The 121,869-nt window shown below is 34.6% G+C and overlaps 13 protein-coding genes and 1 pseudogene across 22 annotated transcripts; 5 read left to right on the forward strand and 9 right to left on the reverse strand.

The window, feature by feature from the left end:
- Window positions 1–3,594: 3,594 nt before the first annotated feature.
- Window positions 3,595–10,504, forward strand: LOC100241603 (zinc finger CCCH domain-containing protein 49). Its single transcript, XM_002280861.4, has 4 exons — window positions 3,595–3,830; window positions 4,653–4,922; window positions 5,026–5,249; window positions 9,534–10,504. Exons 1-4 carry the CDS (start codon window positions 3,726–3,728, stop codon window positions 10,357–10,359), a joined length of 1,425 nt encoding a protein of 474 aa, XP_002280897.1. The 5' UTR covers window positions 3,595–3,725; the 3' UTR covers window positions 10,360–10,504.
- Window positions 10,505–12,407: 1,903 nt separating this feature from the next.
- Window positions 12,408–17,227, forward strand: LOC100246735 (serine/arginine-rich splicing factor SR45a). Its single transcript, XM_019220566.2, has 7 exons — window positions 12,408–12,726; window positions 14,826–14,848; window positions 14,939–15,025; window positions 15,137–15,248; window positions 15,529–15,678; window positions 16,258–16,321; window positions 16,414–17,227. Exons 2-7 carry the CDS (start codon window positions 14,826–14,828, stop codon window positions 16,968–16,970), a joined length of 993 nt encoding a protein of 330 aa, XP_019076111.2. The 5' UTR covers window positions 12,408–12,726; the 3' UTR covers window positions 16,971–17,227.
- Window positions 17,228–17,529: 302 nt separating this feature from the next.
- Window positions 17,530–35,965, reverse strand: LOC100251865 (alpha-glucan phosphorylase, H isozyme). The gene is made up of 16 exons (XM_002280696.4): window positions 35,381–35,965; window positions 33,788–34,034; window positions 32,888–33,067; window positions 32,209–32,385; window positions 32,040–32,125; window positions 29,461–29,650; window positions 29,097–29,189; window positions 27,906–28,087; window positions 27,672–27,789; window positions 27,456–27,584; window positions 26,764–26,982; window positions 26,454–26,657; window positions 25,760–25,918; window positions 19,350–19,613; window positions 18,589–18,779; window positions 17,530–17,895 (listed from the first exon to the last, which is right to left on the reverse strand). The coding sequence occupies exons 2-16, from the start codon at window positions 33,998–34,000 to the stop codon at window positions 17,769–17,771; spliced, it is 2,532 nt and encodes an 843-aa protein (XP_002280732.1). The 5' UTR covers window positions 34,001–34,034; window positions 35,381–35,965; the 3' UTR covers window positions 17,530–17,768.
- Window positions 35,966–37,089: 1,124 nt separating this feature from the next.
- LOC100241629 (probable anion transporter 4, chloroplastic) lies at window positions 37,090–45,049 on the reverse strand. 4 transcript variants are annotated; one of them, XM_002279829.5, is made up of 10 exons: window positions 44,534–45,049; window positions 43,733–43,959; window positions 43,234–43,600; window positions 42,964–43,008; window positions 42,708–42,854; window positions 41,768–41,905; window positions 41,641–41,674; window positions 41,061–41,240; window positions 40,907–40,926; window positions 40,200–40,633 (listed from the first exon to the last, which is right to left on the reverse strand). In XM_002279829.5, the coding sequence occupies exons 1-8, from the start codon at window positions 44,975–44,977 to the stop codon at window positions 41,065–41,067; spliced, it is 1,578 nt and encodes a 525-aa protein (XP_002279865.1). In that variant the 5' UTR covers window positions 44,978–45,049; the 3' UTR covers window positions 40,200–40,633; window positions 40,907–40,926; window positions 41,061–41,064. The 4 variants fall into 4 exon arrangements, with proteins under 4 accessions (XP_059593476.1, XP_002279865.1, XP_010650941.1 ...); XM_010652639.3 differs by having other exon boundaries at window positions 40,907–40,930; XM_059737494.1 differs by having other exon boundaries at window positions 43,733–43,922; window positions 44,534–44,717.
- A 1,392-nt stretch (window positions 45,050–46,441) lies between these two features.
- Window positions 46,442–48,578, reverse strand: LOC100246755 (uncharacterized). The gene is made up of 3 exons (XM_002280540.5): window positions 48,311–48,578; window positions 47,634–47,774; window positions 46,442–46,852 (listed from the first exon to the last, which is right to left on the reverse strand). The coding sequence occupies exons 1-3, from the start codon at window positions 48,500–48,502 to the stop codon at window positions 46,709–46,711; spliced, it is 477 nt and encodes a 158-aa protein (XP_002280576.1). The 5' UTR covers window positions 48,503–48,578; the 3' UTR covers window positions 46,442–46,708.
- A 4,485-nt stretch (window positions 48,579–53,063) lies between these two features.
- On the forward strand, window positions 53,064–55,227 carry LOC100251888 (protein OCTOPUS). The gene has a single exon (XM_003632132.4). The coding sequence runs from the start codon at window positions 53,261–53,263 to the stop codon at window positions 55,070–55,072; it is 1,812 nt and encodes a 603-aa protein (XP_003632180.2). The 5' UTR covers window positions 53,064–53,260; the 3' UTR covers window positions 55,073–55,227.
- Window positions 55,228–58,885: 3,658 nt separating this feature from the next.
- Window positions 58,886–65,492, reverse strand: LOC104879532 (AT-rich interactive domain-containing protein 2). 2 transcript variants are annotated; one of them, XM_010652637.3, is made up of 4 exons: window positions 65,355–65,492; window positions 63,660–63,769; window positions 61,968–62,023; window positions 58,886–60,056 (listed from the first exon to the last, which is right to left on the reverse strand). In XM_010652637.3, the coding sequence occupies exon 4, from the start codon at window positions 59,880–59,882 to the stop codon at window positions 59,154–59,156; it is 729 nt and encodes a 242-aa protein (XP_010650939.1). In that variant the 5' UTR covers window positions 59,883–60,056; window positions 61,968–62,023; window positions 63,660–63,769; window positions 65,355–65,492; the 3' UTR covers window positions 58,886–59,153. The 2 variants fall into 2 exon arrangements, with proteins under 2 accessions (XP_010650939.1, XP_059593475.1); XM_059737492.1 differs by lacking the exon at window positions 65,355–65,492 and adding an exon at window positions 63,905–63,950.
- A 6,101-nt stretch (window positions 65,493–71,593) lies between these two features.
- On the reverse strand, window positions 71,594–76,213 carry LOC132253917 (NAC domain-containing protein 2-like; annotated as a pseudogene).
- An 11-nt stretch (window positions 76,214–76,224) lies between these two features.
- Window positions 76,225–77,783, reverse strand: LOC100244984 (uncharacterized). Its single transcript, XM_002280473.5, has 2 exons — window positions 77,206–77,783; window positions 76,225–76,817 (listed from the first exon to the last, which is right to left on the reverse strand). Exons 1-2 carry the CDS (start codon window positions 77,234–77,236, stop codon window positions 76,372–76,374), a joined length of 477 nt encoding a protein of 158 aa, XP_002280509.1. The 5' UTR covers window positions 77,237–77,783; the 3' UTR covers window positions 76,225–76,371.
- Window positions 77,784–77,892: 109 nt separating this feature from the next.
- On the reverse strand, window positions 77,893–82,267 carry LOC100262103 (protein NRT1/ PTR FAMILY 8.1). Of its 5 annotated transcripts, none has more exons than XM_059737497.1 (6): window positions 81,984–82,147; window positions 81,622–81,696; window positions 80,156–80,393; window positions 79,843–80,060; window positions 79,036–79,589; window positions 77,893–78,951 (listed from the first exon to the last, which is right to left on the reverse strand). In XM_059737497.1, the coding sequence occupies exons 3-6, from the start codon at window positions 80,298–80,300 to the stop codon at window positions 78,120–78,122; spliced, it is 1,749 nt and encodes a 582-aa protein (XP_059593480.1). In that variant the 5' UTR covers window positions 80,301–80,393; window positions 81,622–81,696; window positions 81,984–82,147; the 3' UTR covers window positions 77,893–78,119. The 5 variants fall into 5 exon arrangements, with proteins under 5 accessions (XP_059593480.1, XP_059593478.1, XP_019076252.1 ...); XM_059737495.1 differs by having other exon boundaries at window positions 80,931–81,696; XM_019220707.2 differs by lacking the exon at window positions 81,622–81,696 and having other exon boundaries at window positions 81,984–82,267.
- Window positions 82,268–88,554: 6,287 nt separating this feature from the next.
- Window positions 88,555–91,894, forward strand: LOC100267265 (laccase-4). Its single transcript, XM_002280380.4, has 6 exons — window positions 88,555–88,702; window positions 89,579–89,730; window positions 89,827–90,071; window positions 90,178–90,306; window positions 90,391–91,311; window positions 91,406–91,894. Exons 1-6 carry the CDS (start codon window positions 88,616–88,618, stop codon window positions 91,534–91,536), a joined length of 1,665 nt encoding a protein of 554 aa, XP_002280416.1. The 5' UTR covers window positions 88,555–88,615; the 3' UTR covers window positions 91,537–91,894.
- Window positions 91,895–101,080: 9,186 nt separating this feature from the next.
- Window positions 101,081–103,644, forward strand: LOC100244960 (uncharacterized). The gene is made up of 2 exons (XM_002280367.4): window positions 101,081–102,570; window positions 102,927–103,644. Exons 1-2 carry the CDS (start codon window positions 102,146–102,148, stop codon window positions 103,423–103,425), a joined length of 924 nt encoding a protein of 307 aa, XP_002280403.1. The 5' UTR covers window positions 101,081–102,145; the 3' UTR covers window positions 103,426–103,644.
- Window positions 103,645–106,149: 2,505 nt separating this feature from the next.
- LOC100255282 (uncharacterized) lies at window positions 106,150–111,800 on the reverse strand. Its single transcript, XM_010652633.3, has 9 exons — window positions 111,213–111,800; window positions 110,915–111,119; window positions 110,417–110,507; window positions 109,186–109,331; window positions 108,644–108,887; window positions 108,270–108,380; window positions 108,002–108,184; window positions 107,192–107,393; window positions 106,150–106,921 (listed from the first exon to the last, which is right to left on the reverse strand). The coding sequence occupies exons 1-9, from the start codon at window positions 111,361–111,363 to the stop codon at window positions 106,428–106,430; spliced, it is 1,827 nt and encodes a 608-aa protein (XP_010650935.1). The 5' UTR covers window positions 111,364–111,800; the 3' UTR covers window positions 106,150–106,427.
- A 2,361-nt stretch (window positions 111,801–114,161) lies between these two features.
- LOC104879531 (uncharacterized) lies at window positions 114,162–119,955 on the reverse strand. Of its 2 annotated transcripts, XM_059737499.1 has the most exons (8): window positions 119,805–119,955; window positions 118,327–119,256; window positions 117,652–118,211; window positions 117,131–117,547; window positions 116,560–116,877; window positions 116,102–116,428; window positions 115,454–115,921; window positions 114,162–115,125 (listed from the first exon to the last, which is right to left on the reverse strand). In XM_059737499.1, the coding sequence occupies exons 2-8, from the start codon at window positions 118,829–118,831 to the stop codon at window positions 114,757–114,759; spliced, it is 2,964 nt and encodes a 987-aa protein (XP_059593482.1). In that variant the 5' UTR covers window positions 118,832–119,256; window positions 119,805–119,955; the 3' UTR covers window positions 114,162–114,756. The 2 variants fall into 2 exon arrangements, with proteins under 2 accessions (XP_059593482.1, XP_059593481.1); XM_059737498.1 differs by lacking the exon at window positions 119,805–119,955 and having other exon boundaries at window positions 118,327–119,653.
- Between the last annotated feature and the right edge of the window lie 1,914 nt (window positions 119,956–121,869).

Consider the following 121,869-nt stretch of genomic DNA (forward strand, 5'->3'; position numbering starts at 1 on the left):
ACTTTGTAATTGGCATGCGGGAAAATGGGTTTTGGGGCAGACTACAAAATGATTTTTGAAGCAGAGAATAAAGGAAGAAAACGGGCTGGGGAAATGGGTTCATCCTACGTGTTAAAAACTGCCACAGAATTGGAATTATTTTCCAATCTATGGTATTTTAAAAATTATTTTTTCCAATTGCTGTATATTTATCAAGAATCTAAGATGTGTTCTATGATTGGTGAGTGTACGGTCATTTGGCCCATGTGAGACAAAATTGCGGTTCCTTAGTGATTAAGAAATTGCCACTCAGTTTATTTTTTGGAAGCCAAAAACTATATATACTCCACCTCATGTGTATTTTCTAAGTTAATTACCTTACTAATCATATTTGATTACTTTTAAATTTTTTTTAATTCATTTCAACATCTTGAATTTTCAATTTGCTTATCCTTGTTAATGACATTTTACTACATGCATCATGGGTTCTAAAAACCTCTTTGAAAATAGATTTTCATTTTATTTTTGTGTACTTTTAAGAGTTATTAAAAATAGTAATAGACATGGTCAGCAATGGCATAAAAGACTATTAAAACATGAAAATTAAAATTGTGAAAAAAAAAATATTTGAAAGGAGCAAACATTGGGGTAGGAAATAACTTATTCATCTCTTGCATTCGAGGAAGTTAAATTGGTCGAATATGTCTAAGTGCACTTAATTAATATAACATTGATTCACCGAATACCAATAAAGAATACCCAATTAAGGCCCTAAAGTGGGTCACTTCGTCGCAAAGTCGGTTTAATTATAGGTGTCTACCTAGGTGGCAGTAATGATGTGTCATATCGTAAAGAAAGGTGAGTTATGTTGCACTTATCTTCATGATAACATCAAATGACAAAATCTACTTGGCATGTTCAACGACAACACCTCTAAACTCATTAGTTAATACGATGTCAAGGTATACAAATGATCGACATTCAATAATGACTCAATTTCCTCTTATAAAAGTTATGAGTTGCTCTATCATATATATATTAAATTAGGGATTAGAATGTCAAAATAATGGGATACTTAACAAGCCGTTACCTAGCCACTTGTTGCTCAAATAGAGTAATGAATTGCAAAAAAACATATGTTTTAAAAAGACTACTCTACACTTATTGGATACATACAAAAAAAAAAAAAAGTGTTTTTTTAGAAGTTTATTGACCAACTCAATCACGAGAGGAATCCCCAAGGGATACTTGAAATTTTCTCACTTGTAGATGACTTGAGTTATCCACCTTATTCCACCATTACCAAGCCATAATGGATATAAGCAATTATAAGATTATTATAAATCATTGTGTATATTCTTTAGTGTACTTTCAATTTTTATATTATTATGTTTTTGTAATTTACATTATTTTCATACACATCGGCTTATAAGATATTTACATCATGATCGGATATTAGAATGGTTAACAAACATTAAATACAACAAAAAAATAATAATAATATTCAATCATTACTTATCATGCAAGCGGTAGAAAAATCTGCCACTCAATTTATCCTATTTGTTTATATTGTAGGTGTATGTCTACGTATTTGATGACATCAAAGGGTGAAATAGTTATATACCATCTGCATCACTTTTGCTTCATCCTTTCCTTTTCCTTTTTTAATCATGAAATTGTCTAAGAAAAAAAATATATTGGGTTGCATGGTTAGTACTCATGACTGCTCGATAGTCATGGGCCATGTTGCCAAATTTATTAGTTTGTTTTTTGATCTCTTTTGTTTTGTTTTAATTTAATTTTGAAATATGAGAAGCGATATGAGATTATAAATCGGTATGAAAGAAAAAAAAGAAACAAGCTCATTGAGAGAAAAGGAAAATGAATCGAGAATATAGTTTTGGACATAATAAAAGAAAAATGGCGAAGGGGATAATATAGTATTTGGCATACCTATTTTATTTTTTACTTTCTATTTTTCTCCCTTAGATGGGATGTATGTGTGTTCAAATGGGAATACATCTACAACTCCCTATACCCTCCGGAGCCAAAAAAGTTGAGAACTCATTGAGTTCAAGGATACGTTGGTGTCAAAAAAAGGGTTATGGTTTTTGAAAATAAAAACTATTTAAAGTTTGTTGGGTTATATAATTTAAAAACAGTTTTTTATTTTTAAAAATAAAAAACTGTTTTTAAAAGTTTTTAACATTGTTTGGTCTTTATTTTCTCTGAAAACAAAATTTAAAAACAAAAGAAATACAAAACTATATTTAAAAAATATATAAGAGCTGTTTTCATCAAAATTTTAAAATAAAAGGAAAAATATGAGTCTATTTGGTTATGCTATCTAAACCTGTTTAAAAAAATTGTTTTAAAGTTAAATAATAAAAAACAATTTTTTAAAAAATAAGTTTTTGAAAACAAGGTCAAACAATTCTTGTTTTTTTTTTTTTAAAAAAAAGTGTGTATTGGATATAAAAGTTAGGGAAAATAGAAATTTAATTCAAAACACTAATTATAATATTAATATTATAAAAAAATCCATTAAAAGTTCATTTGATAGTATTTTTAAAAAACAGTTTCAATTTAAAAGGTATTTTCGAAGAAAAATTGAAGGTGTTTGTTTTTTTAGTTTTTTGTTAAAAATAATTTGCTTTTAAATTTTATGTTGTTTATTTTTTTATTTTGTCATTATTTATTATAAAGAAAAAACTAAAATATTTGATAAAATATTGATTTTTCTTTACTTTTTAATATTTAATAAAAATAAAATATTAATAAAACAAACAATATAATACTTAATACTATTAAATATTATTTAATTTTAAGTTCTACTTAAATTTAACACCACCTATTGACAAAATTTAAAAAATGTTTTTAAAAATTTTTAAAATCACTTATAATATTTTCTATAAAATTATTTGATAGGTGATTCTCCTACATTTATTTTTAGAACAAATGCTCTCACTAAAAAGCATTTTGTAAAATACTCTCAAATCAAATATGCATCGATTTTTTTTTTTTACCTTTTTCTAAGAAGTAATAGTTTTTTAACTCCATCCTAGGTGATATTTTTTAACCAAAATCACTCTTTAATGAGAAATTTTTAACTTAGTTGAAGTTAGAACTTAAAATTTAGATGGTAAGAAAACTCTTTTATTATGACATTTTTCCATTTTAAGATGCATCGATGTATATTCCCATTAGAGTTTTGAGTTAAAACAACGATTTTATGATAATAAATAAATAAATTTAACTATTTTATCAAACTTATGTTTAAAATAATTATTTTATTGTCACATATGAGATATATATTTAAAAAATAATTTATATTGAAACCCCGATTGTCAATCAGATTTCAGTTAAAAAATAAACCTTTAATTGTCGATTACGGCTTTATATATATTTTTTTGTATGAAATCTTAATTATAAATTAAGAATTTATTTTTGAATCGGAGGTTCAATTATCAAGCTTCATCGATGGAGACAAATATAAATTTTGAAAAAGACCTGTAAGGTAAATTTTTGAGGTGACACGTCACCGCTTGACGGCCCAATTGATACTGGAGAAATATTGAATAAAAGAAAAGGGAGTGCCATTACTATAAATGCGGGAACCATTAGGGACTACACGATAAAACCATACTTGAACCAAATCATTCTAGCGTCCACCCGATTCATTCACGAATCCAAAACCCTATATTTGACGGAGCGAGACCAAAAGGCTTAGGGCAGAAGCAGAGAAGATGGCTCATAGGCTGCTGAGAGATCTCGAAGCAGATGGATGGGAGCGCTCAGACTTCCCAATCATATGCGAATCGTGCCTCGGCGACAACCCATACGTTCGAATGGTAAGTTTTTTTTCGATATCCAGGAACCCTAAATTCTAAAAATTCAAGAAGCCAAGCTCTAAATTGTCAAGTTCTCTGCATAGAAGAATCCTTTAATTTTCAGTGTTTCGAACGGCTATGCGATGCGTGAGATATTCCTATCTTACCGACTTATTCAGATTCATACTCGTACATTGAAAAGTGAAGTCCTGGTGTTTGGATTTTTTTTCCCTTGAAATTTGATGCCAAAATGACATTTTTTCTTCAAAAGGGAAGAGCCGATGATTTAGGGCATCGATTTGTGCTGTAAAAATTATGGCGTCTTATTTGTATTTTAAAAGTCTTACCTCAGAAAAAAAAAAAAAAGGCGTTGCATCTAAAATTTCTTTCACAGAAGCATCATTCTATTTGTAGTGTTTAGCTTGTGTGGAGTTTGAGATTGTCAAATCTCGTTGATTTATTTAGACACATAAGACTACAAAAAGGGGAAACCCTGGTTTAAGTCATTTATTTATTTATTTTTAAAAAATGTGATTTGCAAGTGGTTCTTGCTGATGATTTTGAACATCATCTTGTGCTGTAGTGATCCATAGTTTTTTACTCTGGTGTGATAGAAACTAGAAAAGTATGTGAAGTAACACGAAGAATTTAGATATGGGAATGGGTGAAAGTGTCGAGGAAAACGTGTCAAAGAGTTTTGTTACATTTATACGATAGTAGTATAATTTTCATGCTTCTTTTAGTTATTTTCTGCAAAAAGGGGATTGATTCAGTGTAGAAATAGTGAAATTAGTAATTTGTTTTTTCGAAGTGTATTGATATTTTTAATATGGCTTAATGCAGACAAAGGCGGATTATGATAAGGAGTGTAAAATTTGTACACGACCCTTCACAGTTTTTAGGTGGAGGCCAGGCCGTGATGCAAGATTTAAAAAAACTGAGGTTTGCCAGACATGCAGTAAGTTAAAAAATGTTTGTCAAGTTTGTCTTCTCGATCTCGAATATGGCTTGCCAGTTCAGGTTCGAGACACTGCTCTTTCAATCAATTCCAATGATGCCATTCCAAAGAGTGATGTGAATAGGGAATACTTCGCAGAAGAGCATGACCGTAGAGTATGGTTGCAATTTTTTCATATTCTCTACTTATCTCTCTTGGCAATTTCATCTTCCTTTTGGGCTGTTATGCTAATTTAATATCAATTTTTGCTGTATGCAGGCAAGAGCTGGTATAGATTATGAATCTTCATTTGGAAAAGTACGCCCAAATGATACTATTTTGAAGCTCCAGAGAACGACACCATATTACAAGAGGAACCGAGCACATGTTTGCAGTTTCTATGTTCGGGGTGAATGCACAAGAGGTGCTGAGTGCCCCTATAGACATGAGATGCCCATTACTGGGGAGTTATCACAGCAGAATATAAAAGACCGTTACTATGGGTATGTGCAATGGTTGATGGTTTCTTTTATGATAAGGCATAGCTAAGCCAAATACTACATGATCCTATTCTTTGGCTTCACATTCAGTTATATCTTAACTATCATGAATGTTTGTGTTTTATGGATGCACACAAACACAAATTTGGTTTCTTCACACACACTGTCACAACGATCCATTTGATGAATTTGCCTTGTCCTGTTTGATTCTTTTTGTTGGATTATGTTGATTATGAAGGATTTAGCTCCCTTGTTCCCATCCATCGGATAGAAGTGTAAGGCATAAAGTGTTAAATGTTAAAGCCAAGCAACATTGTAAGCTTACCCATCAGTGGAGTGTGCATATTTTTTTCTATCATATTTTGATAAACAAGGATGATTGGTCACACATAGCACCCCACTTTCCTTTCTCTCTCTCAGGAAAAAGGCAGAGTAGACAGAGAAATTATTATACTTTTATGTTGACCTCACAACCTGACATGAAACAGCTAGAATAAGGATGCCGTTGGTCCAGAAATCTATTACCTTCATAGATTTTTCAACTTCATGAGCAGTTCATTATGAGGGGATTAAGGATTCAGGGTATAGAGGAAAACCAGGATTAAAATGCCACTTTAAATACTTAAGCTTTTTATTTGTTGTTGCCTTGTTGGTTTGGAGAGAACACAAGCATATCTAAGGCAACCCTGAGTAGTATCACCAATATTTTTTTGTTGGTGATGGTTCAAACGATAATTTTATAGGTTCTTGATGTCTTTGAATTTCAAGTAATTAAGAAATTTCTAGTACTTGAGTTTGGTGGTATTTGATTGGCTGTCCTTGGATTCATGTTGTATGTAGTTGGGATACATTGTGCGTCAAGTGGACTTGTGCACAATTAAAACAAAAGTCTTCTTGGTGATCTCTATCATTATTTAACACTGAAAACTTGCCATAGCACATTGGATGACAAAATTTGAGAACTTTAATAAAGGAGATGAAACCCTTTTTTTAGGCAGCCTCCGCCGTTGATGATATTATTTACTGTATTTTCTTGCAAACTTCATTTTTTTTTTATAGGAAACCACGCATGAATATATTGAAAAGATAAAATAGTACATAAGGAGGATGAGAAGTCCTTCCGCCAGAATTAAAACTAAACAACACAAGAAAATAACATGACATTACACCGTCTCATTGGAACTACACATTGCTAGCCAATCTAGTTGTAAAATGTTAAGGGGAATGCCCTTAAAACCTACTGAGCAAAAAGCCCAAAACGAAGCGATGAAATGAATGGAGTCCAAAAGATTCTCTGAATTCCTAGCTTTGTCCTCAAATATCCTAGCATTTCTTTCCTGCCACACAACCCAAATTAAAGTTATGCACGCATTTTGCCACAAAACCAACCCTCTCTTGGACTTGCCAAAACCTTTATAATTGATGAACATCATGTCTGAAATGCTTTTTGGAGGGACCTAATCCATCTTGGCTAGCTGGAATAGTCTGTGCCACAACCTCAATGTCACAGAACAATGAAGGAATAGGTGATCTGCTGATTCTCCTTGCCCCATACACAACTTACAAATGTTAGGGCTAAGAGCTTTGTGGGATCTCCTCAATTATAGCAAGTCATTGATATTTACCTTCTTGTGTGCCACAAGCCAGACAAAGACCTTAACTTTGAAGGGAACTTGAGATTTCCATACAAACTTAGAAGGGAACAAAGGAGATGAATTAGACATTTGGGACAAGGCTGTAAAAAAGGATTTGACTGTAAATAGTCCTGAAGACAATAAGGACCAAGATCTCGCATTTGAAGCGGAGGTGGATAAATTCATACAATTAATAGAGCGTATGAGGCGTTCTAGATCTTCTATCTCATAATTGGTTGGATTACGACGAAAATTAAAGTTCCATGAGAAAGGGCGAGCCAAACCAAGAATTGAATATATGGGAAAACTTTTATCCATTACTACTCGAAATAGTCTTGGATATTGGTCTTTGAAGATTTGGTCCCCCCACCATAAATCTTCCCAAAAGCGAATTCTTTCCCTGTTTCCTATAACCAACCGAGTATACTTGGAAAAATCCTGAAAGACTTGTGCAATGGTCTTCCAAGGACAACGATGTGACCACCTGACTAAAGTGTTGGCATCCCAACCATTTGAGTGTGTCCCGTATATGCTAAGAATAACCTGATGCCATAGAGCTGTACTCTCCCTAGGATACCTCCACAACCATTTCCCTAAAAGAGCGTGATTCCTTAAAGGAATCTTCCCAATCCCCAAACCCCCTTTTACCCTCGGCTTACACACAACATCCCAACTAACAAGATGATCTCTTTTGCCTTCCCCAACCCCTGACCAAAGAAAGTTCCTTTGCATCCTCTCAACTTTTGCAGCCACTGAAGCAGGAATCTTAAATAGAGAAAGAAAGTAGCTAGGGATATGGGATAGACATGAGTGTAGGAGAGTCATCCTACTGCCGAAAGATAAGTAAGCCTTTTGCCACCCGTCTAATCTCCTAGAGATTCTCTCAATCACTGGGTCCCAGAATCCACAAGCAGTTGGATTCCCTCCCAAAGGAAGACCCAGATAAAGTATAGGCTAATCTGAAGCCTTGCAGTCAAGCAACAATGCTAACCTAGAAAGATGATTCTGATCAAGGTTGATACCAAAAAGATTACTCTTTTCAAGATTGACAAGCCTAGAAACTTGACCAAACACTAACAATAAACTCTTAAGAGTTTGCAATTCTTCCTCACTAGAGCTAGCAAAGAGGATGGTATCGTCTGCGAATTGCAGATGGGACACCCTACACCTATTTCTACTTACCCTGAAGCCCTCCAGCAAACTTCTTTCTTTAGCTTTCAACAACATTCTACTCAACACATCTGCAACAATAGTGAACAGGAAAGGGGATAAAGGGTCACCTTGCCTTAAACCTCTAGATGCCTTGACCCACCCTTTAGCATTACCATTCACTAGAATAGCATAAGAGACCACCCTTTAGCATTACCATTCACTAGAATAGCATAAGAGACCGACGACAGACAACCTCTCATCCATTTCCTCCATTTAGGACTAAATCCCTTCTTCTCCAACACATGATCCAAAAAATCCCATTTAACATGGTCATAAGCCTTTTCGAAGTCTATCTTGAATACAACTCCTTCCTCCCCTGATCGCCTTTTCTCATCCACAATCTTATTGGCTATAAGAACTGCATCCAGAATTTGTCTCTCTTTAACAAAAGCACCTTGAGTGGAGTGGATGGTCTCCTGTGGTACTCCTCTTAGACGCCATGACAAGACTTTTGCTATTACCTTATAGAGATAAGTGATCAGGCTAATAGGTCTAAAATTCGAGATCTTCTTTGACTGACTCTTTTTGGGCAAAAGAACTATTATGAAGGATGCATTGGTGTTTTGATTAATAATCCCGCTATTGTGAAACTCTGCAAACACCCTCACTAAATCATCCTTGATCATATCCCAACAATCCTGAAACACTGCTATGGTGAAACCATCTTGCCCTGACGCCTTATCCCTATCTAACTGAAAGATGGCATTATAGATCTCTACTTCGGAGAAAGGGAGAAGGGGGTGGGTTGTTGGGGGCTGGGGTTTGGTGGTGGTGGTGGTGGTGTTAGGAATGTGCTTCATACTTTTTCATTTGCTTCTAGTAAAATTTATTAAATGAAAATTGTCTTATTTTATTTCTCGTCTGTTCATATCCGCACTTTTGGATGGGTGTTTTCATTTGCCATTCACTATTGTTTAGACTTTTCTTTTCCCCGCGTGCACACGCATTTGTCAATATACTGGACATTTATTAACCAGGGTGAGCTTATAGGGTGCACTTGTAGGACCGAATTTGTAGCTAATGGAAGGGTAAAATTAACACTGGCATCTTATATTGCATTAACAATCTGAATCTGGTATCCTTTTTCTAAGTTTGGTCTATTACTTCAAGGGATGCACTTGAGTGGATAGGAAATGAAATTTCAAACTTGTTAGCTGCCTACTTTTAGATGTTACTCTTGCTTCAACTTCTCGTGGCTATAATTTCCTGATAGGTATGTAATCAATCGCCTTTAAATAACTACTGGGTTTAACACACCTCCTTTATGCAGCTGCACACATATATGACTATTTGATGACATTCATATGTTTGATGCAAGAATCCTACAAGTCGTGATATATATTTTGATTTTGGTTCATATGTGTGATGCATGGATCTTACTGATCTTGATATTTGTGTCTGATTTTTCTTACTAGTTATTGATTTATTTTAATTTTTACAGAGTGAATGATCCAGTGGCATTAAAGCTACTTAACAAGGCTGGTGAAATGCCCTCATTGGAACCTCCTGAGGATGAGAGTATTAAAACTCTCTATGTGGGTGGACTTGATGCTAGAGTCACCGAGCAGGACCTAAGGGACCACTTTTATGCCCATGGTGAAATAGAATCAGTAAGAATGGTGCTCCAACGAGCATGTGCCTTCGTAACGTACACAACCAGGGAAGGTGCTGAGAAGGCAGCAGAAGAGCTTTCAAACAAACTGGTCATAAAAGGGTTGAGGCTGAAATTAATGTGGGGTAGACCACAGGCACCAAAACCTGAAGGAGAAAGCTCTGAAGAAGCAAGGCAGCAGGCAGCACTGGCTCATGGCGGGATGTTGCCAAGGGCTGTTATCTCCCAGCAGCAGAACCAGGTAATTCAACCCCCAGGCACTCAGGACCAACCTCCACCACCCATGCACTACTTCAACATTCCGCCTCCACCACAGCAGGAGAGGACCTTCTATCCATCGATGGATCCTCAAAGAATGGGTGCTCTTGTTCCCTCCCAGGAGGGGGCTCCTAGTGGGTCTGCAGGGCCAAGCGAGAACAAAGCTGGTTCAGACAAGCAGCAACAGGGGCAGCATTATGCTTACCCGGCCATGCCTCCACCACAAGGTCAATTTCACCAGCAGTTTTATCCACCATACGGCTATATGCCACCCCCTCCACCTTACCAGCAGTACCCTCCGCCATACCCCTCTGCAATGCCACCACCACCTCCTCCGCCACCACAGGCATCCCAACAGTTTCAACATTCTGCTCCACCAGGGCCATCCCAGCAGTGAAAATGCTCATATTTTTGTTTTACATGCTGGTTACTCTTATGTACTTGTTCGGTAAACTCATAACTAGCCTTGTAATTTGGATTTGAAAATTTTCTTATTCAACCTCTTGGCTTAAATCTTTTATGTGATACCTCCATTTGTGTCACACAATGGCCTCTTATTTTATTTTTTTTCCCATTGTGTGTATTTCCATTTCTTAGTTCTGAGTCTGTAGACCCGGGCTCTCAGCTTCTCAGCTTCTCAGCTTTTCTCGGCCCTGAGAGTTTACAGGCGATTGATGTCTTACGGACCATAATTGCTTGATACCTTCTTAGCGAATTGATTCAGGGCAAGATTGTCAAGATTGACATAATAAGCAGAACATCTTTTGGAGGTGCGAAATTATTTCGATATATTTTCTATCTTTTTATTCTCCATTGAAACCACAATTTACCCTTTTTTTTCAACTCTTGTTTTGGTTTTGGGTAAAGCACATTTGACTATGCAATGGATATGCTCAAGGTGGCATCATAATTGGGCAGATCAACAAAGGCATCATAATTGCGCACATCCACATATGCCTGTCAGTCCGGTATCTTATCTCCAAAGTGAACCGTCCATAAAACATCACATAATAATTTAATAATTTTTAAAAATTATTGTCAAAAATAACTTTTTGGAAATGTTTCCGAAAACACCTTCCAAACAAATCTCCATAATTGTTTTTAACAACAGTTTTGCTTTCCGGTCCAAAGACTATTTTTTAGTTCTTAGAAATAAAATTTTCAGTTGTTTTTTCTTGTTTTTAACGATTATTTTTAAAAATAATTATATAAATATGAAAAATTATTAATAATATGAGATGATTGTGTTTTGAACCTAATTAGACCCAAAAATTAAGTTTTGATCCATATAAGTTCACCATGTAAGATCAAAACCTAGAGAAAACGTGAAAATTAAGAAGAAGGATATGAATTTTTTATCTTTCTAAAAATGACTTTTATGGACTATGAAAAAAAGAGTAGAAAAATATTAATTTAAATTTTATTCATTTTATAAACCTCAATAAAATTTAATTTAATTTAGTGATTTAAAAAAAAAAACATCATTTTCCAAAAAAAATAAAAATAAATTATTATTATTATTATTTAAAAATCAAACATCTTAAAAAGTATATATATTTAAAATTATGCATGTAAAAAATAACTAAAAACATGTCAAAATTATTCTTTTAAATGATATATTTTTAGAATATATTTTTTTAAAAATTAGTTTTCTAAAAATAATAAATTTTTAGAATAATTATTAAAAAAAAATTAAGATAAAAAAGTTTATTTGTAATAGAAAATATTTAAAATAGTTTTGAAAGGTATATAAATCTTTTTATATTTTATATCATTTCCCTCGATTATGCAATTTTTATGAGTCAAATCTTAATTTTTGGGTCCAAGTAGGTCCAAAATGTAATTATCCATAATAATATTAAGGTTTGTTTGATAATCATTTTTTAAAATAATTTTAAAAACATTTATTAAAAATAATTTTTGAATTATTTTATGATGTTATAAAATAAAAGTTTGTTTGAAAATTTAAAATATTTTTAACATATTTTTTATATTTTTAAAATAACTTTTATATCTAATAATTTATTTTTAATTATTTTCACATATTTATATAATTATTTTTTAAACCAGATCTTAAAAAACAATTTAAAATATTTTGAAAAAACACTATATTATTTAATAAATCAAAACATTTTTTTTTCTAATTGAATGTATTTTTTTATTTTATCTATTTTAAAAAACAAAAATTTATTTTTTAAGACGGTCACCAAACATGTCTTTAGGTTCTAAACAAATTTAAACATGTTCAATAGTATAAAAATAAAAATATAATGTTTTAAGATAATATATTTTAGTTATTATTTGATGTTGTTTTAAAAAATAATTATAAGGAGAATAATTAAAAAATAATTTATTTTATATAAAAATTATTTTTAAAATGTTAGAAACATTTTAGGTTACAAATAAGCATTTGTTTTGTTACACATAAGTAAAAAGTTTTAAAAATTTATTTCCGAGTTGGTGCCATTGGTCTCTCCGGTTCCGTTCTCTCCGATTCATTCCGTCATTTCACGCTTAAAAACTTCTCCTTCTACTAAAACACCGAACCGTAGAGGAACCGATCCAATCAATAGGTACCACGAATCATCACGGACTTATTCGAATTTAATTGCATTTCAAGTCCGCTTATCCAGAAACTTCTACCGCTTTCTGTCTATATATACCGCTCGTCCTATGGTTCACATAAGATATCGAGGAGCGGGGAGGAGAGAAAATTTTCGAGATAGTCTGAGCAATATTGTGTTCGATCTGCCTCTTGTTCACGGTGAGTTTTTGCTAATTCTAGGGTTTAGATTTTTATGGATTTGATTCTTAGGTTGCCTTAGATTTTAATTTTACGGTTTTTTTTTTCTTTAAATTATTGTGGTTATTGAATGTTTCTGCTTTACCAAGTGATCGAACTTGTCGTGGATCTTGATTTCTACCAAACGATTTTATTTTTCTTTTATTCTTTTTACTTCCTTTTTTTTTTTTTTTTAGTTTTTTTATGGCATGGGTTATGGCGAGTTTATAAGCGTATCTAGAGATTGTTCGATTATTGATCTGTTCTCGTTGTAATATCTTCAGAAGAAAACCTTAAAAGGAGACTTTTATCTTTTTTCTCGAGAAACTTTCGTTCGAAATGTAGGGAGTGCTTGTTTGGAATTTTTTTTTTCGGTAACGTTTTTGTTTGAAGATTAATTTAGAAGAATGGCAAGATAGTGCTTCTCATGTTTTAGAAAGATGCAAACACTTAAGACAATTGAAATCCATCTAAAACCAAAATGTTATTCACTTCAGAAAGTATTTTCCAGTTGTTTCCATTGCCCTACACCAAGAAAGTACGCATTTTCTTGACATAGGAAGTAATGTATGTAGTACTGAATTGAATTATGTAACTAAGTTATTTATTTATTTATTTTTGATAAGTAGACACAGATAAAATATGTAGAAAAAAGGGCACCTTAAGGCTGACCCAAAAGCATCCAGGGGTATACAAGAGGCACCAAAAAGCAAGAACAAAAAGAAGAGGGGATACATAAAATCGCCAGCCCTCAACTATAACCCAACCAATAAAAAAACTGATTAAAGGAAGGGGTCCTTCATTTTCAACCAACTTAGTCCAAAACCAAATATTACTTAGTCCAAAACCAAATATTACGTACAAAAGAATTCTTCAACCTATGAATTGAAAGTTCCTCATTTTCAAATGCAATCCTATTTCTTTTCTTCCAAACCATCTAAAAGAGACACAAAGGGGTTGCCTTCCACACCTTACTACGCATCTTACCCTATTAATACCATGCCAACCAAGAAGGGTATCTCTAATCAAATAAGGAAGGACCCAAATTACGCTCAAAAGAGCAAACGGTAACTCCCATAAAACTCTTGCCTTGGTGCAATGAATTAGAATATGATCAATAGACTCTTCTTACGCACAACGAAGGAAGCATATATTAGCTAAAGTCCACCCCCTCTTTTTAAGTTGATCCAAAGTTAACACCTTACTCCAAGAGGCTTTCCAAGCAATAAAAACCCACTTTAGTAGGAACACAAGGGCTCCAAATGATGCTATTAGGAAACTGAACAACATTTCTTGAAACTAAAGCTCTATAAAGAGATTTAACTGAGAAAATCCCATCCTTAGTCTCTTTCCACAACACTCTTATCTTCCAAAATTGGATTAAGCCTCCTTCCTTGGATTGTCAAAAGTAATCTCTCCACCTCCTCCACCTCCCAGTCATTAAAGGGCCTAGAGAACCTAGGGCTCCAACCCCCTTTCTCTCCCGAAGAGTCCCACAACTCCGCTAACCAAGCCTCTTTAAAAGCTGCAAAGGCATACAAAGTGGGGAAAGAATTACAAAGAGTGAAGTTCCCACACCATTTAACTAAGTTATCTCTTTCTGGATTTCTTTCTTCTTGGGACCGGTTGTTCAATAAAATGCTTTTCTGCTTGGTGTATATGATTTTTAGGTTCTAAATATGGAAAAGACATGAACAAGAGTAATCCAAGATTTTAATGTGTCTTAGACTCCATTAGGTTTTATAAAAAAACAAATGGAATACATATGTGGCTAAGTATTGAATTGAAATGTTCACATATCTTATCCTTCTTTGCATTGACCATCAAATTGCAAGGTGTCATCTTGAAAGAATGTCAATTATCAAGCAGCAAAAAAATGTTCATAGTTTTTTTTTGTGTCAAATGCTTTTCTGAATAATGTCCACAATTATTTGGGAATAGCTGTTGTATGATTTTGCATTTGGAGACCAGTTCCTTTTCTTGATGACATGTCTTTGGATGGGAGTTTTTTCTTGTTTTGTTTGAGAGAAATGTTATTGTTTGGAATTCTGACTGTTTGGTTTGGTTTGATGTTCTTCCAGATGTCATACTCCAAAAGATCAAGGTGAGCCTGATATTCGATTTTCCTCTAAAATCTTTAGAATCCGTGTATCTTTCCAATCTATTTATTGTGTATGTTGCTGCATTTGTTTAGGTATTCTCGCTCACCTTCCCCATATAGAAGATATGGTAGGTCAATGTCAAGGTCTTTGTCAAGTCCAAGGTCAAGGAGCAGGTCAAGGTACTTGTCTTTTACCAAGCTGCTTCTCTTTTTTTTTTTTTTATTACGAACTTGGTCTTCTTTCATGGATTTATGACTGATTTATCCTTATGTGCTTCAAATGATTAACAGGAGTCGTGAATCAAGTGAGGTTGAGAATCCAGGAAACAACTTGTATGTTACAGGATTGTCAACTCGGGTCACCAAGCGGGAACTTGAGAAGCATTTCGCAAGTGAGGGATCGGTATGCCAAACCATATTTTAATTGTTGCAATCAATACTTGGTTCATTTGCTTTGCTGTGCTTCCATTATGCTTGTTAATGTATACCAATTTTTACATGGAGGTGGAGCTAGCTAGAATTGTTCGGCCTATTAGGTTAGGCTATTATAGAAGTTTTTTATTGTTGAGATTATTTTAGTTCCATGCTGTGTCTTGGTTGAGCTACTTTTTCCCCTTGGTATGAAGTTATTGTATGTGGCAATTTATTATGTTCTCGAGACTCACCCATGCGCACTGATCTAGGTGGCGGATGTTCACCTTGTGACTGATCCATGGACAAGGGAATCACGAGGATTTGGTTTTGTGACAATGTCAACTGTTGAGGAGGCCAATCGCTGCATTAAGTACTTGGACCGCTCTGTACTTGAAGGCCGTGTGATCACAGTGGAGAAGGTAAATTGATCACTTTGCTTTTATGATCTACGTACCAGTTGCTTTGTTCTATATCATTTTCTTATGGTTCTCCAAACCCTAAACTGTACCAAGAATATAAACAAACTGTTATTAGTTCTTTGAATTTGAGAGTATAAATGGACTGTTATTAGTTCCTTCGAATTTGAAGATTGTTTGCTTCTTTTCGCCTGAAGTTTTTGTGCAGCAGGTAGCTGTTTGTAGCAGCTCTTCACCAGACTTCAAAAGTCTTACAACTAAACCATCAAATCAAACACATCAAGCAAATATCAGATTAGGGTTGTATGCCCTGCATTTCTCTTTCTCTAGCTGGTTTAACCTTTACGCTATTTCAATTACATGTTAATTTGCTGATATGTTCTTTTAATGCAGAGGTGTTTTTGGGCACTTTTTCATTATTTATTTATTTGTTTTTTTAAATTTCTTGCCTACCACAGAAAGGAAAAAAAATCCTAAATTCCTTTTTCACTGATGTAATTTAAAGTTGATTTTAGTGAATCTCTGGAAGAGTTAGCTATGTTCTCATGCTGTGCTTTTGTTTTTCCTATTTACTTTTTGCAGGCCAGGAGGAGGAGAGGGCGAACACCTACTCCAGGGAAGTATCTTGGTCTGAGAACAGTCCGCGGTGAGATGATCTTCTTGTTTAGCTATGTGGGTTATTTCCTTATGTTTATATTGTTTTCTCTTTCTAATTTTAAGCACCAATTTTAATTGCAGTGCGGCGTCGGTCCCCGAGCTATTCTCCTTATCATAGGAGCCGTTCCTCCAGATATTCATCTGAACGAGACAGGAGCCGGAGCAGATCATACTCCCCTTACTATGGCCGTGGGCGGAGGTCATACTCACGATCTCACTCACCATACAGCAGATCACCTGTTGGCAGGCGGAACGGCTCCTACTCTCCTTATGACAACAGGTATTACTCACCAGATGTTGGCTATTATAGAAGGCGGCATTACCGATCCATCTCCCGCAGCCTTTCCCCACGTGAAAGGAGGCGGTTAAGGAGTTATTCCCCACGTGAAAGGAGGCGCTTAAGGAGTTATTCCCCAAGTGTCTCCCCCAGGCCAAGGAGGAGTTCAAGGAGGAGTTCCTCTCGCAGCATTTCGCCAAGGCCAAGGAGAACGTCTAGGAGGAGCTATTCTCGCAGCATTTCACCTCGACCTAGGAGATTGAAAAGGAGCCCATACCGAGAAGCTTACTCAGGCAGCAGCGGAAGCGCCAGTTCCAGATCGGTATCAAGGTCTCTCACTCCTGGGTCAGCTTCACCATGAGCATGAAGTATATGCATAGTTATAATTGTCAAGTCTCTTGGGCTTTGGTACAGGCTTAGTGTATATGGTGTCATAGTTTCAGACCATGAGCATATGAGTATGATTTACTGTTGACTTTATTAAGCCATGGTTGCAGTTGCTCTTTGCTGCTTATCAAGTTATCGAGTAGATGAATCAGACCTATTGTGCCATTAATCATTAGCGATTTTGAATATCTGATGGGTTAATATGAGAGATAAGGTTATGTTTGGTTTTTATGATACGTCCAATCAATCTTATCATTTATTATATTTTATATTTAATTAAATATGAAGTGGGACAAATGATATATAAATATATTTAAGTTATAAAATTATACTTTGTATTTGTTTTTATATGCACTGTAACATAGTATAAAATAGCTTTATATGTTAACAATATAATCCTGGTTATGGGTGGTCGCCGGGACCATCAATAAAAATTATCCAAAGCTAACCTAAAGATGATTAAGCACCAGCGTATATCCAGAATTTTAATATTTTTATTTACAAATTTTGAATCTGGATTAGGCTACTAGTGCTGTTCCAAAAACTTGTATTTTTAGAATAATAATGTTAATATAAAAGAAGAAGAAGCAAATAAGGAAGTCACACGTTTAATAAAATAATAACCAGACAGGATGATGGTGGAAATTATCAAGCAGTGTCAGCCTTCCTTTTCCCCCGAACTTTCTTATTGGAATGTGTGATATATGTAACATTATTATATAAAAGATGGGTGATCGTAGAAATGCGGCATTGAAGAGGTGTTGGGAAAGAGTTACGGAACGGGACACTCCTCTATGTTCCAAATTTCCTTGGCGTATTGAGCTATGGTTCGATCACTGCTGAATTTGCCACTCCCAGCAGTGCTCAATATAGACATCTTTAGCCATCTTTTCCTATCCCTGCAGGCAAAATATGTTTTAGAAATTCAGAACAAATGTTGAAGTTGAGAAACACGATATTGCAAGGCCATTGCCTTCAGCTAGGGGCATAAAAAGAACCTCTGAGAAGGACTCCTGACTTAGGCATTTAGCTTTCATTTGACCAAACATGGTCAAAGCTCAGGCCAAGCTTTTATCATTAGTGCTCCATATTCAAAAGCTTCTATCCAAGCTTACTTGCATCTGGTCATTTTGATTGAAGCGCAACCCAGGTCCAATACTAATGTTTGAAGAGCCCCTAAGCCAGTTCTGAGGTCAACTCTTGTGAGATTCCGTCCTTAAATTCTTTGAAGAAAGTGCAATTTTGGATCGTATAGGAAATATTTTTTCCTCTGCTTGAGTTTTTCTAGGTGTTTTGGATCATATAGGAGATATTCTTTATCTATTGAAGTTTTTCTAGAAATCAATCTTAAGGCTATACCTATATTAAGTGGGTGTTTGATAGTAATTCTAAGAAGTGTTTTTGACATTTTTAGTACATGAAAAATAAAAATTTTAAAATGTTAAAAAGGTTAAAAACATTTCCTAAAATCATTACCAAACGCACTCTAAGACTTTATAGCTTTCCTTTCCTTGCTTCCTTTTAATATAAAGTAAAATCTGATGTACAGAGCGTTGTTATATTTAAAGATTAGGAGAGCGTTAGTTTCTTACTTGTAGGCTTCATCCACTCTTGCCTGAGCATCCATGTAGCCAGGGAAGTCGTGACCAACAAGAAAGTAATCGCCACGACCATAACCAGAATTTCCCTCTAGAGACTCGAGGAGTGGATTATAATCATAGCTTCCAAATGCTCCAGTTCTTATGAATTGCATGGCCTCTTCAAACCGGGGATCTGGCTTGAACTGTAGGGGATCAGCAAGGAGTAATGTCAGACCAGAATGAAAATGGTGAATCACTAGTACGTACACCAAAATATTTTAGGCCAAAAAAAGCAGCATTGGTAACAATGTTTCAAAATAAAAACAAAAAATCAAATTATTTAGACAAAAAATTCACTATAACATAGGTGAAAAGATAGGAAACTTCTAGTTGCAGGTACAGAAAATCTGAAGCATTGAAAACCCTAGCAGCCATGAAGGTTTTATGATCACTAAGCTAACAGACAACCGTGTGGTACTTAATTTGGTTCTGGTAGTAGCATATTTGGCTTCTGGCTTTGGTTCTGGTAGTGGGATATTTTGCTTTTGGCTTTATTCAATCTAAACCCCTAACCCCCTTAACCAATTTATATGTTGAGAAGGCAAATCATGTCTTTAAAACATAAATCAAAATTTTCAGCACCAACATCATTTCTCAAATGGGATAAGAAGTCATCTGCCAATTATAGGAACCTAAAGATTCAGAGTATCAGGAGTCATTTAATGCAAAAGCAAATATTTTTTTTGCTGAACATAAGGATATCACAGTTTTACCAGTCCAGCCTCTCTTTTCTTGCGCAACTTAGGGACTTCATCTGCTGTGGCACCAAAGAGAAAAAAGTTCTCCTCCCCGATTTCCTCCCTGATTTCCACGTTAGCCCCATCCAATGTTCCTATTATGAGGCAACCGTTGAGTGCAAATTTCATGTTGCTTGTCCCACTGGCTTCCATGCCAGCTGTGCTGATGTGCTGTGACAACTCACTTCCTGGAATAAGCACCTCTGCCACAGACACATTATAATTTGGAACAAAAACAACCTGAAATTTTTTTACAGTTATGGATGCATCAGCAAGTGTAGCATATACTAAAAAAAAAAGATTGCTGAATATAAAAAAGCTTAAAAAGCCAAAACATACAAAGCACACTCTGAAGAATATAGTAATAGAAATATTAAGGAAGACATAGCATACTACACATTCTAATATTTTTAGATCTTAAAATGTCGATCAAGTTTTATCAAAAACTACTACTATTTGAATTTTTTTGGTAGTCAAATTCCATTACACAATGTCTTAAATGAAAAAAGACAGGTGCCAACAATAGCCACATACTATAGAAGTGCAAAATGAAAATAAAAATAAACAAATTAAAAATCTGGTTTGGAATAATAGAAAATGCATCTATTGAAGAATGTTAGCTGTATATATCTGTACATACCATAATTTGGTTGTTTCCTTAGGGATAATACCTTCCTAATTCAGGACTCTCAATTGTATATATAAACAAGTATTATTCATCTAATAAATAACAAGGAATTGAGAATTACCTTGATTCGGTTACATGGTATCAGAGCTGATCCCTGACCCCGGTGTGGGGGTTTGTTTGGCTCCGTAAGGGGGTGTTTGTCTGTTTGGTCCCGTAATCCCATGGGACACAACGAGGACGTTGTGTCTGCATGGGGGGGTGTTTGTGATGTCCCACATCGGATAGGGGAGAATGTTCCTGACGCTATATATGTAGAGACTCCTCTTAACCAAGTAGACGCGTTTTAAAGCCGTGAGGGCCCTCTTGGGCCCAAAGCGGACAATATCTACATGGTTGGGTGCGGGTCGTTACAAATGGTATCAGAGCCACGTTTGGTTCAAGGGAATTTTCTGGGTTTTGGGTTTTGTTCCTAACAATCTGGAACAGTAACCTGTTACGTGTTTGGTCTGGATTGCGTCACCGCCGACCCAGGGAGGAGCGCATTCTTGTTTCCGGAGCGTGGGAGTGCTTGAGGCCGCCGTTTCTTCACCTATTTGACGTCCCGACGTTGCTTGAGGCCGCCGTTTCTTCACCGATTTGACGTCCCATCTCTCGATCTGACTTTCCGACGTGTTCGATCAACTGTCGAGGGATCGCAAAGATTCATCGACGACTGTGGAATCGCTGTCGCCTTCTTCTCAGATCCCGCCGCCCTCTCTTCGCCCCGTTCTCCGTCAACGCGGTCTTCACCTCGGCCGGAACCCTAAGCCCCCCCACCGAAAACTCAGCACGACGCCTTTCCTCATCGGCAGCACCGTGTTTGCGCTCAAATCCAGGCCAGAAATCAAACAGTCGGCGTCGTCCGAGATCATTGAAAGCCCCGGCCTCCATTCTTCTCGGGCCCGACACACGACCCACGTTTGTCAGCAGCCCTGCTCTGTCTCCGGCTCGTGCTGCCGGACCGATCTGAGTTTCTTCGCCCGCCTTGGTCGCCACGACTCACGACTTTCAGGGTGAGAAAGAGAGGGAGTCAAGGGTTTGACGCACGCTTTTGACCCTTTTACCCTTTTGTCACCTTGTAAGAGAGGTATTTGTCTTTTTCTTCTTGGAGTGGTAAATTGCAATTTCTGGTCTGGCTGATTGCTTTGAAGATTAAATTTATTGTCATGGAAGAGAGTAAGAATTCTGTTGCTGATATAGTGCCTATTGTGTCAAAAATAACTGAACACAAATTAAATGGGTCTAATTATATTGAATGGAGCAAGACTATCAAAATTTATTTGAGAAGTGTTGCTAAAGATGACCACTTGACTGAGGAACCTCCTAATGATCACACTAGAAAACTTTGGATGCAAGATGATGCACGGTTATTTCTGCAGATGAAAAACTCTATTAATAGTGATATCGTTGGTCTGCTGAGTCATTGTGAATTTGTTAAAGAGCTAATGGATTATCTTGATTTTCTGTACTCTGGAAAAGGAAATGTATCTCGGATGTATGATGTATGGAATGCTTTTCATTGTCCTGAGAAGGGAGCTAAATCCCTCACTGCATATTTTATGGACTTCAAGAAGGTATATGAGGAATTGAATGCACTTATGCCTTTCAGTCCGGATGTTAGAGTACAACAGGCTCAACGGGAACAGATGGCTGTTATGAGTTTCTTATCCGGTCTCCCATCTGAGTTTGAGACTGCAAAATCTCAGATTCTTTCTGGTTCTGACATTGGTTCCCTTCAGGAAGTTTTCAGTAGAGTTCTACGAACTGAGAATGTCTCATCTTCTCAGCACACCAATGTTCTCGTTGCAAAAGGAGAAAATGCAGAAAATGCAAGAAGGGTGAATAACAGGGGCGGAAACAGGGCATTTGAAAATCGGGGCAATGATTCAAGTACAACAATTGTGTGTTTTTACTGCCATGAGGCTGGCCATACCAAGAAGAACTGCAGGAAATTGCAAAATCGAAATCGGAGAATTCAAACTGCCAATGTTGCTACATCTGATACTGCTACATTTTCAGACTCCTCAAACAAGATCGTCACAATGACAGCAGAGGAGTTTTCTAAATATTCACAGTATCAAGACGCACTGAAAGCATCTACTCCTGTTAGTGCTCTGGCAGAGTCAGGTAAAACATGTCTTGTCTCCTCCTCAAACAAATGGATAATTGATTCAGGTGCCACAGATCATATGACAGGTAATCATAAAACCTTCTCTACCTTCAGAACACATTCTGCTCCTCCTGTTACTGTTGCTGATGGTTCTACCTATGAGATTAAAGGGTCTGGGACTGTGAAACCAACATCTTCTATTACGTTATCTTCTGTGTTAAACTTACCAAATTTGGCCTTTAACCTAATCTCTGTCAGTAAACTTACCAAAAATCTGAATTGTAGTGTCTCATTTTTCCCTGATCATTGTGTGTTTCAGGATCTTATGACGAAACGGACATTTGGTAAAGGACATGTATCTGATGGGCTCTATATTCTTGACGAGTGGGTACCTCGACCAGTTGCGTGTGTCAGTACTGCCTCTCCTGTTGAAGCTCATTGTCGGTTAGGACATCCTTCTCTACCGGTGTTGAAGAAATTATGCCCTCAGTTTGATACTTTACCTTCATTAGATTGTGAGTCGTGTCATTTTGCGAAGCATCATCGTAGTTCTTTAGGCCCAAGGCTTAATAAACGGGCTGAGTCTTTGTTTGAACTAGTACATTCTGATGTTTGGGGTCCGTGTCCTGTTACTTCTCAAACTGGGTTTCGATATTTTGTTACCTTTGTGGATGATTTTTCTCGAATGACTTGGATTTATTTTATGAAGAATCGTTCAAAAGTATTTTCTCATTTTTGTGCCTTCTCTGCTGAGATTAAAACCCAATATGATGTGTCTGTGAAAATATTAAGAAGCGATAATGGAAAAGAATATGTTTCTAACTCATTTCAGAATTACATGAGTCACAATGGGATTCTTCATCAAACATCTTGTGTTGATACTCCTTCTCAGAATGGGGTTGCTGAAAGAAAGAACAGGCATTTACTTGAGACAGCTCGTGCCCTCATGTTCCAGATGAAGGTTCCGAAACAGTTTTGGGCTGATGCAGTTTCCACAGCTTGCTTTCTGATCAACCGTATGCCCACTGTAGTGCTTAAAGGTGATATTCCGTACAAAGTAATACATCCACAGAAATCACTTTTTCCATTGGCCCCAAGAATTTTTGGATGTACATGCTATGTTAGAGATACAAGGCCTTTTGTTACTAAACTTGATCCTAAGGCGTTACAGTGTGTTTTCTTGGGGTACTCAAGACTGCAAAAGGGCTATAGATGTTTCTCGCCTGATCTCAATAAGTATCTAGTATCAACGGATGTTGGGTTTTCAGAAGACACATCATTTTTCTCTTCACCCACGAGTTCTGCAAGTGCGGAGGATGAAGAATGGCTTGTGTATCAAGTGGTTAATTCAAAACCAACTGTTGGGCAATCAAGTGTGGTCGATTCTGATGCATCTCTTGCTCCTTCGGGTCCTGTTGTTCATATTCCTCCTGCTCCAGCCAAACCACCAATTGTTCAGGTGTACTCTCGGCGCCCAGTGACAACCGATACATGTCCTGCACCAGCTCCTTCGTCATCTGATCCTTCCAGTGATCTCGACCTTCCTATTAGCCTTCGGAAAGGTAAACGACACTGCAAATCTATCTATTCCATTGCTAACTTTGTGTCTTATGATCACCTGTCATCTTCCTCCAATGTCCTTGTAGCCTCTATAGATTCTATTTCCGTACCTAAAACTGTTACAGAGGCCCTGAATCATCCTGGTTGGAAGAATGCAATGCTTGCAGAAATCTGTGCATTGGAGGATAATCATACATGGAAACTTGTCGATTTGCCTCAAGGAAAGAAAGTTGTTGGCTGCAAGTGGGTCTTTGCGGTAAAAGTTAATCCTGATGGCTCTGTGGTACGATTGAAAGCCAGGCTTGTAGCTAGAGGATATGCTCAGACATATGGAGTAGACTATTCTGATACTTTCTCTCCAGTTGCCAAACTCAATTCAGTTCGACTATTTATTTCTATTGCTGCTTCCCAACAGTGGATGATACATCAGTTAGACATCAAGAATGCTTTTCTTCATGGTGATCTAGAGGAAGAGGTCTATCTGGAGCAACCTCCTGGGTTTGTTGCTCAGGGGGAGTATGGGAAGGTTTGTCGTCTGAAAAAAGCTCTCTATGGATTGAAGCAGAGTCCCCGTGCTTGGTTTGGAAAATTCAGTAAGGAGATTCAAGCATTTGGCATGAACAAGAGCGAGAAAGATCACTCCGTTTTCTACAAGAAATCAGCTGCTGGTATCATACTTCTTGTGGTCTATGTCGATGATATAGTTATTACAGGAAATGATCATGCAGGAATCTCTGATCTTAAGACATTCATGCATTCCAAGTTTCATACAAAGGACTTGGGTGAACTGAAGTATTTCCTGGGAATAGAAGTATCAAGGAGCAAGAAAGGGATGTTCTTATCACAAAGGAAGTATGTGCTTGATCTGCTTAAAGAGACCGGTAAGATAGAAGCAAAGCCATGTACTACCCCGATGGTTCCTAATGTACAACTTATGCCAGATGATGGAGATCCCTTCTACAACCCTGAAAGGTATCGGAGAGTGGTTGGGAAGCTGAATTATCTCACCGTGACGCGACCAGATATTGCATATGCAGTAAGTGTTGTTAGTCAGTTCACATCTGCGCCTACAATAAAGCATTGGGCGGCTTTAGAGCAGATTTTGTGCTACCTAAAGAAGGCTCCTGGTCTAGGCATACTATATAGTAGTCAAGGACACACTCGCATTGAGTGTTTTTCTGATGCGGATTGGGCAGGTTCTAAGTTTGATAGAAGATCCACTACAGGTTATTGTGTGTTCTTTGGCGGGAATCTAGTGGCTTGGAAAAGTAAGAAGCAGAGTGTTGTATCCCGTTCGAGTGCAGAATCTGAGTACAGGGCCATGTCACAGGCTACTTGTGAAATCATATGGATACATCAACTCTTATGTGAAGTGGGAATGAAGTGCACAATGCCAGCAAAGCTTTGGTGTGACAATCAAGCCGCTCTTCATATTGCTGCGAACCCAGTCTATCATGAAAGAACCAAACACATTGAGGTCGATTGTCACTTCATTCGTGAAAAGATTGAGGAAAATCTAGTCTCTACTGGCTATGTGAAGACTGGAGAGCAACTTGGGGATATTTTTACAAAAGCTCTAAATGGAACTCGAGTTGAGTACTTTTGTAACAAGCTGGGCATGATCAACATCTATGCTCCAGCTTGAGGGGGAGTGTTAGCTGTATATATCTGTACATACCATAATTTGGTTGTTTCCTTAGGGATAATACCTTCCTAATTCAGGACTCTCAATTGTATATATAAACAAGTATTATTCATCTAATAAATAACAAGGAATTGAGAATTACCTTGATTCGGTTACAAAGAACATCAACAACTCGGAAAAATAAATAACCTGAAGCAAGTTGGATTACCATAACAGTCTTAACAACTCAGAAAAATTTCCATGTTCCTCTATTGGTAGGAAAACCACACAATGTTGAAAAGGATGAAATATCAAGAAAACGGCAAACTTACTCATTAGACATTTCAACTGTAATTGTGGCCACACAAGTGCGAGCAAACAAAATTATATTGCACCATCTGGAAAGTTAATTAAAGATATTTTACCTTCAAATACTCATTGACTTCAGGATCAGTGTTGACAACAGCACCAACATCATTCACCAGCTTGACTATCCTTTTAGCATTGGTGTATGTAGCGAATGCTTTTCCTCCAATCATGATCGTGCGTGGTGTTGTATTCTTTCGTTCTTCAGGGCTCATCTCCTGCCATGATCATATTTTTTTTTGAAAAAAAAAAAATCAATTACAGCTGTGCTTAAAATACATCTAGTGAAATATTTTCTCTGAAGTTCAACATTGAAGTGCTTTTGAACTAAATGCTTCTACAAAATCTGTACTGAACTTTATTTTACTCAAAATACAGTTTGGATCATATCAAACGCCTATGATGGCATCTGGCACCCCAAAGTGTCTGGGTAATAGCCATGAACAGAAGGATTTAAATAAACTTATTTTTTTTCCCTGTTCTTTTAATTCCAGAACAAGAATTGAAATCCTAAAGTCAGTGAACTAGAAAAAAAGATGGATAGCATAAAGTTGTGGGATCATAAAAAATGACAGAAACTAGGGAAGTTGGGAATAAACAGAGACAGATAATAGCAATACTGACAGTAAATTCACTATTTGACTACATATTTTTCTTGGTATTCATTGTAATCAGGAACAAACTAATCAAAATGACATCCAACTTTTTGTGAGCATGACTACCGCAAAACAATAGACATTGTTGGAAGTGTACCTTTAACTTCTTGTACCTATAGATTGCACCCAGAATATTTAGCAGCTGTCTCTTATATTCGTGGATGCGCTTGACTTGAATGTCAAATAAACTATTTGGGTCAATGCTTTCACCTGTTACTTGCAGTATGTACTGTGCCAAACGCTGCTTGTTAGCCATCTTTGCAGATGCCCATTCAGCCTGGAATTCTTCATTGTCGGAAAACTATTGTAGAAGGGATTAGTATTGAATTGATATTATTACAATAACAGGAAGCATTTACTTTGAGGAAAATGATAACTACATATGTTTAAGTTAGCTTTATACGTACTTTCCGTAGATTTGCAAGTTTGTCAAGGTTGGTAACCCATTCATCAGTTTTTAACCATTTGCTTATTATGTTACTAAGCTCAGGACTGCAAAACCGGAGCCACCGGCGAGGGGTAATGCCATTGGTTTTATTCTGGAACTTGGTGGGCCATATAGAGACATAGTCTGCAAATAACTCGGCTTTTAAAATATCACTGTGTAACTGAGCAACACCATTTACCTGCACAAGGGTGGTCGAGAAAGTTGCTTTTCAAATTTGTACGTGCAAAAAAAATGGAGACAGAGAGAGAAGAGAGGAAGAGAGAAATTAAAGGAAGAAAGGATGATTGAAACAATGCATATATGGTTTTAAATAGTGTAATTAAGTCATGACAGCAAGACCCATTTGGCCAAATCTGAGAAATACATATGCAGTTTTTGTTACTATGATCAACTTGTAATTGAAACTAGGGAAAAAGCTTAATAACAATTAAATAGGTCCATATTTACAGAGGAGATGTCCTCACAAATGATAACTTTTAAGCAATCATTTGCCTACTATAGCCATGCTATCAGAACTGGAATGAGAAAATGGTTTATGTTTATCATGTGAGAGCAGCTATTTAGCTTTCTTGAAACCATCTAAGATTTGATTTTGGGGAAAGCTTAAAAGAGTATGTGCATTTTTAGTTCTCCAAAAAATAAACCTCTTACCGAATGTGCAGATACCACACACAGATTTGCCATCCGCACCACTGGCTTTTGGGGATTATTATCTAAGATACACATATTGGGAATTTTACTCTCAAGATCAGTTCGACTGGAGCGTATCATAGTGATGAACTGCAAAAAGTCTGTGGTTCAGTAATCAAATAATTTAAAATAACATATGCAGACATAGGAGAAATAAGAAATGGGTAGCCAGTTTACCCGCTTATCAATTTCTTCTATGATTTCCATATGGCGTGGAAGAAGCTTCCACATTACAACTTGTGACCATTTCTCAAGTGCTTCAGGAAGGACAGTGTGATTTGTATAGGCAATTGTTCTGATTCAATATTTTTGCCATAAAGTTGTATTAACATAAGAAAAAGCAACAGACAAAGAAGGTCATGCTGGAAAACCCATGAGCGAGTGTTCTATCAAACAAAAAACATAGTGAACCTTGATGTCACATCCCAAGCTTCATCCCATGCAAGTCCTTCGTCATCCATCAGTAATCGCATCAATTCTGGAATTGCAAGAGTAGGATGTGTATCATTCAACTGCACTGCTACCTTACTGGGAAATTCAGACCATTGCCATGAGCCCCCATCTTTCCTCTCCTTGAATCTGAAAATAATGTCCTGTAACTCTTACCAAGATTAGAGATGATTCACAAAATTTGGAATGGAAACTAATAGCTGCAAATGCCATCATTATAACCTAGGGATTGATAATGCATTGAATCTTCCATGGATGCACAGAAATTGTCCTTAAGACGAAGACCTAGTGTAACGTGAGCATGAACATCTCCTTTAACTAATACCTGAAACAGGGTTTAAGCATATAGGTATACCTTTATAAAAGCACCAAAACCTCAGATTATGTTTAAAGAAGTGTCTTTGGAGCTTGATGAGCTCTTGTTTCTATTTTGGGGGTATTGTACAGGGCTTGAGTTATAAGCCCTACCATCATAAACAGAGCACTACAAGAGTCCCACATACAAAATTTCAATGGAAACCATCTTGTGAGTCAATTACATGAGCCAATCAAGGTCTGGTGCTCTCTCCCGTTCAATGGAACTCTGATGGGCAAATGTTGTTTATTTTATTGTATGTTGGGGCTAAATAAAAGAAATATGATGATATGGTACATTGTTTAATTGCATGTTTAAAATATTTGAATAGAATGGAGAGACCATAGGAAGAACGGCACTCTTTTTTTTTTTTTGATAGGCACATGAAAAATAATAATATAAATTAGAGGAGAAAATACAAGAAGGATGAAGCTAAGGCACACTAAAGTATTTAGGGAAGGGCACTCTCATCCTAAACAAATGTAATGGTTGATACTTGCCATAAGCAATGTGGGCATGATTATGCAGGAATGCAAGTCCTCTGTCCATTTGCAATTTTGGCCAACCATATCACCACCACCCAGATGCATGAATATAATAAATAAAAGTGTAGGATAGTAAGAAGTATTTTTTCAAGAAGATAATTAATTTGAATCTCAAAGTAGTACAAATCCATCTTGAAATGCATGGATAACATGAGGATGTGTAGGATGCAAAGTCAACAAACTCCTATTGAGAAAAACAATAGAAATCATAAACATAATAATAACGGATCACAAAGAAGAGAAGGAACCAACCTGAAGTGAGGCACTGCATAGGAAAAATTGTTGCTTTAGTCGCAAAAGCTTTCCACTTTCTGTAGCATCTCCAGGATATAGAACAGCACAAATCTGAAAAATGTCAATACATTGTCAGTATGCTTCAGGAAAACAACTGAAATACATGAATTTGATGATAAATGATTAAATAAAAAAAGCTCATCAAATAATCATTAGCTTAGAGAGTAAAATGAGTTCATATGCTAGAGGACACCAACATCTCAAACAGAATGAGGGAGAGGGAAAGGGCCTACACTAGCACAAAACATTAAACTTCATAAAGAGGACAATGAATAAATGCTTGATGCACCCTCCTTTCACAGGGGGGCAATGAATAACCAACCTGCTGAGCTTGAGAATGAAGCTGTGCAGCAACTTCATATTGTCCATCATTAAACTGAAATAAGTTAAAATCCTCAGCACCAGCTTTTGCTTCCCAGAGACGAAGGCTTATAGTGTTTTTGGTTTTGTATCCTGGAATTGGCACATCATAGGCTAGAGCCTTCATGACCTCTCCCCCAATCCATTTACGGCTGCAATACATTAAAAGCAGGAAGAATCACATAATGAATGTGCAAATGTTGATCTAAATTAGATTAAGACTTAAAGATAAGAAAGCCTTTGAAAGCTATTAATGGTCCCCATAGCTGTTAACTCATAAGATGTATCGTGTATCTTTTTTCTATTTTTCTATATTGTGTATTGTATCGTATCATGTACCATCGGTTTTTTTATATGGTGAAAAAGAAAAAAAAATTGTATATCTATGCATATATTTTGAAAGCATGATATATAGACTAATATATAACCAATTTTATGAAAAAACATTAAGATTTAAAGAGTTAAACTATATTATATCATATGAAAACATTGAATATTATACCAAGTCCTCTAGGATTTGGGATGGGGTGGAAGAGAGATTTCAAAAAAGATTAGCATTGTGGAAGAGGCAGTATCTTTCAAAAGGTGGAAGGTTGACCTTGGTGAAGAGCACTTTGTCCAGTATGTCTATTTACTTTATGTCTCTCTTTGTCATTCCAAGGAGAGTAGCCGCTAGACTAGAGAAGATTCAAATAGACTTTTTGTGGGGAGGAGGTGCTTTAGAACAAAAGCCACACTTGGTGAGATGGGCTATTGTTTGGTTGGACAAACAACAAGAAGGCTTGGGTATCAGAGATTTAACCTTCCTCAATGAGGCTCTCTTAGGCAAGTGGTCTTGGAGATTTGCAAGTGAAAGGGACCCTCTTTGGAAACGGATGATTGTCGGCAAGTATGGGCAAGTTGAGGGGGGTTGGTGTTCTAAAGTTGTTAGGGAAGGACATGGTGTGGGGGTGTGGAAGGCTATTAGAGGCAAATGGGAGATGTTCAAAACAAGAACTGGGTTTACAATTGGGTTTGGAAATAGGGTGAAGTTCTAGAAGGACAAGTGGTGTGGGGATTCATCCTTGAGGGAGTCCTTTCTTGAGCTTTATTCCATAGTCTCCTTTAAAGATGCTTGGGTGAGTGACCTTTGGGAGGATGGTGATTGGAGTCCTAGGTTTACGAGGCAACTGCATGGTTGAGAGCTAAAGGAGGTGCAAGCCTTTTTGGGAAGATTGTCAGCACACCCCTTGTTTGTGGAGACCAATGATGCCATGGTATGATTGCCTACAAAGGATGATGCTTTCTCTGTTAAGTCCTTCTACTCCTCCTTGGCCGATAGGAGAGTGGAACCGTTCCCCCATGGTATTGTTTGGAATTTTTGGGTGCCCTTGAGAATTAGCTTCTTTGCTTGGGAAGCAACTTGGGCCAAGATTTTGACTTTGGATCAACTCAAAAAGAGGGGTTGGAGGATTTCTAATAGATGTTACTTGTGTAAGGAAGAATAAGAAACTAGCGACCATATTCTCATCCATTGTTCAAAAGCTCGTTTGTTATGGCAGTTGATCTTTGCACTTTCTGGCATTCAATAGGTGTTGAGTCGTTCAGTTAGAGAGGTCCTTCTGAGTTGGCATGGATCTTTTGTGGGTAAAAAGAGGAAGAATGCTTGGAAAACTACTCTGTTGTGTATGCTTTAGGCTTTAAGGCGGGAGAGAAATAAGAGGGCTTTTGACAACTTTGAAAGCACGGATCAAACAATTAAAAATTCTTTTTTGTATCTATATTGGGATTGGTTGGATTGTGCATTGAGGGTGGATCTTTATCATTGTTAGACTTTGTGGATTGGGTAGGCTCACAATAGGGTGCGGTAACGAGTTTTTGTGTCTTCGCGCCTTTTTGTCATTTTTTCTTTGTATATGACGTGTATACTTTCTTTCTTTTAATACAATTCTCATTTACCTATCAAAAAAAAAAAAAAAAAAACAACATTGAATATTAGAATTTTGAAAAGTTCAAATTAACAAGATATGACTTTAATGTATAGATTCATCACATAATCTACAAAAATAAACTTCTTGAATTTTTAGTCGTGATTTTTAGTTCCAAATTCTAACTGGACATATGCATTTATGTGTGTTGATTGATATATAAAGACATATATATAACATTTGACAACAAGAATGTAGTTCTCATATAAAATTATTTTAACTATTTCTCCTTTTATGATCAATTTTTAATCTTTTAATAATTTTTAAACAATTAATATAATATATTCTTTTAACAAAAAAAAATTGAATTTGATTTTTTTTTTAAATAATAAAAAATGGTTGAAGATGCATATATCGTTGTATCATTATATCACATACCATATCATGTATCGTATATGTACTGTAGACTTTAAGATAAGATACGGATTGCAAAATATAGCAATTTCCATAAAAGTTCCATTGTATCATTGTATTGTAAGTTTTTAACAACTATGATGGTCCCTCATAAGTGATAACACGACATTCTTGAACTAAATTGGTTCAAAGACAAACTAAGCCTTGAAACTACACTTACGATCCAGAGGGACTGACTGCAACGTGACCAAAGAATCTGACAGGAAATACAACATCATGCCTGACAACTTCCCAAGGACTGAACTTCTGCATAAAACCACCATAATTACACATCATGAGAACCTCATAAAATAAACAATTTTAGACACAGATTTGAGATGAAATCAAACCTCAAGCCAATCTTCGGCAATTTCTTCTTGGCCCTCCTTCGTGATCTTTTGCTTGAACAGCCCATATCTGTATCTCAAACCATATCCCCACGCAGGCAAATTTAATGTTGCCATGGAGTCAAGAAAGCATGAAGCAAGCCTTCCCAGTCCACCATTTCCTAGTGCCGCATCTTTTTCCTATAAGATATCATTTCTTATAATCATCAAAGTTCAAAAGTTGAGACCAAACGCAGAGATATCATTATTTCAAATAAACTACAATCGAAGAATGCAGACTACGGCATTTTGTTCAGAACTGGAAATTGAAATGGTGGACCTAGATTCATATTGTAGGACAGAAAGTTGAGATGAAGACTTGTTGATTATTGACAACAACTGCCCACAAAGCAAAATAAAGTTTAATTACATGGACTATTGTTGATATGATATTCAACTGAACCTACATCTTGCATGTCATAGCTATACTCTTCAATAACTGCTACAGACTTCCACAAGCTTTTGCAGCCTATAATTATCTATAACTTAACACATGTAATCAAGAAAAAAGGCAAATCTAATAAATGGTGAAATGATTAAAAAATTAAGGATCTCAATGATACAGTGTCTTGACATGATAACATGGACAAAATCTTTGAAAAACAAAGTTTTATATATAAAAAATTGTAAGAGATGGGGCAACCTGCTCAGCAATTTCCTCAAGTCCATGCCCCAGCTTATTTAAAGCATCAGCATATGCATCTTGGATGTTAAGGTTTCCAATTGCATTTGTCAAGGCACGCCCTTGAAGATACTCCATGGATAAGTAGTATGTTTGCTTTGGATCAGTCTTGTGATAGTGAACATATGTATCATTCCATTGCTGCAAAGTGATCAACACATTAGCAGAGGCATCATTAATCCAGCTGCATTTTGTGAATAAGAAAGAGAAAACAACCTAATTTATCCATAATCTCAGAGCTAAGATTCATTGTACAAAGTAAAAAAAAAAAAGCACAGTTAATTAAAATATTTTCATGAGTGAATTTGATTACACATATCCCAATGTTTAGTTCTATGGAAAAATTTAAGTTGTTATTTCCTTTTTGTGCAGCGGAAAGCTTTAAATCAACATTTCCTTCACTATATTATATCTCATTAATATCAGATATTAAGCATTTAAGCCTCACAAGCACACTTTAATTTTGTTATATATCTTTTTAAGAAAATAACGTAAAAAAATCATGGTGAAAACCAGATCTACAATATTCCATATCTGAAGAGGATTAAGTAATTAACAAGGCTGAAGTTAGTAAGCAACGTATTTTTCTTCACCAGGGAGGGACAAAATCACTCATTTTACATTTAGTTCGTATGGAATTTTAGCAGAAACATTCCAATCTAAAATACATCTACAAGATATCAATATTTAGAAAAATGAATAAAATTGCAGATGTAAAATAATGACATCACTTCCCTACCCCAATTTTATGAATAAAATAGCATTATTTCAAACTATGCCAAATTTGAAAAGCATCAATAAAGTACAAACTCCTGAATGTGTCCTTTTAATTCCTTAACTTCCAGATCTAACATGTCTTACTTGTATCAGACGATCGCGGACACTCTCAGCTGTTGCATAATAAGCTTGCTCTGGCTCAAACTTGAAAGGAGAAAAATGAGGACTGTATTGCACATGGTAATTGATATTAGATGCAATCTCAGCAGGTTCTTCAGCCAAGGGGTGAGCAATAGCCGGAATTTCAGCAGGGATGCCAGGCGCAGCACTACCATTATTAGCTTTCTTGGTTGCCATGACCAATTTTTTTCACCAACTTCTAGGAAATACTCTGAAGGACAGAAGACAAAAGATCACCATCAAATAGCAAATGCAAAGATACAAAAGTGAATCTTTTTATTTCTTTTCCCTTTTTTGGGGGGTAATTATAGGTGTATAAATAGAATTTTATTAAATAGTGGCTGACTGTTTATTTTGATAGGAAAACAGTTCCAAAAGTAGAACATAGAAAAAAAGCATGCTCAAATATTCCAAATTAATCAAATCAAAGAGAAAATAATTCAATTTCCTCGGATAGTTATAGAAGAAATCCAATCATAATTTCCAATTATAGACGGTTCAAAATTTAGAGTGGCTTGTTTCTATTCAAAATGTTTTTAGTTGAAGTGTATTTTAAAGATCACCTATCAAGATTTTCTTTAGAAAACATTACAAGTGAATTTTCAACATTACAAGTAATTTTAAAAAACCCTTTTTTTTTTTTTTTTTTCAAAAACACTTTTTAGGCTAAAAGCCCTTCTAAAATCATGGTCAAATGGAATCTAAGTATTAGTACCATTTTATGGCAACAATAGCCCTTCTTCTTTTTTTTTTTTTTTTCCTTTTTACAGAAACTAAAATTGTAATTTAAAGTCTCTGAATTATTGCACCATCCTTTCAATAAAAAGTAAGTTGCAACAATGGAATCCATGAGAAACAGGGAAACAAAAAAAAAGGGAAAAACTCTGCAGAAATCAAAAGGAAAATATACAGGTTCTCAAGTAAAAAGCAGTTTTAAAACTATGGAATATCTTCAGCTCAACTTTGGTTGCTAAGATAATGAACCAAAGGAAAATAAACTGAAATTGTGAATTCAACTATTTACTAAAATCTTAACACCACAAAGCCTAATTCAACTATTCGGTTCAATCAGCTTCTCATCTTCTATTTTTCTGGTTCATAATTCTATTTCCTTTACATTTCCTCCATTTCTCTCAGCAACCAAACGGAAATTAAAACCAAACCATTAGAAAATCTATTCTACATTCATAAGGGAAAATGATGAAAAAAAAGGGTAAACGCAACACTACACGGAGGGAATTCAAATTTCAACTATAACCTCCAGTCAAATGAGCACAAGTCAACTGCTCGGCCAACTTCTCACTTCTATTTTTCAGAAACCAAAAACTAAATTAATTTTTTTTTAAAAAAAAACAAGGATTAGAAATTCTATTTCCTTTTCATTTCCACCATTTCTCAGCAACCTAACAGACTTTAAAAAAAAAAAAAAAAAACCGAGAAACCAATCCTCAACTAAGCAGTAACACAACACCGGTACCAAATCTCGACAATCGAAACAAGAGAATTATATATACATACACAAGTAAATTTGAACACTACATATAGGAGAAAAATTACTTGAGCGAAAACGCCTTAGCTCCGATGCTCAGATTGAGAAGCTCAAAGCTGCCCGAATCATGCTAAGAAAATTCAAAATCGTAAAAATCTCCGGAGTCTTTATACACAGAGAGACAGCGCTTTGAATGGAGCAAGTTGCGGAAAAAACAAAAAAAAAATGGAAATAAAAATCTCAGAGGCAGAAGGAAACAGCGAGAGAGAAGATATTTGTAGAGGAAAAGGGAATATGCGGAGCGCTAGGGCAATGAGTAAAAAGGTGGAGAAAAAAAATGGATTTGGCGTGTCTGGAGGAAAATATCGGAGAATGAAGAAGAAGAAGACGGAAGAGTAGTAATCAGACAGCATGGGAGAGGAAGAGAGAGTATGGCGCTTTTTGGTATTCGGAAGCCATGCTTTGATATTTCTGAGGCGGACGACACGTGCACGTATTCAATTAAAAGCTCAAGGCACGAGAGTGAGAGAGCACCTCAGTCTACGGATCACGGACATAGGATCGCGATGAGGTTAAGTGGATCTCACTCCAGTGAAATGCAGCCGTCCATTGCCGTAAATCTAGAAACTCTTTTTGCCTCTATATTATTTTAATCTAAGTGGATCTCACTGGATAGAAACTCTTTTTGCCTCTATATTATTTTAATCTAAGTGGATCTCACTCCAGTGAAATGCAGCCGTCCATTGCCGTAAATCTAGAAACTCTTTTTGTTTCTATATTATTTTAATCAAAATATCAAGAACAGTATAGTTAGTTCTACTTCTATTTTTAATCTATCCTGAATGGATTGGATCCTGTGAACCTGTTTGGATGCTCTTGTTAAAACTGTTTATTAGTTTCAAAAATATATTTAATAAATTCTCAAAGCAGTTTTTCAAGTTTTTTTAAATAAGTTAATTTTTAAAATAAATATGAAGTGTTTTTTAGTTTTTAAAAATTGTTTTGAGGAATGATTAAAAAGGAATTTCATATTTGAATTATCAAATGGAATTTTATTTTTGAAAATTTAAAATCACTCAGACTATAAATATGAAAAAGATACTGTCAATGAGCTGACTCCACGTGTGCAACTCAGTCCAATCATTCCTTAGTCTCATCTTATGTATCTTTATACCGTATATTTATACAACAATATAGATTTTATCTGATCTAATAATCTAGATTTTATCATATACCCAGATTTTATTAATGCCATATGAAGATGAGATGTGACAAGCCATGGCAACCACATTGGTTCCATGTGGTTTTACATCTATGATGCACCACTAAATAAAGGTTGATGTATGCTTGTAGAATTGGAATGGTGTCAGCTGCAACCGGTTTTTAGTAAGGGTTGTCATGTGCTGAATGCCTAACATAATTTCATTAAGCCCAATAATTGAAGCTGTTTCTGTTTCCTTGTTTCATCAAGATGTAGCATCCAAATGATTGGTTCTCCTTCTCCCTTTTCCATCATTTTCTCAGCAACCAAACATAGCAGGGAAAGAGTTAGGCATCTTCATTGTGAGTCTGTGACTTGTGATGATAGTGTTGTTTCTTCCAAAAAATCCCAGACCCTACTTCCTGCTCTTAACACTTCTACATAAAAGTGGAAGAACATCCAGGATGATCAAGAATTCAATCACTTTCTCTTCTCTCTCCAACTTTAGATCTCAATCTCATGCTTATTTGAACTTGAATTCAGGCTCCTGAGATGAGTTAAACTACAAGAAGAAAATGCAGGAATCTGATCTGGAGAACAGACCGTGGTTGTGATTGAAGCACCCAAAAATTATGTATAAATTTGAGATTTATACATTAATACGGATATGGACAAATGCCATAATCAAACACTCATGCAGAAACAAATTTGTAGTTGTCACAATCTTCTAGGCCGAAAGCATGGTGGCGATTCTTTCTCGCGTCTTTATTGAGAAAATTATCAGAACGGTGAGAGCTAGGACAAGGAGAATAAGAGAAAGCTTTCTCTCTGAAATCCTTTCGGATTCCCCACAAAACTTCAGCACATTTCCTCATGGAGGGTCTTGATTGTCTGAGAGGAGCAAGGCATTGGCGAGCGAGTTTCAGGACTCTCTCAACTGCCTGGTTTGATGCTGGATTCCTTCGCAGTTTTGGATCCATAGCAAGTACTGCATCCCCTTCTTTCAGTCTCTCCATTGCCTGCATAGAAAAAAGAAATTATGTTAATAATCAAAGAACTATTGTTTTCGAATATCTCCTTGTGTATAGAGGCAGATGAAGAGGGTAACTGGTTATGTGCCTAGTATGCAACAGTAGAACAATGCTTGATGCTGGTACTCTTGAATGTACTCGACCTTAATTATTTACAAAGAATCAAGATTTTTGGTTGCAGGAGAGGGAAATTTGAGTGAGTTACTATTCTTCTTGTTTGGCCCTTTTGGGAGTCTTGGAATACTTACCCATCTTGTGGTCACTCTCTCACTGAGCGGTCTCTTTGATTCAATGGGGTGTCTTCCTGTCACCATTTCTACAAGCAACACCCCAAAGGAGTAAACATCGCTCTTCTCAGTAAGTTGATATGTCCTGAGGTATTCCGGGTCCAAATAGCCTGCTGTTCCTTTGATCTGAGTTGAAATGTGAGTGGCACCTGGATCCTCTGCTGCCAACCGTGCAAACCCGAAGTCTGCTACTTTGGCACGTAGTTTCTCTGTGATAAGGATGTTTGATGCTTTGATGTCTCTATGGATTATGGGAGTATCTGTTATTACAATCAGCTAAATTCAGTATACTCCGAATGATCTATTATCTGAAATGGGCTCAGAAAGAATCATGCTATGGACTACGGAAATTATTAGGAGAAATGACTTTAAATTGAATTGCGAATAGAGGTGAACACCTGTGTACATGTGTAGATATGCAACTGCATGAGCTACATCAATTGCAATGTCCAGACGCTCTGCAATTTCAAGCCCTTGAGTACCTGGTTCACATATCATCAATCTTATTAAGCTGACTTGCACCATCTGCTGAACTTTAGAGACTGTTCTAGGGATCATCTACTACAAGAACCAAGAAAAAGCTTCTGAAATGGAGTTCTTTAAACTAGCCAAACCATCCAGAGGACTGGGTCCTGATGCTGGACTAAATCTCAATGACAAACTCTGAGATCTGTCTATTGTGAAAATTGACGATCTGGGTGCTTTTTCATGTGCTTATTCCTAGTTTATTACATAGTTTCTACTCTTAATTACTTTCATTTTTTGGATTTCAGTGTATTAACTGTCAACTGACTTACCATCCAGATGTTCCCTTAGTGTTCCATTGCCAATATATTCAATTATGATAATCCTTTCATCTTTATGCTCCAGATATCCCAATAACTTCACCAAATTCAGATGCTCGATCCTCGACAATGTAAGGATTTCATTCTTGAACTCTTGTGATAAGCGCTTGTCATACATGTTCTGCCACAACATTAGAAACTGTCATGCACACCAATTTAAATCGTTCTGCATCTATATTTCTAATACCACTTTTGCTTACTTCTGTACCCCATTGAAGTGTAAAATCATAGGCTTAACAGTATGTAACTTCTGCAGACTTTTGATACAAAATTGTTTACCTTCTTTGCACGCTTTATAGCAACGAGGGATCCATTCCCGAGCCTCCCTTTATACACCGTTCCAAACCCGCCTTCTCCAATTTTATTTGCCTGGGAGAAATTTTGGGTTGCTTTGTTGATCTCTTCAATGGAGAAATTCTCTGTAACCAGCTGCCCACTTGCAGCATTGGAAGAGCCATAGGAGTCAGAGTACTTGAACCTTGATGATCTCTTATTGTTACTGCCTGTAGAAATATCCATAAATCCAGGAATTCAAAGACAAATTTCATTAGTGCATACACATATGCATATGTTGCAAAGAGAAATTTCCTGAAATCTAAAGAAAAATCAAAATGAATATCCTTAGATAAGTTAGATTCTATAGATGCTATGACTTCTGTACAGAATGATGTTAAGATCTTGGGAGGCCCCATGAATCAGCACCCTATATTTTTCAACTAATCAGTTTGGATTCGTGAACTTACAGGAAATCCCAGGAGGTTGGCCATAGTTTCTGCTGCCATCAGGTGTGGCAGGAGCTCCCTTAGAGGCGGTCTTCGTTGGGCGGGTGAGAAAAGCCAAGGTTGAGAAAACTCCTGCCAATTTCTTGGCTGCAGCTTTGATATAGTTCAAGGCAGACTGATTCTTCTGATGGTACTTATGTGGCGTTGATGGTCGCTCCATCTCGGAGATGTGCTTCATGTTTCCTTTGGTTTGGCCGGCTGAGATGTGGACTTGGTGTCTTCTTCATTTGCAGGGGCTTGTGGCCCTTTTGGTGGCCAGGCTTGATGCATACTTGAATGAAGTTCAACGCTATATCGTGTTTGTTGTTTCTAACTGTATTGTTTATTGATGGAGTGAGAAGGAGACCAATTCAATAACCTGATGGAATGAGAGGCAATTCCTTTGAGGATGATTACGATTTAAATAACCCAGTCAACGACCAAGGAAACATTTTGTATTATTATCTCCAGAAACTTCGGGCCTTGACCAGTTACGCTGTGCAAATCCACCAGAACTCGGTTGCCGGCCATCACTAATTCTTCTTAAGTCATTACTATTATTATTATTATTATAATAGTTATTTAACTTATTTTGTTCCTTTCTTCTTTGAGTTATTTGGAAAGATGATGCACCTTGAAAAATTCAACGGATCACTCGAGCACCTTGAAAAAAAATACAGGAGTGAGTTTTTTTTTTTTTCTCTCTCAGAGAGAGCATTTTCTAGGACTGTTCTGTAAGTTTTATGGTGCAAGGAGAGGATCCAAAGCCGAAACTGGAGACCAATTTAGAAAATGACCAGAACTGCAGTTCTACCAGATTAAATCGATACAGTTCTGTGATAAAAGAAGAGCAATTTTTCCATGATGAGAGAGGGGGTGGTTGTCATGTACCACTGCCAAGCATCTTCATAAGAATAGAGCTGGTTCCAGGATAAGAAGCAGAACTTAACAAGATCTTGCATGTTGGGTTTGAGTCAAAAACTGTGAAGCACCAAAACACATGAACACTTTTGTGCTTTCCAGAAAGGGAGGAAAAAAGAAGGGCAATCCTTATTGTATTGGGGATGGAAGCTCTAAATACCCAAAATTAGTTTCAGCTCTTCAACCAGACTGCATTAATCAGAACGGTTGAGTGCCTATAATCCATCATCAACTGGCGGTATGTAGCACACAACCTTGGAATCTTGTTCAGGGAACTGTTGCACAAAAGAATAACACGGTTCATTAGGAAGTGAAAGGCTGCATCTGATTGCTTGAGTGAAATACGAGAATGAGAGAGAGAGAGAGAGAGAGAGAGAGGCCAGTTCCCATATGACGCAAGCCACATTAATGATCATGTACAGTTAATTATGTAATTCTGCACAAACTATGATCATATGTATTTGCAGCATATTATTACATTATAACCCTCGATCCAAATAGACAGCTATTAACATAAAAAAAAAAAAGGGGGAGTAGATGATACTAACCAGTTCGATCAAAATTGATTCTTTCTCCAGTAGAAAAGATGTCAAAGAAAAGAGCAGAAAGAATATACAGGAATGATGTGAGTAACAGAAATCCTTGGAAAGAACCCACAATAGAAAGCTATTAACATAAAAAAAGGGAGTAGATGATACTAACCAATTCAATCAAAATTGACTCTTTCTCCAGTAGCAAAGATGTCAAAGAAAAGAGCAGAAAGAATATACAGGAATGATGTGAGTAACAGAAATCCTTGGAAAGAACCCACAAGTTCAACAAAGAAACCAGCTCCAATTGTTCCTACAATGGCAGCAAATGTTCCAGCCGTATTTGACAATCCTGTCAGCACGAATACAAATTTAGCAACTTGGAAATTACTAGTCATTGTCTGATGGTTTCAGTAGGGTTCTGGAAATAAGAACAGCCATCATATACTAAGGATATATAAGATTGTTTAGCAGGAAACTATTAAAATAATGCAGAGCACAAAAAGCAAGGCTTGTAGGAACTACTTCCAGAGTGCAAAATAAGGAGGTCGAATTCACTGAAAGACTAGATAATGCCAAATACGTTATCATACTTGACACACAGAAAGGTTTTTCCTTTTTTCATTTTTTAATCAAATAACTGGGCTGCCATAATGTAGCTCTAGAAGTAAGGCAATCAGGAGAAATGATATTTAAATTAATGACTCAAATTAAATACAGTAGATTTATGATGAAATAGATAATAAAGGTACCATGTAGAACACCAGAATACTGTGGTGCAATCTCCTGGAAACACAAAAGAATAAGAAAAATGTTAGAAGAAAGTGAAAAATCTCTACTAGGTTCTGATTTAACTCAGGGTTTTGTGGGTATGCCAACCTGAAGGTTCACAAGAAAACCAGAGTGACTGAATGATTTAAGCCCAACGGCTAGAGTAAGCCAAGCAGATGCAATTAATGGGCTTTTTGCTGCAGTTAGACCAATAAGAGCAATTCCAGGACCAACAAATCCAATTGACTGCAGAGAAGCAGCAGATTTATTGCTTAATAAATAGACTCAATTAGCAGTAAGGAATCCAGGATTAGAACAAGGGTAGTAAAAAGATGGAAAAAGGTTGAGCATGAAGAGGTATATAATTAAGTTTTAGTGACTTAGTTCCCAGGTTATTTCAAAAATTGAAAAAAAAAAAAAAGAAAAATTAAAAAGGAAGAAATATAAAAGAAGAAAGTAAAAAGCTGGAAAAGGGTTGAGCACGAAGAGGTATATAATTAAGTTTTAGTGACTTAGTTCCCAGGTTATTTCAAAAATTGAAAAAAAAAATTAAAATGGAAGAAATACAAAAGAAGAAAATTCAAATGACATGTTACACAACATTACCAAGCAAGCAAGACACTGATATTACACTGTCAACCAAGACTGCCCAATCGATTTTATACAAAACAAAAAAGGATATGCAGGAAGCTTTTCTTTAATAAGAGACTTTAGTTTGATAAAAGTAGTGATACGGATATCAGCATAATTTTTAGAACTCACAAAATAAACATAAGGTAATCTCAAAAGACCAATCAACCTTAACACCATTCCTTCTTTTAGTATGCTTTATTTGTTTGCCCAGAATTACAGGACGTGTAATGTGTGTATGATCTACATGTTAATGTTTTTCAATGGTCCCATTAATTTGTCAAAACTAGTAGATGGGATTTATCCATGGGTTTTTCTTTGTCCAAAAAACAGAAGAAAATCATGTGGAAGATGCCACATGTATAAAGTGGGTTTTCCAACTCCAGATTAAAACTGACAATATACACAAAAGGCAAACCTGCATGATTTTGCGAGTCATAGTGACACTTAAGCCCCTCTGTATCAAAATATCTGACCAAGCACCACCAAAGTATCCTACAATTGCCATCATACTCCATGGAACAGCACTGAACCAGGCTGCTTGTGTGAGGTCAACACGATGTATCTGCAGCAGAAAAGCAGCATTTATGATTTCTTATAAAAAGATTAAGCTCATGTAGACAGTAATAGTACAACAAAAATGTGTGTTTCATGGCAAAGTAATTGGGCCTTACCGTGTTAAAGTAAATGGGCATCCATGAAAGAATAACAAAGAATCCCTGAGCAAAAAATTAAAAGATGAGTTAACATAGATACATGTAATTTATGAAACAATTTTTTTTGCCCAATTAATTTAATACTTTATTATTAATTAAGGTAATTTCAGCTTTCTACTGCCCTTGATCATGCTAAAGGAATGGAGCATTCAAACTGTCGTATTTATTAATTCAGATTACTATTAACGCAATTCTAGAATAAACTAGAGGGAGATAAGTATGCAATACCCAGCTGTGCATGGCATTTGCAACAATTAGGGACCATGTTGGTGGTTTAGAAAGCAAGCGTCTGAAAGGAGGGATCACTTTGGTCCTCTTAGCTTGATTCTCCACCCTGAAGGACTTCCGTCCATTGTTGAGTATGTAATCCAACTCAGATTTTGATATTTGAGGGTTTTGATCAGGAGTACTAGACGTAGCAGATATCCATACCAAAACCCACAGAAAACCAGACAATCCAAATATTACAAATGGTCCAAATATACCACCCTGTGACATGAGGATTGGAGCAAGCGTAAGCCCAATTGCACTGCCAAGCTGAAATCCAGCCATTGCAATTCCAACAGCCCTGGATCGTTCTGTTTGAGGAAACCATCTAAAAGAAAAAGTTCAAAAAGTTTCTTCAACATCTTTTAACACAAGAACAACACTGTGACCATGATATGATGTAAATCGCGGATCTATCATACATCAAACAACAATTTTCTACAACTTTGGTAATTGGTACCTTGCTACCATGTTGTTCATGCAAGGAAGAGCCACCCCTTCAGCAACTCCAAGCAAAGCCCGCATAGTGAGTAGAGCCCAAATTGAGGTTTCTGCAGCCCATGGAGTGAGAAAGGTAGCTAGTGACCATAGAGCCACACCCCATGCCATGACTACCTTACCACCATAATAGTCCACTAGAGCCCCTCCAGCTATTGGCGAAATCAAGTATCCCCATAGGAAAGATGACTGCCATTAGTCGCTATTAATGAATCAGAGATACAAAAAAGCCAATATTTTCATAGCATAAATAATTTCTAAAATAGCAATTATTTTCATAAGCTTAACAAAGTGTGTATAATCAGAACACTTCACTAGCAGCCCGACTGATATGTGAATTGAACATTCAAGCAGAATAAATAAGCTATATCCACGCAGTAGCAAGAATTTTAAAGAAATCCATCATAGCAATGTCCTAGAAAGTTTGAATCATAGCCTAACCACGCTTGTATTCCAACACAATGCTACTGGAGTTAGAGTTAAAGTCCCTTAATGTCAGAGAAATTATGAAACCAATCTCTAAACAACAAATCAAATCCCTTGTCAAGCAAATTTTCAATTGGAACAGAGTGCATTACAATATGTCATCCAAAGGAATTCAAAATTTGATAATTAATGTTTGGATAGCATTTTCAACTACTTTCCTTGCTTCTCTTTTTTCTTCCTTGAGCAAAAACCATAGAAAATTTTGCTTCTAAAATCACTGAAATGAACCTCCAAAATGCCGGCCAAACTGTTCCTATTCATAGAGAGAAAGAAACACCTGAACAACGCCGCCAAACGATCGGCTCCATCCGTGCGAAAGCGACAAAGGCACGATCGCCACAGACATGACAACTCGATCGGCATTACAGAGAGCCAAAGCAAGAGCAAGCATCGCCACCACTTTGACCCTCTCGGAAGTGATGAACTCAACGAAACTCGGCGCCTGCAGTTCCTTTTCCTCCTGCAACTCACCGCCGGTAAAGGAATCACCGCCATCCGAAGAAACCCTAGCTCGCAGTCCGCGCTCAACAGAGTCATACCGAAGTCGAAGCCTCAGAGAAGTGGCAGAAGAAACGATCCTGAAGCTATTTTGCTTGGTTGACTCGATCAAACGAAAAGGAAACAGAATTTTGGAAGAATCGTGGGTTGGAAATTTAGGGTTTTGAGAAGTTGGAAGGGAGGAGAAGTGAATGGACTTACCAAACATGAGCGGTGAGTTCATGGTGTGACCGAAGAAAGCGAGAGGGATGAACCAGCCTCAACTGACTCCAGGACTCTGTAATAAAATATTATAGTGCGGAAATTTATGGGTGTACTAATACGGTGATTTTAAGGATAAGTTAATGCCATTTTGGTTGACGATATGTATTTTAGGTTAATTTCACTCTTTTCTTTTAAACTTTAGACTCAATATATTTAGTCCTTATTAATTTAAAATTTTGTCAAATTACTTGTATAAGATAAGTGAATTTAACCATATTTATTTTCTTATAGTTATAAAATATTTTTTTATTAAAAAATTAAATTTATGTTTAAAAAAGAATTAAAAAAATATTTATAAATATGTTGTAAAATAATACTATTATAAAAATCATTTGTATGTATTAAATAATATATATATATATATATATATACATTTAAATATTTTTTATTTATAAATTTATAAATATTTTAATTATGAATATTATTAAACATAAGAGAAATTTCATTTTTTAATAATAGATATTGGAATACATTATAATTTTTATTTTAAATAAACATTAAATTTAAAAATAATAATATATGCTTTATTTATTTATTTACAGATTAAACATAAACATACTTTATGTGACATCCCACATTGGATACGAAAAAGTTCCTAATGCTATATAAATATGAATTGCTCTTAACCATGTAAACGCATTTTAAAGTCGTTAGGATGCCTTTGGGTTCAAAGCGAACAATATTTACATGATTGAAAACTGGTCATTACAAAATGGTATTAGAGTCGATCCCACACCTCGGTGTGAGGTTTGTTTGGCCCCATAAGGATGTTTGTCTGTTTGGCCCCACAATCCCGTGGACACAACGTACCACAATCCCTAAATATTACTTGAACTTTTCAAGTGTCGCATTTATTCAAAATTTATCAATAACACACCTGGAGCTCTTCAAAACCAAGTATAAGTGCTTTCAATCCGAACCGAGCCTCAGGTGCTTTCAACCCAAGATTAAGCATTCAAGTTCTTGCATTAGTACTATTCCTTTTCAAAAGACAAAAATCTCATTATTAAATCAATAAATTTTCAATTCAGCCAAAATTTTACTTTTTTTGCTAGAAATTTTGAAAAATGTCTCTCTAAGAAAAAAATGTGGCCCAATTGAAATTTTACTGATTTGAGGAATGTACACAAACCTCTATTTTGTTTTCTATGCAGAAAGAAACAATGCTGATATGAGGATTTGAAACGATTAATCCCAACTCGAAGTGCTTGAGACTGGTTTAGAAGTTGGTAAACTTTGAACATGAATTTGAATAGCAAAACCCTCCCTACATACATATTTACAAATCTCTTGCTAAAAAGCTATAAGCAAAAATTTTGAATCTTTGAATCCATTAGATGGACAAAAATCAAATAGGAATGATTTTGATTTCAATTTCCCAACATAAGCACATGACCAATCAATCACAGACCAACACAAAGTCTCTGCGAAGAAGCCACATTTATTTAATAGTGAAGTAATATGAAGATCAAGTCTTGCTTCATTTTCCAGAATTACCAAACAATATCTACTAAAGTGTTTACATATCCTAGTAGTATTGAACTTAATCCTCCATGAAAGACACAAGATCACAATAAAATAGCAAATATATGCAATGAAGTTCACAACATACATCTGTGGCTCCCTGAGACCATAGTTTCCTGTTGTTGCTCCAATTCAAATTCACCAAACAAAGAGGAATGAAATAAGATTAGAGTTTGCTAGCGTGTTTCTTGAACAGTGAATGCCGACCTTCGGCAACTATTTCTCCAGTTGCTTTGTTCTTGAGAAGCACAAGTGTTCCAAAATAACCTCCTTTTTGTCCTAAAAATTTCGAGGTAATCTCCAACTCATCCTGCCAGTTTTTCCATTTAGAGAAATGAGCTATTGTAAATAACAAGGTACTTATGTTGTCCTTATGAAACTAGAACACGATGACCGAACCCCAATCGTTAAAATCTTTACAAGTCATTCTGTGATAAAGGGTGTACAGAACCTAGTGCTATCCACTGAAATGGTTTTGAAAAACCATAATGACCCAAGAAAATACTTGTGAATTCATCAGGAAGTGGATCATACAGGCACAACTTAGACAGAATTTCAAGAGCAATGTGGGATTAATCCAACAATGAATTCACATGAAATGAAGTCAATGGAATGCCAGAAAAATAGAGAAGCATTTGCTGCTTTAATCTGATATTCCGGTAGAATTCTATGAATTTTGCAAATGATCTTCACAAGAGCCTGTGGAAGGATCATACAGACTAAAACTCGAATATTTAGGTCTTTCTTGAAAATATTTTTTTTAACTTAGAAAACATGCTTGCCAAACTTTTGACAAAAAATAGTTTTTTTGAGAATTTGTTTTGAAATTAGGTCGGTTTAGAACTAATTTGATGTGTTTTCAGAACAAATTTGATGATGAGTAACAATTCAAAAATATGAATCGAACTACAGAAATTTTTGTAGTGTACATAAATGTATAAGCCAAGAAAACTGTTTTTCAATAATGTGTTTGAAAACTTTGACAAACATACCCTGGATATGCTTAGCTACAAAGTCACACCCAATGTTTAGCCATTTAAACAGCCACAAGAAAACACGATTAGGTTCTAAGTGACTGATGAATTGCTTACTTCGGCCTTGGCATTTGAAAGATAAGAGATTGACATGTCCACTGAAACATCCATGGGGGAGCCCACAACAAACATCAGGGCAGCACCAATTTCATCAACTAGGTTCGCAATTGCACCCGAAGACAAATATCCATTCCTATCCTGCAAATACCATTAAAAAATGAACTAGGATCTAGAAGATTCTAATCACAAATATAACCAAAATCTTCCATTTTCTCAACATAATTTCCTAGAAACCATCTTGAATGATTTAGTCTACATAACTTGTTAATTGCATAACCAAATCGGGCTTAACAACTTGTGCGTACGGTTTATTCGGTTTTTCACAACCTTCTTCATTTCAAATTGAAGCCAATCCGCTCAAAAGAAATGAATTTCAACAAAATTTACTCTCCGTTTAGTTACCGGGAAAATTTTGGGGAAAAGAAAATAAATATTTTTAATCACCTCAACAAAGCCAAATTAGTTGTATGGGGACACTATTGTTCCTTATATCCCAAGTAGGATTCAAAAATTTCAGCTTCTTTTCTTTTTCTTTTCCTACATTAATTTTCTCAGGAACCAAACATAGCACTAGGCTCTCAAATCCGACTCAAATGGAACTAAATTTCACACATGAACATAGATTACGTGGTGTCCGCTTAAAGAATAACAAGTGAGAGATGGAGAATCCTTACGATGAGTCGAGCAGGAACCTTGAAGGTACAGGTGATTAGACCGGGTTCCACTCGGTCGACTCGGATACCTCTGATGGAAAATTCTTCGTAGAAACTGGATTCGAGGTTGGGTCGGTGAGGGGGAACGCTGAGCTGCGAGACGATTCGCGATTCATCGACGGTTAATTTCAAGAGCTCTATTGTTTTCCCCATTTGAGCTCATTTCTCCATGTTCTGCAGACGGTCTACAATTTATACTGTGTTAAGAGGGGAGTTGTAAGGTGTGCTGCCTTCTCATGTGCCTTCAGTGAACCAACTCCTTTGGTATTATGTACACCGTCGGATTTTCAATTAATAGCAATTTTAATAATAATAATATAAAACGGGTTATAAAGGAAAATAAAATGAAATGGAAACTATCTATTTTGGAAAACCTAAAATCCCATTGCCTAATGTCATTTTTAAGAAAAAAAATAGTATAATATTCTTTCGAAAAAGGAATACAATATAGTAAGATTTTTATTAATTTATTCTTTCTCAAGGACAAGGAGACTTGAATATGCTTTATTAAGTAATTTGGCTTGGAATTCTTTGAATCATTGCATTATAATTGTATGTAGGAAATTCTTAAATGTTACCACAGGGAAAACATTTGCGAATAAGTCCATTAAATTATTATTTAATTTTTTTTCATTGAATATCGATTTCATCACTTTTCTAAAGTTTATATGTATATAAGAATTTTGATAAAATATGTTTAGTTTGATCACTGCTATTATGAATCTTTTTATTTCTGTAATGCATGTTATGCTATTTTCGTATAATATTGTTTAGTTGCTATTCATCAAGAATAGTCCACATGATTCCTTAATATATTGGATCATAAATTTGAGTCACTTCATGTTTTGTATCATGAATTGTAAATATTTTCAAATAATTTGAAGGTGTATATTCTATTATTTGATTGATAGATGATCTTTTTGAAACAATAGTACCATTATAGGTAAACACATACCTTTTTTTAGTCGAAGTTGTGATAGGTATCCTACATCCTCAAGTTCAAACAATTGTAACTGTGATTTTTTTTAAAAAAAATAAAATAAAATAAAATAGATTCATATAAGTCGTTTCATGAAAATAATACAATTGTGTTTGATATCATTTCAATGTTTTCGAATTAATGAAGATTTATATTTTACCACAATTGTGTTTATAGTACTAAGATATGACATTTCAAGACCAAGTGATAATTGTTAATAAGATTATTGTCCAAACTAATAAGTGGATGGGCTTCTATTTTTTTTTATAAATATTAATAGAAAATAAAATAAAATTCACAAATAATAAGTTAATTGAGGCTAGAGATTTTTACTATATTCATCAAAACAATTCAAGTGTTTTAGGGGCTGTTCTATATGCCATTATATATTTCTTTTTCTATTATTAGTGTAACTATTAATTAATTACTAAAATGTGAAAATTTCCTCTACTTATTTATTAGAAATCATATCTATTTGGAACTAGAGGAGTGTTAAGGGAAATTGTTGTATTTGATCCCCTACCTATTCATAGTTTAAAGGAATCACTTTTCCCTTTATGCGGACATACAAAGTTTTATTTTTTATTTTAGTTTTCTCAAAAAGTATATTAAAATAAATGATGACTATGTTATATCTTTTTTTTATTGGAAAACGAGTCTCAAGTGATATTTGTTTTTTTGTTGAATAGAAACAAAAAAAAAAAAAAAAAAACTTTTTCTATTTAGTTAAAAGTAATGTGTTGATATCAACCAATATGATTAAACTAAATTGTTATTAATATAACCAGTTTAGTTATATTGGTTGATATCAATATATTACTTTTAAATGAATAGAAAAAGTCAAATAATATTTTGATTATTTTTATTTGATAAAAAAATCAAACAACACCTTAATCGTTACGAAAAAATACAAATCCAAAAAATGTAAAATTAAAAATTTTGTATTTTATTTTTCTATTTGATCATTTTCTTTTATTTTTCTTTTTTTATTTGCATTCAATATTCTAAATTGAGCCTTTATTTGGTTTTATTTTTGAAAAAAAATTATATTACATTATAGGGGTACCATACTAAAATTTTAATATATCAGAGATGTTGGTGATGAAAAGAAGTATGATTTGGATATGGTATATTGACTTATGTTTTTCAAACCAAAAAAATCACATTTTTAGGGCATGAACTCATCTTCCATACCTTATTATATATTTATATTTTTTTCTTGCCATATGTTTTTTTATTTTTTTTTTATCTTCGAGATGTATTTTTATTTCATGGTTATATTATTTCTAACACTACTTACATTTTTACTTTATATGAATCCAAATGAGATTAGAGATTAGAGGCCATTATTGTGACATTGAAAAGTATTATTACATTTCAAGCAATCACTTTCCTTCTTATTCTTTTGTTTACAGATTATGTAAATTACTTTTGTCTCACCATTTCCTACTTAATTTATAATCAATGGCATGAATTATTGCCCTGTCCTAGCAATAAAAAGAGAAAATATTTGTGGAGGTATGAGTTGATGGCAAAATTCCCCTCCTGCAATAGTAATCACCAGCAATAGAATCTCGATCAATGCGTTGTAGTAATTCCTCCTTCCTCCTTCCTCCTGCAAAAAGGATGTTCGGATGGGTTGTTCGGACACACCCTTCGATGATTATGTTAATCTTTTAAAAAGCAAAAGTATTTTTTTTAATAATTAAAAAAATTAAAAGTATTTATTTGAATACATTTTTTCATAATTAAAATAATAATAATAATTTTTATAACAGATATAAGAATTCTTAGATCTTGTTGTGATATTAATATTACTCTTAAAAAATTATGAATTTGGTAATAATTTTAACTTTTAGTTGAAACAAAAGAGAAAAAGTTATCCCAAATGAGACTTTAAAATTTTATATTGAAAAATAATGATTTAAAAAATTATTTAAAAAATTGAAGTATAAAAATATATTTTATTACTTTAAATTTTAAATTTTTTTAAAGTGATTTTTAATGATAGAAGATAAATCTATATTTATATATAAGAAGTTCTACTTTTTATATAAAACTTATTTTTACTTTCCAATTTTATTTGTCTATTATGCATTATTTTATTTTAAAAAATATTTTATATAAAATCATTCTCATTTATCTAGTCAAATTTATATAAAAATAATCATCCAAAAAAATTAATTCTTTTTTTTTTAAAAAACTTTTATCAAGTCTCCAATTATCAAAATCTACTAGTTTGTTTGACACAGTAACTCTAAAAAAAAGTGTTTTTAGCCTAAAAATATTTTAAAAATAAAATCAAAAGTGTGTTTAATATTGTTTTAAAAAAATATTTTTATCTTTTTTTATACTTAAATAATAAAAGTTTTTAAATATTAGAAATGTTAGAAGTACTTATAGAATCACTATCAAATAAATCCTAAAAAATTGATAAAATTTAGAAAATGCTATTAAAAATCTAAAAAATTATTTTTAGTGTTAGAAAATCGTTTATAATATTTTTTTAGATAAACGCTTTATAGTTAAAAGAAATTGAAATATGAAAAATATAATTTCAAATAAATAAAATGGCCAAAAAATATAACCAAAATAACAATAAATAAGTAGTAGACACATAACTATAATCGTGGGATTTCTTTACTATAGAATTTCTCTTTATTAAAAATGAAAAAAAAAAAATCCTTATGAAAATACAAAAATAAAGCACATACAAACTTAAGACATTTGTAAAGAATTTCCTTCTCCTTGGGAATAACAATCGCATTGGCATTGTCAAAAAAATTAAAAACTAAAGCCAAAATAAAACCCCATTTGAGAAAATGGTGGAGGCCCCATTTCTAAAAGAAAATTTCAAACTCAAGCAAAGTGAAAATTACAAAGGAAAAGATTTAATTGTATGAAACACTCATTCCCACTCACAACTTTTAGTCTTCCTGCCTTTCTTTGTAAGCAACACATACAATATCCGCCACTCCACCACCATCTAAAAGAGAGAAAAAGTTGGAAACAAAGCCTACTCCATCTCCACCCTCCTATTCCCAAAATTCCCAAGCAATGGTATAAAGGGAAAAAAAAATCATAAATTGGCCTTAATAAAGCCATCAACCATAATAATTTTTTAGCTGTAATCAACAACTTTTATTAACGCAATTTGGTTAGCCCCCATAATAGCTCTGAGGTCTTCTCACCTATTTTTAATAATGACACACACCCACAACCCCTCTTGCTCAATCAAGAAAGTGTCATTCATGACCAATTCGGCTTGCCGACTTCCAACTGGTTATATTTATAGATCAATCATAAAAGAAGTTACTTAAAAGATTTTACTAGAGGGAGGGATAGAGAAGAATGATAGATAGGGAAGTAAGTAACCTTCGATATGAAAGGCATGGAATCAAATTGATCATCTCATTTATACTTGGAATCATGATTATAGGTGGTATTGTGTATATATTCTTATATTAAAAGCTAATTTATTTTAGTGGATTAATTGATTAGACCTTTTTATGTTATGTTGCTGGTTTAAAATAGAATATAAATAATAAATAAACGTAATTTCTTTATAAATATTATAAATAAAAAATAATATTATAATTATTATTCTTTACATGGTTATGTTCAATTTACTAATTTTTGAAAACAGATTTTTTTTTAAAAAAAAACTTTAGAAAATAAATAAAAATAATTTTAAAGACGAATATAGGGAAAAAAAAAATTGGGCAGATTAAAGAAGAAGGGGGTTTATCAAGGGTTTTTGGCCCACTCTGTTGTCCTGAGCATACTTTCTATCTATATTATCCATATTCAGTGTTTACTCTATCTTCTCTCCAGTTTCACCTTCCTAGGCACCTCAGACACACACAAAGCTTCACTCCCAGGTGTACACCCCCTTCTAAAATGTGCCCAGTGTGCATTGTACACCTCCATCTATGACTCTTGAACCGCACCCCCACCACCGCCGTCTCTCCACTTGCCACCGCCACCCGGCGGAGCCCTTCACCGGCGTCTGCGCCTCATGTCTCCGCGACCGCCTCGCCGGCTTCGACCCCGCCACTCGCCTCGAAATCTCCGTTTCCCCTCGCGTCAATGACTCCGGGGGCGTTCCGTTGCAGCGAGTCGCTAACCGGGCTTCCTGTCCGCTGGAGTTCCGCCGCTGCAAGTCTCTTTCCGCTGGAAAATGCGAGGCTTTGCCCGGCTCGTCCGAGCAGCGCCGAAAATCCTGCGATGTTGGGGTTCGGAGTACTCTGTGTGATCTATTCACTCTCGACGACGAGAGGAACGGGTCGAACAGAGAAAAATTCCAGGTGGAATCGAGGAATTTAGGGTTTCAGCGAATTACAGCTCCGGTACTTGAATCGAGAGAAGAGGAGGAAAATGAAGAAGAAATTAGGGGTTTTGAGGAGGTTTTGGCATCAGATGTGAACGTTATCGATAAGGGAATCGAAGAGTTTGAAGATAATGAAGAAGTAAAGACAATGAAAGAGCACATAGATCTTGAATGGAAGAATAGAAAACCTAATGTCAGAGATTTCAAGGACATCGCAGGCAGTTTTTGGCTGGCGGCTTCGGTTTTCAGCAAGAAGTTGCGAAAATGGAGGCAAAAGCAGAAGATGAAGAAGCCCAGTGGAAGTGGCCACAGTTTAGAGGCAATGGAAGTGGAGAAGCCGATTGGGAAACAGATAAGGGAGACGCAATCGGAGATTGCAGACTATGGACTCGGACGGAGATCTTGTGATACTGATCCAAGGTTCTCCATGGATGCTGGGAGGATCTCAGTTGATGCTCCACGCTATTCGTTTGATGAAGCTAGGGCCTCATGGGATGGTTATTTGATGGGGAGAATGGCTCCAAGGCTTCCCCCCATGGTTTCCGTGGTTGAAGATGTGAACATGGAGGCTTGCAGGTCTGGGAACAGGGGAATGGTTGTGGAAGAGCAGATGAATTCGATAAACGAGGATGAGATGACATCTGGCGGATCAGCTCAGACTAGGGATTGTTCCGATTCTTCTTCCTCACAGAGTCGTAGGAGGAGCTTTGATTGTTCTAGTTCTAGCAGGAAAGGGGCAGGAGCTGAGGCGGATGAGATGAAATCGGTGCCGGATGCAAAGGTCTCTCCTGCCACTGTTGATGTCTTCCATGGGCTTAGGTTGCTACTTACGGAAAGAGGTTTGAGAGACTCACACTTGAATTCTCTCAAAGATGATCAGTCAGAGGTCATTGAATCTGTCTCCAAGAATGCTGCTTCTGCCTCTGTTGCCGGCACTTGTAGCCGAAATGGGTTCAGGAAATCTAGACAGTGGTGCAAGGTGTGGAACATTTGGAGTTCGGTGCACAGGCGTGGTGATGGCAAATGTGAAGATAAAAGTGGGTATTTTAGGGGAACTGTAGCTGACCAACCAGTTGTGGAGACTTGGGAAAGGATGGGAAGAGAGGTCAATGGAGCAGCAAACCATAAGCTGACTCGTAGCCATAGCAGCAGTAGCTCAAAGAGTTCATTCAACATGGCAGGATCCTTCCAGGGCATGAAGGGTGGTGCTGAGTCCAAAGGCCATGTGAGTAAGAGAAGAGAAGAATTTGTGCTAGAGCGAAACCGGAGTGCCAGGTATTCTCCAAACAATCTTGATAATGGTCTATTACGGTTCTATTTGACACCATTGAGGACCAGTAGGAGAAGTAAATCCGGACAAAGTAGGCTAAAGAACTCCCCCTCTATAGCAGGGAGTGTCTTGAAGTTATACTGAATTGAAGGTTTGGTGGGGTGGCCTTCAATGGAGTATTACTTTGTAAAGACGTATTAAGATGTTATATTGTTGTCTTTAGATAAAATCTCATCATATTGTTGTCTTTGCTCTTCTTAACATGCTTATTAATAATGCAGTAATGAAATTTTTTGGCATTTCTTTGTTGCTGTTGTTGATAATTCCTACTGTTTTTGCATGTAGTGTTTATTTGGCTAGTAAGGTAGATGGATTAAAAGGCACGAAAGGGGAAAAGCCCAAGTACGTGAGGGTATACACGGAAGAGGAGGGAATAAAAGAAAGCAACAAAACCACACACACAACTAATAAAAGTGGGAATGTGAATGTTCATATATGGTAATGATCAAGTGCGGTTATCAGATGAAATCATTGAAAAGGGGGTCCATATGGTAGCTTAAACTTTTAAGGGACAGTGAGAGTTACTCCATAAGACCTTGACCAATATAAATGTCATGGTGGGTCTTCCAAGGCAAAACTAGTTTCTTTTTGGTTATCTTCAAGTGAGATAAAGCCAGGATTTTATTTATTTATTTTTCTTGACAGGCAAGATAGAACCGGGATATTTCTATGTTTTCTCCATTTTTCTTCAAAGGGGAGGGGCATTGAAGGTTTGGTTGGTTTCCAACTATGAATATTTTTTCTGGAGTGAGTCAGGAATTCAAGGGTTAATGGTTTGGATGAAGCTATGTAACTGGGTAGTGATGATCTATCTCCAAGATGTTTTGCTAATCCAAGATTCTAACTAATCGGTAATTCAATCCATGACTTTTAAGGGCTTTAGCATGGGCTTTCCATCTTTCTATTTCTTTATTTATTTTGATAGGTAAATAAAGTAAAAGATAAATAAAATGTCAAATAGAGGATACGAAAGTACATAGGTCCTATACAATAGACACCAAAAGGCACATCCAAAAATAAGGGGTTCTTCAAAAAATTACTCCATCCCTTAGTAAGAACCTTACCAATCAACAAAATGAATTAAGGACATTGGACCTTCATCAATACAATATACAACTTAGCCCACAACAAAAGATTACTAAGAAAAGTGCTTTTCGATCTTTGATCAAATACCTTCTCGTTTTCAAATGATCTTTTATTCTTTTTCCTTCAAGTTGTAAAAATAAAAAAAATAAAAAAATAAAAAGCACAAAGGAGCAATTGGCCACATAGTTTTTTGTTTTTTACCCATTAAGGAGCTATGGCATCCTAATAGAGTCTTCCCTAACTAAGGAGGATATCATCTAAAATATGCCAAATAGAGAAAAGTGCACAAAGGAGGCAGTTGGCCCCACAGTTTTTTGTTTTTCTCCCCATGGAGTCCTGCAATCCTAATGAAGTTTCCCTAACTAAGGAGGATATCATCTAAAATATGCCAAATAGAGAAAATAATGTGTCATAAAACCTTTGTTTTGACATAGTAAAGGACGATGTGATCAATGGATCATATCTCATTTTGACAAAGAAACATTTGTTTGCTAGCGACCATGTCCTCCGAAGTTGATCCAAAGTCAATGCTTTCTCTAGGTTGCCTCCCAAACAAAAAAACTCACCTTAGAACCGATGAATTCCAAATAGCACCCAATGGGAAAGGGACTTATATCCCTGACTTCAGGACATAGTTTGACACAATAAAAGAGGATGTGATCAATGGATTATTTCTCATTTTGACAAAGAAACATTTTTGCTGGTGATCACCTCCTCTAAAGTTGATCCAAAGTCAATACTTTCCCTAGGTTGCCTCTCAAGCAGAGAAACTTGCATTAGATAGAACCAATGAATTCCAAATAACACCCACTGGGAAAGGAACTTATCTCCCTGACTTCAGGACAGAGTAAAGAGCTTTGACAGAGATGGTTCCACTCATCGCCTCCATCTAACTCAGCCTGTCCTCACCTTCCCTATTCACCTCCTTCCCTTGCCATCTCAAAAAGAATTGCTCCACATTTTTCACCTCTAAATTGTTTAAATGTCTATAGGCTTTCCTTCTTACCCAGCTATCTAGTTAAATAAGGTGATAGCTTAGTGTAGGATATATGACTTGAATTCCAAAGTCAAAGCATGCCCGGGCCTTGTTCAAGATTGTCTCTCATGTGTTGCACCTTGGATTGCATTGAAAGTGTAAGGTTTGAATTGAATGCATGGAAGTCAACTAAGATTGTATCCAAGGCCCAAGGTGATCGCATCAAAGTCGATTAGTCAACAATGATTGAGGAAGTTGGTAACCGGAGACTATATCTAGGGTCTGATGGAGGTCAATCAAGACTACGTCTGAGGATCAAGGTGATTGCATGAAAATCAACTAGTCAACAATGAGAGAGGAAGTTGACGGATTCATTGAGCGTGGAAAGCATGATTCTAGTTTGTAATAAATTAGTTTTTAAGTAGTTGGTAGAGTGCATCTGGAATCTCACTAAGTTTGGAAGGATACTTAATAACGTGATCAACTATAAGAGCATCTACTTGGGATTGTAGGACAGATTCAGTTATTGAGCCACTTATGGCTCCTCATGAATCCTCTCCAATTTCATTCTCCCTTATCAAAGTTTAACCTTGGTGATTGTACCGGACTTTATCCTGTGTGCTTTGCCTATTTTTTTACACTTCATGTCTTTATTTCCCCTTCCAGCACAAACCCAAGATAAGATATGTATCTCTAAGGCCACAATTCTTAACGAGAGGAAGGAAAATATAGTAGGGCCTGAACCTATCTATCAGATATCCCCTTCTGTTGCTTTTTTTTATAATATCCTTAGCACCTTTTTAGCAATTTGGGAATCTTCTCAAGGGCTGAGTTTCCATTTCTTTTCCTTCATTTCTATGAGTTGTAGTGTGTAAATGAATTTCTTCTTCTTAAGAACTTGACTAGAATTCTACCAAGCAGTCTGCCTCGGTTGTCTTCCTAATGTCTTGAATCTCCTCCCATTCACAGTTTATGCTACTGTCATGCCATATGTTCTATCCATCCGTGTCCCTATAATCACGGTTTGTGGTACTTGAAGTTGAAGGAAATGTTCCTTGCCATTGAATTGTGGGGTTGTCCTTCCCTGAGTTTATATCAGGTGGTTTGTCCATTTCTCATAGAGCTCTTTTGGTCCTTCATGTTTGGAATATAATATTTAAGAACAGAGTTCAGCTATGCAGGGGAATCTCTCTTACCATACTGAACACGCAAGGAAAGCCCAAAGAAATAGAAACCAAAAGGAAACACTATGCCTCAAAGTACACACATCATCAATAAAATCCAAAAATGTCCTCCATAAACCCAAAATTCAGGATCCAAGAAATAAACCATCAAGCACTTCTTCAATCTTCATTAAAGAAGCTTCTAACCCTTCAGAAGCCTATACCTCTCTTCCCACGTAGGTCCAAAGCAAGCGTAAATGAACCGTCCTTCATGCAACCTGCTTACTCTTACTCAGGAACAAACCGTATTCATGGTAATTTACGAAAATCAGTTGCTTACCTTCAAATATCCTCTCTAATGTATCTACAACACATGTCCAAAGGCCAAAAACAGGACATATCCAACAAGGAGAATAGGAATGCCATTAAGAAAACTTATTAGGAAATAATTATAGAAAAAAAAAAAACCCAAAAGTTGACTTAGAAAATGGCGAGCACTTGTGCAACCTGAATGATGAGAGACTTGAATAGATAAACATTTGGGGAATTCTATTCCACATTCTAGGTTAAAATCTCTGTTGCGGATTTTTTTAAGCACATTGTAAAAAATCACCCTTTTGTATTCCTGTGAAAAAATTGATGAGTTATTCTTTCTTTTCTCTTTAGAAGATATCAGAAGTAACTTCATTTAAGAACCATCTACAAAGACAGAAGTGTTCTACAATCTCTTCAGAAAGAATTGCATTTTGAGTTGCCACAAAATTTGTATCATACTATTCAGGTTAATATGAAAATGCAAGAAATAGGGCCAAGTTGCCATGTACTGATCAGGGCATGCGAGTAAAGCTGTTATATGTATGATACAAGAAACTAGAAAGGAACCTTTTAAGCTCAACCAAGACCTGCAATGAATTTTGAAAGGAGTTATAGGCTAGCAGCATTACCGGTGTCCACGCAAGAAGGGAGTCTTCACTTGCTTAGAGCTGGATGAGGTACTATCAGCTTGACACCTTTTCCGAGAAGTTTTAGAGTTAATGATCTCACTAGGCTCATCGTCATCACTGTCAATAGTTTTGCAACCTGCCCTGGTCAGCTTGCTGATCCTCCTAGGTACAAACACATTACAATAGTAACTCACAATGTCTTTTCTGCTCTTGGATGGGAAAGCCTCTATAGCGGGCTTAAGAAAACTTTTATGTTGCGATGGGGGATGTCCTTTAACAAGAGTCTCAAATTTCCTCTGCTCCTTTGCGGTCCACGATCTCAAAACAGCCTCTTCTCCCATTGTATGAAAGTTCCAGTCCCTAAAGGCAGGCCCCAGATCTTGCTGGAGCTCAGCACTTTTCTCTTGTATATGGAATTTGACGCATTTTGCAGACCCAGGAGATGTACAGGAGCAAGAGTCAGGCCTCCCATTCCCGATCTTGTCAGCATCGCTATTTGTAATACTACTGCCCTCAATTGGCCAGCTCTTGGTGCCTAGCCACCTTGAAGTATCCGAAGCATCATCCTTATCACAAGGGTGATGTTTATTGGGCACGCCAATCCACTCTGGCACTTCAGCCTGAAATAGGGAGCCAATTGGAATCGCCAGTTGGGCACTGTCAGTTAAGAATTTCACCCGGTCTGCTTCCTTTTTAGGTAACTCAGCATTCTTTTGCTTCCCCATCTGTACGTTTGATGGCTGCTGCTAGATGAATTTTGAACCACAGACTGTTTTCTTTCCCAGAATAAATCCAAACAAACACTTCCTCCACAAAACTACTCAAGTTCAGTGCACGATGTAGAGTAGGGATTCATGGATGCTGTCTCCATCGCTTTAGAATGCTTATATCTCTCTTGCCTATATCACCCAAGAAAGCAATGTATATATTTACTACACTTAAATATGGTAATGCAAGATTATTGGTTGGGGAGAAACTGATTCGGTGTAAATTTGGTTTATACTATTATTTTCTAAGAAAATTTTATAAGAAGAATGAACAGTATGAAATTGCAACAAAATTTTGGAAGTGATCAATCTTTAAACTAATCAAGTATCTTGTGATAGAAAAGTGTCTGAAATGGCAGCCAATTTCACTGCATTTGGCTTCAATGCTAAGAGGCTGCCATGGCAAAGTAATTTTGATTTTTCTCTGAGGCAATGTAGTTGTAGCTTTAGTTGAAGTCATAACAAAGATGCTATGGGCTTGTTGGGTAATTGTTTTTAAAAATGATTTTTTATTTTTAACAACAATTTTTTATTTTCTAAAACAAAAAAATAAGAAAAATTTTAAAAATTATTTTTTATTTTCTGTTTTTAAATCCAATGCTTTTTAAGAACACCATTTAATTGTTTTCATTTGTTTTCTAAAAATTATTTTAAAAAATAATTATACTAACATTGAATAATTAAAAATAAAGTATTAGATATAAAAATTATTTTTAAGAGTTATTTTAAAAAATAATTATACTAATGTATCAAAAAGTTCTAAATATAAAAATTATTTTTAAAAATATAAAAAAATAGATTAAAAATATTTAAGGTTTTCAAATAAATTTCTATTTTATAAAATATTAAAAAAATGTTACAAAAAACTGTCGTTTTAAGAATTATTTTGAAAAATAATTATCAAATAGGAAATAAGGCATCTTTTTAACATATTTAACTAATGAATAAGGTTTCGAAACTAGCAGGGAGAAAGAAAAAAATTGTATTTCCAAAGTGGTAGCAGTTAACAACCTGGGCAAATTTATGCACGTGTTAGCGGGGCGCTGTCCAATGCCTACAGTCAGATCGCAATGCAGAATAAATAGAATACCTATTTGCTGAATATGACAAAAAAAAAAAATATACATAATAAAAATTATTTAAAAATTTTGTATATTCTTAAAAGATTTAATAAAATTTACTTTAATTTAATAAAAAATGCCTACGCTCCTCTAATATTTTTTTTTTCCTTTTCACTAAGTTCTATTTTCAAATCCAGGGAGAAAGTTGAGTGTTTTGTAAGAACCGTAGATATAAAAAATTGCAAGAAAAAGAAAATTGGAGAGTTGGAAATTTTGATAAAATTGTTAGAGGATATATATTTCTAACTCTTTTACTTTTTTTTTAAAAAAAGGAAAATAATAATTGTTAAAACTTTTTTTTTTTTTTCCCCTCATTTTCCTTGCCGGATCGTTTCAACCCACACATTTTCCTCGTCCAAATTCCAAATGAAATGAAAGGCAAAAGTAACCCGTACCACTACTACTCACAACTGAGATTGTCAATAATTTTCTTCTTTTTTCCCTCCAAGTTCCCATTAAAACCCCAGATTTTCTCCTCTGTCCCCGAGAGCCAAACACGACCGCAGCAGCATTTGAATATCCGGAACCAACAAAACTCGCCTTCGAATCAACTCCTACCCGTTAATCCATTTTTCGTTCAAGAAATTTCCCTACTGAGACTCGATCTAACAAAACCTTCACTGAAAAAAAACGGTTTCCTTCACAGCGGTTAGTTAACAGTTGTTCTGTCGTCCTCATGCGGTTAAAAAAAAAAAAAAAAAAAATCCCTTAAGATCTGACTTCCTCTGGATTCAGGACTCAAATGGATGATGCAGTTTTGGATTCATTCACAATACCTACAGCGATTTTATCCTAAAGAAAAATAAATACGCATAGTAATAATCACAGAAGGCTAGATCGATCATATATATGTGAAAAATAATATATGCAATTATTTTAAAAATTATGATTGAATCAATAAATGAGATGGAAAATGTCGTACCAGTCAGCAGTCACCTCCTCCAATTGATAATTCGGACCACTTCTTGTATGAGCAACCTGTTGGGGAAAAAAATAAAATGAAATGATTAAAAATATATCTTTATAAGTGTCTTTATATTTACACTTTTTTTTTTTTTTCATTTTTCTATAACAAAGTTTATTTCAGTAATAACATCATCTAGAATTAACGATTATAAAGAGCAGTTAATAAAAGATTATGGTCACGTTTGAATAAATCTTTTATTTTTTATTTTTTAAAATAAAACTTTTATACAAAATATAAAACTTATATATATATATATATATATAAAATCTATGCAATCTTAAAAAAATTTAAAAAAAAAATATTTTATTTTCTTAATACTATGTTGTTTGTTCCCGAAAAGTATTTATAAAAAAAATAATTAAATGAAGTTAAGGAAGATGGATAAAAAACTTATATCATTTACTTGGGGGTTAAATGGTCCTTGGCAGTTCGATGGTCCAAATCAAGGCTTATAAAAAAATCTTAAAAAAGAGACTTTCACACCAGGATCCAAATACAACCACACTTTCCCATCTGCGCCTCTCCTTTTTCCCCGACAACCAAACACACCCATGATAGAATTTCAACTCGCTTCACCTTTTCAGCAAATAAATCAACGCCCTATATATTTGTAAGAATTTTCTTAAGAGTCCTAATCCAAAAACAGATCCCTTGTTTAATTTTTTTTAAGGAGAAAAATTCTAGGTGTCAGTGATCCTAATCCCTGAAGACTCAGACCGGAATTTCTTTAAATTCAAGGCCCATATTTATGATGCGATTAATTCTCATAAAGTCAAAAATAAATAAACATATCAATCATCTAATAATGACAGATAGTTTTGGTATTTAAATCATGAAGATTATTGATTGTTTTTAATAATATTTCCTTTTTTCGAGACAAAAAAAATTGATAATATTTTGAAATTAAAGATCTGGAGTGATTTCAACCATTTATCGTCCCAAAATTTTTAGATGTCTTGTTTTCTTTTCCCTCGTGGTTTCCAAGAATCTAGCAATCATGAAATCCATTTTTGGATTTCTGAACAAATTTAGAAATATCAAAAAGAAACATTGAAAATAAAATTTAACTTCGTCTAGTTCTAATCAGATCAGACAGATCCAACATTTTCCCTCTATTTTCTCGAGAACCAAACAGAAAACGTCACAAATCCACAAGCACACTAGCACTAGACACTCTTATTTCAGAAAATTCCCATCATGATTCTTCCTCACATCATCATATTTTTCAATCTTGCACTCAACGAATCAACTCTCTGTAATCTCACAATCTTCGTACGAACAATTGCCTCACAAAACCGTTAGTTTCAGTTTCTTCCGTTTATACGAATTTTCCGAGGAAAAAATAAAAAGTTAGTTTCGCTAACCCTAACCCTAGAAGAACAGAAACAACCAATCTAGAGATCTGAAATCTTCTGCTTACTGTTTCGAATTCGAAACCCTAAGGATGGGTGCAGTCTTGGAAATGATTCACAGAAAATCTAGTAATTTTATCATCCAAGAAAAGAAAAAGAAAATAAGCAAATTAATCATGTGAAAAAAAAAGACTAAATAAGATAAATGCAAATTACTATATATAATCATTTATATGATTAAAGATTATTATGTCTGAATCTAAATATTTGTACGGTGAGAAGTGAGAAACTGTACCGTTTGGCAACGAGGAAAAATAAAAATTGAAGCTTCCACGTTGGAAAATCGGGCACCAATCACGACCTTGACCTCGTACCGATAGTTCCAACTATTTCTCCAGTAGTAATCTGTCGAAAGGAAAATGAAATTATTAGGATATAAATATATACATTTGAGAAATAAAAAAGAAAAATCCCTCTTTTACCTATTTTTTAAATAAAAAAAATGAGAGAATATTTGACACAAAGGTGAAAGAAGCCTACTTTGGCTTCGCTCGACTTGGAAGCATGATAAGAATTGCCTTTTTCCAGAGGGGATTGCCTTATATATGATTCGGGTTTTTATTTGTTGTTATAAATTGAGTTTTATTTAATTGATTAGACGTATAAAATAAATTTTAATCATATTTTGGATAGTTAATTTCGATATCAAATTTGAAGAAAAAAATATAAATTTATTTTAACTGATATTCGACTCATTTTTAAGTTAAAGAAAAATCTTTCATAGGTTTTGCATAATTTTATAAAATTTTATGATTTGAAAATAAGATTAATATGAAAGTTAAAAAAATATTATCTTATCGAGCAAAAATCATGATGAGATACGATTCTCAGACAAGAAAACAAAATATTAGCCCAAATCGATTTTTTTAAAGAGTTTAGTTTATTCTTCGCATGCCAAGAAATCTTACTAAATACCAGAAGTGAAGTTATAGGGCAAGATTCAATTCAATGCAAGCAATGAAAAGAACAAAATGTATATGGTGGGTCAAAGACTCAAAGGCATTGACATATAATATACAAGTCAGTGGGAGAAATGAACATTGTGACTTTATCCATCTGTCTTGATTTATAAGACTTTTTTCTACTACCATCGGAAGCATTCACACAAGCATTTTTTCAAACACCTTGTGAACTCTAAATGAGCCAATAACAAGAGCAAATGGGGGGAGGAGATGGCAAGTTTTGTAATCTCTTACATTTCCCAATTTCTATTTTTTCATTTTATTTTATTTTATTTTGGTCACTACTATATGTTTTGGGTTTTTATCAATAATACAATCCAAAGATTTTTCTTTTTTTGAAAGATGGTTTATATAGTTCACTCATTTTGGGGCTTTTGGTGTATCAATAAAGATTCATAATATTTGGGTATAACACTAGAGATCTCAAGTTCAAGTCTTAAAAGAACAACATACCATCATTAAGGATTCAAGGAATAGGACTACTTAGAAGAGGTAATTTAAAGTAAAAAGTGAATGGGATCAAGGAAAAATGATAATTCAAACTAGAGCAAAATTTTCCAAATGTGGAAAGAGATTGAGAAAATGGATTATGGGAACATGATCATTTGGGCTATTCTTCAAAAGGGTTTGATTTGTTTTGTTCCATTAATCTCAAGTAGATGATCAAATTTTCACTAGACAAGTACTTTCACTAGACATGGAATTGAGGGCTTGTGCAAAGGTTTGAGAGAGAAGTGATCTTCCTCAGCTCAACCCCTTTAAGGTAAAAGCCCTAATTTTATTCATTGGCTACAATTCTTTTACTTCAGGGTCATCAATTTTGGGGGTTAGGTTTTGTTTATAACCCAAGAGGTTGGCAAAAGGCAAGTTAAGAATGGTTTTAGACAAGGGCATAATCACAATAATCTTCTATTGAATAGTAGAAAAGCAATTTAGAAAAAAATAAAAAGAAGGGATATGAAAATAACCTTTGGTAAAGGGTGTGCCTTGATTTTCCACAGGTGGGTTTCTTGATCTTCAGACCTAAAATGTCACAAGTTTCATGTGAAACTATTTTAGGTTAAAAGGATGATCTAGAGCAAAATCCATATTGATACGCTCTTGTGAAACTCAATTTAAAGATTTTTAGCCCCTCCACAATGAGAGGGTTGGTGTGGATATACTAAAGGGAGGCAGGTTTTTCAAATTTGTTTTGTGCCATCTTTTTGCTAATATGATATTGTCATGTTTATGGGTTATGAGCTTTTTCTGTTGTGCTGTAAAATTCATATAATTGACTGAGCGATCTAAATACGATCATATTATGTTGTTAAATGTATAAGTGATAAAAGAGTTTATAAGAATTGCTTTATTGTGCTTTTATCTTATAAATCAATCGACAAAATGTATAATAATAAAGTTCTATTTGAATCGGATTTAAAAGATTAATCATTCTTTTTTAAACTCCATAAGAGTTTTTATATTTATTTTTTCTTAAAAAAATCTTATAACTTTAAAAAAAATAAAAGTTAATAAGTACATCTTTCAGAATTTAATGAGGATGCAAATCTTAAGCAATAATAGTACAAAGGAAAACCATAAGAAGTTTAGGGTAAAATGAAGATCGATAGCATTTTTATCTTAATTCTTTACCCACGAGGGCTTAGATTTATTCCAACGAGATATAATAAATTTGTAAATGTTTAGCTTGAATATATAAAAAGATAAAAAAGAAATAATGATATTTAGATAATTATTTTTAATTTTAAAATATTAATATTTTAATTATAAATTTATATTTTTCTAGTGTTTAAATTAGTATATAAAATATAATAAAATTAATTAATTTATAATAATTTTGTTTTAATTAATTTATAAAATATATTTATAATTATAATTTATAAAAACAAATGTTATAATAATCAACATCAAACCCATGTGCCGTGGTTCGAGCCCTGCTGGCAACCTCCACTGCCGTAGCTGATGACGTGGGCCTGACAGTACTGGGCCAGGCCAGCTAAAGCATTAAGTTTGCAACGTGCCACTGCCGTTGCTGATGATGTGGTGTGGGCCTGGGAGTGATTGGATAATTTCCAGGCCCCAAAACATCCGCATATCGTCGACTTTTCCTCATTTTACGCCATACATTGGCACATTTCAATCCTCGGTGCATATTTTCTTTTTTAATTAATTTTCATTTCTACTTTTTCTTATTTTCTTAGATGTTGATTTCAAGTCCTACAAACAAACAAGAAACATTATTCAGAAGCGTCTTCACATACAATATAGAATAAATGAAAAAAGAACTTAATATATACGTTCATATCATTGACACCAGTTCTTCTTAAAGGCTCTTGAACTCTAAATTCATGCTTGATCCGGTTGGTTTTGACTCCATGAATGTTAAGGCCAATGGTTAACTTGTAAATAGTTGGCTTAGTTGTTAGTTTGAATAATTATCTATTAGAACAAACCTAAAAGTTAAGAAGGTAGTTTCACAGTTTGTTATAAGCTTCTATTTAAAGAAGTTCTTGTGATCAATTTCAATAGTCTATGTGAATAATAGGTCCTTCGTTTTTCTTCAATCCAAAATCTCATATTTTCCTTTGTTTTCTTAAATCCTAATATGGTATTAGAGCTTTGAAATGCCAACAATGGAGAGCTCTTCAATTTCCACCATGGGTGGAGCCTCATCATCTGCTCCAAGGTTCATCCTTGTTTCCTTTAGTTACTCTGTTTTAGTTTGATTGGATAACAACAACTTCTTTCTTTGGCGAAAGCAAGTTCTTGCAACAATTCGAGGGCATAAATTACATAATTTTGTGTTTAGGACAAAACCCCCATCATTGAAGTTTCTTACGCTAAGAGATGGAGAAGTGGAAAATGTCAATATAGAATTTCTTGATTGGGAACAACAAGATCAGTTGTTGTTGTCTTGGCTTATTTCTTCAATGTCTGAAGGGATTCTTGCAAGTATGGTAAACTGTGAGAACTTTGCTCAGGTATGGAAAACTTTGGAAAGATATTTTGTTGTTCAAATTCGAGCACAAATGTCTCAGTTTAAAACATAATTGAGAAACACTAGGAAAGACTCTTTGACTATGAATGAATATTTGTTAAAGATCAGAGGCTGTATTGATTTGCTAGGATTAGTAGGTCATTCAATATCTGAAAAAGAACACATTGATGCCATCTTTGAGGGTTTATCAACAGATAATGACACCTTTATTCTTTCAATTGAATCACTCATAGACCCTTATACAGTTGATGATATAGAATCCTTGTTGTTAGCTCAAGAAGCTAGGATAAAGAAGAAGAATAAGAAGTTAGGTTCTGCACAACCTAGCTTAGCAAATATTGTTGTTACTGGTCAAAACTCTAAGCAAAGCACAAAAAGGTATATTAATGGTTTTACACAAAATTCCAATTCCAGCTTTGGTGGTCTAAACACCTTTGGTGGTCAGTCTTTTTATGGTAAACAACGCAATTTTCAGAACAATGCTAGAGGAGGTTTTGGTTTTGCCAATTGGGGAAGAGGTTGTGGAGGCCAATTTAATGGTCAATTTGGTAGGAGAGATTTTTGGTCTCAAAACAAACCTTAATGTCAACTTTGTGGGAAGATTGGGCATGTGGTGATGAACTGTTATTATCGTTTTGATCAGAGTTTCGTAGGACCATCTCAATTCCAAAATCAACAGTCTTATGTTCAAAGCCAATTACAAGGTGCAAAAGGCCAAATGACAGCCATGTTTGCTACACCAAAAGTTGTCAATGATACCAATTGGTATCCTGACTCAAGAGCCTCTAACCATGTTACTTCTGATGCTACAAACCTAATGACTAAGGCTGAATATTATGGATTAGATCAAGTTCATATTGGAAATGGTATGGGTTTATCCATTAAGCATGTTGGTCAGTTTGTCTTTTTATCTCCTTATACTTCTAAAATTCTTTCTCTTAAACAACTCTCACATGTCCTACCTATAACAAAAAATTTACTTAGCGTTTCGAAGTTTGCCCATGATAATGATGTTTTCTATGAATTTCACTCATGTTCTTGTTTTATGAAAGATTGGACTTCTAAAACTGTGCTACTGGAGGGAAAACTTAAAAATGGATTATATGTCTTTGACCACACTCAAATTCATCTCAACCAGCAGTTGCAGCCTCTGTTGTCTTCCTCAAAGGTCCCAATTCTAGCACCATCTATTCAAATTCATCTCAATCAGCAGTTGCAACCTCCGTTGTTTTCCTCAAAGGTCCCAATTCCAACACCATCTGACATTGCCTTACATGTACCTATTCTCTCTCATTCCTATTCATTGTATGATTTGTGGCATGATAGATTAGGCCACCCTTCTGAGAAAGTTGTAAAAGTTGTACTCACAAATTGCAAAATACCTTTTCCTGATTTAAATTCTCATTCTTTTTGTTTAGTTTGTTGCCTTGGTAAAATTCATAAGTTTCCTTTTAGATTGTCTGATACAACCTACACAAAACCTTTACAATTGGTTCACTTTGACTTATGGGGACCCTTTCCAATGTTGCCATCCAATGGCTATAGATATTACATCAGCTTTATAGATGCATTTTCTTGTTTCATTTGGATTTTTTTGTTAAAGCATAAGTCAGATGCTCTTCAAACTTTCTCAAATTTTAAGACACAAGTTGAGTTGCAACTTGGTTATAAAATAAAGGCTATTCAAACTGATTGGGAAAGAGAATATAGAGTTTTTAGTAATCTTTTAATGTCTCATGGTATAATTCATAGAAATTCTTATCCTCATACTCATGAACAAAATGGGGTTGAGAAGAGAAAACATCGTCATATAGTAGAAAATGGTCTTACTTTATTAGCTAAAGCTTCTATGCCTTTAAAATATTGGGATGAGACTTTTAGAGCTACTGTTTTTCTATACAACAAGTTGCCTACTTCAGTTTTCCATTGGAAAACTCATTTGGAAGTCTTGTTTCACTCATTTTTGAGCTACTCTATGCTTAGAGTGTTTGGATGTGCATGTTATCCAAATACTAGACCTTACAATAGGCATAAACTCAATTTTAGATCAACTAAATGTACTTTTCTTGGTTACAGCTTGAATCATAAAGTCTATAAGTGCTTAGACAAAAATGACAAGATTTTTATCTCTAGAGATGTTATTTTTTACGAACACTCCTTCTCATTCTCTTCTTCAAATTCATCACAAACATATCTACCCTCACAAGCATCAAACTCATCTACTTAATCGATCCCAAACACATGCTGAAACACATATTGGTCAGAAAATTCCTCTTGTTGACAATGGTTGCAATTTGTCAACTTCTTTGGAAAAGACAATTGAACCTATTGTTGAACAGATTTTGGTGGGCTCTTCTATTCCAGCACAGGTTCAAGTTAGTGGAAACACTCATAGTATGGTAACCAGGTCAAAAAATGGGATTTCCAAGCTAAAGGTTTATGCTACAACACTAGAACCTAGCTCAGTTGTTGATGCTTTGCAACAAGAACAATGGAAAACAACTATGACAGATGAATTCTTAGCACTTATAAGAAACAAAACATGGTCCTTAGTGTCTCTACCAAATGGAAGAAAAACAATTGGATGCAAATGGGTATTCAAGGTCAAAGAAAATTATAATGAGACAATTAACAAGTATAAAACCAGGTTAGTAGATAAAGGCTTTCATCAAGTGGATGGTTTCGACTTCAATGAAACATTTAGCCTTGTAGTTAAGCCAACAACTATTAGAGTGGTGTTAACTATTGCCTCAGCAAAGAACTGAGTTGTTAGGCAATTGGATATTAACAATGCATTTTTAAATGGAAACTTACAAGAAGAGGTATTCATGGAACATTCTCCTGGATTTGTTCATCCTAAGCAACCTCATTTGGTATGCAAATTACACAAATCCTTATATGGATTAAAGCAAGCCCCTAGAGCTTGGTTTGAGAAACTACGTAATGCTCTCATTGCCTTTGGATTCATCACAACTGGATCTAACCAATCATTGTTTATTCGGATTACTAATACTCATACTATATTTGTTCTAGTCTATGTTGATGACATATTAGTTACTGGATGCAACAATGAAGAAGTTCAAACTATCATCAATCAATTGAATAAGAGCTTTACCTTAAAGGATCTTGGTGAAGTAAACTATTTTCTAGGCATTCAAGTAAGGCATACAACTGAAGGACTTCATCTCTCTCAAACTAAGTACATCAAGGATTTACTTTGCAAAGCCAAGATGCAGTTTGCCAAGAGTAGCAGTACACCAATGACTAGTGGACTCAAATTATCTGCTTATGGAAGTGATCCTATAGAGAATGGACAGTTGTATAAAAGCACAGTTGGAGCCTTGCAATATGTAACCATTACTAGACCAGAGATCTCCTATTATGTTAACAGGGTGTGTCAATTCATGCAAAATCCACTTGAATTTCACTGGAAGATAGTCAAGAGGATACTAAGATACTTGAATGGAACTTTGGATTATGGCCTACATCTTAGAAGATCATCTCAGCTGAACTTGGTGGGATTTTGTGATGTTGATTGGGCCACAAATCCAGATGATAGGAGGTCTACATCAGGTTATTGCGTATTTCTTGGTGGAAAACTTGGTGTCATGGTCCTCTAAGAAGTAATATACTATTTCTCATTCATCTACAGAAGCTGAATATAGAAGTCTTGCAATCATTGTGGGAGAATTAACTTGGTTAACTTCTTTACTTGAGGAGTTAAGGGTAACTACAACTAAAATACCTATAATTTGGTGTGATAATTTAAGTACAGTGCAGCTTGCAACAAATCCTATATTACATGCTAGGACAAAGCATGTTGAATTAGATCTATACTTTGTTAGAGAGAAAGTTCTATAGAAGAAGGTGTTGGTTCAACAAGTTCCTTTAATAGATCAAACAATAGACGTTTTGACAAAGCCCATTTCCAACTCTTAAGTTTCCTTTGTTAAGAAACATACTCAAAGTAGAAGACTTAGCTACTTTGAGTTTGAGGGGGGCTGTTAAGGCCAATGGTTAACTTGTAAATAGTTGGCTTAGTTGTTAGTTTGAGTAGTTAGTATGTTAAAACAAATCTAGAAGTTAAGAAGACAGTTTCACATTTCTTAAGTCCTAATAGTGAGCAGCGCTTCCTCGGTAGAAAACTAAAACCTTCCGGTGATCTCTTTATCAGCAGATTAGCTCTTGTGGCCTTCCAATATCCATCTCCTACTGACCTATTGGGACGTTGCCCATTCCGATATTTCCTGTCCCTTGGAGTGAAGTAGAACCATTCATCTTTCCCCAGCTGTTCGTATCTCGCTAAGTAAAATCAATTCATATATGCAAATAATACTGAAGAGAAGTAAAACTCTACTAAAGCCCTAGTTCAAAACATCTCTGCAAACCATTCAAACTTAGACAAAAACAAACTACTGCCCATATTACATCTCATTCAATATTCAGTCACAAGATATTATAATCAAAAGAGCAAGAGAAAAGAATATAAAAAAAGAGTTGAACTTGAATACAGAAAGATTCACTTCTATTATCTTGTTCGGTGGCAATGGCTGATGCTCAACCTTCTTCCTCAAGTAGAAAACTATTATCTCTGCATCTGTGGGATTAAATCTATACCCTGGTGGTAAAGAATTAAAATTAAAAAGCTTTCCATCTTCACTACCATTAGTCTGCACTTCTTCTGCTTTTCCCTCTGCTGCTGGAATTTGTAGACTAATATTCTCTCCAAGTTCTGAAAGATTGATTTTCTTTGAGACTGCGTTTTCTCTTCTCTGTCGGAAAGATACAACGCAATATTTTTGGCAACGGGAATTGAAAAGCAATAGCAATATAAGCCTTGTTTCGTAGAAAGGTTAACATCTAAATTTAGTAGTAGAAAATAGGGTTATTTGATTAAAACGGCTTTCAAAACCCACATTTTAAAATTTAACCTCCGACCCTTTTTTGGCATCGTTTGACAAAAATATTCTTATTATTTTCTTGTAAAAATAACAATTTCTTTTAAAACCTACATGTAAATACTTAAAATAAAAAAGAGTATTTATGTCAAAAATTGATTAAAAACGTGAGAACGGTTAAATTTCCGAATTTGGGGATTATTTCTTCCATTTTAACTAAATATTTCTAGAAAATATAGAAAAATAAATACAAGTTAACAATATAGATTCAATGTCTACCTTAGCCATTGAAAACATATGGCAAAATAGGTCCTTAGATGAGGCTACAAATTTCGGACAAACTTCGGTATGTTACAATCTATCCAAATTATGGGTACAAATCTAGATATGGTATTGTTAGTCAAATTATGGATGGATGGTTATGTTTTCTGCATAATCCGTCATTATTCATCGGGTGATTGTTTTATAGGAACCCTTCAATTTTATGTCTAAGAAATGTTTTTTAAATTCATTTTTATTAAAAATAATTATAATATTTTTAAAATTTTTAATTAACTAAAAGTTCAAAATTACATCCCTCACAGCTTCTTCAAAACTTGAATAAATTTAAACATTTTGAAAACTTGTGTTTGTAATCTTCAAAGATAATTTTTAGTGTTTGAGAATTCTCAAACAGAGCCAGTAACATTATGTAAGCAAGAGGCTCTTGGCTCTAATCCCACAAGATCTTGATCTTAAACCCTAATTTTTTTTTCACCCGCTCTCCGTCCGGCCCTGCGTTCTCCCGAGAGCGTGAAAAGCCAAGTCGAAGGAGTGACTCAAATTTTCTGGCATCATTCATGGCTAAGCCCGTATTGCCCATATTACGTCTTGGTATATAGTCTGGGTTCAAATCCATAGGTGAGACGAACACGGCATTGCCAATATTGCTGCTGCGAAACTCTCTGTCCCATGAATGATCGGAATATGTGAAGTCCATGGATTGCATCAAGTTGTTGTTCTGGCCATGGAAAGAAACATCAGTTCCAGCCGGATGAAGAACTTGAAGGTTGTCCTGGGGAAACACAGCATTTGCAAATTCAGGAATTTGAATGATGGGCTGCTGCGGTGCTGTTGATTTTGGAGAGCCTGGTGACTATTAATATACGGATTATATTGGTGATTAATCCTCTCTTGTACAGATTCCATTCCACCACCAACTGTGATCTGATTATTGGCCTTGTTGGGGTTAAGCTCAAGTCTAGAAATCTTGGAGCTTGAGCTTGATTCATCAATCACAGACTTATCTCGTGATCTTTTGCAGTCTCTATCTCTACTATCATCTTTCCTATAGACCCTGCATAGAACACAGTCATCCGACTGCAACAAACAAACAAGAAACATCATGATATATATTAATCTGCAGGAGCTTCCTTACATACAATATAGAATAAATAAAAAAAGGGCTTAATATATACCCTCATTTCATTGACACCAGTTCTTCTTAGAGGCTCTGGAGGTTCAGCAACTTTGAATTCATGCATCATCCAGTTGGTTTTGACTCCGCGAGGAGGGTTTCGTCGATGGAAGGCTAAAGGCTTCCGGTACCCCACTTTTCGATCCTCAAATATGATTTCTTTATCAGCTCCAGTGGCCTTCCAATATCCATTATTTCCGGCTGACCTATTGGGACGTTGCCCATTTTGATATTTCCTGTCCCTTGGAGTGAAGTAGAACCATTCATCCTTCCCGGACGGCTCGTATCTCGCTGAGTAAAATCAATTCATATCTGCAAATAATACTAAAAGAGAAGTAAAACTCTACTAAAACCCTAGTTCTAAACATCTTTGCAGGCCATTTAAACTTGAAAATAAAAAGCAATTCATATCCGCAAATAATACTAAAGAGAAGAAGAACCTGCAAGTTCCTCAGGATCATAAGCATAGAGATTTAACTTCTATTATCTTGTTCGGTGGCAATGGCTGATGATCAACCTTCTTCCTCAAGTAATAAACTATTATCTCTGCATCTGTTGGATTAAATCTATACCCTGGTGGCAAAGAATTAAGATAAAAAAACTCTGCATCTTTACCATGATTGTTGTGCACTTCTTCTACTTTTCCTTCTACTGTAGACTTATATTCTCACCAGGTACTGAAAGATACATTTTCTTGAGACTGAGGTTGAGTTTGAGTTTGAGTTTTCTCTTCTTCTCTTGAGTTTTCTCTTCTCTGTCGTCTCCTTCTTTGAAAGATACAATATCATACGAGTATGACTCGAGGCAAGGAGTAGTCTAATTTGAAACCAACTGATATTCCTTGTAATATAGAATTTTTATTTTTCTGGTTATTTTTGTGATTGGTTGGAATTTTAATTTCATTTAATTGTATTGATATTAATTTTCATCCTGAAGTGACGCAATTAAATTGGTTGAGAAATATTACCATGATTCCAAGCATTTTGGGACAAAAATTAATCTCAAAATTAAACTTTATAATTCTTCTCTCTATTTTACCAAAAAAAAAAAAAAATTGTGACAAAACTAGATTAAGTAACGAATTATAAGGTTAATAATTATTTATCAGAAAAATCTCAAATCTTATATGTATTTTTTGAATTAAACACTAATTTAAAATAAAATCATATACCCTAATGTAAAATAAAAATACTTATCAACAAAAACGTAGGACCGAAATCTAGATATTAGAGAGTAACTTTATTTTTTTATTCTATTTTTTTAATAATGGTTTTAAATTAATTTAATAAATAATATTTCAATTAAAAAAATTTTAAATTCCTTTGTTTGTTTGTAAAATTGAGTTGAGAAAATGATCCAAGGGCCGAACCATGCCCAAGCTCAGTTGCTTTCTCTCAGGGTATTCTTGGGCCTATAAGGAGGTAATCGGGCTGATACGGGGATAGTTGAGGCCGGGCCAGGTTGGCTTGGGGCAGGAAGTTGTAATATATTTGGAAATTCCCTATGGCCTTGTTTGTTATTTGCATTATTATTGGAATATCTCAAGTCATGAGAAAATAAAGGATGAAAGTTTAAATTTTGAGCATAAAAAAGGACTATGTAGATCTTTAGAAACATGTTCTCATTGAATTTTTTTTTAGTGTTTTATAACTTTCTTTTTTTTTTTAATTGTTTGAAAGCTCAAAGGTAACAAACAATTTTCTCCTCCATATAGAGTAATTTAAAATATATATATATATATATATATATATACTTTTTTAATCACTTTTTAAAATATTCTAAAAATAATTGAAAATGCCTCCAATTTGCACTAAAAAAAAATTAAGACTTTTTTTTTCTTCAGAAAAATGAAAACATGTTTTTGAAGTTAAAAAATTGTTTTCAATTTGCTAGATTTCGATATTTTAACGATTTAAAATAATTAAGATTAAAAATATAAAAAATAAGGACATTATTAAGAAACGTTTGTTTAGATTTTCTTATAGATATTTTATTAAAAGATTTAAATACAAGAGAATGAGTACCCTTCCTTACTTGAATACTTATTTTAAATATTTTCATCCTTCTTTTATTTCCTTCCTGATTTATTTCTCTTAATTTTAATGCTTTTTCTAATTAAATGAAAATTAAGTTCTTGATATATGAATCGTTATAAATAAAACTTAATTATAATATAATTATTATTATTATTATTATTATTAAAAACTAATTCAAGATTTTTTTTTAATAGTAATTATAGAAAATGCTTTTAATATTTTTAATGTTAGATGATTTTTATTATTCAAGTGTTAATAATACTAAAAATGCTTTTTAAAATCACTCCCAACCGTACTCAAAGTACTCTAAAGACGGGAGTCCAAAGTGGGTGGTTTTCCGATGAAATTAAAGGAGTGATTAATTTTACAATTTGATAGAGAATTGGATGTCTAAATAACCTATTTCCTTGTCAAACAAAATTTTGAACAGTACGAACATGAGTTTGCCTATTTTCACGAAAATCACTGGGCAATTTGTTAGAAACAGTATCATAAAAATATAAGGTTCAGAAGTTTCTTTCCCTTATTTTCCTAAGCTTTCTCAACGACCAAACGAAACCCAAACTCCATCAAACAACAAAATTAATGCAACAACATTCACTCAACATCGTACCCTTTCTCCTGAAGCTCCGAGATGACTTCGTTCCTCATCCTCATCCACAGCTTCAGTGCCTCTTGTCCCAACTTCTGCCTCTGCAACTGCGCATGATAATCATCCGAACCTTTATCGGATTCAATATCACCTTTGGGACCAATCGTCGTGCCGATCATGCCTCCTTTGGCAATGAACTCTTCCATGGCTTCTTTGTCGCCCGGGTATGGAAACTGCCTTCGCTCATAGAGGTGGGCCAGCTCTTTCTCTTCTTTCGGCCGATGCCTTAATTGAAACCAACCGAGCGGGGACGTCTCGTTGTAGAGCCACACGAGGCCGCACACCGTGTAGGCATATAGCAAACATTTCCCAACGTGCTTCCACAGGACGTAATCTTCTTTTACCAATCCCACTTTCGCGAGAAACTTCTGAGCCTTGGCCCATTGGAAGCCTTAAGACGATGAAAAGACAGAAGGTTGGAAAAAAATAAGTAAAAGAAAAGTGAAGAAATTGGTTCAATGAAACATTTTATCGAACACTTGGAAGGCTTCCCCAACCTAAACGTTACATCCATTCCTTTCGTCAGAAAATTTCACCAAGTGGCTGAGATTTTTTTTTTGGGGGCCAAAATTTTCCCATTGAGAGAACGAAAATATAGGCCCCGATTAGGGTTCAGAAATTCGTTTCTATCTGAAGCGAAAAAAAAAAAAGAGGAAGAAGAAAAAGAAAACTGCTAAAATAGTTTGAGGCATTAATTGGGAAGAAATTTTTTTTTTTTTCATCCTTTCCTTTGTTTCTGGGAAAATTCCAGAGCAAGAGGTTGAGGTTTCAGAAAATACCTTTGGCTACTTGTTGGCTTTTGCGAACCATCGAGAGAAAGAAGGTGCGAACCCGCGGTGACCTTTGAAAGGTCAGACAAAAATGAAATGGTATGTGAGTGGTGACTGGTGATCAGCTCGTGTGGCGATATCTAATTGCTTTTTCTAATTTAGTGTATGCAAGTTTTTATTTTATTTAAATTAATGATTAAATAATGTGAACAATAAATTATATGAAAATTAAAGTTTGGATTCAATTTATTAAAAATTGAGAAAAAAAAATGAAAAACAGAGTTAAACTAGATTTTGATTTTAAAAAATAAAAATAATCCCTAAATTAAAAAAAAAAGAAAAAAAAAAAAGACCTTTTCAGTCCGAGGTAATTGTTTACAATAAAAAATAAATTTTAAGCTTTTTTTAATTAATTTTTGTAAAATCTAACCATCAATTAAAAAAAATATAAAAAATATTTAACAAACTTTTATATTATAAATTTTTAGATAATATCTTTTAATTGTTTCACTAATAATACAAACATGAAAAATTATTAGAAATAAACTCCACTTCTTTCAAACAGAGTCCCATTAAACAACAGTTTTTAAAAATTGATCTCAAAATAATTATTTAAAGCTGTTTTGAAAAAACAGTTACCAAAACAATCTATTTTTTAATCACGGTTCCGGTTCCTTTTCCAAACATAAACTTAGCTTCCACCAAACTTTCGTTCACTTTCATTTCACCCAATTTGATTCTCTGTTACATTATTCAAGAACACAAAATACAAAGACTCCATCTTTTTCACCTCTAACTGTATTGCATTTGCTGTACTGCATTCCTAGATATGAGGAGACGCCATTATTGCAGCATACCAAATTTACAGCTTCTTGGAACCACCACAAATGGTAGAAGCTGAAACCACTGCTATATACTCTCAATTAGCGGAGAGTCCCCACCGCCCTCTTATACGTGTACCACTTGGCCACGAAGAGAAAAGCTACCAAGTTCAGAACACTGAGGATGGCCAAGAGGAAGAAGAAGTAATGGAGGTGACCACGATTCAAATTGTCTGGTATCCATCCAAGCTTCCCACCTCTAGTACTCACATCTGTAACTATGGTCACAAGCAGTGAGCTCAAGTAATTTCCAAGGGCCACAGTGGCGAGCGAGAGGGCCGAGCAGAAGCTCCTCATGGCGTCCGGAGCCTGCTCATAGAAGAACTCTAGCTGCCCAATGAATGTGAAGACTTCCGCACATCCTATGATGAAGTACTGCGGAACTTGATAAAAGATGGACAAGGGAATTCTATCATGATCATAGTAGTTGTGTCTTTTAACTATGCCGAGCCTAACTACCTCCAAGATGCCTGCAGAGAGCATAGCAAAAATGGATATGAAGAGGCCGATGCCCATGCGCTGGAGCTGCGTGATTCCATTGCTGTGGCCTGTGAATTTTCTGGCTACCGGGACGATGATTCGATCGTAAATGGGCACCCAGAAAATGACACTGATGGTGTCGAAGATTGATAATGATGCTGACGGGATCTCAAAGTGTCTACCCATGTGGGGATCCATGGACTCGCCTTGCACCACAAACAATGAGCCCATCTGACTGTACACAGCGGAGAAGATGATGCCAGTGGCCCATACAGGAAGCAAGCGGATGATAGCTTTGAGCTCCTCAACTTGGGTGACTGTACAAATCTTCCATGGGTCTGGTGAGTCCTTTATATGATCTGATTGTATCTCCACTGCTGCCTTGTCAAAGAAACTGGAAATCACAATATTTGGTGAAAGGGAATCCACAGAAAATGAAGACTGGGAAAAGATCAGCTAGCCCAGTTGAGAAGCTCACCTTAAATCTTTTGTGTGATCAAGCTTTCGGCTTCCTTGGATGCCAGACTCTCCATCTGCAATCTCATACAAAAGAGACTTGTCAGCAGGCACTTGGACTCTATATTTCTTCAAGGATGCCACCACCACCTGAGACATTCGCGTCAAGGGGCTGCCGCCAGGCTTCTGGTTCCTGTACAACCGAGTGCCCGAAAAGAAACTGACTACAGCAATGGCCATTGCTGCTGCAGGGATGCCAAAACCCACTCCCCAGCCAATATTTTCTTGTATCCAGACCAGGATAGAACCAGCAATGAGAGCGCCAACATTGATTGAAAGATAGAACCAATTGAAAAAAGAGCTTTTGTGCGTCTTTTCATGCTCATCAGTATCATCAAACTGGTCTGCTCCGTAAGATGAGACACAAGGCTTAATTCCTCCGGTGCCTAGAGCTACAAGGTAAAGTGCCAAAAAGCACACTGCAGTTTGTGTCTCTGTTGGGTCACAAACTCCACTGGGAGAACAGTTCGGCTTTAGTCCAGGAACTGATGCTGTAACTGTCAACAGAGTCATCCCCTGCATAAAATTAAGGCCTCTCAGTTTCCCAATCAAAGCCAAAATATTTCAAATAAAATCATGTTTCTGAAATGGGTCAAGCATTGGGAGAACTTGGGTTGAGTTCATGAGTCAAGGTACAAACTGCAGCTCCCATAGAAGTTGCCTCATAATGGATCTAATTGGATTCAATCCACAATTAACCCAGATGATTTCTAGCAAGATAAACTTCAGAGTATACAGAGTATAAGATTTCTTGGAGAACAGAACTTACAATGACGTAGATAATTGAGAAACTGGCAATTGTCCAGTATCGTCCTAAGTAGGCATCAGCCAGAAATGCTCCGATGAATGGTGTGAGGTAGCAGGTTCCAGACCAATTCAACACATTTTTAGAAGCTGTGGCGCTATCCTGGTGGAGTTTATACTTGAAATAAAGCACCAGATTGGAGCTCATCCCATAGTATGCCAATCTTTCACAGAATTCATTTCCTGTGTTCAAAAAGGCCAAAAAAGAAAAGGCTATCAGTTTCATCCCTCCACAAACAGATCCCATCATCTGGGATAGAGATTGGGAAAAAAAGTACCCAGGATATAAGGGCAGGCTGTCCAAGTTCCAGTTTTCTTCTTGTTGGCGGGATTTCCCTGGTAATTTATTGTCCCATCTTTTGTATAATTATCTTCTTCTGCCATGGTTGTCCCATCTTTTGTATAATTATCTTCTTCTGCCATGGATTCGTGGAGGTTGGTATTTGCTTAGTTTACTCAAATGTTTGATGATTGGCTCAGAGGCCGAAGAACACAGAACTTGAGGATGTGCTGAAACTGCAACAAACAGAAAAGCATAGAAGCATGAAATTACTTTATATAGATGAGAAATACGGAACTACCATCAGTAGTGAGATGAGGAATTAAAGCCAGTCCACGATAGAAAGGTATATTAGGCATTTGATTCATGGGAAAGAAAATTCTGTTCTGTACATAGGAGACTGACGACACATGGATTATCAATGCATCATGAGTACTCTGCTGCTGGAATTCCAATATACAAATCGCAATGAAACAATGAAGAAAATAACTAGAGATCTTGGTGCCATTTGATTGCTGAGAGAAGTTTATAGTCACTGAGAAAATTTTCCAAGATTTTCTTTCCTTTTCCTCTTCAGAAACCAAATGTTCTCAAACACAAAACAACAACCCAAGAAGCTTATTTCAAAGATCTGGGCTTAGGAACAATGTTGACAGCATTACCCCAAAGACAGAATGCTCATAAGCAAAAACAATCATCTCAGAGGGTCAGGGAAATCAAACCGTTCAAGGAAACTAGAACTGAAAGAGAGGAAAAAAAAAAAAGATCCAAACCTGATAATCCACAAATCTATTCATTACCCGGAAGAACAGTGTGCCTTTGCGGATTTGAGAATTGACCCATGCATACAACCCTAATCCAGAAGAGTAGTCAAGCAGCACAAGCTGCTCAAAAGATAGTATCTAAATGATGATGGCCTGATCCTATATAAAAATACAAGGCACATATGATTCTTTGACTATGCACCGATAATTATGAGATAAGAGTGTGTGGGTGGGCGCCTATGCTCTCAATATACTAAAAGAATCTCAAGCAAAGACTTTGAAGTACTGTCGAAGTCAACAAAACTATGGGCCACAGGGCACCAAGAGGGTTACTTTTCTAAGACAGTTCACACTTTCTATGGAAACATGCTTACTTCAAAAAATTCTAACTATAGAAATTAGAATATCAGGAGATAAAGATATAGTCAAAAGTAAGCAAACGGGTCGAACTTTTTTTTTTGTTTCTTTGACTGGATTGCTGGATTTTCAGTCTTTCACAAGAAAAAACCCCAGCGAACAAGGTCAAATATTGTGTCTCCGGATTTGGATTCCCACCTCCACATTTGAGAAACTTGATTCCCAACCCCGAACGGAAAGTAGAAAAAACAGATTTTTCAACAAACACTTCTACTATGATCATCAACTTCTATATCCAAAACAACCCCAACAAATCACATAGGTTACATTTATGAATCCTCACTTGCAGAAGTTCCTGAAAAACTAAAGGTGTGAAGAGGTAAGTCTTTTTTCTTTTTCCTTGGTCCCTTTTTTCCTCCTACAACAAACAAATATACCAAAGTTAAAGTTGAAAATACGAAGATAAGGGCAAAGAGGAAAAAGGGTTTCCATCGTAGCCACCCAAAATTTGTGCGGAAAGGTCAACAAAAGTGAGAATCAAGAATCCAACAGTATGAAAAGGAGATGCAATACAAAACAGAGTGTCTAATCTAGCGTACTTCTGGTATGAAAAAATGTTTGGCAAAAAGGAAAAGATAGAAGTATGAGAAAAGCAAGAAACTTCAAAAGCCCAAAAAGGGTGTGTAAAAATCCGAAAATTCCCACCTCAAATCCATTGGGAGAAGTGCTGGGAGAAGGCTTGCTTCTGAATTGAAATCTCTGGTTCTGAGGGAAGCCAAACTAGCAGTCTTTATCTATCCATATGGACGGAGAGAGTAGAGCAGGTTATGTTTGGGTTCCAAAATCTGAGGACGTCGAGTTCAAGGGTGGTTTCTTTGTTGTTATATACATGCTTTGGAGCTTAGAGTGGCCCGCGGGAAGCGCTCAAGAGATGCTCATGAGTTATTGGTTATTACATCTTGGTGGCGTTGGCTTTCGGTCATTGCTGTCCTTTCCAAAGCCCCGAGGATCCAACTCTACATCAAAAATACAGTCAGAGGGATGGTGATAAATGTATGAATTTTTTTTATTTTGTAATTAATTTAAAATCATATTTTAAAAATATTAAAACTATAATTTCAAAACTAAGAGAAGAGATTCACCTTGCACATGAAATCATGGAAGCAGATCGTGACATGTGACGCCTGCCGACCTCTTCTTATATTAAAATCTTGGAATATTCTGAAGCAAGAAGAGAAAATAAATAAATATTTTCATCTCTTTGTCTTTTGTCAATTATTAATTAAACAATATAAACCCCTGATTCTGACTTTCATAATGTTTTAAAATTATAAACAAAATAAAAGTTCAACATAAGGTCGTTTTCGTTAAAAAAATTAAAACTTTTTTCAGTAATAAAATATTCAATATTTTTTTATTTTTAAAAATAAAAAATAAATTTTAAAATCTATTTAAAAAATTAATGTATTAACAAAAATAAAACAAATGTGAAATTAAGTATAAAATTATTCGAAGATTCAATAAATAAATAATCTGTTTGGTAGTGTTGTTAATAGAAGTGTTTTTTTGTAATACTTTTGTGAAAAACTCATAATTTGAAAAAGTAATTTTAATAGTATTTTTTATTAAGTATAAAATTATTTTTAATATTAATAAATTACTAAAAAGGACATTCATTACAAAATAAAAATATTATAATAAATCAAAAACTTTTATTAAAAAAATATATAAACATTTATATTATTTAAAAAAAGCTCAAAAAATATATTTTTATGATTATAAAAATAGAAACAATATCAATATAGAGTACACGGAAAATTAGAAATTGATATCATTGAGCTTATTACATGATAAGCTTATAGTGAGATTTCCAATGAAATTGTACAAAGTCTTAAAATTATTTTCTGAATATTAGTTTTTTGGTTGTTAGTGAATTTTCATAAAAAAAATTGAAGAGAGTGGAAGGGAAAAAAAGGGTAGCAAGCAATGAAAGAAGGGTAGTGGGAAACACTTTAGGCATTTTTAAAATATTTGATAATTTTGAAGTTTTATTTAAAAAAAAAAAAAAAACCATTTCCCAAGTGCTTCCCTAAAAAAACACTTAAAGTGAAATGTAGGAACTCTTTCAAACTTATCTTTAAAAAAATAATAACTTTTAAAAAACTGCTCAAAAATTGAGGTATTAAAAAAAAATTATCTTCTAATTTTAAAATTTTAAAAATCATTTTTAAGATATAAAGTAAGTCTATACTTTTTTTATTGAATAAGTGTTATATATTATATACAACTTATTGTTATTTTATATTTTAAAAAATAAAAATAGAAATTTTATCCAATCCAATGCTTTGTGACTTTTTGGATAATTTTTCTTTTCTTGTTTTTAAAATAAAAAATAGTAATAAATTTTATATAAGATACAAGAATTCTTAGTAATTATTTTTAAAGCTATTTAAAAAATAAAAGTATACAAAAAATGTTTTATCGTCTTAAATTTAAAATTTTAAAAAAATATAAAATAAATCTATATTTTTTTTTTATATAAAATCTTCTATTTTTATATAAAAAAATTATTTTGAAAGAAAAAGAAAATGGAGATTATATTCAATCATAACTAAATGATTTATAGAATTTTTTTTAGTAAAAATAAATAAATAAAAAATCCCTATCATGGGGAGAAACCGGTTGGGCCAATGGGAAGTGTGAACACGCTTGGAGGCACTAGCGTGGACGTTATGATCACAGCGTGGAAGTGTGAACAAAAATAATGCCAGCTAGTCACCTTGAAATCTTTTCCAATAGGACAATTTTTTTAAAATTTTTAATTTTTTCTTGAAAGTGGGGAGAATCTTATTTAATAATATATTTTATTTTATTTTAATTTTTCCCCACTAAAGTTTTGATTTGGGAAAAGTGCGCTAAGGACATGAGGTGGCTTTTCTCTACCGGTCTCTTTCAACCCTAACGTAGAAGCTCGGCAATGATAGCCATCATTCCACTTTCCCCTCCACTCGTGACCAGTTGTATATTTTAAATCCACATGGGCGGTTGTTCTCAATCATTATTACGAGGAAGGAGTAAAAAATAAGGGTAGTGTTATAACAATACTTCCACAAATATGTCGTTGTCTAATACAAAATTACGAAACCAAACAAATAAATATCTATTATAAATTAAATCCCGACGTCCAGAATCGTGTAAATATTATTTTTTATTAGCTCAAAAGATTTTTAAACTTTTCTTTTATTCGATGATCGTATCATCTTATATATAATATAATTTTTTTATATTTTTAATTATTTTTAAAATATTAATTTTAGTTAAAATTTATAACATATTGTTGAGCTTATAAGACAATTTTAAAAATCAATTCCTAAATATTTTCATTTTTTCTTAAAAAAAAATAGAAAATAGAAGAGAAAAACCTTTTAGTATGGTATACAAATGAAAGAAGGTTTAAGAATGCATTTCAAATATTTCCCCTTAAAAGCACTCCGGCCCAAATCCTTAATTAACCACGAGTTAGAGGATAAAATAATTATTATATCTATATTATTTTTTTGAATCAATAAAAATCTAATTTTATCACTAAAATTAAATAAGATTAAAATTTTCAAACACCAGATTCATACAATGTTATACTGATACATGCATTGATGCATACTCCTAAGCTTGTGACATGTGATGAAACGGACACATCAGATGAGACAAAGAGTCAAATTTTATGGGGCTGGTAACAATAGGATATGGATTTCTGGGCTTTCAACACTGATTAATAAATTATTGAACATCAATTGCCGCCTTCTTTAAAAGTTAAGTATTATCTAAATGTTGTCATTAGATTTGTCCTGTACGGACAGTTGTGCCTCCCATTTGGATACTGGATAGTGACCCACGAGTACCCTCTTATGTCTTGTTTGTTTGTTTTTCTTTTTTTAATCTTTTATTGATTTATTATTTATTTTAAAAATTTTTAAATTTAATAAAAAAAATTTCAAAATATTTAGGCTTGTTTGGTAACTATTTTTTAAAATAATTCTAAAAAATAATTCTTACAAATAATTTTTGAAAATTATTTTTTATCTTTTATATAACAAAAATCTATTTGAAAACTTAAAATATTTTTAACATATTTTTAATATTTTCAATATGTTTTAAAAATAAATTTTATATTTAGTGTTTTATTTTTAATTTTCTATATGCCTGTATAATTATTTTTTTAAATAGTCCTAAAAAAACAAGTTAAAGCAAAAGAAAACAATTAAATATTATCTGAAAGTATCATGTTCGAATTTTTAGTTATCAAACATATTTTCCAATTTTTTTTGTTATAGATAATACAAAGTTATTTTAAAAAACAATTACTAAATAGACCTATAACTTTTTCTAAATACCAAAAATAATATATTGATTTTTTTTAATATTTAATAAAAATAAAATATTAAAAAAAAACAATCATTTTAATACTTGACACTATTCAGCACTGCTTTAGTTTTAGGTTCTATTTAAACTTAAGTATAAAAAATAAACATCACTTGGAAACATAGTCTTTCAAAATGTTTTTATCAGAATCGTATATATATGTTTTTAAAAAAAGTATTATAAGTGATTTTTAGATTTTTAAATTGTTTTTAAAATTTTGCTAAAATGTTTAATTTCTTTCAAAAACATTTTTAAAACTATAACAAAAAAACTCTAACTAATTGGAAAAAATATATTTTGGTACATATTTTTAAAAAGAAAAAAGATAATTATATTTTGGACCTAGTTGGGCCCAAAAATTAAGCTTTGGTCCATATAAGTTCACTATTTAAGTCAAGACTTAGAGGAAGTGTGAAAATTGAGAAGAATGATATAAATTTTTTATCTTTCCAAAAATGACCTTTATTGATTGTGAAAAAAAAAGAGTAAAAAAAAAATAATTTAAATTTTATTCATTTTGTAAACTTCAATAAAATTTAATTTAATTTAGTGATTTGGAAAAAAAATACACCTTTTTCCAAAAAAATAAAAATAAATTATTATTATTATTATTTAAAAATCAAACATCTTGAAAAATATATATATTTAAAATTATGTATAGAAAAAGTAACTAAAAATATGTCAAAATTATTTTTTTTAAATAACATAATTTTAGAATATATTTTTTTAAAAAAAAATTAGCTTTTTAAAAATAATAAATTTTCAGAATAATTATTAAAAAAAATTAAGATAAAAAAGTTTGTCAAATATTATAGTAGAAAATACTCAAAATAGTTTTAAAGGGTATATTAGTCTTTTTACATTTTATATCATTCTTATCAATTATGTAATTTTTATGGGTCAAATCTTAATTTTTAGATCTAATCGGGTCCAAAACACAATTATCCTAAAGAAAAATTCAAAGTTATAAATTTATACACTTTTAGGTCATGGGAAGCACTGAAAATATTACCTTTAAATGATATCAATATCAATCTTGACTCGAAATAATGCTATTTTTAAGCTCATAATCGTATAAAACTTAAGAGTTTTTTCCTATTTTTTTTAAGTAAATACCAAAACATACTTTTTCTCTAATATTTTCTAAGATTACTAATATATAGTGACTCCTTATCTAACAATTTGATAAGAGTTTGCAACAATCCAATGTCCTTTTCTAAGTTACAAGAAGAATAGCCATGAAGGCCAATTAACATCTTAACCCTTTTAATGGGTGAACGAAAAAAGCGCCATGCATGTCCTGATCATCATAAGACCAACAACAGTTTGGATGGAGCCTGAAGTCGCCTCCGCTTGTTCTTTTCTACTTTTCCACTTTTCAAAACAAAAAAATAAAAATAAAAATATACATTTGACATTTAAAAAACTATATTCTATTTTATGATTTTAAGCATAAAGAGTTTGACTTTACTTGTTTTCACTTTTTTTTTTGATTTATTTAAAAAATAATTATAGAAATGATTAAAAATAAAACATTATATATAAAAATTATTTTAAAAATAATTCTTTAAAACTATATTTTTAGAACTGTTTATAAAAATAGTTATCAAACATGGTCATACATTTTAATTATTTTTTAAAACAATTTCTGTTTTATAATTATAAAAAGTAAGGAAATAGTTTGACAACTAAAAAATAAAAAACTTTTTTAGATAAATTTTTGGGTTATTTTCACTCATTTTCTAGGTATTATTTCAAAAAGTAATTATAGAATTACAGGACATGATTAAAAATATAACACTTCGTATAAAAATATATTTAAAAACATAAAAAATAGATTAAGAAAATTAGAGCACAAATTTCAAAAACTGATTTTCAAAATTATTTTCGTAAACAATGCTTCCTTCTTGAGTTCGTATTGTCACCTAACAGGGGTTGCTGCCGCCATGAGGAAGAAAATACACCCATAATAAAAATGGGCTAATTGGGAGATGTCTTGTGCCGTAACCCACGCCATGAAAAGCATCCCTCAACTACAAGGTTTCATTCGGTCAACATCCTCTGTATATACCATCTACCCACCGTATCTGCTCGATACATACTCTTCTGGAAGGATCATTCTCCATGCAAGAAATATAAATACAAAAACGAAAAAAAGAAACAAATCCCACATCACTGATGAAGAAAACAATTAACGCATACCCTTGTTTTGGCATAAAAAATCTAATCCACATATTGCTTGATTGAGGGTCTACAATGGCAGTCAAACAACTTGGATTTGTAACCATGAAGTCCCCTGTTTGGTGCAGCCTAAAATTTTGAAGGCATAAATTAAAACCCTTTTCCTTAACCATTAAAAGAGCCTTAAAGTGAAGGTCTTTCCAATGAAACTGAGACCAGAAGGCCCATACACTAAATGAAAATTTCCTTTGCAACCAACTACTACTCAAGTGCTTGATACTAATCCCAATTGCAATAAATTATGAGTAAAGTGAGGATGGGTGGTTCTGTTTCACTAACTGCAGATGAATGTGTGTATGTCATCTTCTTGACCTTAACCGGGTGGGAAAACTATCCACTGTGTTGGTCATGTTAGCTCGGGTTCGTTGTAGCTTTAACTGGTACGGTTGGACCAACCCTGGTCTGAAATGGGGCTAGTAAATTGAAAGTGGGTTGAACGGGCTTCGGTTGATAGATAACTACTTTATGTAATATACAAGAAAACCCAGGAGTTTTTCTTTTGATTTTATACGTAGATCTTGCCTCTCAAGTATCCTTCAATTCCACCACCTAACCAATTACACCGACATGGCAGCAGAGACCCCTGTTGTTTATTTAAGCTCGACTTGGTCCGTCATACCTCAGTACACAGAAAAGAAGTAGCTAGACCAGATTTTCTGGGACGGAGACACAGAGAGATGACGCAGTGGATTCGGGTCTTGCTTCTGGTGGCTTCTCTGTTTCCGATTTTAGTCGATTGCCGGACTCGTCACTACAAGTTCAATGTAAGTACAACATTTTTCTTGATCATTAGTCCCTTGTTGCTAGCTAATATTTGTTGAAGTTGCAGTATAAGAGAACAGCTTCATTCATCATTTTATTGATAAACCGATACGGGAAACATGGCCTTAAGGCCTGCACAGCAGTTAGAACCAGATCTGCAGACTATTAGGAGCCGTTCATGACCAAAAAAATTCCTTGTATATGATTTCTGCATTGAGTTTTTTCTCAACCTTTCAGGTTCCAAAAGCCAGTTCTGGGCTGCAATCTTAGGATAGAAAAAACCTGGTTTCTGGCTCTGAAGTTGGCATGCTGCAGCTGCTACTCAGTTACTTCTACTAGAAGAATGATTTGCCTTTTTTGAAATCCTTATTAGGATTGCTTTTCATAGACTCAGAAGAAGCATTTGGGAGAAGTAACCAGACTACTTAGTTGATTGGTTTCAGCTAGAAAATTTCCCTAGTGGAAGTCAGTTGGCCTTCCATACATATAATTTTGGTAAATGGTTGCTATCAGCTTATTAATTTCTTCCAATAGCTGGAATCCCAAATTGTTGGGCCATGCATGCACGCGTCGCTTTCTCCATTTTTGCTGCTGCTGCTTTGTCCTGGCGGTTGTGCTTGCTGTACTTGGCAAGAAAAGTGCAGATATATTATATGATGGAGTCTTCGGATGTATATGGTGACTGCCCAACTGAAAATCTTCTCCAAGACAACAACAGCTTTCATATTGAAAACTAAAAACCATCTACTATTACCATCATTCTTGCTTAATCTTGAAGTCATTGTGGGATACAATTTTTGTGGGTTTTTATTAAGAAAGTGGTTGGAGTTAAATAATGAAAAGAAAATATGAAGTTGGATTTCTTGCAATGAATGCAGGTGGTTTTGAGAAAGGCCACAAGGTTATGTTCAAGTAAACCTATAGTCACTGTGAATGGGAACTTCCCTGGGCCTACCATTCATGCTAGGGAGGATGATACAGTGCTGATCAAGGTTGTGAACCATGTCAAGTATAATGTCAGCATTCACTGGTGAGTTCAGCACTTTTGCGAATTGGCCCCATTTTCAGCATACCCCATTGTTAGAATGGAGGTTTTTTGAGGGGGTACTTAAATTTTGGTGTGCAGGCATGGGATCAGGCAGCTTAGGACAGGTTGGGCGGATGGGCCGGCATATATAACACAGTGTCCGATTCAGCCGGGGCAAAGCTATATATACAATTTCACCATTACAGGCCAAAGGGGAACACTTCTATGGCATGCGCACATCCTCTGGCTCAGGGCTACCGTCCATGGCGCCCTCGTCATCTTGCCCAAGCTTGGTGTTCCTTATCCATTTCCCACTCCCTATAAGGAAGCTGTTGTTATTTTGGGTGAGAATATTCAAGTTCATAAGCATGAAAAATGATGATCCAAGTCTCATGTTTGGTCATTTTTCATCTGAAGGAATTAAGCTACCTTTGGTTGAATTCTTTGCAGGTGAATGGTGGAAATCAGATGTGGAAGCAGTGATCAATGAAGCTATGAAGTCTGGCCTGGCCCCAAATGTGTCCGATGCTCACACCATTAATGGCCATCCTGGGCCATTCTCAAGCTGCTCCTTACAGGGTAAAAGCACATCACAAACATGAAATTACGCTACTTTTTTTGCAGAGTTGGATTGATTGTTCTTGTTTTCGGGTTTTTGTCCAGGTGGGTTTACACTGCCAGTAGACCCAGGCAAGACATACATGCTGAGAATCATCAACGCTGCGCTGAATGAAGAGCTCTTCTTAAAGATTGCAGGCCATCATCTGACTGTGGTTGAGGTCGACGCCACTTACACTAAACCCTTTTCAACTGACACCGTCCTCATCGCTCCGGGGCAGACCACCAATGTACTCCTAACAGCAGGACTCGGCGCTGGAAAGTACTTGGTTACAGCGTCTTCTTTCATGGATTCCCCCATTGCAGTCGACAACATGACTGCAACAGCCACCGTTCAATACTCCGGCACCCTTTCCAGTACTCCGACTACTATCACCAACCCACCTCCCCAAAACGCCACCTCAGTGGCCACAAAGTTCACAGATTCCCTCAGAAGCCTGAACTCGAAAAAGTACCCAGCCAGAGTTCCATTGGCCACCGATCACTCCCTTCTGTTCACTGTTGGACTTGGGATTAACCCCTGTGCTACTTGCGTTAATGGCGGTAAAGTGGTGGCTAATATCAACAATGTCACTTTTGTAATGCCTACTACTGCTCTTCTTCAAGCCCATTACTTCAAAATGAAGGGAGTTTACACTGATGATTTCCCTGGAAACCCCCCAATTGCATTCAACTATACAGGCACACAGCCTACAAACTTCCAGACCATGAATGGGACAAGGCTTTATAGACTGGCATACAACTCTACCGTTCAGTTAGTCCTACAAGACACCGGTATGATAGCGCCCGAAAGACATCCAGTCCATCTCCATGGCTTCAATTTCTTCGTCATTGGAAGGGGTTTAGGGAACTATAACCCAAAGAAGGACCCAAAAAAATTCAACCTGGTTGACCCTGTTGAGAGGAACACAGTTGGAGTCCCCTCTGGTGGATGGACTGCCATCAGATTCAGAGCAGATAACCCAGGTAAATCCCGAAAAAGCCCGATTATCACTGAACTTTCATACAAGTTTATAGCTTAATTCACATGCCTAAACTTGATTCACTTTGTGTTTTGTAGGGGTCTGGTTCATGCACTGCCATTTGGAAGTCCACACAACATGGGGTCTGAAAATGGCTTTTGTGGTTGACAATGGAAAAGGCCCCAATGAATCAGTTCTACCACCTCCAAGTGACCTTCCCAAATGCTAATAAAAAGACTTCAAAACAAGAAGCTTAACATCAGAGGAAAAAAGAGAATAGAAAGAAAGAAAGAAAGAAAGAGAAATCTAGATAATAAACAGAGTTTATTTTTTAGCAAGCCAAGCTCTGCTCAGAGTTGGATAAAACAGACCAAGCTTCTTTTTAGTTTATACAGTGTTGCTCTTTTCATGGGCTGGTATCATGTACGTTTGGGGACATCTAATTATGCATATAATGCCCATTAAAATTCCAATGTATTGAACTTCAATTGCGGTTATTTTGCAGTGTATGAGCACGAGTTTTAGCTGAAATTTTTGCCTTGGTGTAAATTGGGTGTAGGAAAAATAACGGGCCATTCTCTTTTGAAGTGCTTCTCCAACTTTGGTGAAGAATTTATTTACTTGATAATTTATTTAAGTCATTAAATAAATTAAGCATGTTCGTTAAAATAACTTAATACCATAATATTAAATATTAAATATTAAATATTAAATTAAAATGATTAATTTATTATTAATTATAAATCTCTTTTATTTTATTTATCCACATTTAATTTTTACCGTAAATATTTTGTAGTATTTTATATGTTTGCAATATTTTTAATATAAATATTTAATAAACAAGTTTATAATTAAAGAGTAATAAAGGTAAATATAAATAAATATGTTAATTTGATAATTTAAAAAAATTAAATTAATTTTAACAAATAACCTTATACTTAAAATAAAAATTAAGTAATACTTAGTAAGTTTTAATTCAACAACTTAAAAGAATAATTTAAACTTCAATCATTAAATAATTAATATTAAGTTTTATCAAAAGCCCTCTCAATATTTGCTACTTAAAAGTGTTTTATGGTAATATATTGAGAGTTTATTTGACAATTTTTTTAGAAACTACTTGTAACATAAACAAAAAAACGTTTTTTTTATAATAAAAAAAACGTTTCGCATATCTATAAATGGCCAAATGGGTACATTTTCTCCTAATCTAGTAGCAACTTGTGCCTTTTTAGGCCCAAAGTTCAGGGCTGGGCCCAAATGAATTAGCCAATATTCAAGTTGCAGAGAATATGGCCAATTTGCAGCAAGTCAACATTTTGAAAATTTATGTTCTATTTATCTCAAATTTCACAAACAATATTTTTTTTCTTTTTTTTTTCTTTTTTTTTTTTGCTAGGAGTTGAAAAGGAAAAAAAAAAGTCTAAAAAAAAAAAGAGTTTTAAAAAATTCCATGATTATTAGTGCTGCAACTTGAACTAGTTGGTCTAGTTGATTATTAGTTTGAGCCTAACTCAAATTAAGAAATAATCAACCTCAACTCTAACCTAAGATACTCAACTCAACTCAAGTACAACTCAATCTCATTTTTCTAAACTCGGGTTGTTCAAATTAGATTGGTGTTGGTCGGATTGTATAATTCAAAATCTATTTATGATATTATTTTATGAAAATTTAAATAATAAATAAGACAAATTTTCAAAATAACAACAAAAAAATAAACATAAATTTATATATTTTCTAAAAATAATGAAAAACATATTATATAATATAATTTAATATTTTTTTCTTAAAACTAGAAAAATAAAATAAACATTATTAAATACGATAAAATGCATTATAAATATTATAAAAATATTAAATCAAGTTTGAGCTAAACACAATTATTGAAAATTTAACCCAGGTCCAACTTAAATTGAACTCATGTTGAAAAAACCTAATTCAAGTCCAACCTAAATTGAGTTTAAGTTGAAAAAATCTAACTTTAAATCCAACCCAAGTATTGAAAATGGTCTACCCAAATATCGGGTTGGGTTGAAGTTGGATGGGTCAATTCATCCGAATTACACCCTTAATAATGTCTGATATTAAAACCCCATATTGTAAAATTTCCCTTTTCTTTTAGGGCTAAATGTTAGCTTAATGATGCCTTGAATGCTAATATAAAAAAATATATAAACCTTGTATCCTCATTTTAGTATAATCATTATTAAACAAATAATTTTAAAAATAAATAAATATAATCACATATCATGATCCTCACTAAGGAATGTATAATTCAACTTAAAAAGGACTAAAAATGAACTTATTAGCAACTCATGATTGTGTTCCCTAAATTTAATCTTAAATAATTAAACAAAGTCAATCTCCATTTTACTAATCCAATGATAAATTTTGTCCTTTTAACATTACATATTTATTTCTACTTTTAAAAATTAATTATTTACCAATAATAAGTCAAACAAATCTCCAAAAATTTATTTTAAATTTTTAACAACCAAAAATACTAATAAAATGGAGCCAATCATGACCCTTTTTCCTCTTCTTACGTGGCCATTTTTTTTGTTTTTTTATTAGACATGATAGCTGGAAGAGGAGGAGAATCTCGCCCATTTACATAAAAATAATAAAAAAATATTTTTTTAATAAAAAAAAAAGTGGTATTTATTTTTGTGGGTGACGACATGTAATGAGAAAATGCACGCCCGCACATGAGTTGATGCACACGCTTATCGGAGTGCCCGCAAATCAAAATCAAACAATTGCCTGACTTTTTGACCTTTTGATAAAGAAAGAACCAAATTAAAGGAATCTTTCCTTTAATGGAAATAAATCGGTGGTAGTGCCACTCCCCTTTCTACTATTAGCTTTCATGCTTCTAATTTTTTAATTTTTAATTTTTTTTTATATTTTTTTATGATTAATGTGCAGTCACCATCATTCCCAACAACACCACCTCCACTCCTAGCCCCTTAGATGCACCAAGAGTCAATACACCCATCCAAGAAAGTACCGTTAATGGCCATTGCCCACCTTCTTCTACGTTTATATATAGAAGGAAATAAAAATAGAATTTTGACAAAATTATAGAAAAAGACAAAGAAAACAATGGGCATAGTTTGAAATTTGATTTCAATTTGTTTTTTTTCCACGACAGAATCCTTGCATGGAAAACAGTAACAAACAAATCAATCATTCTTAAAAACAAATTTTAATTATTTTTAACCATAGGGTTTGATAGTATTTTCTAAAATTTATTTTTAAAAAATATTTTTAATTCTTTACTTAAAATTAGTAAAAACAACTTCTTTTTATTATCTAAAAATTGTTATCTATTTTATTTTTTATTTTTAAAAATTCTTTTCAATGAACAATCGTTTAAATTTTCAAAAACAATTTTTTATTTTTTAAAAATAAAAAATTATTTTTCAACTAGAATCAAATTCTAACTTATTTAAAAACTTAAACATTAAAAACATTTTGTTTCACTAATTACCTATGAGGTATGATATAAAAATTTCTAATTTTTTTTATGTCTAAATTAAAAATCATTTATAATAACGGTTTTCAAATATGACTTAAACTTATTTAACTTTGACCTCTCTACATACCTACTTCCATTTTTTAAAATTTTAATTTTTTCTTTCTTTCTCTCTCCCTGAGGTGTGTATTCAACTTAGAAAAAACATTATTTAAATAAATTAAATAATATTCCCTCTATTATATCTATATTTAAATGCCTTTTTAAAACTTTAAATTCCCGATGTGGGATCACACGTTGGAAACATTGAGACATGTTCTTAAATAACCAATATCCTAAATCATTGATCCACCTATCCTTTTAAGTCTTAAGTACAATCACCAATGATAGAACTTTTATCTTAAAGTTAATAAATAACATGCCCTTATAAATTTCTATGTCACTTAGGGCTTTTAAATAAATTTTTTTCACTTTAATTAATTACATAAAAAAATCTTGACCTTTGAAGAATGACATGCGCAGTGCATTAAAAACAAAGGCTTTGTTTGTTTCTTTCCGAGAAATATTTTGGTCGTACTACCTTAAATCCTTTTCCTTAAAATATCGATTTCATTAATTTTTTTGCGTTACGATTAAATTTGATAAATAAAAACCAAATCCCCTTAATGCATTAAATTAATGTTATATTTAATTCCCAAATGAGTATCAAAGAAATAAAAAAAAATGTTAAAATATCATAAAAAAATCAAATATAATTAAGATTAATAAAATTTTTATATATTTTAAAAATATTTAATATTTATATAAAAGGTTAAAACAAGTTAAATGAGTTTGAAATAGTATATAAAAATAATTTATTAAGTTTTATTGGCAAATCGGAGGTTAATCATGTCCATCAACTCTTTTATATTCGAATGTTGTGGATATTTGAGTGAATGTATTATAAAGTATGCGTTTGAATGAATGCATTATAAAGTTAAAGTATACGTTTTTCTTAATATCAATTATTTTTAAGAAAGTTGATAGCATCTTATGTCCTATAATTTTAAATTTTTTTATTTTATTTTTCTTCACTTTTTTACCTTTCATGTATTTTTCTATACTATCATTCTCTCACACTTTCCCTCAAATTCCTGAAACCAAATATAGCATAAAGGTTTTCCATAAGTTTTGATAATTTTAAAAGAACTTATGACATGTTTGGTAGGAATGAAAATGAAAATTTTCTTTATATTCTTATTTCTCCTTGAATGATAATGAATTTGGTGATTTTAATTATTATATTTTGATGCATATAATGATGCAAGATTGAAATAAATTATTTATTTATATTTCAATGTTAACTAATAACGGAAAAAAAAAGAAATAAATTAACAATATTCATTCTTAAAATTTAAACTAATATTTTATTTTTATTTTTTTTTAATCTCAGTTTAAATAATTTTTATTTTCATTTAAGAAAAGAAAAACGTCTTTGAAATGTTTCATTTTTATTTTTATTTTTTTAGCTAAAGAATAAAAGACTATTCGGGCTTATGATTTAAAAATAAAATTATTATTGTTTGGTTGTTAAATGGTTTTTAAGAACAAAGTAATAAGTTTAATGATTTTAAAAAAAAAATATTAGTAATTATTAATTATTTTTAACAAAATAAATCAATTATACGTTTATAAGATGTTAATATTCATATTTTTATAATATTTATAAAAAAATATATAATTTATGATTTTATTATAATATTACTATTCATATTTTATTAAAAACTATTTATATTTTTAATTTATTTATAATTACAAAATTATTTTATGTTTAATAATACTTGAATTAAATTTATTTGTATTATTTAAATTGAATTTACAATTTTCTTTTTACAAAATCAAAATAAAAAATTGTTTTTAAAAATAACTTCTCCACTTTTTTTTTTAAATGTTTAAAGATGTTTTTTAAAAATAAGTTGTTCTAAGAAATCTAAATATTAAATTATAAACAGGATTTCATTTCCAATGAAATCATTCATTATTTCATTCTTATCGTCACTTCAATTATTCAAATACCAAAATAAATGAAAAAATAAATTAAATGTCTATTCTTAATCCTCATTTTTAGCTATCAAATATGACTTAAATTTTATTCAAAAGTTATTCCTGTTATTTATCTTTGATCTCCATTATCACCAAAACACATGCAGGATACATTTATCAATTCATTTTGAACATGCATTTATTCACATGGAACATACCCGAATCTATTTTTAAATTTTGGTTGAAGATATATGGATCTTCTAAGACTAAGGGGGGGAACCATCGTCACTGGATTCTCTCTGGCAATGGGAAGCAAGAGAGATTAGGGTTCTGTTTTATTCAAAGATGTGATATTACAAAATGAATAGACTCTTGACCTTTTATATCCTCATGCCTTAGGGACCATACCCATTGGGCTATTGGGCCTCACGAGTCTTAGGTCCATCATCTAAGGCTCGTGATGGCGTTTGGGCTCTACACATAGGTGACCCATACTATTGAACGAATAGAAAACAAATACAAGAGGTGAATAGCTTAGTCATGAATTATTGTTAGATATGTGAGTCCATATCTTAACAATCTCGCACTTGGACCGCATATATTACAAAACAATGTTCATTATAGTACTTTATTGAGCTTATCTTGCTATTCTATCTTAATATCCTTAAACAATCCGGTCTACTAATTATGTTAACATAGGATTAAAATGGTCTTCGTTAATCATAATTTAACTAGACCCATCAATAATCACAACATTAACAAAAATTAGTAACATGGATCAAGTATGGATGTGTAGCATAGAAATTACATAAAATATGATATTTAATATGTCTATTTCCAATTGGTCCTACTTTATGACTAAAAATAGTCAAATTTCACTTTCAACACTTGATGCTAAACTGCTTATGAAAGTCATCATTTTAATTCAGAGTATTCAAACACAATAGTCTTTTAAAAATAAAGTCTGTATAGATAACATAACATAATATCACATCAAGAAAACAAACACAAAATCTAAATACAAACTCTCACTATACTAGCACATCATCATTGTGTACAACACCCATATATCTGACATGTTCATGATATACTTTGGGTGGCAAACCCTTAGTGAGTGGATCCGTAATCATAGAGTTTGTGCTTACGTGTTTCATTGATACTTGAAAATTCTGAACTCTTTCTTTTATAACCAAGAACTTGATGTTAATGTGTTTGGATTTTGACGAACTTCGATTGTTCTTAGAATACAATTCTGTGACTTTATTATCATAGTTGATTTCCAATGGTTTTTCAATTCTACGTCAACATTCAACTAAAATTTGTATTAAAAAATAGTTTTATATTTATAAATTATGCAAAGGTCAAAAAAGACGAAAAACGCATTTAAACAACTAATTACAAAAATATAATAATATTCTGCCAAGCATGCCGCTCCAACAAACTCAAGAGCCAGAGAGGACATTCAAAATTATAAGGCTGAGTTTTCAAATATAATTATTTTAAAAATAATAAATATATAAATAACTCCCACATGTTCATTTGTCTTTCATCGAGCTGAAGCCTTACTCTATTATGTTTATTTATTTTAAAAACATCCCCATAAAGGATAGCTGTGATATGGAAAATGTTGAATAGAGAAGGGGCAAATTGGTAATTTAGGTTGCAAAATTGAGCCAATTAATGGACACGTTGTCCCATTGAATAGGGGTGCGAGAGTCGAGGCGGCCTCAATAAAGAGGATTGGTGGCCCTCCCATTCAACATTGCAACATGTTATATGTGATCCAAAGCTTCTCTGCTTGGGCCGGGCCTCATAGCTGTCCAAGCCCATCCCGTTAGGCCCACACGCTGTCTAGACGGTGGATGGTTTCGGGAGGACCGTTGGATGTGTGGATTCCCATTCACGGCGTTGACTTGCATGAAAAAGGTCGGAAATGAATGGTCTACGGAATTTTTATTTTAAAATTTCCTTTTTCTATTTCTTGAATTGTATTTTGTCGTTGAAAAATATAAAAATAAACATTTTTAAAAGTACTTTCTGAAAATTGGTCATTTTAGAAAATATTATAATATTAGTGAACAAATATTTTATAAATTCACACAAATGAATTTGAGAATAAAGACATTTTTTAAATGAGTGTATATGTTTTTATTACCAAATAATTTGATTTCCAGTCTTCCAAAACAAATTTATCTTGATTTCAATTTTTAAAAAAATTAAAAGCACATGCCAATTAGTGGTAATTGAATGGATAAGATCCATTTTTAAAATTCTCAAATCCGAATATAATGTATTGAAAATCAAATTAATTTAATTAATTAATTTTGGTTGGTTGAATCTTAAGGTGCCACGTGTCCTGACTTTGGTAGAGTATAAAAAATAAAAAATAAAAAATAATAATAATGGAAAGAGTGTTAGAGACTAGGGAAGGTACTTCACCTATAATAGAAAGAGACCAAATACAGGCCCACAAAAGGCCAACTCTACGCAAAGAGGATGGGCTCCATGGGTGACTTTAGTTGAGACTGCCCATGTGAGCCCGACTTCAGTATCACAGATACCTAAAATGCCCTTCTGAAGCGTATGTTTTCTAGAAGCGAGGTAGGGTGAAAAGGTAAAAAGCATTAAATAGGGGGTCAGTCCAAATTCACTCTGAGGAAATACCCCAAATGCCCTTGCGAATCGCATATTTTCCAGGACTAGGGTAGGGTGAAAAAGCAAGAAACAAATAAAAATGAGAATTAAAGGGGGAGGGGGGGGAGGGGGCGAGTGGCGATTGAGGTGGGCGGTTGCGGGGAGCCCTAGACGTGTAGATTTCCAATGGGAGAGAGAAAGAAAATGGCGAGAAGGGACAGTGACAAATGCAGTGGAGCAGTTGGTCACATCACCCTGGGGGACCGTCTTTTTGGCTGTTTTTTGGGTTCTGAGAGGGGTGGTTGCCTCCCCTAAATACGGCGGCGCGTGGTGGCCACACTCCACGGCCAGTGGAAAATAACCCGGCTCTGTCTGTTTGATTTTAGTTTGGACTATTGGGTCTTGGAAAAAGTTATGTTCCTATTGTTATCACTTATCAGTATTTAGATTCCATTCGAAAATATTTTAGAAGTATTTTTATCCAACAAGTATTTATTAAAAATATTGGAAAATTTAGATAATATTTTTATCATTGTAATTTTAAAAAAATTACTTATAATATTTTAGAGTTTAAAAACACTTCCAAATGAAATATTTTTACTAAAAATATTATCATTTTAAAAATAATATCTAATTTTTTTTCATTCATCCACTAAATAGAAAATTTTAGGGGAGCTGCACTATGATTATTAAAAAATAGTTTGGGATAAAAAATTTGATTTTTTAAAATTTTCACCTAAAAATTATTGATTTTTTAAGGTATGAATCCAAATAAGCCTCAAATTCTAGGTGAGTGTCAGATAAAAAAATTTTAGAATTGCTTTTTGAAAAACAGTTTCAGAATGGGATTTCCAAAATGGGGAATATGGGACAGCCTAAAAGAGAATATTCTTTTTCAAAAAAAAAAAGAAAAAAGGAAAAAAAAATCGAAAACTAGAAGTGGTTATCCGCTGGCGAGTGTATCCCACGCGCTAAGAAGAGGGTGGGTGTGGAATTATTCTCCAACTCAATTCCACTAACCAACATTGTAAAAAAGGAAAGAGGAGAGATGTGAGAGGCGGTGGTTGGCTGGCGAGAGGGCTGCAATTATCTACGGCTGGTCTCACTGAACAAAGAGCCTGAACCCCTTACGTGGAGCTGTGTAATTGGTGTTGAGTAATTATTGGTTCCTAGTGTGTTGGACTACACCATCGGCAGCTGATCTTTTCCAATCGAATTCCAACATGTGTGCAGAACCAGGCTTTTTTAAAGGACAGTACCGCGTCGGATTACGACGCGTGCAATTATGTGGGAGACTGCCCAATGGGAGCTCTGTAACCGTGCGGTGGGCCCACCACGGCAAGTTGCAAAATGGGATTTACCATTGATCTGGACCGTTACTTTGGCGGCTACTGGTCAAAAAAATAAAAAATGATCATTCTCTGATCATCAGTCATTAAAGACCCCCAAATGATCATGTTTTTCACCCCATCCAACGGTCCAGATAAATGATGGGACCCACCTCAGTAGTGCTGCACAGTTGAGCTTCTATCATTCATCATCAGCTGCCGTCCCCTGCTTTCCATAATTCAAAACCAAAAAAAATAATAATGAAATTCATTTAATAGTGTTGGTTTTTTTATTCCTATTTTATTGTTTGTAGTTATTTTTAAAATTATAGATGGATAGATAGAGAGAGAAAGAGAGAGAACAGAGTGTGCCTAGTATCATAATAAGAAGCTAACTTTTTAATAAGTTGCAGTATCCACAAACACCATACCCACCAATCACAACCCACCACCTTCAACCTCTTTCTCTGTTTCTGCTCTGTTTCTTTATTTATCTTTTTTTTCTTTCTCAACTCTGTTTCTGCTCTGTTTTTTTTTTTTCCTTTTTTTGGGGGATTTTTTTTTCTTTTTTTTTTTTGAATTTGGTATTCAAATTCGAGATTCATTCCTTGAGCCCTCACTTTCTTTTCGACTTATCTTTTTTATTTTGTTGGCTATTCAGTGGATACTTTTTCTTTTCTTTTCTTTGTTGCTGAGGGCGCAAGGAAAAGGAAGGAAAGAACAGATCTTTCCCACTTTTTTTCACTGCTACAATTCCTCAGAATTCAGACTTTCCCCTGTTTTCTCACTTGGGCTTTCCATTTTCGGCCTTTTTGGATTGCTTGAGCTCTTCAGGTATTCTTGAATTCTCTGCTCCTTTTTTCTCTTTTCCTAATTGGGATTTGAAGACGTCGGCAGTTGCATACTCAAGTGTTGCTTCTCAGTTGTGAAAATTCTGGAAGGTTTCTGTTCCATTTTCTTGGACTCTGTTTTCCTGGAAAGTTCAGATCTCAGTTGGGTTACTAGGGTTCTGTCTTGGAGCAGTGAGATTTTGTTTTACATTTTTATTTTTATTTTTTTGTTGGGGTGATTTTTTTCTTTTTTCTTTTTTATTTCAAAGATTTTGGAAGGTGGGTCTTTTCTAGATTCCTCAGGCCTATGCCTGTGTGAAAAAAGGTATTCTGATTCCTTACAAATGCTTCTCAATTTAACGCTGGTTTTGTCCTTGTAAACCCTCCACCTCTCCATTTCCCATCTGGGTTCTCTGTATTTTCTCTGTTTTCATCATTCCCAAATCCAGCAAAATCTTCCATAAGAAAAATAGCAGAGGAAAGGGATAAGAGAAAGTTGTGAATTTGGTATGCTTTTGTAGTTTCCTCTCTCAATTCCATGCAATGAAGTGGGAAATGGAAATTCTCTCCCCAGCATCCTATCTTTCCAACTCCAATTGCCTGCTAGAAGAGAGCAAGAGCTCAAGATGGACTCCAGAAGAGAACAAGACGTTTGAGAATGCTCTTGCAGTCTACGATAGGGACACACCGGATCGATGGCAGAAGGTGGCTGCCATGATCCCAGGAAAGACTGTTGGAGATGTTTTCAAGCAGTACAAAGAACTGGAGCTTGATGTTGGGAAAATAGAAGCTGGGCTGGTCCCAATTCCTGGTTATAGCACCTCTCCTTTCACATTGGAGTGGACTACCAATCATGGATATGAAGGGTTGAAGCAGCCCTATGGACTTGGTGGAAAGAGACCTTCATCCACCAGGCCAACTGATCAGGAAAGGAAGAAAGGGGTTCCATGGACAGAAGAGGAGCATAAGTAAGCTTTTTCGATTATAATTCATTTGCTTTCTTAATTTCACTGTCTGCAACTGTTGGAATTATTTTGAATAAACCGAAAATTTGTGCCTGAACTAGGATTTGCATTTGTAGAGGATGTTTTGATCCAAAAGGGAATTGTTTTCCATGTAGTTTATGGATAAGGGTATCTGGGATGGTTTCTTCAGATCAATCCACCTTTAGTTTTGTTAGGAGCTTATGTTGTAAATGTGCCTGCTGCTAGAGCTTTGTTGTGATAATTTCCTTTCTGTTTGTTAGGAGATTCTCTAGTTTTTCATGCTTTAATTTAGCCTTTCTGCTGGTTTTTTGACTTGGGTTTTCAACTATTTGCTTCAGGCTGTTTCTATTGGGCCTTAAAAAATATGGCAAAGGGGACTGGAGAAATATCTCGCGCAATTTCGTTGTCACCAGAACGCCAACTCAAGTGGCTAGTCATGCTCAAAAGTACTTTATCAGGCAGCTTTCAGGAGGGAAAGATAAGAGAAGAGCCAGCATCCATGACATAACAACAGTCAATCTCACCGACACTCGAACACCTTCACCAGAAAATAAAAGACCTCCTTCGCCAGATCAGTCCATTGGGGTTCCCAAGCAGCCCAATTCTGCTCCCATGAATAGAACAACTTTTCAATGGAGTCAACCAAATAGTGGAGCACCCATGGCATTCAATCCGACACATGGAAATATTTTCATGTCCTCTCCTTATGGAATGAACTCATATGGGCTTAAAATGCAGGGCCAAAATCTGCATAGAGCTGCCTTTAATGAATCCTACATTGGACCTCAAAGTATGGTTTTTCAGATGCAATCCACCCCGCACTTTCCTCATGGATGAGGTAGCAGTTGTTTTGAATTCAACATGGCTTAGAATGCCACATCTTCTTTTCAGTTCACTAGAATAGCTGTGTTTGTGTTATTTTTCCTCGTTTTATGTGAATATGTTATTCGAGACTTTTGCTAGTCCATAGTATTTGAACTTGAGGGTGACGGGATTATGTTTCTTCTTGAGATCTCAAAATCATGAAATGTGAAACCAAATAGGAAGGTTCTCATACTTGGATTTTCCTTGTATTTAAGATTCTGCAGCTTCAATGGAGTTCTTGAGACTTTCTCCCCCGGATCAGATACCATATTATACATGGCTAAGGTGGGACTGTTGAGGTTTATCCAAAGGGAATTTACATATGGGCATTGTTGTTGTTAGAATTCCAGAAATGGCTTTGGGACAACATAGTAGACTACATAGTTTCACACCTTAGGAAAAGTTTCCTCCACCATGAAGATTAGGATGGCAGAAAGTGATGCACGCATATTGAGATTCCAAGTCCACGTGGAGGACGGAAATGCAACAATGAGTGAGCTAAACATCTTCAATAATGAGTTGAAAGCTTAGCATTTTTCGGGGCAGTGGCTTACTTAAATAGCTGGCAATAAGCTTGTTAGCATGCCACTCGTGAAACATGACCCCTTTCATATTTGATCTCAAAAATGCATATGCCCCTTTGAGCTTTGCTTGTTCTCAAACTGTTACTCCTTCTACTTTCTGTACTTCATCCATAACTATGAGGTGGGACACGAAAAAAGCACTGCTGAAAACAATAACAGAAGTTAAAATTCACTTAGACCCAGTTTCTGCAGATTAGGCCTAAGCATTGGATGCTAACTTCAGAGAGATGGAGTCATAGAGCACTTTCCTCTGAATTCCTAGGTATGTAATTGTGACGTTTCTTTGTTTTTTTGACCTTGTATCCATTACTCACACATCAAAAATGGCCTAATTGACTAGGCTTGACCTAGAAGGCTTAGTCGAGGATGAGTCTACATTCCACTATGTGAAGTATCATATGCTTCAGTACCTTTCCCTTTTGCCCCTTTGATAATCTTTCTTGGTTACAGGATCTTTTGCAAGAGATCCTTTTGACAAAGAAGAAGATCCCTCGTATGTGAATGAATTAATTAATGATTAAACTAAGAGGATAGATGGAACAAAGTAAGATTCACGACAAATTATCTATGTGATTTATGTTTTCTTTTTGTTTAAGATGTTGTTAACCACACAGGGGAACTGGTGGAACTGTTGCAGAAGCACGCTATCGCTTTGTGAGTCCATGAAAGCATCATTGTTTTGTAATTGTAGGTGTACGGTAGCAACAGCCGAATGAAATATCAAAAAAGTTTTCTTTGCTTTTCTTGTATATCAGGGGGCACAATGTGTGACCCTGTTCATGGAGACAAGCACCATCTAGCTAACTTTTTATTAGGCAGAAAGAGCTCTTGACCTTTTCTTAGTCGTTGTGGATTATAAATTTATACCCTCTGAGCAGGCTTTGAGATTCTCGCCTTTGGTGGGGAAGTTTCATTCAACCCTTTCAGAACAGGAATCTCCTTCCTAATCAAGTGCCGGTTGAACTAATTATTTCATTATCCAATAAGACAATGAAACAATGATGAATGACAACCCCATAAAGTTCCAGTCTCACCAACAAGAATCTTCTTCCTACTTCATTCCTTTGCCGCTAGACTAATGATTTACTAACTCCATGGTCACTTCTTTCTCCCGTCTCTCTCGTATACTTAATACTTAATACTTAATAGTTAAACGAACTCTTCCACCATGGCCGATTGCTGAACATGAACTATAATTTTTGTCCCTTTTTTCATTTTCATTTGCATTTGCATTTGGCTCTACTTGGGGGTTCAGTTGGATCACATCCTCAAGAGTTGGTATCCCAAAGAATAATGATAAAAGGTAAATAAAAACAAACTTTAATTTGTAGGGTGGTGGTACTGTTAACTTATTCCCTCTTTGTTATTTCTGATATCGTCTTTCTGCTAGTATTGTTGTTGTTGTTGCAGCAACTATCATGAAAAGCCTGGTAACCACCCATGTCACTTGCATATAGTATATTCAGTCCCACTCCATCAAGCAAAGCATTCAAAGCCAATATGAGCAGTACCATTGGCATTCCAATTAGCTTTTTCGGTAAGTGACAAAACTAACCACTTTCTTTATCAAAAGGAGAAACCTTTCTTCAAGTTGCATAAGAAAGCACCTTGTCCGCTTTATTCTAATTTTGATCAATCCCTTAACCAGCTACCACCACATACATAATATCACAACTTCATGCTTTCGGTCACCTCGTTTCCTCGCTGTTTTTCAAAGATATTCTGATTCTTTTCTCTCGAAAATTCTTTTAGTTCATATCTGAGATGATGTTTGTATGTGCTGCTGCTCTAGAAAGGAACAGATGAAAGAAGCTTATGAGGGGCTATGTATGTGGAAGTTCTATTCTGTATGCTCGTAACTGGCCCACAGAGAGATCTAAGCAGAATCTCTTGTGGGAGCTTTTGTTCTCTATCAGATGGAAGAATATAGAGGCTTGGAGATGGGAAGATGTATCATATATCACAGTTCCATCAACTGAAATGATTACACCTTCACGAGTGAAACAGCTGATACTATGATAGCAGAATTCTTAGGCATATTTGGACAAGAGAAAATGGTTAAACAGAAGGGACATATCATATCTAATAATATTTACTGTGAACTTCTGCAGTCTCTTTCTAATCATTTTCAGATCAAATATCATAAATAGACAGATGATTATTGTCAAATTGTTTGCACTTATAATACAAATTATCAATCAACTTCCTGGAAAAAGGAGACATGGGCCTCTGAAATCATTACAATTAGGAACCAGTGGGCATGGGAATTCCAGGGAATAAGAAACAACATGGGGTGAATTCTTACACTGAGGAATGCAGACAACGATCCAGGCTGTTTCTGCATTAGGTCAAGAAAATTAGACCTTTGGCCATCCTTATCATCTGATCTAATCAGTTCAGAGGCCCTTTCTTATTGTATGTCAATCCAAAACCAAATGGAAACAAAGGATCATATGAATTATCTTCAGGGTGCATTGGCAGTTGTTCAACGCTTTTGAACCATGTCACAGGGAGGCGGCCTTCAAAATCGTAATCCCCAAAGACAACATCAGTAATTCCTCCACCTTCACTTCCAGGCAACCAAGCAGCAATCAAAGCATCCATCTTTTCCAAGATCCATGGCTCTAAAACTAAGGGCCTTCCAGAGATGAGAATTACCAATGTGGGAATTCTGTCAGCGACTAGACTTATCACATCATTGGCATTAAAGGGTATTATGAGTTCTGAATTGTCGCCGGTGTGTTCCGCATATGGATCCTCACCCACAACTACAATGGCATAGGAGAAATCTTGACCTTCAAAGGTGGCTGGTGATGGGTTCTGCTCATAGATCACTTCTGTTTTGTCCCCCACTGCTTCTCTAATGGCGTCCAAGACTGTCGTGCCTAAAATACAAGTGATCCAATCAGTTTGATGTCCAAAAACAGGGCAGATATCAGTACAATAATGATATTTGAGATCTACAAAAGTATGGCAAGAAATCATGACACTGATTTTTTTTGTTTCTTCATTTTTATTTTTTTATTTTTTTTATTTTTTATTTTTTGGATTATCATATCCACTGAAGCCATTCTAATTATTGATTGGCACTTGAATATTGAGATATGGCTATTAGTCATTCAGTTTTGGGGCAAATTGTAACATAAAGTACATACCAATTGTTATTCTTCCACTGGCTCCATGCCAAGTAGCTGTCCATCCTCCACACTGATATCCAAGATCATCAGCATGTGATCCAGCAACAAGAACTCTTTTGGCCTTTCTGTCTAACGGAAGAAATGGTTTCTTTTGATCCTTTCCATTCTTTAACAGAACTAAAGACTTGCGAACGGCTTCACGTGCTAGGTCTCTATGCAGCTGAAGAAACATTGTGATGGGTAAAACTTCATCTCAAGTCCTTTCCACACTGGAGTTGGATTATTGACAAATAACAGTTTCTATAATCGTGCCACAAGGTAGAATGCATTATAAAAATGATACTAGAAGCACTACTTTCTAGCTTTTGGTTAGGATTCCTCATTCTAAGACAGGCTATTTCTTTACCTTGTGTCATCATGTTGGGAGATTTTAGTCATGGATGCCCCTAACAAAAGGTCTCCCATGTGTATATACAGCCTGAATGGTAATCAGATTGCTGGTAATGGTGATTTTATGAATGTATGATCTGGTGATGCTATTGATAATTGAAGTTTTCCAGCAATGGCAAAACAAAGAGTATCCTAGTCTAAAGCAAGATGAGAACCTTACTCTAAATTCATCAATCATAAGATAATGACATAAAGGATTTCACAAAAATATTGAGATAGAACTTTGAAAAAGTGAATATCAATCTTAAGATCCTAAAAATAAATGGCCAAATCAATTCAGCTCAGTGAGAAATGGGGACCCTTTGGTGTTTTCCAGTGACATGCATCAAAAGCTTGCTATAAGGCCTATCAGATATGTCTTGAGTTCTGTACACTTACTTTGCAACCAACTGTATCTAGCAAAGATCTATCGCTGTAGGGATATTCGAAAAGCCCAGCAACTAATTTCACTCTCAGGATCCGTTCCACAGCATCGTCAATCCTAGTCATTGGTATCTCCCCTGATTCCACCAAGTCTATCAAATCCTCCAAAAATTTGGCATATCTAAAAGGCACCATCACCTGCATTTTTCTGAGTCAGGGAAAGGGAGATACAAATTATGTAATCTAAAGCTTAAGCTTCAGGGAGTTTGATTTTAAGCTCTACCATGTCAATGCCTGTATTAACAGCAGTACATATGCTGGTGCGGTAGTTTGAACCATGAGGATTGGGTTTGGAAAGCCGGTCAAGTCCTTCCCAGTCAGAAATCAAAAAGCCCTGCAGCAGAAGATTTCATAGGAATTCAGCTAGATGTGCTAGTGTTGCAGCCACTGCAAATTTCCAAAAACTAACAAAAAAATCAACAGGTGTGCCACCATGAGCTGATCTTAGTATACTACCCATGAATAAAGAAAGAGAACACAAGCAGAAGATTTCAGGATCACTGTACTGCTGGGAAAAGTTTCACCTACTGAATGCATTATGAGGAACATTGATCATTATTTAAACGCAATGTAATGAGTAAGATCATGGTTGTTTACCTTGAAGCCCATCTTATCTTTCAAAACATCTGACAAGAGAAAACGATGAGCGTGCAGTTGTGTTCCATTCCAGCTAGAATAAGAAGCCATGACAGTGGCAACTCCCTGAGAAATGCAGTCTGGATAAGGCGTCATATGAATCCTTTCTAAATCTTCGTAGGACAATATGGTATTGCCCTCATTTTCACCTTTGTCAGTTCCTCCATCTCCAACAAAATGCTTGGCGCAGGCAACAACATTGTGTCTGCCATCAGATAAATAAATCAATGAATACAATTTCTTAGGAATAAGAACAAGCAACTTGTAAGTATCAGAAGATACAAACAGAAGAGAATTACAATTTCAGATGTATCGCACAGGACTAAACCATGGAGACAGCCCTTTCCAAGAAGTAGTAATATGTGAGATTCATTTTCCTCCAATCAGTATGAATTTCTTGTTGTGAAGATGTGAAATGGTGATTGGATTTTTAAGCTGAATTAAAGATGCAATTGGTTTAAATGTGAGAGCAGAGTGAACAGAAATAGATCCAATCTCTTTACCTTCCTGCTACAAAAGGGTAGCCCTTTGGGTGTCCTGGGGGTGGCTTTCCCTGCAAACCTGTAATAACAGAAGTCATCTTTCTAACAATGTTGGTGTCTGAGCTGTAACTTTCATAGCATCTTCCCCATCTGGGATCTCTGCAGACCTGCCAGAACCAATCTGAATGAATTGCTTGAGACACTAATTCTACAAGATAAAAGGAATGTTGGGAAAAAGAAAGGAAAATAAAATAAAAAACCAAAAATAAAAACCATCAACAAGACCTGTATGAACAAATGGACCCATCTTCCATTTAAACAAGAGAAACCTTAGTAGCAACATGAAAACTTGAAGGTAATATGTACCTAGATAATCAATAAAATTGTCTAACAAGCTCATCAATTATCCCATACTAACCATTAAGATTATGCAAGCATTTAATATTTTATCCTCTCCATAAGAATTCAATTGTTGTATCAGGACTACAGACACTCCATTTTAGCATATAGTTTACTCGAGTCAATCCTATTCTTGGTCCCATTTGAAGTGATTGGAGCAAAACTACTCACCCATAGCAGTCAAGAAGCCTGTCAAGTTAGTAGTTGAAGGTTGGAACTCAGGTGCTCTCCCTGTGAACAGGGGTTTTTCTCCAAATCCTTAGACTGCTTAGGAGGTGTTAGAAGTTGTTCACTTCCCATGAACAGAGTTTTAACCCCAAAATCCTATTTGATGTTGTTGCTAAATACATAGGATCCCATGGGTAGTTAAATAACCTTAACAAACATGAAGGAAAAAAGAACAAAATATTTTGGTCAAATAGATCAAATGTGAATTTTTTTCTCTGAAGAACCCCAGTTTCTGTTTTTTCCATCTCTTTGTGCCAAGAAAAAGCTTCAAGATATAAACAATTCTCTATCTGTGACATATTAAGATTATCCAGAAATCACAGCACTTGGAGAATTTTGAAGAATAATTCACAAAACCCTGCTTATACACCAACAGAGAGTTTCCACATAACTGAAAATTTGCACTGTTCTTCCAAAATTTTAAACACTTGCAAACTAGAAGAAACCTTGAATTTAGCATGATATTACTAAAATAAGAAGCTACTGTAATTTTCTGAGCCTTCTCTTGTTAAGTTTACTGGTTATATCAATGATCAATTCAAATAATGCGATAACTATAAAAGAAAGCTAAGATGAATATATTTTTATATGGAGAGAATGTTTACATTGACAATCAATCACTTACAGCCACACAAGGAGCAAAAGTATAGTGAATGCCACTTGCCCTAACTTCAAGAGCTGTTGCAACCCCAATTCTTTGAGCCAAATCTGCATCTCTATCACACATTTTAGATAATTAGGGTCCTGCAGCGAATATAGAACTCCTAACCTTCACTCTCCATTTGGTTGCCGAGAATATCTAAACAAAATTGATTCCTATGGTTCTTGTCATTTTGGCTTCAGAAAGTATAATAACTCACTTGATAGAATGTTCTAGTTTTCCTTGAGAGAAGTATCGTGCTAAAAAACAGCCAGAACAACAAATTTTATTTCAAAGCTGTCATTGACGCATATATTCAAGCAGTTTGAGGATGCATTTTCCTTTGATCAGTAACGAATACTTGAGAACAAAAGCATTCTAAACTGTAATTGTTTTTCTTTTTCCCTCCCTTTTCTAAGCAACCAAACAGAGCAATAATATTCACCAAGAAAGAAATTAGGAACAACAACAAACCAAACCAACCTGGTGGCTCCAAGTCCAACATTGTGGGGAAATATAGTGGCACCATAGATACTATTGTTGCCATGAACAGCATCAATCCCGTAAAGAAGGGGAATCCCAAGTCGCGATTCGAGCGCAGACTGCTGAAACCCATCCACCATATCAGCCCAATCAGCTGATAATGCCTTGTCAAAAGGTCCACTCCCACCAGCACTAAGTATACTTCCTGAAAAAAGTATCAGCACCACCAACTGAATGAAAAAGATGCACAAAAGAACACAATCCATAAGTGCATACTGCATAATCAGATGGATGGTACCTATGGAGAGATCCTTAAGGACAGAGGGAGTGGCAACACGTCGCTCGATCTGGGTCATTTGTCCAGCCTTTTCTTTCAAAGTCATCCTTGACAGAAGGTCTTTGATTCTTGCTTCAATGGGCTGATTCGGATCTTTGTATATGCAATCCATGTCCTGTACTTTGCTCTCAGCAACTACACAGACTGATAAATGCCTCAAAATTTTCACTTCTACCCTGCTGACCTTTCTTGATCTTTGGGAGAAAGGGGCAGTTGCAGGGCCTTTAAATAGCCGGAAAATTGAAGGGATTGATGCTTAGGTGGTCACCTGATTGTTGGTTCTCACCTAATGAATTGCCATCCCAGTCAAAGCTAACTTTCACTGGAATTAGGAACACATTACCTTATGTTCACCACCCATAATCTTGAACCTAACACTCATTTAGTGATTTTGCAGTGAAAAACATTGGAGAGTTTTGGATGGGAAAATGAACTGTTGAAAAAGCACTGAGTGAGAGGCGCATATACAATTATACAAATAATGTGACATCTTACCTAGGCCTTTGGATTCTCATATATAGTTTATTATTAAAATCTGCTCATCTCCTGTCAGCTCTCGAAAAAATAATTGCCCAAAAGAGTCTCAACCAACATTTTTATTTTTTTATTTTTAGGGTTTATTACTTTTTACCCCCTAATTTATGACATGTTTTACACATTGTCCCATCAAGTTCAAAATCGTCTAATGTATCATTTATACTTTATAATTGTATACAATGTGTATTTTTTGAGTGACAATGTTACTTAATTAAACGGAAGATGCATGTGTCCTTCACATGACTTATTTGAATGAGGACAAAATGGTCATTTCATTTTAAAAACCCTAATTGTCCTCCCTCAATCGTTGTCAGCACCATCGTGGATTTCTTCACTGACCACCCATCACACCACCACTTTGCCATCGTGATTCTACCCTCCTCAAATCCTACACCGTCACTCCTCAAACGCATCATTTCGATGATCAATTGTTAGCAAAACCTTGACCTCAACTTCACCCTCCAAATATTCAACCAGGTTAGGCAAATTCCACCCCAATTTTGCCCATAATTATGAAACCTACTTTGCCACGATAAAGCTACCAATCGCTTCAAGTTAGCCAAATCCTGTATTTTCCAATTTCTTTAAATCCCAAAAATTTCTTTCAAACATTTTCATTGGATTTGGTAAGGCTATCATTTGAATTTTGAATTGATTTCTTTTTAGATTTTTATATTGTTTTTCAATTATTTTTTGTTTAACAATTGAATTTGGTTGTTTTGGATTGTGAAGGTGTTTCGATTCGATGCTTCAATTGCTTGGTAAAATAACTTGTTTGGTTATGTTATTTTTGTAAATCTATTTATTTTTTAAGACACTACAAATGTATTTGGTTGTCGAGAAAATGTGGTTTTTGGAAAACGAAGGAAGGAAGAAGGAGGAGAGTTGTTAGGGTTTTGGGGTTTTAGGTAAAACAACTTGTTTGGTAATGTTTTCTTTTTGTGAATTTGTCTATTTTTTAAGACATTGCAAATGGATTTGGTTGCTGATAAAATGTGGTTTCTGGAAAATGAAGAAAGGAGGGTTGTTAGGGTTTAAAATGAAATGACTCTTTTGTCCTCACTTATTTAAAAAAAAAAATCATTTTGCCCTCAGTCACGCGGAGAGCACATGTCATTCTATAAAAAAATGTAATGTCATGACTTAGAAAATACACATTACATACAATTATAAAGTTTGGAGAGTACATTGCTCGATTTTGAACTCGAAGGACAATGTGTAAAACACGCTATAGGTTGAGGGGGTAAATTGTAATAAACCCTTATTTTTATTATTTTTCATTTAATTTTTTTAGTATGGGTCGTTAATCATTGTAGAGTAAGGATGAGGTGAGAGCCATCAGCTTATAATCCAATTGAGCTCAACTAGTAATAACCACTGGGTTGTCAAACCTTTCCATTTGTGTAGAGTCATTTTGCTAACACTGCTTTGATACCAGTAATTTCCTAATGTGTCGTATCGTAAGCTTTAACACAAACAGCAGTTTCTCTTTTCAGATCAAACCTTATACTGTGGAGTTGGTAACTAAAACTGGAGAGGGAAAAAGAGGGAGCAAGATAGAGTAGCCCTTCAATACCATTGATAATCAATCGAAATATTCATTACCCAAAAGCAAAAAAATTAGGGAAAAAATGACCAGAAAGGCTTGAACTAGAATGAGCAATTTCTTTACAAAGTCAACGGATCTAGTTAAACATATGGACAGTGAAAGATTGCCCTGGAATGAAACTAGTATAGTCAAAAAACAAACAACGAAAGTTTATCAAATTACTCTGAACTTTGCTTAGCTGGGGCTTTGATGTCTTTCACAGGATCATGATCATAATACTTCTTCCAGAGCCAGTGTTTCTTCTGTTCTCCTTCATATGTTTCATTGATCAGGATTCCCTTTGTTTGAGGCAGCATGAACATGGTGAAAGAGCATATTGTAATAAGCCAAACAGTAAAGAAAAAGAAGATCCTGACTTCAGGTGGCATAGCATATTGAAGAATGCTTGAGGCAAAGAAATAACCTGTGTTTTGGGTCTCCAGTGGGAAGATCTCACTTTCTATCAACCAACCCAAGGGACCCCATGACCATGTTTTTTCCATTACGTTTTCTTTCTGCAATTGTATTATGAAGTTTCATAAAACATGCATGGAAGTACCCTATAGAATTTCCACTATTCTGGAACAAGTTTCCTAGAAGGGTAATCATTTATCCCATTTTATGGCATAATTGATTCTGTTTGGCAGTGGGGAAAACTAAATTTGGTCCTAAAATGGTTCTCTCCATATTAGTCAGAGGGATCATGCAGTTTGCAGCAACAACAAATTGGTACTTCAATGATAAAACAAATAATATGAATTTTCAGAATGAAAGAATTTAACTAGTGATACACCTCAATTTCATCTCTTATTATGCAAATACTTTGATTACATAGCACACAACATCACATTTACAGTTTAGACATGGTATATCCACCCTCCTTCCTCTAAACGATATCATTTTCAGAAGGAGCCTTTGGATAACAATGCCGAATTTTCTTTTTCCTACTATAGACAAAGTGATATATCAAAGAACAAAAAAGGTAAACAGGGAAAATGAACTCTTCAAACTGCTGTTCAACCCACCATCCAATAGTGTAAAGCTCTCTGGCTACCATTCACAAACCAAAACCGAGAATCCCTGATGCTCATTGTCCAGCTGTTTGCCGGATTGAAAAATGTTGCTCCTTAGCTCAGCAGTTCTGTAGACCACTCTATCCAAAAATGTACTCTAGGCTAGTCACCTTGAACTTATGTTCCACTTCTTCTGTTGTAATTCACCCCAAAGCAAGAAAGATGGGCTTTTCATCTTCCCTTATATGGGCACAGTAAAGAACTATATTCTTCTAATTGGATGGCTTCAAGACTTCCTTACGTAAGTCATTTCATGTTGTTGGAGAAATCCCTGATTTTGAGAGTTCCACACAATATTGTGGTTGACCTATTTGTTTGTTCCAATATCATCTTGACTCAAATCTGCAGTTTCACCTTTGTTTTCCTTGACATCTCCATTCGTGTCTAAAGTAGCATTGTCCTCAACTGGCTCTGGTGTGTCCATAACATTATTATCATGTATCAAGTTTCCAGATTTTCCTTCAGTATCTTGGGTGGTTACTGGATTAGTTACCTCAGTAGTTTCAGATGGTTCAACAACAGCAAATTGTCTGATGGAACTTTGGTAATCACCTTCACCGTCTCCAACAGATTCTGAAGTTTGTTTTATGTCCATCTGACCTGCTTCTGCTTCATTCTCACTCAGAATGATGTTGGCTTCTTCCATAGACTTCTCTGGAGGAAGATCTGATAGTTCCTGCTCAATGTCATAAAAAAATTTGAATACTACAAGAGAAATTAAATGAAAGAGTTAACCATATGTGATTGCTGATGGCTCTGATGGCAATTGAGATATACACATTCACTTTATGAGTAAGAGAAAAAGAGAACATAAGTGAAATGCCCTGCTATCTAAGAATTTAATGCTCCGTTTGGTTTCCAAGAAGATGAAGGAAAAGAAATGAAGTTTGGATTCTTAACTAGTTGAGGCTGCATTGTTAGTTTTAAGATTCCAAGTCTTCCTCATTTACATTGTTTTCTCAGCAGCCAAAGGGAGCATTAGGAAAAATACTTTTTAATATTACCTCTCCTTCTGGAACAGTTATGGGGATGTTCCAATTGTCATTCAGGTTTCCTGGTTCTGGTGAGCAAATGGTAGCTTCATATCCCATCGAATTTTTGGAGTCACCCTCAACATCTGTAATGGATTCTGAATTATCTTTGGCGTCGTCTGTTTTTTTCGGGAATATAATGACCCCATGTTCCATTGATGTTGTAAAATCTTCAGTATCTGGAGTTGAGATTGAATTCTCATTCTCCCCCATAGCTTTTGTTGCGCCATTAATAGCTTCGTCTTCAGTCACTGTATTGGATTCAGCTTCAATATCTGTGATAAACCTAGAACTAGTTGTCTCATGTGGTTTGGGCACTCCCTCTAGAGCCTTGTCTCCCTCCTCACTTGCTAATGTTGCATTCCCACTGACCTCTAACCTGTTCAAGTTGTGAATGATATTGACTTCTTCAGTGGACTTCATTGGAAGATTGGATAGCTCCTGTTCAACGTCACCAAGGTGTGAATTTGAAGTCATTCTGTATACAATTTTTCTGTTTTCTTTTCCTTTATATCATAAAAAACATGCAGATATGGTCAACAATAGTATGAATGCATGCAAATTAACCAAAATACATATGATTTTCTATTTGGGTGAGATTATTATCTGACAAAACAGTACCTTTTCGTTTGCCATGGTTGCAGGTATGTCTGAATTAGCATTTTCCTCAGCTGGATATGAATCATATGATGGACCAATATTGGTTCCATGTGCAGAAGTTCTTTCCATCCCATCTTCATTATCTTCAATAGATTTGGAACTTATTTCCTCATCTGATCTTGAAGATTCTGCAGCAGCCTCTTGACTGATTGATGTCACTGATTGTGATTTGCCTTCATTGTCTTCAATAGATTTTTTCTCCTCGCCTTCCTTGTCATGGACTACAGATTCATTGATGTTGTAGCTTATGTTGGCTCCTGAAGTTTTCTCTGAAGGATTGGATGGTTCCTATCCAATAAGAGGTGCAACCATAAGTCCTGATGTTGGTACTCCAAATGAAACAAAAACCAAAAAATCGAAACAAAGATGTGTGTGTGTGTGTGTGTATGAGAGAGAGAGACAGAGAGGTATTTACTAACCTGCTGCCCTTCATAATCACTATTATTAGGTGAGTGAGCAACTGAATCCTCCATCAAATGCTGGGCATTTGGAGGCATAGTCAGACTAAAATTTTGAGGCAGCAATTCATGCAATGAATTATCCTCCATGTCAGTTTGTTGGACAGTTACATGTACCTCTGGATTAAAACTCCATGAAGAAACTTGATCCACTGGGACCTTTTCTGGTAATACAGACTTTGGAGATGAGGATAAACTTGAATTGTTAGAAATTTGTTCGACTGCCGATTCTGGCTGCACAGCTGATGCAATGAGATCACCAGATCCCTGGTTGAACACCTGTAATTTTTCAAAATCTACTGTTAGATGAGAAGTTACTGAATCCTCAATCAAGCACTGCATTTTCAAGAACAGTTATATTTAAATTTTCAATCCATAAATCATTTGAAAAATTATTATCCATTTGAGAATGTTAGATATGTAAATTTTGATAAAAATTTGATGAGACTTGATCAACTGGGACCCTTTCTGGTAATACAGGCTTAGGATGAGAAAAAGATGAACTCAACCCAGCAACGGATTGTTCAATTACCCTTTCTGGCTCCAGAGCTGATGAAGAAAAAGCATCGGAACTCTGGTCACCACCAAAAGATCCAGCTTCTACATTTCCTTGGTCACCTTCACTATCTTGAATTGATTTCAAGTTGTCCTTGTCCTCAATTGGCTCTGCCTCCTCGACATTGCTCTCCTGTGTAGTTAATTTTCCAGGCTTTTGCACAAGATCTTCAATAGTTGTTGAATTATCATTTTCCTCAACAGCCAGCTTTTCAGGTTCATCTTCAATATTTGCAATGGATTTTGGATTAGTTTTGTCAGCCAGGGGTTCATCATCTATGCCTTTGATGGACTTTAGGTCTTCCATGCCATCACTTGCATGCAGTGCTGGATCACTCACATTGTAAATGCTGCTTGCCTCCCTGGCAGACTTCTCGGTAGGACTAGATGCTCCCTGTTCAAGGATACAAGGGGTGCAACAGTAAGTCCAACTATTTGGGGAACAAGAAGTGTTGGGAGATGAAATGAACTTTTGTGGATTGACTCTAGTTTAACTACCTGTCCAGGATGCACAGCCAAGGGAATGGAGTCTTCAGAATCCTGGTCAACTCCTGAGAATCCTACTTGTATAATAATATCCTCTTCATTGATCTCATTAACTTTTCTCAAGCTTGATTCGTTTTCCTCTACACCAGACAGATGAGATGAGGCCACCCATGTTTCTTCACTGCCAGAAGTGACTTCCTTGTTCATGTCTCCATCATTTGGAGAAGGGTTGGAATGGGGTGAAACTTCATTTTCTTGACCACTGTGCTCTTTCGCTTCTGACAAAGATGATGAGCTTGACTCATCATTTTTGTCTTCAACTGATTCTGGTTTCATGGGAATATCATTTCTCTCAGATGGCTCTGACTCCATATCACTGGTATTTGCTTCGTCCTTCCCTTCAGTCTTGATCATGCTGAGGTCAGTTTCTCTATCCTTTTCATGGAAGGTTCCTACCGAGTCTACAGCTGGCTTGGGAACTTCGCCACCTTGTTGATCACTTTCAATATGGGACTTGGATTCATCATGTTGGGATGACTTTTCTTCAAAAATCTTTTCTTTATCCTCATTATCTGCAGGGGTAAGTAATACATTGATTCATTTCTAGGAACAGAACTTGCCTTACATCCTCATCTAAACAGAGAGAAGAACTTGAAAGTAACAAAAATTTAGAAAGTTTAATCTTACTTGGTGACCATTTAAATCTGGAGAATCCTGATCCCTCCAATGCCCGTGTCTTGGTACCAATAAAATCAGGACACCGCTTAGAGCTGTGTGGTTCTTGCTTGTTTTCACCCGAGTAAAAGGACCCTAAAGTGAAGCTCTCATGCCTGCAGAAGAACATTTCCTTTTGGTGAGGCATCGTGAATTCTTGTTGGAAGCTATCTCCCAGGAGATTTGGCTTTTCTTCTTGCGGGTCGTAGGGAAGGTCAAATGGGTTCCGTCCAGGTAACAGTACAGAGGGAGCTGAGCCAGGAACAGGTAAATCTTCAGCCTCGCCCAAATCATTGGGAAGATGCAAAAGGTTGTTTCTTGCAATCAAAATGGGAGCAATTTGACCCACTTGCTCTCTGCTGTTTAAGTCAATCAGATCCTTCTCAACCCGCATTTTCATTAATTTCCTCGCTCTTCTTTTTGCAATCAAACTCTCTAGCCTTTTGTTCCTTTCTATCTCGGAAGTCCCAAGATCCATGAGATTCTTCTGATCATCCTCTGTCCACTCAACAGCCTTATGCCCATATTCATGTCCTTCATCTTCATCTTCTGCTTCTTCTGGACTTTCAGCCTCCAACTCACTGCCGCCACCATCGTTAAACTTGCGACACCGCTCATCAAAGCCATTACCCCATTCAGAATCAGGCTTCTCATCAACTCTCTGGACTTTTTCTGCATCATAACTACTGAGAGAGGAGCTGTCTCCTCCATCCAAACTAGATTCCCCTTTCCCCTCCTGAATTTCATTTAGCTTTCCCCCTCTGGGAACACTTCTACCAATCAAATTATCGTTATCCCATTCATTTCGTCGTTTACTTGTCTGTGTGTGCAATGAGGATTTCTCATTTCTTTTGGCATCATCATCTTGAACAGACACAGACTCATTCCTCTTTGAATTTTGGTCTTTGAAGGGTTCCAAACACAAAAGAAATTTAATAAGAACTATTGTGCAGGCAAGAACAGGCGAAGAGTAAATCAAAACACTGAAAACTGAAGGAAAGTATTTATATACAAGGAAGACGAACAGAGAAACACCCAAAATAAATGGATTGTTTCTTATAAACACACAAGTGTATGAACAAAATTTAAGGGTTTTACATATACAAACTCGAGTATTTTTTGCATCAAGCCCCATCTAAACTTCTTCAAATAATCTAATCCTTCATGTACTGATTTTTACTTCTTAACCAGAAAATAACATAACAGACCAACCATACATAAAGCTCATTCAAACGCAAACATTCATTTTCTATCAATGGGAATCCAAGGAAGAGCTAGAAAATGAGACTAGTATGAAGAAATTCAGCAAACCCAGATGCAGAGATCATTGAAGAAAACAATAATTTCAGAAATGAAGAGGGTTTTTGACTTGATAATTAGAATGATTGAAGAGTTTGCGAAAAGGAAATGAAGAGGGAGATTGAAGAGAGAGAGAGAGAGAAGAGCTTTACCGATAAATTCTCTGGTTTCTGTGTGTGGATTTGGGTATTCATTTTTAGAAATTGTTTGCTTGGCCGATAGCTTTGTTAGATCCTGGAATTCAGGACATTTCTTCTATCGCTTGAATATTGGTCTCTTTAGAGGATGCGGTAGTTATTACCGTTAAATATAGCTTCTCCTCCCACGCTTCTCTTTATTTCTACTTGGGAAGACATGGTTTTACATTTGACCCTTCAAGTACCCTTTCTCGTGTGGTCAACCTTCTAAAAATAATGGATTAAAGTGCAAATAAATAAGATTTAATAAAAAAAACTAACATCACCAAAGTATAAATAATGTCCCAAGCAATTCGAGATTTAGGTTATGTTTAGTTCTTAAAAATTATAAGGAAATAAAAAAAATATATTTTTTTTTTTCATGTTTGATTATTTTATAAAATATATTAAAAAGAAATTAAATATAATTAAAATTAATGAAAAATTTATACATTTTTAAATTATTTAATTTTTATTATTAATTTTATTTTATTTTTTTTTTCTTTCATTTTTTTTTTCTTCATATTTAAGAACCAAACATAGCATGTAGGTGTGTACTTTTCCTATTCGTCATTATTATTTTTTTCCTTATTATCCGTATTACAGACTACAACAAAATCTTAATGTTCAATAAATTAATAATCCTATTTAAAAAAAAAAAAAATCTTCTTATCCCAACTCAAGTCTAGGTACTGAATTAATAATCTTATTAAATGTATAAAATAATAATATTTTTAGAAATCCTTATTATTAAAATTCATAACATAATTTTAAATAAATTTTTATTTAACACTACATCTCTTCAATTTAGTAGCCTTTATATTTTTTATGATTAACAACGTAATTCTGTTTATAAGTTAATAAATATTTATTTATTGATAATTTATCTATTGGTAAAATAAAAATCTCGTTAAAATAATAATTTATTTTATAATCAAAAGTATTATTTTATCCTAATTTTACTAAATTATGATATGAAACTAATAATATCAATGGTATTAAAGCCAATTTCAAAATAGAAAAAACAGATTTTTTTTTTTTAATTTTCAAAAAATATTTTTCGAAAACACTTTGCAAACAAAACCTTTATTTTAATTTCTTATAAATTATAATTATAGTAAATGAGGTAAAATAACAATGGAGGTGTCAATGGAGTAACAAAAGAGATTGTAGAGTTAAATAGAATGAATAAAAGGTATAAAAATAAAATGAAGATGTGAATTTAAGAATAAATTAATTATTTATACTAATTACTTAAAGTTGTTTGTATCCTTAAGTTATTTTACCAAATTTACTTAACTTATTTAATGACTTAAATAAAATTATTAAGTTGATTTATCAAACACCCGTTCACTTTCAAACTTACTCTGAGAGGGTGTTTGACATGTGAGAATAAGGAGTAGGAATAGACATTTCATTTATTCCCTCACTCATTCCCATATTTTGATAAATTTTATAAATGTATAAATGAAATAAAAAATGATTTATACAAAAATCAAATCCCACTTATAAGTGGGAATCGATGAAAGTGAGATTTCAATTCATCGCAAGTAGGTGATATTTTGATTCATTAATCCCATAAGAAAATATAAATTAGTCTAAAATTACTATTTTACCCTACATTTTATTCATCAAGCCCCGATACCTCTTTATATCATAACAAAATTATTATTTTTAGTCTTATTATTTAATAACAAAAAAAAATCTCAAAATTTATTTATTTTTAAATGAAAATAAAAAATAATAATTTCAAATTATATGTAAAAGTATTATTGTTAATTTATTTATTTTTCATTATCATTCCTATTATTACCAAATATTAGAATATAAATAAATAATCATTTAGGTTCATTCAAACACTAAAAATGAAATCACCAAATTTGTTTTTATTCCTTATTCCCATGTACTAAACACCCCCTTAAAACTTTAAAACGAAGAAATTGAAGGTTATATAATATACAAAATATATTAGAAAATATTAATAGATGAAACAATATTCTATAAAAATCGATAACGAATAGAACATATTAGGAATTTTGAA

Source organism: Vitis vinifera, chromosome 6 (genome assembly GCF_030704535.1).
Source record: "Vitis vinifera cultivar Pinot Noir 40024 chromosome 6, ASM3070453v1".
Taxonomy (NCBI): domain Eukaryota; kingdom Viridiplantae; phylum Streptophyta; class Magnoliopsida; order Vitales; family Vitaceae; genus Vitis; species Vitis vinifera.

What these genes read in the sequence shown, in the direction of transcription:
- LOC100251865 (XM_002280696.4), bottom strand. Translation starts at nt 34,000, where the DNA reads ATGGCAACCAAGAAAGCTAATAATGGTAGTGCTGCGCCTGGCATCCCT. An exon ending in TCCGCGATCGTCTGATACAA is followed by an intron (nt 33,068 to 33,787) that starts GTAAGACATGTT and finishes ATCACTTTGCAG; the next exon opens with CAATGGAATGATACATATGT. An exon ending in TAGAAGAAATTGATAAGCGG is followed by an intron (nt 27,585 to 27,671) that starts GTAAACTGGCTA and finishes GACTTTTTGCAG; the next exon opens with TTCATCACTATGATACGCTC.
- LOC100262103 (XM_019220707.2), bottom strand. Translation starts at nt 80,300, where the DNA reads ATGGCAGAAGAAGATAATTATACAAAAGATGGGACAACCATGGCAGAA. An exon ending in AGCCTGCCCTTATATCCTGG is followed by an intron (nt 80,061 to 80,155) that starts GTACTTTTTTTC and finishes TTTTGAACACAG; the next exon opens with GAAATGAATTCTGTGAAAGA. An exon ending in GATCACACAAAAGATTTAAG is followed by an intron (nt 78,952 to 79,035) that starts GTGAGCTTCTCA and finishes TGTGATTTCCAG; the next exon opens with TTTCTTTGACAAGGCAGCAG.
- LOC100251888 (XM_003632132.4), top strand. Translation starts at nt 53,261, where the DNA reads ATGACTCTTGAACCGCACCCCCACCACCGCCGTCTCTCCACTTGCCAC.
- LOC100267265 (XM_002280380.4), top strand. Translation starts at nt 88,616, where the DNA reads ATGACGCAGTGGATTCGGGTCTTGCTTCTGGTGGCTTCTCTGTTTCCG. An exon ending in CTCGTCACTACAAGTTCAAT is followed by an intron (nt 88,703 to 89,578) that starts GTAAGTACAACA and finishes CAATGAATGCAG; the next exon opens with GTGGTTTTGAGAAAGGCCAC. An exon ending in GGAAGCTGTTGTTATTTTGG is followed by an intron (nt 90,072 to 90,177) that starts GTGAGAATATTC and finishes AATTCTTTGCAG; the next exon opens with GTGAATGGTGGAAATCAGAT.
- LOC104879531 (XM_059737498.1), bottom strand. Translation starts at nt 119,488, where the DNA reads ATGGGGCTTGATGCAAAAAATACTCGAGTTTGTATATGTAAAACCCTT. An exon ending in GTGATTATGAAGGGCAGCAG is followed by an intron (nt 116,429 to 116,559) that starts GTTAGTAAATAC and finishes CTTATTGGATAG; the next exon opens with GAACCATCCAATCCTTCAGA. An exon ending in CAACCATGGCAAACGAAAAG is followed by an intron (nt 115,922 to 116,101) that starts GTACTGTTTTGT and finishes GACGTTGAACAG; the next exon opens with GAGCTATCCAATCTTCCAAT.
- LOC104879532 (XM_010652637.3), bottom strand. Translation starts at nt 59,882, where the DNA reads ATGGGGAAGCAAAAGAATGCTGAGTTACCTAAAAAGGAAGCAGACCGG.
- LOC100255282 (XM_010652633.3), bottom strand. Translation starts at nt 111,363, where the DNA reads ATGGATTGCATATACAAAGATCCGAATCAGCCCATTGAAGCAAGAATC. An exon ending in CCTTAAGGATCTCTCCATAG is followed by an intron (nt 111,120 to 111,212) that starts GTACCATCCATC and finishes TACTTTTTTCAG; the next exon opens with GAAGTATACTTAGTGCTGGT. An exon ending in CAGTGGAAGAATAACAATTG is followed by an intron (nt 106,922 to 107,191) that starts GTATGTACTTTA and finishes CTTGTATTTTAG; the next exon opens with GCACGACAGTCTTGGACGCC.
- LOC100246735 (XM_019220566.2), top strand. Translation starts at nt 14,826, where the DNA reads ATGTCATACTCCAAAAGATCAAG. An exon ending in TCATACTCCAAAAGATCAAG is followed by an intron (nt 14,849 to 14,938) that starts GTGAGCCTGATA and finishes GCATTTGTTTAG; the next exon opens with GTATTCTCGCTCACCTTCCC. An exon ending in GTGTGATCACAGTGGAGAAG is followed by an intron (nt 15,679 to 16,257) that starts GTAAATTGATCA and finishes TACTTTTTGCAG; the next exon opens with GCCAGGAGGAGGAGAGGGCG.
- LOC100244960 (XM_002280367.4), top strand. Translation starts at nt 102,146, where the DNA reads ATGAAGTGGGAAATGGAAATTCTCTCCCCAGCATCCTATCTTTCCAAC. An exon ending in TGGACAGAAGAGGAGCATAA is followed by an intron (nt 102,571 to 102,926) that starts GTAAGCTTTTTC and finishes TATTTGCTTCAG; the next exon opens with GCTGTTTCTATTGGGCCTTA.
- LOC100246755 (XM_002280540.5), bottom strand. Translation starts at nt 48,502, where the DNA reads ATGGGGAAAACAATAGAGCTCTTGAAATTAACCGTCGATGAATCGCGA. An exon ending in AGGTTCCTGCTCGACTCATC is followed by an intron (nt 47,775 to 48,310) that starts GTAAGGATTCTC and finishes TGGTATTTGCAG; the next exon opens with GATAGGAATGGATATTTGTC. An exon ending in TTTCAAATGCCAAGGCCGAA is followed by an intron (nt 46,853 to 47,633) that starts GTAAGCAATTCA and finishes AAAAACTGGCAG; the next exon opens with GATGAGTTGGAGATTACCTC.
- LOC100244984 (XM_002280473.5), bottom strand. Translation starts at nt 77,236, where the DNA reads ATGGTTCGCAAAAGCCAACAAGTAGCCAAAG. An exon ending in AAGCCAACAAGTAGCCAAAG is followed by an intron (nt 76,818 to 77,205) that starts GTATTTTCTGAA and finishes CATCGTCTTAAG; the next exon opens with GCTTCCAATGGGCCAAGGCT.
- LOC100241603 (XM_002280861.4), top strand. Translation starts at nt 3,726, where the DNA reads ATGGCTCATAGGCTGCTGAGAGATCTCGAAGCAGATGGATGGGAGCGC. An exon ending in ACAACCCATACGTTCGAATG is followed by an intron (nt 3,831 to 4,652) that starts GTAAGTTTTTTT and finishes GGCTTAATGCAG; the next exon opens with ACAAAGGCGGATTATGATAA. An exon ending in ATAAAAGACCGTTACTATGG is followed by an intron (nt 5,250 to 9,533) that starts GTATGTGCAATG and finishes TAATTTTTACAG; the next exon opens with AGTGAATGATCCAGTGGCAT.
- LOC100241629 (XM_002279829.5), bottom strand. Translation starts at nt 44,977, where the DNA reads ATGAACTCACCGCTCATGTTTGGTAAGTCCATTCACTTCTCCTCCCTT. An exon ending in CGTTTGGCGGCGTTGTTCAG is followed by an intron (nt 43,960 to 44,533) that starts GTGTTTCTTTCT and finishes GACTAATGGCAG; the next exon opens with TCATCTTTCCTATGGGGATA. An exon ending in GTATTCTGGTGTTCTACATG is followed by an intron (nt 41,241 to 41,640) that starts GTACCTTTATTA and finishes TCGTGCTGACAG; the next exon opens with GATTGTCAAATACGGCTGGA.